Genomic DNA, 126959 nt, shown 5'->3' on the forward strand with positions numbered 1-126959 from the left:
TAATGTTGCTCTAAATCAGTGGCTCATTAGTGGTGGCCAGATTTTAAAACTCCCATAGCCTATACATTTTTTAATCCCATACAATTCAATGCAGTGCATTCATTTATTTGACACTGATGGTACAATAGGAACAGGATTGTAAGCAGAAAAACTTTGAGAAGACACTCTTCACCCTTAGGATAACAGAATCAGAGTGTTCCCACAAAACACTGTTCTTAATTGTAGTTATTATTATGAACATTATAAAGTAGTTTTAAACATTTAGTTTCAAACTACTGTATATATGCTATAACATGAACAAAACGTGTTTACAATTAATAACAAACCTTGGACAGCAAAAGCAAATGTACACTGTTACTGCATAACAATAAACTAACACATCAATGACTCAATTTTGTTTCCTGCAAGTTTCCATTAGCAAACAGGAATCTAGATTACTTTTGCCAGCAGGCATTTCAATGCTATCATTAATTTATGTTATACCAGCACATCAGGGCACCAATCAGCTTTTTTTTTTTCTGGCTTGGAAAGAATGTTCAGCCAAGTGGAACTGAAAGGGTATCAGTGCAGCAGTTTTGATTGTGAAATTATGGTTTAAAAAAGTACAGAAAATACTTTTTAAATCTAAAAGCTCTAGGCAGAAATGGTGGCTGTTGACAGAACATTGATTTTCTTCTTCTCTGTTATATTCTTTCTACACATAACTGATTCATGGCTGTGATTCTTAGTGACTTTAACCCAGTTCCCCTCCACTATGATTAGAAATCATCTAATTCTGAGGATTTCATGGCGTTGACCCAAGAACATGCACTATGTGAGAAAGAATGTCTTCCTCATTTATGATTTTGTGCTACTGAAAACACAACACTTGGTTCATAGGCCTGGTGCAAATGTTGTACTGTAAATCACTTAGCCATGCTTAATAAAACAAGAACAGTTGTGTGGGCTTATACATTCTTTTCCTCTTTCCCTCGTCTGTATTAATTCGCCCTCACACTTCACATTAAAAGGGTTCCTTCACCATGCTGAAACTATGCTTAAGTAAACGCACATGAAAAAAATGCATTTTTTTCTCATTTAATCTGCTACTACTCCATTCAGCTTCCTCTGCTGTCTCCCTTGTTAAGACAGTAAGCTTACCAGACAAGGTGAACTTTCTTCTCTTCTACTGTAAAATGCCACGTGCACTGATGTTGCTATAATAATTAATGATTAATAATGCAAAAGCTTGTAAGCATTAACCATGGTGTAGTGTTACTTGTGCTGGCACTTAAACCTGGTTAACCAGGGTTAGTAAAACAGCACTAATGATGAGGGGAGCCATGGTTAGTGCCAGTACAGATATAAGACTACACATTGTTAACACTGACAAAGGAAGAGCGAGGGGGTGGGGTGGGGCAGAGTATCAGAAATAGGAGAAAGGGAGTTGGCGAGTATAAAGTCAGGACCAGTTCCCAGTCTCTGAATCTCAGCAAAGCGATCAACATCAGTTCTGCACTAAGCCTTAATGGTGTTGAGCTGGTGTAAACTAACATTTTCTGCTTATTTTTCTTGGGACAAGAACCTCAAACTATGTGTAAGCCTATCTTCCTTGAATATGACCAATATAAAAGCCCTTCCAGGTGTTAATTTATGGCATAATAGATGCACAGTTGTTGCTAATTTGTTGAGTTGGATCCAAAATCTTCTCTTAGGATATTGCTTCTGTTCTAGGAAAAGCTCATCTTCCAAACTCAAGCTGTAGCACTGGGACACTGGGAAAAATACTACCCTTTCTTAAGCACTGCTCTTGAAATTGCACAAATGACCTAAGCACATACTGGGCAGCACATGTGACATCACAGATGATGAGACATAGCTCTATTTACCTATGCCTGCAAAGATGATCTTTTAATTTCTTTTCCAACATTAATTCTATTTTAATTTTCTGGAGTGGACATTACTGCTGGCAGAACTAATTGAACACCCATTTTAAAATTTAAAAAGCAGCAATGCCCCTCCCCCATGTTATCACTACTTTTTAAAAAACTAAAATACGTTTCTAGGTATGTGCTCTCCTACTTATAAAAGCTAGTACTGTGTGTATACTGTATACTGTGTATACATACTGTCTTGACTGGGAGTAGAGGGGATTAGTGTGCACAGAAGACCAAATGTTATCTAGCTCTTAGATGTGTCCCCCCTCCCTTGATGGGCTCATGGGCCAAATCTTTCACATTCACATTTTTATACAGCCCTTCCTCCAAAGAGCTCAGTGCAGTGTACAGAGCTGCTCCCCTTCTTTTAAATATACCATTTGCCTTTTCTTCAGTGAGGTCCTTGCTGTTTAATGGGTTGTAATTACTGAGAATGTGGTCCTTTTTATTAAGCACACCTGGTTGTGAATGGGTTGGGAAGTCACCCCCCCAAAACAATTTCAACTATTAGGCAACAGAGATAACAATAGTGTTTCCAGAGCTCACCTCAACTACTTAATTATGTTTTCTGTTTAACTTGTCACAGTTCAACTTTGCAAACTCACTCCTCAAATTTACATTTGTTATTATACACAAAACTTTCTCTTTGGCCAGAGGATTCTCTGAAGATGTGGGATTTCAAGGATGTAGGTTGCTAATCCATGATTTGCCAGGAAGCTCAATTGTCAAAACAAAACTTATTGTGCTCTATACCTTTCCTTTAGCTGAAATCTACCCACAGAAGACTTGAGTACACACTACTAATGATGCCAATTTAGGTGTCAGTACAGCTGCACTGAAGCAGCACTCCAGGCATTTGGCTGTGTAAAATTCTTTCAACATCTTATCATGAAAACGTTGCAAATGTACGTGGATTCTCTTGAATCCAATATAACTACCTCAGGTTTATGGCATGTCTATTAATCAGTCAACACTGAATGTCTGGAAGCTCCCATTTCATCACAACAGCTCTATCAGGCTATTTCTTGGTGTCTGTTTGACTAGGGGTGAATCAGGCTATGATGTTCTTCTACTGCAAATTTACCAGAAGCCAGTATCAAAGAATTAGCTAGTTAGTTGAAATCATATGTAAAATTCAATACACATCCCTCTGCCTATTTGACCTCAGAATCCTCAGGCCATAGAGTTGTTGTGATGGTAGTAACAAATGCTGGCAGAATTATCCTGTCTTCTCTTAGGCAATCAACTGGGCAACCCTATGATCCCTTGACTCCCTAGCCCACAATCTGAAAGCCTTTTGCTTAGACTCACTTACCCCTTCTTAGGCTCAAATTACTGGTTACACATGGGTGCTGCTGAGCCACATCTACCTGCAAAAAAAGAGGGAAGAGATAATGACACAATTACCTTACTGTCTCAGAAAGGGAGATTGGGACAACATCTAGCTACCCTTACCAGCACTAGCCTCACTGACACTGACCCTTCTATTGAAAGGAAGTGCTGATGGAGCACATGTTCTGCTGAAGCTGGTTGCCACAAAAGGTCCATAAAGTGCTTGGCAGCAGTGAAGGGGGCTGGTGCATCAATGGGAAGGCTGAAGCCTTCCTGCTTGTGCTAGTGGATCGAAGGTGGCCCACCAGACATGGGGCAGAACAGGGCAGGGGAGAGAGAGGAGGAGGTTGAACAGGGCAGGGGGAGGCAGAATGGGGAGGTGTGGGGTGGGCTGATTTGACCTGGGAGAGGGGCAGGTTCAGAGATGGCAGTGCATGCTGAATTCTGAACCCCTTCCTGGGCCCGATCCACCAGCATGGATCAGCTTGGACATGTGCCAGCAATACTGCTGGTGCAGGTCCGAGTTTACCCAAAGTGGTTGCTGGGGCTTACCCTGGGGCAAGGGAACAAATGTTCCCTTATCCCAAGGCAGTGGCATAGCTAGTGCATTTTATACCTGTGGTGGGTGTCACCCTCTTCCTCTACACCAAACATTTTGGCAGGAGGGCCATATCATCTCTATGACACTATATTGGGGGCTGGGGAAAAAAGCTAATTAATTTACATTTAAAATTTGAATAAATTTACATAAATGAATTTATTAGAGATGGAACTTATATGAATGACTGAAGGTCTTGCAATAGCTCATGGCCTATAAAAGGCCTTGCACAAAGCAAGGCTAGCCTTTCCTTCACTGCCGCTGCTGCATAACAGATGTGAAACAGCAAGTAGTGGAGGGAGCCATCATCCCACAGCTCAGGTGAGAGGTCGAACAGTCATCCTCATGCTGAGAGCAGTTGCACTGGGCCAGCATGGGCTCCAGCAAGTCTCCGGAGGGCCTGAGGCTCATTGGGGACTGGGAGTTCCCCGAGGGCCAGATTGGACGCCCCTGAGGGCCACAAGTGGCCCCCGGGCTGAGGTTTGGGCACCCTTGCTCTACACAACAGCACTTGTAACACCCCTGCATCTATACCAGGGGTGCTCACACTTTTTTGGCTTGAGAGCTACTTTGAAACCCAGCAAGGCCTGGAGATCTACCAGAGTTTTTTTTACAATGTTCGCGCCATCATAACATATAACATTTATGTGTACAATGTATGTTGGTGTACCTTGAGCCCCACTGAGTATAACAGGACTTACTCCTGAGTAGACATGCCTAGGATTAGGCTGTGAGGCTGCAATCCTAGCCACACTTACCTGGGAGTAAGCCCCATTGAGTACAATGGGCCTTATTCCCGGCGTTTCCTCCCAGAGGCACCTGAAGGGGGGGTCGGCACTCCACGAGCTACTCATTTTGCCTCGCGATCTACCGGTAGATCGCGATCCACCTATTGAGCACCCCTGATCTATACAATACCTTTTCTCCAGATGGAGGAAACATAATCAGGCTTCTATTGTATCTGCATATTTTACTGGGAGATGGGCTGCCCACGTCATTTGCCTGTTGGTCCTTCCTTCAATGAAGGAGGGGCCAATAGGCAAGCAATAATTTGTATTTTGTATTTGTATTTTATTTTGTAAAAAATTGTATTTTACTGTGTATTAATAGAATGGATTCTATCGGCCAGCAAAAGGGAGAGGGGCCGCCTCTGTTAGCAACCCCTTTTGGCTAGCCCCCAGGGTAGATGTTCCCCATTGCTATGCTACTGCCCCAAAAAGACCTCCAGCAGCTGAAAATCCTCTGCAGGATGCAGGGTAGCCTGTGTTGGTATCGCTGCGTCACCATGCAGGAATTTAGTTAGGATTAGTGTTTGCAGGGTCCAGGAGAGGGAGATGAAAAGGCTGTAGCTACCCGCCACTAGTAATTCACAATATTACAAATCTATTACAGGACTCATCAACTATCTCATGAGGGTTTTATTTAAATAAACTCTTATTGATTCATTTTCAAGCCATAAGTAATGGCTACTTATCATGCGAAAGAAAGAAGAATGAATGAATGAATGAATGAATGAATGAATGAATGAATGAGAACACAATCTTAACCAACTTTCCAGCACTGGCATAGCTGTGCCAGTGGGGCACGTGCTGCATCCTGCAGTTGGGAGCAGTCACGGAGGCCTCCTCAAGGTAAGGCAATGTTTATTCCCTTACCTTGGAGTTGCATTGCCCTTTTGTCAGTGCTGGAAAGTGGGTTAGGATTGTGCCCTGAATGAATGAATTGTAGGTTACCTAGTAGACTGGATAAATATACCAGTTCACTGAAAATGTCAAAGGAACACTATAGCAGCCAAGAAAAGAAAGAAGATAATTTGTACTACATTGATTTCCTTTCGTAAGAAAATCCACTTGAATCTAATTGGCCCAAAAATCCATGAAGCTGATTCAGACAAGGAAAAAAATTAAGATGCACAACCAAGTGTCATTATGTTGAGCCTAGTATATAATTTAGGAAGTCTAGTCAATGGCAAAGTTCAAGTGAGAGACAAGGGCATCCATAGCCCATGGCAGGGCAACTTGCTCAACACCCAGCCACAAAATGGGCAACATATAATGAGCTAGAAGAGCACCACAATGCGCATATATTACATGTAATCAACAAATTGCATCTCATTGACATTTTTTCTAAACCACAGTGGGAGAATGTGGACTTTACACTCTGACTAAAGGCCTGCACTCAATGTTTTGGCTAACAACACCCAACCATAATCAACAGACCTTTGGGAGAACTTCCGACCCTCATACTGTCCGTGTTGCCCTTCTCTCTCTAACTTCTACTCCCAGCCCTCATATATCAGCCTGCGATCTTGCTGTTTCTCTCCTTTCAATTACTCTCTGTACAACTGCCAATGAACTTAGTCTCTCTTGCCTATCATGTATTTTCCAGATCATTGATGAATGTCCCATGGCTGCACCATTCTCCATCTTTGCATGGAGAGTGTGCTATGGGCTCAATCACTGAATGCTTGAACAGTGTAATCCTAAGCATGTCTACTTAGTTCAGTCCCACTGCATCCAATAAGTCTTACCCCCTGGTAAGTGTGGTGCAATCCTAACCCACTTTCCAGCACCGGCATATGGGCAATGCAGCTCTGAGGTAAGGGAACAAACATTCCCTAACTTTGAGGAGGACTCCGTGAGTGACACCTAACTGCAGGATGAAGCACATGTCCCATTGGCACAGCAACGCCAGTACTGGAAAGTGGGTTAGGATTTGGGCCTCTGTATAAGATGATATAAACTGGGGATTTAATTTGCAAGGGGGAATTGGAGTAGGTTAAGGTTTAAACACACTCTTTGGCTCACCCATTTCCCTACAAATCTCTCACACACATTTCCTCCCCCCCCCCCCACACACACTAACATTATGAAGCAACTACAGGACTCTGTTTCCTTTGTATTGTGTGGTTCTGCCCTTAAAAGTAATACAAGCACTTTGTTTGTCATATGTGTAATGTAACTTTTACACAGCGTATGAGAGCTGCAGTGAAAGCAGCCCCCACGTACAGTTCCTAGGCGGTAGTGTCCAAGAGTAACTGATAACAGGAAATGTGCTCCTGCAAACAGCTTTGAAATCCACACATTGTGACTAGGCGCTGAAGCATGCAGAACATGTAAAGCTCCCAAGTATTTTCCATGAAGAAACATGGACGCCTGAGGGCCTCTGCTGGGTAAAACGATTACAGAATTTGTAAGCAGGCATTTTGGTGTGGATAGTTTTGGCACTTCTTTGCCACAGAAAACAATGCAGAGAGGTTAGGATTAAGGGCGGGGAGTTGTGGCTGTTGTCAGTTCTGTCACAGAAGGTGAAACTGTGCCTTTTTGTCTTTGGCCAGAGCATAAGCTCCTTTTCCTTGGACTGGTAAATGGATCTGTCTGCCGATTTTTAGCAAGCTCCAGGAAGGAAAATCAGGACACATTCCTTTCTTCCTTTATAACCAGCCAGTTGGTTGCTTGGAGCACATTCCACATCTGCTAGGATACCTTAATTGTCTTCACCTGGATGAGCTTGCCAAAATTCCTGTGCTCGATTACAACCGGAGTGGCATGGAGCACCCACTCCTTATTTTCTCACATCTCCCACTGCCAAGCCCCAGTGGGCGTTATGCGCCCTTCATACATTTATGTACCATTTTTTGAGTTCTCCTATCTACTAATGAGGTACAAGATATCTGAATGAACATGCTTCCCTGAGTAAATAGGCAGAGTGGTAGTTTCAGTCTAATAATCCACAAGGGTAGATTTGAACAGATAACAGGTTAAAAAAAAAAGGTAAATATTCAAGTTGAAGCAATATACTACAAGGTGGGTGTGGTTTGTTTTTTTTAAAGCTACATGTTTTTGAATTAATTATAGCCATTCCATGCAGGTCTGTCCCGGGCAAAATCAAACAACATTTTATTTCAATGCATTAGTGTGGCCTCAGTCCTCAAGACTTAATGCAGACAGATTAATATGGACCTGTTCAAGGCACTGCAACCTTGGGACATGGGTTGGGCAACTGACTTGGAATGCTGTGCCATTCAAGTCACTTTTCCCAAACACAAATCGCATTGGAATGAATGATGCAATTTTCCCAACACCGAGCTTTGTTGTGTAATGCAGATAACATGTAGGTTTAACAAGAGATGCCAAACACTGTTAGAGACAAAACCTTAGGTCCTGTTGAAGGGTTTGTATAAGCACTAGGAAGCTACTGCCACCTTCCAAAGACAGGAGTATCTGTTCCCAAATGTAGTATCCATAAAAACCATCAGTTCATTTTTTAAGGGCTTAAAATACAGTCATGAAAAACTGAAGCAATCAATAGCTAAAGGATCCTAACACATAAACATGGCAGATCTGTCAAAATGGGAAATGGCTATATATTCTGAAGCTGATTTATTCGCTTTCAGACAGTCAAGAGAAAAGAAAATCACAATGTTCATAAAATTCTGAGCATACTTACCTAGGAGTAAGTTCCATTGACTATAATGGGAGTCATGTCTGAGTAGACATCCATAGGATTGGCATCTTACATCTTAAGCAGCTTAAATAACTGAATCATAGAATGCTGGAAGGGGGTCTTGTGGAATGGTACAGCTTCACCAGCACCATGCCCAGAAGGGTTTTTTCAGGGTGCAGCAGTCAGTGGTTTAGAGATTACTGATCTAGTCCAACCCTGTACTCAGAGCAACCTTTGCCTTTTCATTATGGTATGTTGACTTGGTTGCCATTAAAATAAAATGTGAAAGGGAAAAAAACAAAACACCAAGAGCCCAATCCTAAACCAGTCACTGCAGATAGGATGAGTGTGCACACTGCCACAAATGTGTCATAAGGCATTTTGTAGCGGTGTGAAGGATTGTAGCGCTGGCAGAAAGGCCTGTGCCAGCCTGTCGATGCCAGTTGATGGCTTATAGCCATCACAGCATATCGGCTCTCCCTGGGCCAGCAGAGGGGTGGGGGAAGGTGGAAGAGAGGCAAGGAGGGGTGTGATGGATGGGGGAGGGTGGGGAGGAGACAGATCCAGCAGTTTCCTGTCCCCCCTCCCAGGTCTTTCCTGACATGGGGCTGCTCTGACCTGTGTCAGTGATTTTGCTGGTGCAAGCCTCATAGTGGCTGCTGGGACATACCCAGGGAAAAAGGGACGAATGTCTTTTTCCACACTGGATATAGTGGAGGCCATTTTGGTGCTGCTGCATTGTGACACGGAAAGTTAGCTCGCATTGGCCTGCAAGGTAGTGTTCAAGTACAAAATCCATGTAATTCAAAATGTGAGCTAAATGAGTAGCTACAAAAGAAGCTACTATGTTAGCAATCTTCCTGCATCAACAATTAGATAAGGAGGGCACGGAGGAAAGGTGGTGTTGGGTTGGCCAGGTTGGACATGGGCCAAAGATTCACAATCATCTGAGGTTCTTCCTTGCCAGGCTGATCACTTGAACGCTTATTATCAGTAGTAGTGATACTGCCCATTGTGCCATCAGGGGGCAGTGATGGGTGTCATGGGAGGGCCAGAGCAGGACTTTGCCCAGTACTTCCACAGCCTGGCCGCTGGTGAGGCCATCAACCAGCCTCTGTTATTGCAAACTTTAAATTTATTGAAATAAACAAAAGGTGTATGGAAGTTCTGATTGCTGATCTAAGGCCAGTGATTTGTCATACCTCCAGACTCAGAGTTCCCAAGCATTGTCACATAAAATATATATCAGATTACTAGAAATATCTGATGATTAGTACAATTGTTTTAAGGTATCCTAAGGCCCTTCTTGCTAGGTCACTTTCTTAAAATATTCTTATTTTTAAAAATTATATAACTATTTCTGACCTTATTGTAGGGTGTTATTAAATGTTTTAAGTAGGCAGCTTTGTAAGCACACATATTATTGATAATGTATAGGTTCGTGCCACACAATGAGACAACATGGATTAATGAAATGCCAGTTGAATTAGCAGCCAGAAATTTAGGTCAAAAATGCTATGTCAACTAGGGTAAGTGAAGACTGTATGACTTCAAGAAAACTGAGAACAGCAGCACATATCTGTGTTGTGAACTACTAAAACAATTGGAGACCCACAGTTGCTGGCATGATAGAAGAAAGGGCTGTGAATGAGCCTGAAGTGCTTGAGACTTCAGCATGTAGGGTGACATTTTCTTAATTTATCTTTATCAGCCTTCAAATCAAGGGAAGGGAAACAAAGGAGCCTGCATGATTGAAGGCTTCCCATAAGCAACATGGCACTACTAAACATTGCACCATATCACTTTTTAAAAATCAAAGTAACTCTCCAGACATCATGAAAGCAGTAAAATGCAAACACAAAAAATGTTCTGAAAGAATTGGGAAAAAACCCTTGAATTCACACATAAGATAAAATAAACTGCAAATCTATACAGCTTTTACACCGGCTCTTATACCTTTTAGCCCAGTGGTTCTTGAACTTTTTTGGCCTGCAACTCTTGTGGCCTTTGGCCACGGCTCCCCATTACATCACCTCACCTCAATTACCCCCAAAATGGGGATGAAGGTGTTATAATTATACACTAGAAACAAAAAAGACAGCTGCCAGTACTCTGAGGCTGCAATTCTAACCACACTTACCTAAGAGTAAGCCCCATTGAACAAAATAGGACTTACGTCTGAGTAGACCTGGTTAGGATTGTGCCCTGAGTTTGTTAGCAGCACACCTGGAGGGTTTGGGAAAGGGAGGGGGGAAGAAGTGATGAATTTGCTGGGGGAAGGGAAGACTTTGTTTTGTGTGTATCTGCTAATTGCAAACTGATGCAAACTGAGACGCAGAGACTGTTTGGCTGCAATCCTAACCTCACTTTCCTGGGAGTAAGTTCCATTGAACACAATAGGACTTACTGCTGAGTAGACCTAGCTAGGATTGTGCCCTTTGTCTTATAATAGCAGCCAACATGGGAAGTATCCCCCCACCAAGGAGGCAGGAGGAAAAGGGAGGATAGCTGAAAAGGAATGGGTATTTTTATTTTTTAATCAATTTTTGGAGACAAAGCCATCAAGAGTGGGTTTTTTTTCTTTTTTGAAGGGGGAGGAAAAAGCGAAAGGTGAGGATCCTTTGTTAGGCTGACACAGACCCCAAGGCTATGTAGGTCTACTCAGAAGTAAGTCCCATTTGAATCAATGGGGCTTACTCCCAGGAAAGTGTGGAAAGGATTGCAGCAAGATTACAACTCACCCCAAAGTAGATGGGGGCTGCTCACACACATACACTCCAACATGCAGATGCCACCCCTGTTCCCCCCAGGCAAGAGGGAGGGATGCAAGCTGGGGCATTTGGACACCCCCTCCAAGAGCAGGCTGGGCTCCCTCCTTCCCAAGCGGAGCAGGAAAGCGCTGCGCTGCCCTCTCTAGGTCAGGCTCCCCTCCCAGTTTGAAGCCTGCCAGGAGCGCACCCTGTGCTGATGAGATGCAGCACCTCCACAGCTGCCCAGCCAGCCTTCTCTAGGTTTGGCGGGGAGGCTCCACCACCTCTCCCCACCTCACACTGCCCCACCCTGCTCCTTCACAGCCACAGAAAAGCAGCAAGTAGGGAGGCAGCAAGTGCAGCTGAGCTGAACAACTATGGCCACCTCTCTCCTGAAGATGCCTCAGGATGCCCCTGCAGGCTAGCCATGCCTCCCTAGGGAAGCCTAGGGAGGCACAGATTGAATACCTCAGCTTTAGCCCATGGAAAAACCCCATGGAAAAACCTTTGTAATTGCCACATTCTGCTCTGGGCCCTCTGCACCTGAAAGGGCACTGGGTGCTGCTACTGGTACTGGAGATATAGGGGCTGGCCTGGTTGAGCTGACCCTTGTTGTCAAATCTGGCCCATTGTGTGCAACCACTGTCACCAGAGGCTCCCGGGGTTCAAAGGTTAAGGGCACAATCCTAACCAAATTTCCAGTACTGTCATAGCTGTGCCAATGTGGCATGCACTGCATCTTGCAGTGGGAAGGCAGTCAAGGGGGCTTCCTCAAGATAAGGGCATGTTTGTTACCTTGGGTTGCATTGCAGCTAGGTCAGTGCTGGAAAGTTGTTTAGGATTGTCCCCTAACTTGGCAGGGTTCAGAGGTTGGTCTGACAGAGAAGGCCTTCTGATGGGCTGTAGACCTTCACCTGGTGCCTGATCTGGCCAGTTTACACACACACACACACACACCCCTGCCATTTTACATCAGACTTCTTAAGGCCTGTCCCAAGCTGAACCAACACTTGAAACAGTGCCACCCTCTTTTATTCCTGTTGCACCCTGCACCCAGCATTATCATCGACATCTTCACCTGCAGTGCCCACTATTTCTTCAAACCAGGATGGGTGGGAGGAGCATGGAGGCAAAGAGGTAGTGAATGGACCCATGCAGGATGTTCTCACTACACTGCTCCTGCTTTAGTGGCTTTCCTGTAAGGAAATCAATTAAAACATCCTCCTCCAGTCCCACTGTTATAACTACTGTATTCACTTTTTGTATCTACAGTGGCACTAGAGGAGGAGGATGTGGTAGGTCATCATAATTGCAATCCTCTTCTCACTCCTTCTTCTTCCTTGTGGCAAGGAGAGTGAGCAAAAAAGTAATTGGGACAGTGGCAGGGTGAAGCAACTTGACTAGCAACAGGCTGGTGACTGTGGCAGATAGGTACAGGGTAAGAAGTATCTTCTGCCAGTTCACTGCCCCGCAGACTGCACCTGAAACCACTTCACTCAGGGCGCAAGCCTAACCCCTTATGTCAGTGCTTTCCAGCACTGACATAAGGGCAATGCAGCTCTGGAGCAAGGGAACAAACATTCCCTTCCTTTGAGGAGGCCTCCGTGAGTGACATCCAACTACAGGATGCAGCACACGTCCCATTGGCGTGGAAAGCACTGACATAAGGGGTTAGGATTGCGCCCTCAGTGTCATGGGTGAGCCAGCCATGGGCTTGTCACAGCCTTGGGTTTGTCACAGCTTTACAATCCAACACTGGTAGAAGCCAAAAACCCTAGACCAGAATGAGAAGAGTTGCAATCTCCTCCCAAAGCCTTTTTTTTTTTTTTTTTTTGGCTGTTTGAAGCTTCAGGGGATAAAAGACAGAAGCTTTGTGGTTGCTCTTGCATCTATGACCCAGGAGAGAAGCTGTCCTGTCCCTTGTACCTGTATCTGCTCCCAAGCTTTTCCTAGTGGCTAGTATTATTTAAATTGGGCCTACTGCAGCTTTAAGAATGAGCAGCAGCCTGGCAGATCCTTTTCTTTTTTTAAATTGTATGTGAATTGTTCGAAAATATCTTGGCCTGGAAGTTGGTATAGACATACTAGATTACAATACAACAACTCCTAAGAAGATTTCAGATTTCACAACTAAAGACTGCCCTTAGAATTCCAAGTGTGGTAGTCAAAGCTTAGATTGCTAGGAGGAGAAGGATGTGGACACTGATTTTAAATGCCTGAAAGGGCAGTGATTCAAGTGATCCTATAAAATAGCTACTGGTGGCTACTAACAGGGACAGAAAAATTAAACTAAGTGTACCTTGTCAGTTCCATAAACAGTATACAAGATGACCAAAGTTGAAACACATTTCTAGGGTGTGGAGAATGACACTGGGAAATTAAGGTTATTTGCAATTCCATTTGAACACAGCTTGATAACCTTTCAGCCTTCAAACTCCAGTCTAAATGGGTTACGCCCTCTAATCCTGAAAGAGATGGTTATAGAGATTAGCAGTGCCTTAATGGAGCTTCCTGATGGCTTCTGGGGGGGGGGGGGGAGGATAAAAGGCAAATATACATACCATTGCCTTAGGAAGGAACTACAATAGAATGGAACCACAAAATAAGGTTACTAAACCTTGACACAGGAAAACATGAATTCTAGGAACAGCTAGAAAAATGTTAATCACTGTAAGTTTAGTAAAAATGGTCAACCTGGATTCCGAATAATATGTCTTTCCAACTCATGTAATTAACATGACTTTTGAATTTCAAATAGAGTCACAACCAAATCAATACAACCAAGCACAACCAAATCAATACAAAACTTTACTAGGTTTGGCTAATAGAACTTCAAAAGGAAATGGTTTTGTGGCTAGCTAACAACAGTATTCTCATAAACACCACAGGGAGAGACAGGAAGGAAACACACTGAATAGATATAATGACAGTACTTTGCTGAAATGTTGGCTTGCTCTTAGAGTAGCAAAAAAGGTAAAAGAGATGTACAGTGCAATCCTAAGCATTTGTACTCAGAAGTCAGCACCACTGAATTCAATGGAAAACTACTCCTAAGTAAGTGTGTATTAAAGTGTCCAGCTTTAAGTTAGACAAATTATTGGCATAGTTTAGTGATGAATAAAGGACCAAACTGCACATGATGGAGGTATGTGGGTTACTGTCTTAGAGATGTGGGCACATGTCTTAGAGGCACATGTCTTAGAATGTGGGTTACTGTTGTGTGGTTTTCAAACAGAGAACCGGCAGGTAGTGTGGCCATGCTGAACCTTTCTCCTACTCACTGCTCCTCCCCCACAATCCTCTCTCAAATTGACTAAGAGAAAAAGGACTGATGGAGGAGGTTATGATGAAGGAGGAGCAAGAGCAGATCAGGATGACGACCCTCACTTGGTCGCCCAACTGTTGATTCTCTGTTTCAAATCCCCACCACTGCATGCTACTTGCAGCTACTTGGGATGACCCACACTCACCCACTACTTGGGATGACCCATACCCACATTGACATGACTGCAAATTTCATGTGTAGTTCAGTCCAAAGTCCAAAAAAATGATCTTAATCCAATTCTGTGGAAACTATCTGAAAGTTCATGTCCTGACACTCCAAGTTGTAACCAGTGATAAGATTTGGATTGAAAATCAAGAGGGGCAGAGGAAACAAAGGAGATTGATTTACTGATAATGATATATCAGTGTCTGTGGCACTGCCTCTTTATCTAATCACATTTAAAGACGAAAAAGGAGCATCACAAGCAGACTTCTGAGGCAAGAAATGACAGCCAACCAATGCGTTCCTGTACACAGCAGGTTGGACTTTGACAGGGAAGGGGTCAAAGTCAGAATGTGATGTAATGGTGGACTGGAGAGAGCTGAATTCAAACTCGTTTATCTCTGAAGTTTAATCAAGGTATCATTTCTCAGTATGGTTCCGCCCCCTGCCTCTTATGAAAATAAAATGAGAGCACCAGGCTGCAATCCTATACAGCAGAAGTTTGGAAAACACTGCTTCTAGGGGGGGAAAAATAGCCGGAAATGTTTGTAAGTCTTGACATCTAGTGCCATCTTGTGGCTTGAAGTGGGACCGAATGTCTTTGAAACAGCCTCTGCAATTATTCTTTAACAAGGATTTTCTTCCACCTCCAGACAACTGCTGTGCTGCCCAGTTCCTCAGGCCTGTAGCCTGATTCTAGAGGGGACGACGACTATTTTTTCAAGGGGGAGCAATTATGTCAGGTATCTATACTGGTGGGCGAAATGAAAGGATAAGTCTGGAGAAACATCAAATACCCGTAACTTCCCCAAATTTCATGAAGAGAAAATAATTTGGGTTGTTTTTTTTTTAAGTTGCATTCATTATCTGTAAAGCAATGTAACAATAATTTGCATAGAATAAAAGGATCTCTGTGTGCAATGTAAAATGTATTGCCTACATAGAAATAACATGCAACATATCCTTTCATTTACACACCAGTGCAATGTACAACCTTGCAACCCTGCAAAAGTAAAACATAGCACTGTGATGCAGGTTGTATTTACTTGTATTGAAAGCGCCTATTTAACACCTATATAGCGCCTATCTAGCACCTATCTAACACTTAAATAGCACCTATATAATGTCTATATAATGCCTATCTGGTGTCTATTTAATACCTATTTAACAACTATATAGCGCCTTTCTAGCACCTATGTAGCGCTCATCTAACACCTACATAAACCCTAAGCCTTTATAGCGCCTATTTAACACCTGTTTAGTGCCTATCTAGCACTTATCTGACACCTAAACAGCACCTATATGCCTATTTAACACCTATATAGCACCTATTTAACACCTATCTAGCACCTATCTGTCTAATGCCTATCTAGTGCCTATCTAACACCTACCTAACACCTATATAGCGCCTGTCCAGTACCTATCTAATGGCTAACCCCTATCTAGCACCTACATAGCGCCTATCTAGCCCCTTAACTAGTGCCTACATAATGCCTATATAGCACCTAACACCTATATAGCACCCATCTAACACCTATCTAGCACCTATATACCTATTTAACACCTATATAGCACCTTCCAGCACCTAATGCCTATTTAACACCTATCTAGCACCTACAACACCTATTTAATGCCTATATAGCGCCTATCTAGCACCTATATAACATTTGTCAATGACACATTGCTGATGCATTGATACATTTTAAATTAAAATTTATTTACTTTACATAAAATCAAGAGGAAAGATATGCTAGTCAAATACAGTAACGCCATTGGAACACAAGTTTTTTTACAATATTTATTACTTTAAAAAAGCAAAGTACAGAAGATTTGAATTTATTGAATCTACCTAGTTGAGCTGAATTCTCCCAGCTTTCTGAGTTGAATCTCCTTAGAACCAGGGGTGGATCCAGTGTCTGTATTTGGGAGGGGGCCATGAGCACTACCTTCAGAGCCCAAGTCAACCAGGCAGGTAGTCCTGGGCTCTCAACTTGGAGCCCAGGTCTACCAGCTGGGTAGACCTGGGCTCCTGCTCAAGCTTATCGCTTCTGTGGACATTTGCTGGGCAGGCAGACCTGGATCTGGGCTCCCACCTGGACTTGGAGGCCAGGTCTACCTGCTTGGGTAGACCTGGGATCCTGATTGAGCTTATAGCCTACATAAGAACATGAGAAGAGCCCTGCTGAATCAGGCCAAAAGCCCATCTAGTCCAGCTTTTTGTATCTCACAGTGGCCCACCAAATGCTTCAAGGAGTACAAAAGAAAGCAAGACACAACCTGCAACCTGGTGTCCTCTCCTGCATCTGGCACTGAGGTAGCCGACTTCCAAAATCAGGAGCTTGCAACCTAGCATGACTTGTAACCTGTGATGAACTTTCCTCCAGAAATTTGTCCAATCCCCTCTTAAAGGAATCTAAGCAAGTTGCCATCACCACTTCCTGTGGCAAGGAATTCCACAGGCTAATTACACGCTGGGTAAAGAAATATTTTCTTTTGTCCATCCTAACTCTTCCAACACTCAATTTTAGTGGATGTCCCCTGGTTCTGATGTTAAGTTACCCTCCCTTCCCCCAGCCAGTACAAGTAGAAATCTCTCCCAAACTTCTTGTAGCTGCTCTTGACCAGCCCTGCTCTCCATGTGCTCTGGATGAGAGCAGGGTGACCAGAGGTCATAACTTCCAAGGAGCCCCCCAGGACCCTGTTCTACTCACTCTACACACATGCACTCTCGCTCTCCTCCCCAATCCCTGCCAGAAGCACCAAGTTCTCTTCCTTCCTGTGTACAAAAAATGTGCAAAAAGGGCTTCAAATCATCCCCAACTGAAGCCAGATTAGATAAAGAGAACAGGTTTGGAAAAAATGCTGGGGTGGGGGGGGGGCAAACTGCTGGCTCAGGAGAAAAAATTTTTTGGACCTGTTTTTTCAATGACACTGAGGTAATTGTTTTTCAGGCCTGACCCCAATTTTTCTTAGATCGCCCTCATCTATTCCCATGTACCTCTGTGGATGCTCTACAGTCTCCATGGGTGACCTGCACATTTCCTGCAGGTTCCACTGGGGCCTCAAGAGAAAAAAATTTTATGGAGTTTATTTTTTCAATGCCCTGGTGTCATCGTATTTCAGCCCTGAACCCCATTTTTTCTTGATCGCCCTCATCTTTTTCCATGTACCTCTGTGGATGCTCTACAATCTCCTTGGGTGACCCGCATTTCTCCTGCAGGTCCCTCAGTTGCCTCAGGAGAAAAAAATTTTTGGACCTATTTTTTCAATGACCCCTGGGTCATCATTTTTCAGGCCAGACACCCATTGTTCCTCAATCACCCTCATCTTCTTCCACGTACCTCTGTGGATATTCTACAGTCTCCTTGGGTGACCCGCAATTCTCCTGCAGGTTCCAGAGGTGCCTCGGACGAAAAATTTTTTTGAACCTATTTTTTTGATGGCCTGAACCTGTCGTATTTCAGGCCTGAACCCCATTTTTCCTCGATCGCCCTCATCATTTTCCAAGTCTCCTTGCGTGACCCCCACTACTCCTGCAGGTCCCAAAGATGCCTAGGGGGGGGAAAATTTAGAACCTATTTTTTCGATGACCTCGGGGTCATCGTTTTGCAGGCCAAACCCCCATTTTTCCTCGATCGCCCTCAACTTTTTCCACGTAACTTTGTGGATGCTCTACAGTCTCCTTGTTTGACCTGTACTTCTCCTGCAGGTACCACAGATGCCTCAGGTGAAAAGTTTTTATTGATCTATTTTTTCAATGACCCTGGGGTCATCATTTTTCAGGTCTGACCTGCATTTTTCCTTGATTGCCCTCACCTTTATCCATGTACCTCAGTGAATGCTGTACATTTTCCTTGGTTGACCCCCACTACTCCTGCAGGTCACACAGGTGCCTCGGGAGAAAAAAATTTTTGACCTATTTTTTCATTGACCCCGGGGTCAACATTTTTCTGGACCGACCCCCATTTCCCCCTATAATGCCCTCATCCTTTTCCACATACCTGTATGGATGCTCTACAGTCTCTTTGGGTGACCTGCACTTCTCCTGCAGATCCCAAAGGTGTCAAAAAAATTTTTTTGACCTATTTTTCAATGAACCTGGGTCATCGTTTTACTGGCCTGACCCGCATTTTACCTCAATTGCCCTCACCTTTATCCACATACCTTTGTTGATGCTCTACAGTCTCCTTAGGTGACCTGCACTTCTGCTGCAGGTCCCACAGGTGCCTCGGGAGACAAAAAATTTTTGGACCTATATTTTCGATGACATCGGGGTCATTATTTTTCAGGCCTGACCCCCATTTTTCCTTGATCGCCCTGCTAGCTAGTAGATCTGGTGCTAAATGTTCTCATTACGAAGTTGACACACAGCTCCATCTTTTCTTTCCATCTGGGTTTAGGGAAGTTCTGGAAATCCTGAATCAGTGTTTGAAGTAAGTGATGGTTTGGGTGCAGATCAAGGAACTGAGTTAAATTCAAGACAGACAGAAGTCTAGAAAGAGCCTGAACAGGGTTTCAACTGTTGTTGGATGGGGTTGCACTCCCTTTAAAGACAGGCTTGCAGGTCAAGTATGCTCTACAACTTGCTACTGCATCTGGATGCCCAGGTTTTGGTATCAAGGAGTGACTTTGCCCAGGCTTGGCTGGTGCCTAGCTCCATGTAACCCATTCCTTGAGAATGGTGAATATAGACCCAGAGGCATCTATTGGGTTTTCGTCACCCAGTGCTAGAGCTCATTGTGTCTCCCCCATGATGGACCTCCTCCTGTACCTGACCAAACATAATAAATTACAATATCATACGCACAGCCAAAATGCAGTGGCATCACTAGGATTGGTGTAGCCTCTATGAACTTTATTTTAATATATAACAGTTCAGGTCACCCAACAAATCAGTAACTGACAAAAAACCAGTGGGCAATTTGATGGCACTCTGCATTAAATTACCTTTCCAGTGATATATAACATGATGGTATTATTCATACATACCAAGATTTTCACAATTTTGGTCACTAGTGTCAAGCTCAGCTTGTTGCCCCCCTAAAGCTTGATGCCCGGTGCAACTGCTACCCCCTGCACCTCCTTAGCTACGCCACTGCATATAAGAGGTATAAGACCTGTTCACATGTTAGGTTGTAAGTGTTTACAATCTGGATACCATATGCATGTGATTGTTGATCTGTACATATTTACAGTGATTCACATGCACTGAGCATGTGGACTGGTCCTCATGTAGATAGTGTATTGCAATATACTTCATACCCCTTTGATTTGTTCTCTCATTAGCCATCTGTCTGGAAAAAGGTGTTTCCATAATTTGTATACAAAGTTTGTGAACTTGCAATATGCTGAAGGCAGGATTGCAGTGGGGCAAGGGGTCCCTGGGGCATTTGGTGGGCCGCTGTGAGATACAGGAAGCTGGACTAGATGGGCCTATGGCCTGATCCAGTGGGGCTGTTCTTATGTTAAGGGGTGATGCTCAGCATGAATATCATCTTTGGGTGTCCTCTTCTGTTGGCAACTGAAAAGTGGTTCTTTTCAGCTGTAGTGCCCCATATTTTATACTATTGGTGTCACTGTATTTGTTTTGTTTTTAGAAACTGCCCTGGGAACAGTGTTGAAAGGTGGTACTAGATAGAGAATTAAATAAAAATAAAAATAAATGGAATCAGCACATCTGCTTGCAAGTCAATGAGTGGGAGCTCTGGACTGATAGGAGATCTAAGGGGAAAATGTAAGCAGGCTGATCTTTGCTGCCACCTCCTGGTACCCATTCCAGATCTTTTTTCAAACCTGACTTATTTTTTCAGGCTTCCTGCTAGGAATTGTCTTTGTCCCACCTCTCTGATCTGGCAGATGATGTCAAGGATATTAGCATCCCTGCTGGTTCTGTTGGGCCTCTCAATGCCTTTTGATACCATTACCACATGGTATCCTTTTTTGAACTGCTTCTCTGGGATGGGACTTGGGGGCAACATATTATGTTGGCTCTGGTCCTTCCTGTACTGAGAAGATGGTTGGAGGGGGCAGGATTTCCATCCAACGCATGGCCATTGGCATACAGTGTTCCATAAAGTTCAGTCTTGTCCACCATGCTATTTAATGTCTGCATGAAATCACTGGGAAAGATCTACTATTAGCTCTGATACATGGAAATAAGGGAATCTTACTGGTTTCCTGCTGGGTCATAACAGCACCTCATTGGCTCTTGGAACAATCAGGGCACAATCCTAACCAGGTCTACTCAGAAGCAGGTCCTATTTTGTTTAATGGGGCTTACTCTCAGTAAAGTGTGGTTAGGATTGTAGCCTCAGTCTCATTGGTCAGTTTTGACTTAAGCCATTTCTGCTTAACATTGCATATATGCAACAGAGACCAAATGTGTATACCTGTGGGCCAGGTAAAAATGGGTTTTGAACAGCCACTTTTTTCTTTTTTTTTTTTGCATAAGGCAGTTGTGTTTTCCTTTTCTGATTATTTGGTCATAATTTTTTATATAATACAGATATTTCAATGTGGTTTGTTTAATTGCATTTGGCATTATATACACACGCGCAGGCAGGCAGAGAGAGAGAGAGAGAGAGAGAGAGAGAGAGAGACTCATTATTCACGAGGGTTCCGTTCCCAGAACTCACATAGATGACAGAAAATGAACTAAAGCAAATCAATTTAAAAAACAAAGTCCCTTCACTCTGGTGATTTAGAAACAGCCTTGCTGACTTTTTGAAATTCGCACAGAGGCAATCAGTGTCTCTCCAGGCACTCAGACTTCACTAGGAGGCAGCAATCCCTCCCTTCACCAGGAGCCTCAGTGAGGGGGAAAGAATGGAGGTGATAATCACTGCCATTTAGCCTTCTTTCGCATGCTCATGGGGAAGGGAGGAGTGAAGCCTGCAGAGAGAATGTTTGATGGATTGTCAGGTAGCTGCCCTCTCTCACATTAAGGAGGCTATTGTTAAATGGAGCCTATTGTTTTCCTTTAATTTAAAGGGTACTTCTCATCAGCTTTGAGACAGAAAAATCTGTGGATTCCCTTCCCCCTGTGCAAAATCCATGGATAATTAGGTTATACCTGTAATCACTTGCATGGCTGTCTCTCTACAACAGTAAAAAGCAGTTTTTTAAACTGTGAATTTAAAGGAATGGATTTTTCCCCCTTACTCCAGGAATCAGCACATTCCTTCTCATTTCAGGGGCCATTTGTGTTGATTCAAATCCATGTATAAAAATGTGTGTATAATAAGGTTGGATCTATCTATCTATGGTGAAATCTTGGTGTTTTTAAATAATACTGTCATGTTATTAAATGTTTTTAAATAATACCATTGTCACCCCCCCCCCCGAGTGTATCACCCGCTGTCACCTGCACCCCTTACACCCCCTAGCGACATCACTGTGTAGACTTGGCCATGGTAACACATTTACAGCACAGTCCTATCTTGCGCTGGAACAGGCAGGCCCAGAGGCCTGCGCTGTATCCAGTGCAAGACCGGGGCCCAAAGTGGTTCAGCCAGAGGCAAGGGGAAACCCAGGAGAACAAAGCAGCTTCAAGCTGCTCTGCGCTGCTAGGGGAATGGGGTTGGAATCCAGCATAACAGTGAGGTCCCAGCCCCACCTCCTGCTCCCTGCCTGCCTGCCTGCCCACCCACCCCCGGGACTGCCGTCTGCCCACCCTCCCCCTGCCCTGGAAAGCCTCCCTCCTGACTCTTCCCCACCATCCCCAGGCCCGTGTCAGCCAAACTTGGCTGATGCAACCCTCCCTCCCCAAGTCAGCATGGAGGCTGGATGCAGCCTTTGTGGACCAGCACACATTGCTGCACTGTCCCAGCTGACTCTCGAGGAGGTGCAAACGTGCTTTAAGGCATGTTTGCAACCCTCCTGGATGGGCGCAAGGGAGTTGCTCCGGCCTAAACAAAAGTTAGGATTGCACCCTTAGAACCAAATCCTATTCACCCTCCCCCACCTATGTAGTGGTACTGAAATGGCCACTACCACTGCATGCTATTGGGGCAGTTCCATTTGGTCCCCTTTATATACTGTTTTCACCACTGCCTGAGGACTCTTTGTTAAAAATGGCATATAATCTTTCTTCATGTATCTGGATTTTTCAAAAGCACTGGTTGTTTTTTTACCACCTCTGTTTTACTGTTGTGATTATGCTATTTTAGTGGCAATTGCTGCATATTTACATATTGTTGTAAGCCAGTTTGTTCATCCAGAAAAACGGGTACAAATATTTTAAATAAATGAATTACAAAATTAAAGTCTGGAGACAAGGTGGTAATTTTTCAGAGTTGAAGACAGTTTGAAAAAGGAATTACTGCTTCTGAGTGTACACATCCCAGTTCTGCCTTTACTAAACAGGTTTGGTAGCTTGCATATTGTTTCAGAAACCTGCAATACCTGCTTAACTACAGGCAACAGTGGGACGAAGGAAATACAGGTATGCATACACACACCATGGGAAGTGACCCCTCTCCCAAAACATTTTCAAATGAGACATGTTTTTAAGTTGTATATTCAGTGCTGTTCCATTGATCCACCTGGGCATTCAAACTGTCCCAGCATGGTAAAATTGTCAACTTTTTAAAGAATTTGGATCAGAGGTAGAGAGGCTTTGCTTATGAGAACCTGAGATGCAGGAGAAAACCTATAAATGACATTTATGTTTCATAAATTCTTGAATTGCACAAGTTCAGAAGACTTCAGTGTATTTCCTATTGAACGTTGAATAATAAAGGAAAATCCCATGGTGACAGTTTGATCCCTAGAATGCAAACCTTGTGTTAAAAGCAAGACACAAGTTACATCTTAGATGCCTTTATGTAAATGAAGAAATTCAGTTATGTTCAACCGCTTCTGCGTTAACTTTTAAGCACAAGATGAGAATGTACTTTTGTGATCTAGAAGGGCATGTGCCTTTTGCAGTGATTATGGTGTGGGAAAAAGCTTCAAGGCCTCCCACGCTGGTTGAAGATGTCACAATACTGCATGCTTTAAAGTTGAATACAAGTTTGATACCTCTGATAAGTGAGTAGTTTTTCTTATGGAAGACTGTGATGCAAATAGATGCAAGAATGTCATGTGTATGTCCTGTGATTCAAGTAATACAATTTATGTATCCTTTGCTTTAAAAAAAAATTGAAGGGGTGCAGTATCAAGAAGCTAGCAAACACTTTAATTTGCCTGTGCAACCTCATTTAAGCCTCATGGTGCATCAAGAAGTTTAAATATATTCCCGTATAAATCATGTTGGCCTCACTTTTATCCCTTTGCTGGATACCCATCTTATTTCATTCTCCTCCATGCTGCATGGAACAGAAATGGCCCAATGTGATCTACTGCCTGCTGTGATGTCACCACCACTGCCATTACTGTGTCTGAAAACTGCATGGATGATGGTAATCCAGATCCTTGTCTCTTCACATTGGTTTTGGGCAGTGCTTTTTTTGTAAAAAAAAAAAAAAAAAAAAAAAAAAGGTGCAGGAACTCACAACTTGTTAAACTTTTATTTATTTTTAAACCATTTTTAATTGGAGAAATAGGTAATAAGATACAACTAGACAACACGTGATTAACACGTACAGAGAGGATAACAAAAAGGCATAACAAAAAGGCATTCAACACTATCGAATATAGATATATTAAGAATAAAATATTGAAATGAATGGGGACCTACCTGAAATTGGCTCATGACCCACCTAGTGGGTCCCGACCCTTAGTTGGCAACCTTCAGTCTCGCAAGACTATGGTATCGCGCTCTGAATGGTGGTTCTGGCACAGCGTCTAGTGGGTCCCGACCCACAGTTTGAGAAACACTGTTCTAATGTAAAATGCACTAAAATACACTGTGCCTACAGTTATCAAGTTAACCACTCTTTGCCATTGACAAAAAATAGTTCAGGACGATCTTTAATCTATATCAAAGACTTGCAAAACTGAGGGTCAGAAAAACATTTTATCAAAATTTATGGCGGTTTTTTTATGAATTTGGGTTGCTGATTCCAAAAATGGCCATAGCATAGGCTTCCTCATGAGGAAGCTCCTTGAACCATTCACTAACGAGACTACGCCATATTTCCAAAACTAGAAATGATAGTGGAAAACCGATGCCATTTTTGGAATCAGCACCCCAGTCTAGGATTCACATCACCCAGTGCGGGAGGCCTGTGCGTCACCCCATGCAGTGGGCAGGGCAATGCCCCAGGTGGTGGGCATGGTGATGTACCATCACCCTGCCCCCACTGGTTTATTGGCTGTACCTTTTGTTAGAACACAGATATTTCAATGTGGTTTGTGTCATTGCATTCTGCATGAAATTACACATAGATTGATATAAAACATGATAGTATTGTTCCTCCAAATTCTGATTTTAGTGATTTTGAAAACTTGTAGAGTCACACACACCCCTGTGTCAATTTACTAACAACTTATGGCAGCAGTTCTCAAACTTTTAGCACCTTGTTTTGCCAGAGTCCAAGGCCAAGCTCTGCCTGGAGAATTATGCCCACTTTAAGCAAATTAGCTCCCCTTCTTTCCTCCAACAAATGACCCTGGTTCTGCCCTGCAGTCCTGCTGGACCCCACCTCCAGGGTAGCTCACCTGTCAAACCTGCAGAGGTCCTCTCCTGCCAGCAGCCTCCCACCACTACAGCAGACCATTGGTCCTCAGCAGGTCTTAGGCACAGCAGCCACACACCAAACTCCAGTGTCTCCAGCAGTCTGTTCCAGTAGTCTCCAAAGTCCATTCACCAATCAGTCCACCAGCAATCCATTAGCCATCAATTCCTTAGTCCATTAATCCACTCTCCCCTGCCTCAAGCTTTCCTCCTTCTGCTGCCCACAAACCCTTCCTGCCTCAGGTGCTCCTTATATTCCTGAGGGCCCTATTGCCTTCAGCTGTGCAGCACACTCCCTGGAAGCCCAGGCCTTACCCTTAAAGGGGCCACTGCTGACACCACAGCCTACCTCCTTTCCAGATCTACCAAGATTCCAATACACACCGGGACCCACTTTTTAGAATGACAATCTGTCCAGGACCCACTGGAAGTGATGTCATGGCCAGAACTGACATCATCAAGCAAATTAAAATAAATAATTATAAATAATTAAATTAAAAGAAATAATTAAATAAGGGGGAGCCAGTCCTGTTCCACCAAGTGAATCTACTCTGAAGTCCTATTGTGGTCAATGGGGCTTACTCTCAGGAAAGTGTGGGTAGGATTGCAGCCTGTGAGCCCAATCCTATGCATGTCTACTCTGAAGTAAGTCCCATAGTGGTCAATGGAGCTTACTCTGTAGCCTGCCTGCAATAATCCCCCCCCCCCAAAAGAATCAGTGAGATTTCCAGTCCTCCCCAGTGCCCAGTTTAAAGTTCTTCTATTTCAGGCATATCAAGAAAAAGACCTTCCTGGCTTCCTAAGTGCAAAATAGAAAACTTTCCCCTTACCACCTGAAGCCTCTTTTTTGTCCTTTTTTGGGGGGGGGGGAGGCTGCCTTCTGGAGTATCTCCAGCTCCATGGGATTGGGACCAGTCTGGTGTCCTCACATTCCCCTTTGCCTGGCCTGACCAACAGCCAAGGCAGGTCTACCTACTCATGAGTAAACGTGACGTGAGGCTGCTTGCTTTCCATAGGGCTCAATAGACTGCAGCTGGGCAGGAGGCAGGGACCTCCTTCTCCCTTTTGTGTTTTTGGGGGCTGCATTAATTGGATCAGGACCATTCTGACATCCTTGGAGTCCTCTCAGCTGCCCTTTCCGACGGACTATGGCAAGTACGCCTACTCACAAGTAAACGCACGCTACGGCTCACTTTCCCTTTCCATAGGGCTCCATTCATTTTTTCCTGCAGGGGACTTCATAAAAAAGATGCAGGAACGCCATTCCAGTCCGTTCTATTACAAAAAAGCCCTGGTTTTGGGAGCTCCTGCACTTCCAGATTTGTTGAAAAGGCCTGTGCAAGAAAGGAGCATAAAGACATGGAAAGCTGAATTGCAGCCCTCTGCGTGGTTTTTCAGGGTGGCGGTGGTAGCAGTGGTGATCTGTTACCTTCCCCCTTACCTCACTCCTTCCTCATGTAGTCCTTTTTAAGTTTTAAGTCCCTTTTAAGTTTAAAGAAATGAGGAAGAGCACTTTGAAATTGGTTTGAAAGGACTGTGCAAGTCAGGGGATAGAGAAGCAGATCAAATCTGTCCACGAGAGCTGGAGGGAGACAGCAACAGACTTGGGGTGAAGGGCACTGGAGTCTGCTCCCTGCAATCTACTCCTACTGGTGTAAGCTGCATTATCTGCTTCTGGATGGACCAACCATGGGGTGGAATACAGAGAAGCCACTTTAGATTGGGGGGGGGGCAGAGAATGGAGCAAGGAGCAAGATTCTCAGCCATGTTTTAAATTGAATTTCCTCTGATAGGAATATATATTCACTTCAAACAACTCCCTCTTGTTTTTCCTTGTTGTTGCTGTTAATAATAATACTGTATTTCTATACCACCTTTCTCACTGATTCTAACACTGACCCAAGGTGGTTCACATAGGCAGGATGTCGCCAAACCCCATTTTACAAATGGAGTTTTTACAATTGATGTTCTATGAGAAACTCCTGGATCTCTTCACTTCCAGATGTTTTCCTTCCTTTATGGTTGTCATTTGTTTTGCTGACACATGCTGTCTGAGCTTCCAACAGGAGCAGCCACAAATCAGCTAGGTGTTTATTCGTTCTGAACTCTTGGCAACTTATTGCAGCTGACTCCTTGTTCTCTTACACCCCAGGGATCCACAGCAATTCCTCATGGCTCTGTTCTCTCACAACAGCTTATCAGCTATGAAGCTCTTTCATCCAAATCACAGCCAGGGTTACTCCCACATAGCTTCTTTGGGAAAGGCACTGCCTTAACTTCTAGACCACACCTCCTGCCTGTGTATGTGCCTTCTCCACTGGCAGGCTTGAGCACAAAATATACATGATCAAATTGATCACTGGCAATTGTCTGTGAGTCAACTTTAGGTGTGTACACATTATGTGTCAGCTTATTTGCTTGCTTGTTTTGTCTTTGCTTGATACTTGTGCAAAACAGTTTGAGCAGAACCTCAGCCTCAATAATGAAAGTCCAAGAAAGCAACAGAGAAGTTCATTTAATGGCAGGTCCTAGGTAACCTTAATTACAGGTGCAGCTATTGGTGAAAACACCAATTATTAGTATATATTTTTTGAAACTTTGCAAATAGGAAATTGTAATTTCTGCCAATGAAACAAAATGACTGCTGATCTGACATTGAGAAAGTTCTCTTTGTTGCAAAAAACCGAGGGAGTAGTACCATCTTGACTTTTTCTTTGGTAACTCAAACTATTTATATAAATGAGAATTTCAGCATTCAGATCAGCATTTCAGCATTTGAATCTCTGTCCCTGTGAAGCCTGCAATGACATAAAAAAAACCTCAAATTGTATACTGTGAGAACTTGTTGTTTTCATAATGATGTCTTCTATTGATTAACACCCATAAGGGAAGATGGAGAGCAGAAAGAATGCAGTGCCTGGTGGTAAATGCTGGGCATCAGCATCAGGATAAATGCTCCTGCTTCGTTCTTTAAATGGTGTTTGGGCTCTCCCAGTAGGGCATCCCCCGTGAGTGGGTTAAGTTTGGCAGCAGTGGTACATGCCGTATCCAAACCCTTTGCCAAACCCTTTGCTCCAAACCTCCATGGAGCAAGATGGACTGGCTTCGGCAATGGGTGATATCACTGGTGCAGGTCTAAGTTGCCCCATAGCAGCTGCTGGGCTTACCCCTGGGATAGGGGCTCAAATGTTCCCTTACCCTGAGGAGGCCTCCAGCAGCTGAAAACCCCAGCGGGATGCAGTGGAAGCCACACCACTGCATCACCGTGCAGGGATTTAGGTTGGATCGGGCTGCCAGTGAGCCACGTTCTCAAAGCTAGGCCTTTCTTTACCGATCACTTGGGTAAGTGCTTACAGTTGCCCATATACAACACCACAACATGGCAAACTCAGCTACTGTCTTTGAATCTCAGCAGCCCCTCTTCATGATAGAAAGTCTAAAAGGCAGAAAATAGGGGTAAATGGTGAGTTGTTACCATAGTTAAGTGGATCTCACACTCTCTGGGAGAGTGTGAGAGCCACTAAGTCTTTGCGGTGAGCATTCGCGCTCCACCTCCACAAAACCAGAAGTGGATTGTGATTGCTCCACTTTCACTTTTGGAAGCCTGGGGAGCCCTGCTGATGCTTGCGCAGGACTTCCTGCACCCCAGGAAGGCTGCTGCAGGGACTGGCGAGTACATCCCAGTTCCTGAAGCCCCCTGAGCGATGTGATCCTGGGGATCGGATCGCTGCTTTCCCCCTGCCCCCACCCCTTTGGGGGAAAGAGGCCAGGGCCCTCAGGCTGGGGCGTCACGACGCCCCAGTTTGAAAAGCCCTGCCATAGTTCATAATGCACTCCACCAGAAGTCTGGCTTGTTCTTGATGCTTCCCTCTTTCCCTGGGATTTCACGCCTAAAAGTATTCTCCTCTCAGCTCGATCGTATCTTATACAGCACCCCTCAAGACTCTGCTTAGCCACCATTCTAGTACATATTTCATCTTGATGACTGATGTTTGATACAAATGCTACAGCTCCTGGCTGTTTCACCATTTTGCTCAGCCTTCCATTTTCAAGCTGTAATCATCAGAGCTGGGGTAGCAGTTTGTGTTCGACCTGAAAGAAATGAGTTCAAATCCCTGCTCAGCTGTGAAGTTTACTCAGTGGCTTTGGGCCAGTCACTATCTATCAGCCTAACTTACCTCACAGGGTTGTTATGAGAATTAGTGTAGAGGAGAACATGTCCCTGAGCACCTTGGACAAAGGTGCGTATTGAAAACAATATTTCATTGCTTTTCCTCTCTCATCAGCATGGTAAGATAGTCCTCCCTACATGTCTTCTGCTGCTAAAAAGGTTATCTACTGTCACTGTCTTTGATCTGCTATAATCTCCTCTTGTCTTTCTTTCCCAGTCTCTTTCCTGTTACTGTTTCCAACTTCCAGTGTGCAGCTGTTTCTGCTTCATCATCATGCCATGCTCCTCTTGAAAAACATCCATAAACTTCCTACTCCATATCAAGTTTAAGATTAAAAAAAAAATACAGTATGACTTTCCCCTTGTTCCATAGCACCCAAGGACTATTTCACCTACAAGGCACTGCACAACTCCATCTCTGTCTGTGTTTTCATGTTGTGCTTAGCTAATGATTCTTTGTTTAACTTGGTCAGCACTGCTATATCCCAGCATGTATAGGAGACTGTGAGACTTATGAAACGGGCAATTAAGCTCATCTGAAGCAGAGTCCTGAAGTTATGCTATTCATGTGAATAGGCCTCCAGCAATGTTTCCCACTGAAAGCATATCACACCTATGTTCTGAGGTCTGCATTAGCTTTTGATTCATTCCTGCATCCAGCTGAAGATGTCAGTTGAGATATCTGAAACTCTGCAAGAATTATATCTCAGTTACTCTATCTCTTGATCTTTGGGTAATACCCACAATGGGAACTAAAACCAGGCATTCGAATTCAAAATAAGTTTTAAAGCAGGAAAAGACTGCTAATAGGCTACATGGGGGTAGAGGGAGTGGTAAATGTCCTTCACTAACTTCAGTAATTTGGTTATGTCTGTCATGCAACTTGGTGGTGCCCACCTGCTGGTGGTACCCTATGCTTGGAAGCTTCAGTGATCATGCAGGAAGCATGTTGCTTGAGTCTCCTAAAGCAGTGGTTCTCAAACTTTTTAGCCCAGGACCCACTTTTTAGAATGACCATCTGTCAGGACCTACCGGAAGTGATGCCATGGCAGGAAATGACATCATCAAGCAGGAAAATTTTTAACAATCCTGGACTGTAATCCTACCTACATTTACTCAGAAGTAAGCCCAGTTGACTATCATTGTTAAAAACATATACGTAGTAGCCTGTTAAAAGTACCGACCTGTAACATTTCCCCAAGTGCAGTCACATACCATGCTGGCCTCATGTCTAATATACAAAAATAAGTTATTGAATGAATGAGGACCCACCTGAAATTGGCTTGAGACCCACACTTTAAGAAACAGTGTTGTAAAGGCTCTGATTCAAGATTCCTGCTGCCATATGAACTTGATCTTTTCAAACTCCCTTAATAACAGGATCCGTAACAGAAAAACCAAATTGCATCTGATCCATATTGGATCTCCTGACCTTAAAAAAAATTAAAGTAGTTATTAAGAGCTCCAGTTTTAACTAGTGGAGTGGTGCTGGGGAAAGTGGTGGTAAACCTCTCCCCTACACCATTTTCCTGATCTAAATTGCTTCCCCTATACTGCTGTTACCTCCTTGGGAAAAATATAGGCATAGGCAGCTACATTTTTTTTCTGCCTTGGGGCTAATAGCAGGTCATCCCTCTTCCCCAGCAATTGTTTTAAAGTTGTTGTTTTTTAAAGTCAGAGATCTGATCACAGATCTAAGACAACGTGTCTGATTTGGTCCCTTGTTACATCACTTGCCCTTGGCAGAGATTAGCCAGGAACTATTGCCTCTGGTTGATTATGGCAGACAACCTGACTAAATTTGGGTACATCCTGGGATAGGTTCTGGGATTTGTTTATTCTATAGGCAGCACCTGTTTTAAAACAGATATTTAAATTTCATTGGAAACAGCTGGTTCATACAATGCAATTTGATGGCAAGCCCAGAGGGAAGCTCCCACCCATCTGTGGAAGTTTCACAATATTTTAATTTACATGGCTTAATATCCATCAACCTACAAATATCTGGCACAAGCTTAATTGAGTCAGTGGAAAATGCTTTGATTAAGAATGTTTAAACTGGTTGCCAAGTTTCATCGGCTAGTATTGTGGATTTGTCTTTCTTTGTGAAGAATCTAAAAATAGTATTGTATTAATGTTAGTACTTGCGGAGCTCAGTGGCAGTGTGGTGTAGCAGACAGAGAGTTGACTTGGATCAGGGAGACCTGCTTTAACTCTTTAGTCAACCTTGAACACATTGTGAGCCACATTTTTCTAAGCACCTGGAAGATGGTTCCATTTGGGCATGGATGGGGAGCAATCAAGAACAAGGTTGAGTACTATGTAAGACACTCCAGCAGAGGGTGAGAGGCAGGGCAAGGCGTGGTACAGTACTGCAGGACAAGACAAGACAGAAAGATGGAGTTTCTGTCATTGCTCCAATTATTTTCTCACACTACCTAGCTAGCTTGAGATCAGGTTTCATAGTGCCCGGAGGTCCATGGATCACAACCAGACTGGGGTTGGCTGACAGTGATCATCCTGGCACTGTAAATGGCTCCATTTAGGATGACTTGGCTGGCTGGCTGGCGGGCTATGGCACAGATGGTGCAAGGAGCATGAGAGATTGGCTACTGGGAGACCTGGTTTAAGATACATACACTTGGTAGCTTGCAGTGGGTTACCTTAAGCCAACCATAAGGATGCTTCAGCCTCAACATGGATATTGTGAGGAATATACAGTGGTGGGAGAAACTATTCATGTTGCCCTGAGTTACTTGGAGAAAGGGCAAGATGAAAATGTAATAATAATGCATTAAATTGCTACTGAGATATATCCTACACATTATGCAGAATGAGTTGATCAGACGAAGATAGTAGAATTACGGCCTATAACATTGTGGAAGTGCAGGTGGAGAGCGCCATATTCTGAATGCCACGTAAAAATCTCCATGCATTAAAAGCACTTGAAAACTCAGAGTATCTGTGGATAATATCCCTGCTTGATTTTGAAGAGTGGAGATTTTCAAGTTGCCATTGAAGAGTGGAGGACAGCAGCTGAATTGTATGTCATGTAGAAAAATGCACTACTCGATTGTAATCTTATAACACAACACAAAATCACTCTTCAAATTAGATACTTAGATAAATACTTTATTGTCATTGTACAAGGTACAATGAAATTTCAATGCGCTCCAAGACACAGACATAAAAACGTTTATACAATCATACAACACATTTAAATCCATCTCACATTTGATAGTACATATACATCTATTTATATAAATATCTCAAAATAAAAATAAAAAATACTCCTATTTCACTCAGAGATGTAATAAATAGATAATAAAACCCAGTAAACATCTGAAGATGCTGTGTTATCACATTCCTAGTAATTTTTAAGTTCATTGTTCAATATGGTTATAGCTCTAGGATAAAAACTGTTCATAAATTGTGTGGTGCATGTCTTAACAGATCTATATCATTTGCCAGAAGGCAACAATTAAAAAAAAAATTATAAGCTGGATGAGAATGATCTTTAAGAATACCATATGACTTCTGCAAACAGTGGGATATGAAGATGTCATCCAGGGCTAGTAAATGGGTCTTAGTGACGGTCTGTGCAATCTTGATAATTCTTTGCAATGCTCTTTTATTCATCGCAAAGCTACTCCCATACCAAATAAGAATGCCATATGTCAGGACACTAAATAGAGCTGTGATAATAAGACACAAGCAAATGCTATGGCAGGTTTAACTTCCCTAATATCATTAGAAAGTACAGCCGCTTGTGTACCTTTTTTACTAACATATTGGTGTTAACAGTCCACAAAAGATCTTCTGCAATATAAGTACCCAAGAATTTAAAACTTGCAACCCTCTCTCCCTCCTCGCCATTTATATGTAATGGTGTATGCACTTCCTTCTTTTTCCTGAAGTCAGTTATAAGCTCCTTAGTTCAATCAACCAGCATGAAGTTCAGCCTCCTTATTTTAGATATGCAGTTGTGGAGATGCCAGGATTCATCTCTGTTCAGATTCTCTGACAAAATAGGTCTTCGCTAAAAACGTTCTGCTGCACTACTTTTGTTAATCTCTAAGGGTCAAACTAAATGTGACCCGAAATATGTAAATTTATCCTGTGGGTTCATCTTTAAAGAAATTAACATGGAGAGGACATGATGGGCTGCAACTGTGACAGGGGGGTAAGGGGGCTTTAATATTTTGTCCTATCATGGTTCTGATCCGTATCATAGCTCCTCCCTGTGAGCTAATTTTAATGTAAAGAAACTATTGGCTTTAAACTGAATCTTTTTTCCCCATTAAAAATGTGTGTGCCCCCACACAATCAGGATTAAATTTGTAGTGGGACAAAAGGCGCAGACCCCCTATCCTTCTGCACCAGTGTGAAGCTGCCTCGGCTCTTGTTTTCCTTTTGTACTGGTTGGGCTTAGGATGTGACAGACGTTTGTCAGTGTTAACAATGACATCAACAGAACTTCAACATAGGATTGAACTCCTAGTAACATGATATTCTTTCTCTTTCCCATTGACCAGAATAAGTAAGATCCCTGGATCTTCAGAATTCTGTTTGAGATGAAGTAATTGGGACAGGTAGCTGCAGCACAGATGGTGTAACAGGAAACTCATCATGAAGGTGACCAAATATGGCATGCACCTTATTTGAAAACTACTCTGTGGTGCTCCACAACGTTGCACAACCACTGCTGGAAGAGGAACTTTTCCATTTGTGCAATACATTCTCCTAGCTCAAGAATTAGTCTGCAACAAAGATAACATTTCACCATCACAACAAGCTAGTACAATCCACTTGCTTGAGTGCAAGGACAATTTGGTGAGCAGAAGACACATCGAGATGCCTCCCTAAATCACCTGGTGGAAGGTGCAATCCAGAGAAGGTCTTCAGACACTCCCTTTCGCTGGCCCAGGAATGCGGCGAATGTGCCGTAATGCACATTCACACCTCCTTTAAAGCAGGTTGGGCTGGTGCAAGGATGTGCACTAGTCTCTCCCTGCTGGATCTGGACCAGGAAGGGATGGGTTCATACTGGCCAATGGAGTCCAGCATGGGGGGTTGGAAAAAAGGGTGGAATGGAGGTGGGGAGGGGGCGTCTTTGGACAGGGATGGGTGGAACAGGACTGAGGAGGGCTGGATCAGCCGCAGCACTTTAGGCCACATCCAAACTCCCACTCCTGGCCTCAGTGGTTTTACATGAACCCCTCAGATTTGCAAATCTGTCTGAATAATTCCATAGAGATGGCTAATGCAAGACACGGGGTAAATGGTAAAATATTCCCTTACCCCAAGTTGCCTAACTGGCGCTAGATACCACGCAGGTCACTTGGCCTGCCTGCACAAGTTAGGATTGGGCTGCCCGCTAGTCAAAATAGTTTCTCAAATCAAAGCTTAAAAGAAGTCTCCTTCTATAAAAAGACAGACTTGTGAATGTATCGCATTAAAAAATATTCAAAAATTAACTGCTTGATGTAGAAGGGGTATAGGATTGAAGGAGATCCAGAATGCTACAAATAGTCACTAGCAAATGCAAGGATTAATTTTGGCTTGCCTGATGCTCCTTTTTCAGGGATGTTGGCATCTCTTCTACAATGGGTGTGTGTGTGTGTGTGTGTGTGTGTGTGTGTGTGTGTGTGTGTGTGTAATTGCTACACTGAAGGAGTCCATCTGCAGAAAGCAGCAGAGATACAATGAAATAACTTTTACTTTATAGGAAATAGAGCTACTAAATGCTAGTGTTGGCAACGGAGAGAAAGGAGTACACATCTTCAAGTCCTCTTTTTGTATCTCCCCTACGTTGGTCTGAACTGGCTCACCACAATGTCTTGTGACTTGTGCTTCTATACGTAGGCAGTCAGGCTATCTCCTACAGTTGTTTGGCAATGGGTCACTCTGCCAGCTGGTTGGGATCCCCTCTATCCCATTTCCTAAGGCAGCAGGCACAAAACCCTGGCCCATGGGCTGGATCTGCACTTGCCTGGAAAAAGCCTTTCTGGTGCCTGGAAAAAGCCTTCCCCATGCTGCATGGCACTTACTGTTCTGTTCTGCAGCCAATATGCCAATACCTTTAGAGCCAATATGCTCAGTAGCTCGTGCTGGGCAGCCAGAAATGGAAATTGGGGTGCAGTGCATGTTGGTGCAAAGCTGCCCAGTGCAAGTTCCTGAGCAGACAGGCTTGAAGGATAAAAGGCTGAATGGTGTTACGTAACATGGGGAACACTTTTTCCAGATGCAGCAGTCTGCATTGGAGACTGCTGTCCTAGGTCATCCTGCTGCCTTCTGCCACCAAGCCACATTTAAGGTCCATGCTCTTCCCTTCCCCAGTTCCATCTCCTGTAGTTACTTTGTCATATCAGATGTGACCCTTACAATCAACATATTGGTTCACTCACCCATTGAGGGGAAGGTGTCTGGCAAAGGTATTCATTTTAGCATAAAAGACAGACACGAAATGCAAATTGAGACACGGGCCATGTAGTGAGCATAAAATATTATGCCTGGTTCCCAAACTGTATGCTGCAGGAAGGCACTGCAGCAATCTCACAGGGGTGTGGTAGGATGTCCATGGCAGCCTCTTCTTGGCTCTTCCAGGCACTGCCTTCTTGGATCATGCGAGATCTCATAAGTATTATGCGAGATCTTGTGTGATCCGAGATGGTGGTGCCCAGGAGAGCCAGAAAGAAGAGAGAACCGTGAAAGAAGAGTGCTGTGGCCACTCTTAAGTTTGGGAACTGCTGTATTATGTGCATATGGCTGGAAGTATTCAGCAAATCACTGAATCTAAGATCCCTCTGTGAAAAACATTCAGAAAAGCAAGGCAATTTCTGGTCCTATGAATACTCTCTAAGGCTAGTCACATTCTTCAATGTGACTTCAAATTCTTCAAATGTAGGCAACCTTCAGTCTTGAAAGACTACGGTATCGTGCTCTGAATGGTGGTTCTGGAACAGCGTCTAGTGTGGCTGAAAAGGCCAATTTGGGAGTGACAATCCCTTCCACACTGGGAGCAAGTGCAGTCTGTCCCTGGTCTGTCTCCCTGGCTAAGGGCCTTCCTTCTTTGCCTCTTTGCCTCAGACTGTTGGCCAAGTGTCTTTTCAAACTGGGAAAGGCCATGCTGCACAGCCTGCCTCCAAGCGGGCCGCTAAGAGGCCAGGGTTTCCCACTTGTTGAGGTCCACTCCTAAGGCCTTCAGATCCCTCTTGCAGATGTCCTTGTATCGCAGCTGTGGTCTACCTGTAGGGCGCTTTCCTTGCATGAGTTCTTCATAGAGGAGATCCTTTGGGATCCGGCCATCATCCATTCTCACAACATGACCGAGCCAACACAGGCGTCTCTGTTTCAGCAGTGCATACATGCTAGGGATTCCAGCTCGTTCCAGGACTGTGTTGTTTGGAACTTTGTCCTGCCAAGGTGATGCCGAGAATGCGTCGGAGGCAGCGCATGTGGAAAGATTTCAGTTTTCTCTCCTGTTGTGAGCAAAGAGTCCATGACTCGCTGCAGTACAGAAGTGTACTCAGGACGCAAGCTCTGTAGACCTGGATCTTGGTATGTTCCGTCAGCTTCTTGTTGGACCAGACTCTCTTTGTGAGTCTGGAAAACGTGGTAGCTGCTTTACCGATGCATTTGTTTAGCTTGGTATCTAGAGAAAGAGTGTCAGAGATCATTGAGCCAAAGTACACTAAGTCATGGACACCCTCCAGTTCATGCGCAGAGATTGTAATGCAGGGAGGTGAGTCCACATCCTGAACCATGACCTGTGTTTTCTTCAGGCTGATTGTCAGTCCAAAATCTTGGCAGGCTTTGCTAAAACAATCCATGAGCTGCTGGAGATCTTTGGCAGAGTGGGTAGTGACAGCTGCATCGTCGGCAAAGAGGAAGTCACGCAACATTTCAGCTGGACTTTGGACTTCGCTCTCAGTCTGGAGAGGTTGAAGAGCTTTCCGTCTGATCTGGTCCGGAGATAGATGCCTTCTGTTGCAGTTCCAAAGGCATGCTTCAGCAGGACAGCGAAGAAATACTTCTTTCTTCAAATTCAAATTCTTCAAATACTCTGTTTCTATTCATAATTCCTTGGGTTTTGAAACAGGTTCCTTGGGTTTTGACAGTACTTTCTGTTGCCGGTGATCTAGTGAGGCAAGATCAGGTGAGGCAATGTACCAAAGTTCTTGAGTGTTTTGTTTCATCTTGATCTCATGATTAAGGTGCAACCAGATGTAGGGCTCAGATCAACCAGATCAACCAGAATTGATGAGCATGATCGATTCATACCTATATTAATGCTGTTATGAAAGTTAATTTGAAACCATGTTGTTTTCACTCAGCTATTGAGATATCTCTTAATGAAAAAGCTGTTAAGCTGCAACCAGCATAACAAAGTTGAGCAACAACTAAAGGAAGAACAATTTCTACTCTCATATGCTGCAATGTGTGCTTTTTGAATGCTGGTGTTAAATGGAAGGTATGGAAAAGCTGATTGGCATCATGAGAGATTTTTTTTTTTACTGTTCTGCTTCCCAGTGTTGTAGACTCCCCCTCTATTCTCACTGGGGCATTAGGTATGTGATGGTTGGTCCAGGGTTAATGCCAGAAGAGCATGAAGCCTAGGCATAGCTAAAAATACAATTTTTCTTTTTCTTTCTCCCCATGAAAATTACATGGAGGGTGGAATGTTTCCAAAGGTTACTGCAGCTTATGCTGATTCTTTCTTTGAATCCAACGGGCATAGCGTGACCATTCTGCCAGCAAATTTAAATGAGTCTGCTCAGGCAAACAGAGGATCCTGGTTGGAGGTGTCAAATTTCATACCTAGTATTGCCACATACTTGTTATTGTTTCCAAGACTTCAGGCACAATCCTAATCTGGGGTAAGGCTGGTGTAAGTCCCTTGCACCAGCCCAGAAGGGTATCTGGCACAAGGACGCACGCCAGCCTTCAGAGTCTGTATCCAGCCTCCACGCTGACTTGGGGAGGGAGGGTTGCGTTGGCTGAGCTCTTCTGACGCAGGGGTCTGGGAAGAGTGCAGAGGAGGCAGGGAGAAGGCAGGCATTCTGGAGTGGGGGGGAGGGCAGGTGGAGGGTGGTGCAGGGGGTGGGCAGGGCCCAGAGTGGGAGATGGGGCTGTTATGCTAGATCCCAACCCTGTACGGAGCGGCGTGAAGCTGCTCCATTCTCCTCGGAATTATGCCACCTCCTGAGGTGGTACAAGTCCAAGGAGACCCATTCGGGCCATGGTGGCTTACTTGGGTGTAAGGGGAAGAGTTTCGCCTTGCCTCCAGCTGAGCCACTTCTGGCCCCCTCCTGGCCTGCCTGTTCCAGCGCAAGATAGGATTGCACTGTTCATCAATTAACACCCTTATCATGTCCTAGCCTAGATATTTTATGCTGAATATGGTAAAATCACTGGCTAGGCTCATTCCATTTTGTAGGCCAGAAACCACTGTGAAGCTGCTATGACAAAGTTCAGTTGTTATGAGTCAGTATGCAGTATCTTATCAGTCCTCACTGCAACAGCTGAGCTCAGAGGCCTGGTAAGCAACCTTGCACTGCTAAAAAGATCTCCAATTAGTCTGACAAGATGCAGCTGTGATTCTCCAGTTGGGAGGGAGTGAGCATGATTGCCCAGCTTTGGATGGTAAGGTCATCTTCCAGAAGTTTTGGCTGCCCTGAATCTCTGGTTGGTCAGAAGTTACCTTCAAGGTATAAAAGCCTATTGCTAGGGCAGGAAGTTAGTTGTTGCTGTTGCCATTGCTCTTTTCCATTTCATCATGGACATCTGTTCCTATCACTCTGGTATGACAGGTGGAAGAGCTATCCTTTGTTTATGTTCAGGAATGTCCAGGTGAAAATAAGTAAGTCTAGGAGCTTAGCTTTATTGTTTTAGCATTGTATGTGTATGTATTTATTCTCTTAAATAACTGAATGCCTTTCAAGATTGTGTAATTGTATGTCTATTTTTAAAATAAATCATTATATATTTATAGGCTAGTGCCCGTGTGAGTTCATAGGAGCTGATCCATCTAAGTCTGGCCTGGGCCACACAGTCATGCTACCTAAGCAAACTTGAGGCTTTAGTCCCTGGAATTTAGGGGACTCAGAGCTAACAAGGGCTGGGAAGTTAGCCTATAGGCCTTCAGCATCACCTTAGCTGGAGAATTAGCTGTTAAAAAGGGTAGTGGCATCTACTGTATGGGGGTTTCCCTGAGAAAATGCACCTCTGACTCACCTGGGTTTCTGTTAAGTCAGTGAGATGGGGGTATGCAGGAACATGTAAACTGTGACACATTGGTTCTCCCAGCTACATTTCTTTGTTCCCTCTTACCCTAGAATTAGCAAACAGGTAAAGTCAATCTGGAGCTTGGAAGGTTCTCAAAACAGGTAGTACATGAGATGAAAATTCTACACTTTGAAAAGGTGGGCAAACCCTCCTGAGCCAATTAACTCACACACTCCCTAGATATTTTCAAAAAGACTACATTTCCCTGGTTTTGGAGATCCATTTTGAATTCTTACTGCATCTTGGGCTCAACCAATTTACCTTGTGCTTGTGTGAGTGAGATGCCCATTGTGCCACACCGAAGCACCTCCAGCACCCCTTCAAAACTCTGTAGGTTTCCTTAAACTTGAACCAAGCTGCTGCTTTCCAGGGAAGCAGAGATACTCAGGGCCCTGATACATCTTTCACCTACCCTGCAACAGTATATACAGCAACTGTATTTGACGTAGCTCCATCAGATTAAGGCCCAAATCCTAACCAACTTTCCAGCACTGGCATAGCTGTGCCAATGGGATGTGCGCTGCATCCTGCAGTTGGGTGGCACTCATGGAGGCCTCCTGAAGGTAAGAGAATGTTTGTTCCCTTACCTTGGAGCTGCATTGTCCTTACGTTGGTACTGGACAGTGTGTTAGGATTGCATCCTTAGTCACTGTGAGATATCAGTCCTTAAGGTTTTGAGTCTCCCAGCTCATTCAATAACCACTTGCTTAGTATCCAATAACAGCAAGCACCAATCAGTGGCCACAAGGAAATTCTGCTTGGCCCATCTCTTTCTCCAAATTTCTGACCAAGGAATAGGGTGCTCCAGCCCTAGGCTTAGTCCAGTAAACACACTCCATTGTCTGATGAGCTTGATCACAAAAACCTCAGATAATTTGATGCTGAAAGAGGAATACATACATTACGGATCAATCAAGAGTACTAAACTAAGAAACCATCGCATCCAATGGGAGAAGTGGCTTTCACAAGCCATGAGTGACAGATGTCATGCCTTCTGGGAAAGATTCTTGCATAAGTTCATTGCAGTCATGTCCCCACAGCTAAACTCATGCTTCCTTCTGAGTCCACCCATGATATGACTGCAACCTTTGGCTTCATTAAGGAGCCCAGAAACAAGACATTCCCTTCCCTTCTGGATAAACTGTCTCATTGCCCTACACCAGTGGTTTTCAAACTCTCCTGGAGAGTTTGAGCCACTGTAAGTGCTTGCGGGGATGGGGGCAGCAGCACAATCCTGGGGATCGCGCCGCTGCCTCCTCCCTGCCTCCAGGCTGCCCCTGCCCCTTAAGGGGCAGAGGACAGGGCTCACAGGCTGGGACATCGAAATGCCCCAGTCTGAAAAGCTCTGTCCTACACCCTAGCGTTTCCTCCCTCAGTGAATGGTGCCTCCCTCTCTTGTCATGAAAGGGACAACCTGTCTCTTTTGCCCGTGCTCTTCCCTGTTCTCTCCCTTGCAATTGCATAGCACTAGAAAGTTGCAGTGTATCACCTGTTTTCTGAAGCAAGCTCCACTAAATACAATGGGATTTACATCTGAGTAGATATGTATAGGAGTGCACTGTTAAGCATTCAGATTAAAACATTTGGGGGAATTCAGCATAACACATTACAGGGTGTACTGTATTATCTGAAGGGTTCCATTTCAGGACCCTTTGCAAATGATGACACCCAGGGATAATGAAATCCATGGGTCTCAGGATCCTCTAATCCTCCAGAGTTGAAAGGAGCTGTTCCTAAGGACTTCAGGAAGCCTTTCAAGGTCACTTCTGATTGTGGGGGGGGGGGGGAGGCCTTATAAGGTCTCAAAAGGGCCTAAAAAGTCACTTCCGGTTTCCCTCCAGGTGGCCTTAGAAGGTGTTCTTAGGGCTGAGGAGGCTGCGCATGGCTTCCATAGGCCTCAGAATACACTCCAGAGGGTCAACTACTGAGGGTCCACGTAGGGCCAACCCCTCAGGTTTGGGACCTGTGGTTGATAAAATCTGTAAGTCCCAAAACTGTGGGTAACGTGGGACCACTGCATTTCAAAATTTACTGTGACAAGTTGTATAACTCTTGATGGAGATGGTATGTAACAGATACTATATGCTAATCTTAATTTGAGAAAGACAATCTTAAACCTTAATGGAAGGTTCTTGGCATTTCTATAACTTCCTTCAAGTTTTATGACATCTTAAACATTTCTTTTCAGACCTCCCCATTAGGTTATTTTTTTTTTTTTTTAAGTGCAGTACTATTGGGCATCTAAGTTTTTGCTTTGCAAAGTTATTAACTAAAGTCTGTGCAGCTGATTTCAGCAGATTCAAATGATGCAAAGAACACAGTAGTAGCTAACAGCAAAATCAGCAAAAACAGCAAAAACAGGTTTAAACTTTGTTTGAAGACAAAGTTTAAGCAATAACTACCCCCTCCAAAATGTTTTAGAGACTTGGCACAACAGACATAAATTTCCTGCTGAACAGGAAAGACTGCCTAGCCTAGTTATTCAACTTGTAGGTCTATAAACCTGTAGAGCAGTGGTTCTCAAACTCTCTGGGAGAGTTTGAGAGCCTTGAAGTCTTTGCGGGGGAGAGAGGGAGGCAGCGGGGGGAGGGAGGAAGGTAGTGACACGATCCCCGGGATTGTGCCACTCAGGGGGGCTGGGATGAACTTACCAGTCCCTACAGCAGCCTTCCCGGGGTGCAGGGAGCCCTGCACAAGTGCCTGCAGGGCTCCCCAGCCACTTGGAAGTGAAAGTAGAGCGATCGCGCTCCACTTCAGGTTTTGCGGAAGTGGAGCATGATCGCTCTGCTTTCACTTCCAAGCAGCTGGGGAGCCCTGCAGGCGCTCGCACAGGGCTCCCCACACCCCGGGAAGGCTGCTGCAGGGACTGGTGAGTTCATCCCAGTCCCTGCAGCCCCGTTAGCGACGCGATCCTGGGATCACGTCACTGCCTTCCCCCCTGCCGAGTCTGAATACCACTGCTGTAGAGGAATAATTGGCACAGCAAATTATATGTCTTATCTAAACCTCACTGAACATCTCATGCCGTGTAATTCATAAAACATGTGTGGAACATAAAACATGTGTGGAAATACAGTGTACTCAGTGAGTGTGAAAACTATCCTGGAAATAAATGTTGTAATTTGGCTCTCCCTTCCTCAGCTAGACCAGGGGTGTCCAAAGTTTTTGGCTGGAGGGCCACATTATCTCTCTGACACAGTGTCGGGGGCTGAAGAAAAAAACCCAATTAATTTGCATTTCAAATTTGAATAAATTTACATAAATGAATACATTACAGATGGAACTTATATGAACAAATGAATTTTACTGAACTTTATAATACAAATACACATGAGAACTATAATACAGGCAAAACACATGAGAACTATGAACTTTGAGCACTATGAACAACATTGAACATTATGAACTTTGAGCACTATGAACTTTCAATGAGAGCGGTGGAGCTGTTGCCTTGATCTCAATAGTTCACTGTAATCTGGTACTAGTTTGGAAGAGCCAATGATCAGTAATGACTTCAAATGCTCATCAGTTAATGTGGACCTGTATTTTGATTTTACATATTTCATTTTTGAAAATGTCTGCTCGCAGAGGTATGTTGTCCCAAAAATAGAGAGAGATCCATGAGCAAATTCTTTCAAATTTGGGAATTTCTCAGGCTGCAGAGATTTATAGAATTGTGCCAGGTCTCCTTCCTTGTGCCTTGCTCTCAGCAGATCATTTGATTGCAATTCAATTATTTCCATTTGGAACCGACCTGGCAGTCTGTCCACGTCACAGTCAAAGGGATTCTGAAACATTTTTATTTCCTCTGCATGAGCATCCAGGTCAGAGAAGCGTTCTGTGAATTGTTTGTGCAGCTCCCTGACTTTTTCTGCAGCAAATGATGATGGAAATGCTGCTCCAGTCTCAGCTCGCAATTTTGCACAGGTGGGTAAGTGCTCCAAGTTCTGGTGTTGTACATTCCTTCCAAGGAGCAGCAGTTTGGACCTGAATGTCTTCACAAGTGAGAAAACATCACTGATTAGATTGTTTTCTCTTTGCATACAGATATTGAGTTGGTTCACATGTGATATCAAATCTACAAAAAAAGCCAGTTTCATGAGCCAGTCAGTGTCATACAGGCCTGGTACATGGTGATTCTTCTGTAGCAGAAATAATTTTATTTCCTCTCTGAGCTGGAAAAAGTGCGAGAGGACCTTCCCGCAACTGAGCCATCTGACTGCTGTATAGAAGGGCAAGTCTATGATCTCTGAATCAGTCTCCTTCAGGAACTCACGAAATTGGCGATGAATCAGCCCATGAGATCTTATGTAATTTATTGTCTCTACCACAGGTTTCAAAACACAAGTCATGTCCACATATTTTACACACAGTGCTTGCTGATGGATGATACAATGCAGAAACATAGGCTTTGATAGTCCACTACTCTCCACTCTTCTTGTTAGTTGTCCAACCAACCCTTTCTTCACCCCAGACATGTTCTTTCCTTCATCAATTGTCACACATTTCAGCTTACTCCAGTCCAGTTTGCATTCTAATAAAGCCTTCTCTAATTCTTTGAAGATGTCTTTCCCAGTTGTTGTGTCATGCATGCTGTGCACTGATGCCAATTCTTGAGTCACATTAAATTCGCTGTCGACACCACGGAAGAACACCAGGAGCTGTGAGGTGTCACACACATCTGTAGACTCGTCGAGAGCCAGAAAGTATACCTGAAACTGGTCTGCCTTGTCTACAATTTGATGGACAATGTTGTTTCCAATATCTTCTAATCTTCGCGTTACAGTACTTCGTGACAGACTCACCATGTTGTAAGCACTTTCAAAACCTGGGTTTATCTCTTCCACCATATCCACTACACAGCTTTTGATTAGTTCTGCATCTGTGAATGGCTTCCCCTTTCTAGCCAATCTGTAGGTCACCTTGTAACTGGCCTTGGTCAGAGCTTCATTCTCTGTTCTCCTATGCTTGAACACAGCACGCTGTGACTCCAAATTTCGTTTGAGTTGCTCCAGTTTCTCAGAACGCTGTGCTCCTGTGTATTGCGAGTATGTCCTCTCATGCTTGGTCTCATAGTGGCGACGCAGATTGTATTCCTTGAGAACAGCAACGTTCTCATTGCAGATAAGGCACAGAGCTTTCTCATTGCAGTGTGTGAAAAAGTACTTGGTGCTCCATTCTGGGTTGAAAATACGGCCCTCGTTGTCCACTTTTCTCCTCTTTCTATCCATACCTGAGGGAAGTAATGAGACAGCAGTATTAGTAATGTCACTGATGTGTGTGAGCTCTCTCTTTCTCACTCACACATACACACAAACGCAAGAACCTACCTCTTGGCCAGGAAAAAGCATACAGACAAAGCCAGAAATACATGGAGACATAAGCTGACTCTGAGGCAGGATGCCCCCACAGATATAACTTGTTCAGAAACAGGCAGGATGTGCCCTGAAGCACACACCTTTTGGCAAGGAAGAAAAAAGAAAAAAGTCAAGGAACACATGGAAACATCAGTGACAGAATAGTGGAGTTACGTACACATTTTGCTGCACAAAACCCCACCCCTAAAAAAAGAGAATTTTAAAAAAATTATAAAAGCAGATATATCTGAGGGAGGAAATGGGAAACACCAGAGGGGGTGCTGCCCACCGCACATGGCCACAGCAACTGAGCAAGCATTTTAGAAACCAGAGGCAGACAATGCAGGGCTGGTGTGCATATTTTATCCAGAAAACAGAGCAAGCATTTTAGAAACCAGAGGCAGACAATGCAGGGCTGGTGTGCATCATTTTATCCAAGAAAAGGGGGGGGGGACAAAGGAGGGAAACCATTGGTAAAATTCCACAACAGAGCAAGCATTTTAGAAACCAGAGGCAGACAATGCAGGGCTGGTGTGCATCATTTTATCCAGAAAACAGAGCAAGTATTTTAGAAACCAGAGGCAGACAATGCAGGGCTGGTGTGCATCATTTTATCCAAGAAAAGGGGGGGGGACAAAGGAGGGAAACCATTGGTAAAATTCCACAACAGAGCAAGCATTTTAGAAACCAGAGGCAGACAATGCAGGGCTGGTGTGCATATTTTATCCAGGAAAAGGGGGGGGGTGGAAGGAGGAGAGAAACCAGAGGTTAAAGTCCACAACAGAGCAAGCATTTTAGAAACCAGAGGCAGACAATGCAGGGCGGGTGTGAATATTTTATCCAGGAAAAGGGGGGGGTGGAAGGAGGAGAGAAACCATTGGGAAAGTTCCACAACAGAGCAAGCACATATTTTGGGCAGGAAGGTTGCAGGCAGCAGTAAATAAAGAATAAAGTATTTCTAAATGGGGACTCACTCTTTGTTTCGAAACAAAGGAGGGAGCTTTGTAGGTGAGAGTGGTGGCTGCTGCTGCTGCTTCTGTTGTGGTGCTCGCCAGCTCTCCCTGGCACGTGCTGCTGCTGCTGCTGCTGCTGCTGTGTACAGGCAGTGGAGCAGTCTCTCTCCTGGTGCCTGGTCTCTTCACAGGTGCCTGCTGCTGCGTACAGTTGGCGGTGGCGGCAACTTTGCTGCTGAAGCGCCTGCCTGCCTGCCTGGCTGCTCGCTCGCACGCAAGCTCTCCCGCCCGCCCGCCCAACCTCCCTCGTGGAGGTGGCGATGCAGGCGCTCTGTCTCTCCCTGCTGCTTCAGGCTCCATGTGTTTACCAGGAGCCAGGCAGGGAGAGACTCAGCTTGCGCATGGGCACAAGTGCTTTCAGTGTTAAGGTAACGCGAGACCTGCAAGTCTCGCGTTACTTTAATGCTATAAAAGGCCCTGCACAGTTCGCAAGGCTAGTCTTTTCCTAGTTGCCGGCAGCGAGGGAAAGACATATCGTGAGCTCGCTGGGGCAGCGTGGGCCATGGTGATTCTTCCGCGGGCCGTGTTCCCATTGGAGGTGCACGAACCACCTGGGGGCCGCATGGGGACGCACTGCAGGCCGCAAGTGGCCCGTGGGCCGGGGTTTGGGCACCCCTGAGCTAGACCATCAGGTATGCTATATATAGGAACACCTGAGAATAGCAGAAAAGAAAATTACTCTGCAAGAAGCCCTGCTTTAGATAAGAGCCTGATGTTATAACTACACATTAACTTCAACATTAACAGACAAGCTTAAAACCCAATCCTATGCATGTCTATTTAGAAGTAAATCCCATTATAGTTAGTGGGGTCCAGATAAGTGTGGATAGGACTTTAGCCACAAAGTAGGAAGTGAACTCTATGTGTCCCTTTATTGTCAAAACGCAGATGCAGGGGGTCCCTATCTGGCTGGACCATGATGCACTGGGTGGTACAGCATTTCCCCCATCTCATGTTCCTGTTGAAAATTGCTCCCTGTGAGACTGGAGAAATGCCAAATTCATGGAAGGAAGGAACAATTACTTTGATACATAAACCAGACACGGATGAAAAAGAAATTAAAAATTATAGACCCATCTCGTTGTTAAACACGGATTATAAAATTTTTGTTTCAATTTTAGCTGCAAGATTAAAGAAAGTATTGAATCAGATAATCAAAGAAGATCAAACTGGTTTTTTACCAAAAAGACAATTAAAAAACAACGTGAGAATGATAATAAATATATTGGAATTTTTTGAAGCCCATCCAGATAAGAAATTAGCTCTAGTGTTTCTAGATGTGGAGAAGGCTTTTGACAATCTACATTGGGATTTTATGATTAATTGTCTGCAAGAATTAGATTTTGGTCCAAAATTTATCAAGATGAAACAAGGAATATATTCGGACCAGAAAGCAAGAATAAGAGCAAATGGAGATTTGACGAGAGAGATTAATATTCAACAAGGAGTAAGACAAGGTTGTCCACTTTCACCATTGTTGTTTATCTTGACATTAGAAATATTGAATAATGTAATAAGAGAAGATGATAGGGTGAAACCGCTCAAAATTAAAAGTGAAGAATATAAATTACAAGCGTTTGCGGATGATCTGGTATTTATTTTGGAAGATCCACTCAACTCCATGGAATTTTTGATAGAAGACTTAAAACAATATGGAGAAGTAGCAGGTTTAAAAATAAATTACCAGAAGACCAAAATGATACTTAAAAACATAAAAAATAATGATATAGAACGATTAAAGGCATTTGGACTACAGATAACAAACAGAGTAAAATATCTAGGAATTACAATTACAAAAAAGACAAGTACATTAATGGAAGATAATTATATCAAATTAATGAAAGAAATAAAAAAAGATTTGGAGAAATATAATAAACTGCAACTATCTTTAATGGGAAGAATAGCTTTGTTGAAAATGAAAATATTACCAAAATTAATGTTTTTATTTCAGACTATTCCAATTATTTTGAAGAGAGCTTTTTTTGAAGAAATGAACAAAATTATGACAAAATTTGTTTGGCAAGGTAAAAAACCGAGAATAAGACTGAAATTATTGCAAGAAGATAAAAAAAGAGCAGGATTTGAATTACCAGACTGGGAACTATATTATCAAGCAGCAGCCTTAAACTGGATAAAAGATTGGGGACTTGTATTGAACGAAAAAATCTTAACATTAGAAGCACATGATTTACAAATAGGCTGGCATGCGTTCCTCTTCTATGATAAAGTTAAACAGCATGGATATTTTAAACAACATATTTTAAGAAGATCTCTAATTTGGATATGGGACCAGATAAAATATAAGATATATTTTAAATTACCTAGATGGATAAAACCTCTCGAATTAGCAACCAATCCGAACTGGATTAAAAAAGATCAAAATAAACTATACAGTGACTTGCTGAATAATAAAGGAGAGATTTTAAGTAAGTCTGAGTTAGAAGAGAAAGGAATAAAGCTGGACTGGTGGAATGAAATGCAAATAAGAACAAGATTACGAGAAGACCAAAAAATAGGTCTATATGAAGAAGATATAAGTTTTGATAAAATATTTTTGATTGATGAGGGGAAGTATATAAGAAAAATGTACAGTTTTCTCCTGGAGATGAGAATGGAAGATGAGATCGTTAAAGATGCAATGGTGCGTTGGGCAAAAAAATTTTGATATAATATATCAATGGATGATTGGAATCAAATTTGGAATACGAATATTAAGATAACTAAAGCAGTGACTTTTAAAGAGAACTTATATAAAATGTTTTATAGATGGTATTTAACACCAGAGAAGTTAGCAAAAATGTACTCTGGGTTATCAAATAAGTGTTGGAAATGTAATGAGCTAGAAGGAACTTTTTATCATAAGTGGTGGACATGCAAAAAAGCAAAGAAATATTGGAAGATGATACATAAAGTGTTGCAAGAGATATTGCATTGTGTATTACCATTCAAACCAGAAATATTCCTCCTAAATGTGACATCAGAAATTAAAGATCAACCTAAGAAACACCTTATTGTAAATATTGTTACAGCGGCAAGAATATTGTTTGCGCAAAAATGGAAATCTATAGATGTACCAACTAAGGAAGATTTAATAGATAAAATCTATGAAGTAGCAGAAATGGAAGTTTTAACAGAAAGAATGAAAGAGAGAGATTCAGATAGAGTAAGAAAATATTGGAAGTTTTTTTATGATTGGGTAGATAAATCTAGTTAGATAAAATTGAGTGTTTCGTAAAAATTAATTTTTTTATATTCATAAATATGCGAACCTTTGTATTGATGATTATTGTGTTTTTTTTGAGTTAATTGAATGATGTATGTTGGAATCTGGGGCCAACCCTTATGTGTAACCTGTGTCGTACCCTACCCAAAGTTAAGCCTATTTCCTTTCCTGTATCTGTAATGAATGAATAAAATATATTGGGGGGAAAAAACAAAAAGAAAAAAAATTGCTCCCTGTGAAGTGGCTAGTTTCCGCTGCTTGGCCAAAATTGCCAGCTGTGCATCCAGAAGCAGCACCAGCAACCCTGAGTTTTAAGGAGAGTAACCCCATCCAAAACAGGTCATATGCTTACCCCTAGATCAACTGATTCTCTCACTCCACACCAAAATCACCAATTTATCCAGACTGTGTTGCTATTTATTAAGAAAATAGGATGCTATCTATATCAAGTCAGACCACTCATCTGTCTAGCTCAGGATTTCTGGCACTGTCTCTACAGGATTTTAGACATCTACCTAGACCTCTTACACCTGGAGATGTCAAAGGCTGAACCTGGAACCTTCAGCATGAGTTCTCCCACTGAGCTCCAGCCCCAACCCAAATGGGATCCTGTTCTCCCACATCTAGTGCCTCCATAATATTACACATGGGATCAGGTCACCATTCAGTTCTTTGCAGAAAAGTAAAACACTGCTCTTGGAAATACATCAGTAATCCACTTGACCCTGGCTAACTTATGGCCCACTGATAAATGTGGATAGATCCACAGAATCTATCTGAGGGAGAATCAGCATGGGTTCTGTAAGGGTAAGTCTTGCCTCACAAACCTTTTAGAATTCTTTGAAAAGGTCAACAGGCGTGTGGATGCAGGAGAACCCGTGGACATTATATATCTGGACTTTCAGAAGGCATTCGACATGGTCCCTCACCAAAGGCTACTGAAAAAACTCCACAGTCAGGGAATTAGAGGGCAGGTCCTCTCCTGGACTGAGACCTGGTTGAAGACCAGGAAATAGAGAGTGGGTGTCAATGGGCAATTTTCACAATGGAGAGAGGTGAAAAGCGGTGTACCCCAAGGATCTGTCCTGGGACCGGTGCTTTTCAACCTCTTCATAAACGACCTGGAGACAGGGGTGAGCAGTGAGGTGGCTAAGTTTGCAGACAACACCAAACTTTTCCGAGTGGTGAAGACCAGAAGTAATTGTGAGGAGCTCCAGAAGAATCTCTCCAAATTGGCAGAATGGGCAGCAAAATGGCAGATGCGTTTCAATGTAAGTAAATGTGAAGTCATGCACATTGGGGCAACAAATCAAAACTTCACATATAGGCTAATGGGTTCTGAGCTGTCTGTGACAGATCAGGAGAGAGATCTTGGGGTGGTGGTGGACAGGTCGATGAAAGTGTCAACCCAATGTGCAGCGGCAGTAAAGAAGGCCAATTCTATGCTTAGGATCATTAGAAAAAGTATTGAGAACAAAACGGCTAATGTTATAATGCTGTTGTACAAATCAATGGCAAGGCCACACCTGGAATATGGTGTCCAGTTCTGCTCGCCACAACTCAAAAAGGACATAGTGGAAATGAGTGCAAAAGAGTGACTGGGCTGGGGCACCTTCCTTATGAGGAAAGGCTATGGCGTTTGGGCCTCTTCAGCCTAGAAAAGAGACGCCTGAGGGGGGCCATGCTTGAGACATACAAAATTATGCACGGGAAGGATGAAGTGGATAGAGAGATACTCTCACATAACACCAGAACCAGGGGACATCCACTAAAATTGAGTGTTGGGAGGGTTAGGACAGACAAAAGAAAATATTTCTTTACTCAGCATGTGGTCAATCTGTGGAACTCCTTGCCACAGGATGTGGTGACAGCATCTGGCCTGGATGCCTTTAAAAGGGGATTGGACAAGTTTCTGGAGGAAAAATCCATTATGGGTTACAAGCCATGATGTGTATGCGCAACCTCCTGATTTTAAAAATGGGTTATGTCAGAATGCCAGATGCAAGGGAGGGCACCAGGATGCAGGTCTCTTGTTATCTGGTGTGCTCCCTGGGGCATTTGGTGGGCTGCTGTGAGATACAGGAAACTGGACTAGACGGGCCTATGGCCTGATCCAGTGGGGCTTATGTTTCTTAGAAGGACACCAGTTATCTCCACAAGTAAAATGCATTGACTGATGTTCCCCCACCCTGATTTTTGCAATATTCAAGCTGTATCTCATAATGTTGTGTTAGTCCGCAATAATGCTCAGCCCTTGGTTTCATAATCATATATCAGTAGAATCCACAGTTTGCCTACTCGTAAGTATTGCAATGAAGGAGGATAAGAATCACAATTTCTATGACACACCTTTAAGGGGAATGGCCTAGAAATCAGCACCAACACAATTGCTATGATCATGGTGCTGCAGGGCAGGGAGGGGGTTTTCACTTACCTGGGGGTCACTATGTCTCTCCAGAGAGTCTGGGGAGCCTGTGACTCCCTCTGCAGCCCTCCTAGCAACTTCAGAATCTTGTTCTGAAACAGTAAGTGGCTTTTTGCCTTTTTTCAAGATTTTGAAGTTGGCCAGAGTTGGCACAGAATTGCCAACTCTGGAATTGGCAGAGTTCCACGAATTGGCACAGAATACAAATTGGCATAGAAAATTTGAAACAATGGCCAGTGGTATGAGGGAGAGCTGTGCTTGAGATAATAAACACTGAACTTTAGTAATGCTGAAGGAAGATCAAAGTAATGCTGCAAGGAAGATTAAATGTCCACGCACAGTGGAGAACTAATCCAGGGATGCAACCCATACCACAGGCATGCCACATGATTGACCAATCCACCTCCTGTCCAATATGAAGTTTTAGAGTGTATTGAAAATTAAACATTAACAAGTCACAGCGTCCAGGTGGCATCCACCCAAGAGTTCTTAAAGAACTCAAATGTGAAATTGCTGATCTTCTCACCAAAAATATGTAACCTGTTAGCCTCTGTGCTAGACTGGAAGGTAGCAAATGTAACACCAATATTTGAAAAGAGATCCCAGGAGGATGTGGAAATTACAGTCCATTCAGCTTAATGGCTGTTCCAGGTAAACTGTTTAATGGCTGTTCCAGGTAAACTGCTAGAACACATAATTAAAGACAAAATTATGAAACCTCCAGAAAAATGAGCTTTGCTGAAGGAGAATCAGTATGGTTCTGCAAAGGAAAGTCCTTCCTCAGGCCCAATCCTATCCAATTTTTCCAATGCCGGTACAGTCGTGTTTGTTTGTTTCCTTACCTCGGGGCTGCAATGCAGCTGCACCAGTGCTGGAAAGTTGGATAGGACTGGGCCCTCAGTAACCTTTGAGAATGTCAACAGGCATGTGAATAGAGGCTATCAAGCTGACATAGCGCATTTGTACTTTCAAAAAGCTTCTGACAAACTTTCTCACCAAATGCTCTTCAGTAAATTTAGAAGTTATAACATAAGAGGACATGCTTTTTATGTCTTGGTAACTGCTTAAAGAACAAAATAAGTAGGAATAAAAGGGCAATTTTCATAGTGGAGGGAAGTAAGAAGCAGGGACCTCAAAGAATCTGTACTGGGACCTGTGTTTTTTAACTTGTTCATAAATCAGATGATTTATGTCAGGGGTTAGAATCAAGGTGACCAAGTTTGCAGATGATGCCAAACTAGTCAGAGTGGTTAAAACCAAAGAAGATTATGAAGAGTTCCAAAATATGTCTCCAAACTAAACAACGAAATGGTAGATGCAATTCAATGTCAAAAAGTGTAAGGTGATGGACACTGGAATAAAAATCTCAACATCATATATACTCCTGAAGGGATCTGAGCTGTCAGCAATAAACCAGGAAATAGATATTGAGGTTTTGGTGGACAGCTTAATGCAGATGTTAACTCAGTGTGTAGCAGCAGCACGGAAGGCAAATTCCATGCTAGGGGTCATTGAGAAAAGTACTGAGACCCCTAGTACGGCCCAATCATATCCCTCACATATATCATGGGAACAAGTGTCCTGGTGACATAAACAGCTGTACAACTGTTGCAAACCCAAAAGGGCTGATGAATGTGGAAGGCTGCAGGTGGCTGGGTTTGCAGTATCAGGGACCAGGGCTGCCTGCTGGTGCAGGTAGGATGGTGCAAGTCAGGGGGCAGGCGGGGAGGAGTGAAACGAGGCAGGGTGGGCAGAATGAGGAAGGAGATGGGGTCAGGGAGGAGAATGGCTCAGGAAGGGGGCTGGTTTGGCAGCAGTACCTGCCAAATCCTAACCCCCTTCCTGGGTTTGAGCTGCCTTCATGGGTCATTATGAACTTGCTTGATTCTAAGTAGACATGCTTATCATTACGCTGCACCACACTCCTGATGCAGCAGAATAATCTACCCGGGGGGGGGGGGCTGCTTGTTCAGAGTGACCAGATGTCATAACCACAAAAGAGGACAAAGCACCCCAATATGTAGGACATCCAAGAAAAATGTAGGGCATAACAAAATAAAAGCTAAAAACATTCGTATATTGATTTCATGTGGTTAATTTAAGCACTCTTATTGAAAGGAAAGAAGGGTTCCCTGTCATTACTTATCCTTGGGGTGTCACTGCTTTCACAACACTTTTGTGGCAGACTATAAGTGGGGTGGTTTGCTATTGCTTTCTCAAGAAACACTCTATTACTTATTAATAAATTAGAACTATATTACGTATATAATACATATACAAGAAGGCTATGTGCTGTCTGCTAACAGGGAAAAGAGGACATTTAAGTCCTTTTCCAGGACATGAGGCTAAGAAAGAAGACATGCCCTGGAAAAACAGGACATCTGGTCAGATTGTGTTTGTTGCATCTTGGCATGTGTTCCTGCTCTGTTGTAATCATACATAGGTAAATGAACCTTCATTGGCATGATTATACAAAGGCTACACAAAATCCACATCAACCCACCTCTGTTGTAGCAATAAAAGAACCACAGGAGTATGCCTTAGCTATCAGAAATCTGGGCACCACTGCAGTACAGGGCAAGCCTACCCATGCAAGTAAGCCCTAGGGGAGTGGTTCTCAAACTTTTTAGCACCAGGACCCATTTTTTAGAATGACAATCTTTCAGGACCCACCGAAAGTGATGTCATTAGCCAGAAGTGAAAGCCACTTTCACACAGCCACACAGGAAAATTTTTTAACACCTACCATACCCCAAAATCAAATCTAATAAATTAACAGCCCAATCTTATCCACACTTTCCCGGGAGTAAGCCCCATTAACTTTAGTGGGACTTACTCCTGAGTAGACTCCTGGGCTGCTAGTAAGTAAACTAAAAGTTTACAAGAAGCATTTGAAATTTTTAAAATAAAGAACGCTCCTCACCCAGTTGCTGACCTATTTTAACAAAGATACTAAAAATATAATATATACTTTGAAGTGACATGGACGGGGACCCACCTGAAGTTGGCTGGCGACCCACCTAGTGGGTCCCGACCCACAGTTTGAGAAGCACTGCAGGGAAAGCCACTTGCTCCTAAGCAAAGAGTGGTGCGAGGCTCCCGGCTGCCGCTTCCCCCTCCTTCTGCCCAGGGCGGTCCCGCTCCTTCCCCGCCCGGCGCGAGGAGGAGCCTCGGAGGGCGGCGTGGGGCGCAGGGGAAGAGGCAGGGCTCGGGCTCGGGCTGCTCTCCTCCTCCTGCGCCGAGGGAGGCCGCCGCCTTTTTCCCGGCGTCCCTCGCGGTGCGGCGAGAGCCCGTTCTCCGGCTGTGCCGCTGCCATGGCCGTCTACAGCAAGTTCCTGACCCCGCGCTACTCCACCGCGGCCGGTGTCGGCGCCGGCGCCGGCGCTGCCGCCTGCGCGCTGCTCTGCCTGCTCGGCAAGCGGAGGAGGGCGGCAGCAGCAGCAGCAGCGGCCCTCCGCGGGTGAGGCTGGCGAGGCCGGCGCAGAGCTGGCGGGGAGGCTGGAGGCTGGGCAGAGCTTGGGAGCGTTGACTGGGGAGTCAGCCGTTGGCTGCCACGGGCGACCGGGAGGGCGGCGGAGTCGAGAGCGCCCCCTCCCTCGGGTGGTCAAGGCGGGGGGGCACAAGCGAGCCTGCAGGGAGCCCTCTCTCAGCCACGCTTTCCTGGGAGTAAGCCCCACTGGCCATAGTGGCACTTGCTTCCGAGTAGGCACTTCCCCGGGAGTAAGTCCCATTGACTTTGATGGGCTTACTTCTGAGTAGACAGGCTTGGGCTTGGGCTCTGAGGCTGCAGCCCTGTCCACACTTTCCTGGGAGTGTGACTACAGTTGGACTTGCTTCTGAGTAGGCAGGCATAGGATTGTACTGCTAGGGTTTCCGTAGCCTCGGTATAAAAGTGGCATATATTGAGCAAGAAACAAGTCAGACCTTTGGCCCCTGTGCAACCATGCCTGTTCTTAACCTTTTTGGCGCACTGACCTGACCGAGGTGCTGGCGTAATGGTTAAGGTGCACACCACTAGTTTTTTGACAATTGGCAAGGCACAGACCACTGATAGCATTGGGCTCACATCCTCCCACTCTTCCCCCAAACTCCCATGGCACACCTGCATATTGTTCACACCACACCACAATGTGCTGCAGCACAGTGGTTGAAAATCGCTGAAGGGCTTGGGTACAGGGTGACCAGGCATCCTCTTTTTCCTGAACATGTCCTGGAAAAGAACTTAAATGTCCTTCTTTTCCCTGTGAATGGGACCCTGCAGGCAGTGCATAGCCTTCTTTTAATTAATAAATTATATGCAATTAATTACATGTAATATGTTTTAAAACTTAATAAGTGATATAGTGTTTATATTAACCACATGAAATAAATAGACCAGTGTTTTCAGCTTTTATTTTGTCATGTTCTACATTTTTCTTGGATGTCCTACATTTGGAGTGCCTTGTCCTCTTTTTTGGTTATGACATCTGGTCACCCTGCTTGGGTAGAAAAGCTTTCTGCACTCTGCTTCCCAAGGGTCTTTTTGCTGGAGATACTGGGATTAAACCTGGAACCTTCAACATGTAAAGCATATGCTCTTCTGCTGAGCTGTAGCCCCACTCCTTTTATTTTGCCAGTATGCCTTTAACACCTGCAGAACAGGTGGGAATTCATTGGGTGGACTTTTCTTACATTTATGTGTTTTATGTACTGTATTTATAGTCAGTTTTCCCTTTAGAAAGCTCAGAGCAGCTTACATGGAACTCTTATTAAAGTTCATTCTGGCATTACTTGTGCAATCAGATGTTCCTAGCTTGCCCTCATTGTTTAAACAACCTGTTAAGGCTATTTAAGGCCTTGTTCACAGTGCCAACAACCCTGTAAGTTAAGCCATTTGGGAGGGGCTGGGACTGAGCAATACTTCCATCCCTAAGATAACTTAGTGAACACATGTTAAGCAAGGTGTAGTAGTTGAGAAGGTGTTGTGGGCTGAACTTTCATGCAGCTGTTGCACGTGCAGAAAACTACTTAAATAATAATAATAATAATAATAATTAAAGTGGGTAACCTTACAGTTCTGTTGGGAAGCTCTGTAGCCTTGCTTGTTTTTTGGGGGTAACACCTCCTTTTGCTGGGTGATGTCAAAGCTTGCTCCAAAGACTGCCTTTCGTAAAGCTGATTTTACTAGTTCAGGGAGTTCTGCCATAATGTTAGTACACCAAGGCTGCAATCCTATTTACATTTATCTGGGAGTAAGTTCTATTAAAGTTAATTTGGCTTGCAATGTAAGACTTGTGGCACATTAGTGTGTTAATAAAGAAGTGTATGTTGTCTTAAAGTTATGGACAGTTTGTGATTAGCTTTCATTATATAAAAAGAGAGGCAGTTTCCTTGTCTATCTTCATCTAAGTTGTGTTGAAAAAGTTTTCCAAAGAAAATATCCCTGGCCTTCTGTGAGGCACAGGAAATTTTGTGTATTAAGTGTGCAGTTCTTTTGCCTGTATGCCTTTTAACACCTGAAGAACAGATGACCCTGTTCCGATGTAGTAGTTTGTGGTTCCACAAGTCTTGCAAGTTCAGATAATATCCATGTAGAACTGAAAGGCAGGGTGGGGGAACTTGTTCATCTTGGCTGGACCGGGAGAGTGTTGTAAGAATGGATGATTGGTTTTCATCTTTGAAGGATGGTTGGGCAGAAATGTTTGTCAACTTCACAACCTAGATAAATTTAAATTAATATTTACATACAATTGATAAGTTATACTATAAGAAACTGGGGTGCTTAGAAAGGCTTTACTCTGAGCCAGCAACCCCTCCCTTCACCCAGAGCAAAGTGATTATCTTTCTCTCATGTGCTCAGGGGGAAGGGAGGGATTGCTTACAGCTATTCTAAGAGCCTGGAGAGAGAATGATTGATGGAATGTCTGCTGGCTGCCCTCTCTCTAGCATTAAGGAGACTATTGTTAAATGACTGTTGTTTGTTCCTTGGGTCTGGGTCTGAGTTCACTTCTATTGCAAAGTGTCATGTACACAAATGACTGTTCCCAAACAAATTAGGCACTGTATGTACAAGGAGGATAGAATAAGGAGTGAGTGAACGTGAGATAAAGTACTTTTATGAAATGGCTTTCTCAACATATTTTACGCTAGAGTGCCAGGTCACTGGGCATCTGGCAAGTGGATTTGTGTATGCCTGCTGTTGGGAATATTTTGTTGGCTATGATTACAATATTTTGCCATTTATTTATAGAAGGCAAAACTTAATTTGACAGAGTTTGATGTTGGTATTGCTTCATGAAATAAGTGTTAAAATGGTGAGGCAAGCTTTTGCCCTTTGTCCTCATCAAATGAATGATGGATGGTTATTGAATAAAGGTTGTAATGTTGCTACAATACTTGAGTCATACAGTTGCCACTTAACTCTAAAGGTGTTAGGAAACCAGCTGAGGGCCAACACTCTGAGAAACAATGTTGTGATAGTGTTACATATGAAAGTTGGAGAAGGCATACTTGACATAATGCCTCTTCCAATATCTGTGTATGTTTTCTTAGGAAACCTCAGCTGACACTTGAGTATCATGGCATTAAAAAAGAAAATACATTTGATAGGCCATATCTCTTTCTCCCACAAAAACATAAGAATCTTCCTGGATGAAACCAAAGGTCCATCTAATCCAGTGACATATTCCCAACATAGCTTCTTCTTCTTCATTTGGACCAGCAGCTGGATTTTTAGGCACAATCAGCCATGAAAAGTATGCCTGCTCTTTATCCTTTTTACAGCCTCTACCGAGTATCATGAGACTTGAATAACACAGAGGACTTAGAACATAACTTTGCACAAAGGCCTACTGTTTGTTACTGTAGCTTAATGTTGCATAAATGTGTGATGCTCTAATTGCAAAGGTTGTATTGTGCAGTGAAACAACAAAATACAGAGACTGATATGGTGGTGATAGTGGCAGAGAAAGAGCTAATGAGATAATAGGATTGAATATAATTTGGGTTCCTATCCTTGTTTATCACTGTGCTTCAAGGCAGCTATAAAAAACAACTTAAAACATTTAAAGCAGTTAAAATATGAGAACAGGGGGAAGCAAAGCAACAGAACTTTAAAAAAAACCATGCAACACCTCATCCATAGTAGCACCTCCTTATACATCAAAGGTTAACAGGAACAGGTGAGGCTTTATTTATAAAAGCCAGGAGAGGAGAAGAAGCACACAAATTCTCTGTAGAAGGACACTGTCCTGGTGAGGGCTTCAATGTTTGATTGATTGATCAGTTATTCTGTTTAAAAACATTTGCTTTAATAAAAATGTGCCCTCAAGTTAATATTTCAGATATGTTCATGTTTGTAAAAACTGCATGTGGTGCATGCAAGTTTAGAGTGGCATTTCCCCCATGCAAGAGAAAAGGGGAAATCTCTGTGAAGAGGGTATCTGCTGTAGTATGCGTTTTCATCATCTAAAAACAACGGGTTTAGGTCGGAACTAGTGTTTTTTCTTACATGCAGTAAATTTCAGTATTTTCAATGGGGTGTTCTCCCAAGTTACTGTGCATAGGATTTCAGCCTTGCATCAACTAAAGCTCTTCCAATTAATAGTCAAAATTTGTTTAATTTGGTATTAGTCCATGGGTTGGAGCCACAGATTTCTTTCTACCAGTTGAAGGGGAACATCTGAATCCAATCCTGTGGATGTTAGCACGTCATTTTCTGAGCTCCTTTTAGAAAATGTTAGAGAAGCATCACAAGAGCATCATAGCAGCTGGTAAAATTTGGAGTGCTCAACAAAGGCAGAATGTCTCTGTACATACTTTGTGTGAACAAGTGCATGCAATATATGAATACTGTACTTAAATCTGCACACTCATTTGCCTTCAGACCTAAAACATTCCTCTAAGGTAAAAGGTGACGCATTACTTTATTACATTACCTTTGCACTTTGATTCCTGCAATCAGTATATCATGTGAGTAGAAAAAAAATGTGGGAAAGCAGCCAATTGTGTACATAAGTTTTGGCTACTATAATGAATAAATTATACTCTCACTACTATTAATGAACAATATGTAATTAACAGTGATGAGAACATGAAATAGTTCTTCTTGGATAGTGTGTTTCTATAAATGCAGCAAATTATAAGTACAGCAGTGTTTCCCATGCTGTTAAACACATGTTACTTGAGCATCAGAATTCTCTACATGCTCACCAACTGTTCTGCGACCTGTTACCTGGTTTGCATTCTGTGTACATTTATGAAGGCAGTAAGCTGATTACTCTCTTCTTTGGCACAATATCAATAGAAAAAAGGCTGAAAGGTATTGCACTATTGACAGGGCATTTTAAATATAGTTTAAAGATAAATAAAACTTGCCCTATAAATTTTAAAGGAGTGATAAACCCATAGGAAAATGAAACAGAGTGAAAATCTAACTTTCCACTGATAGTTAAATATTGGATGTTCTGAATAACTCTCATGTATGTGATTTTCTAATCATTTTCCACTGCATTTTACCTTATGCAGAGGTGTAGTGCTGCATTTCAAAGAATTGAACTCAGTGGTGGAATTTTTATTCTGGTTGTAAAGAAACTAAATGCCTGTGCTACATGATCATGATCAAATGGCGGTTTAGGTTCACCTGTAGTAGCATTCCCAGTTGTGGCATACCCAGTGATTCAGGTTCTACTGGAATGATTAACTTCATGTGTAACTTGAAGTGAAGCTCTCTTTCAAATTGGTTGCTCAGCCAAATTTCAGCTTCAATAGAGGAGCCATAATTCCTGCAGGCAAGAGGACTGTAAAGCAAAGTCGCATGAATCAGTTTAATCCTAGAGCTGTGAGAAATTCTGAACCAAGCCTGCAGGTCTTTCAACACAATGCTGTTCATAAGTTAACATGGGACTGTACACTTCCCCACTACCCCCACATGTATTGTCAAAGTTCTTTCTTGATCAGGAAGGTAGTGTAATGCAAACACCAAGTTCAGCTCACAGACTCAAGTTCCTGTTTAATGACAATGTAACTAAGGCCCAAATCCTAACCAACTTTTCAGCACTGGCATAACTGTGCCAATGGGATGTGTGCTGCATCCTGCGGTTGGGTGGCACTCATGGGGGCCTCCTCAAAGTAAGGGAACATTTGTTCCCTTACCTCAGAGCTGCATTGTCCTTATGTTGGTGCTAGAAAGTGGATTAGGATTGGCCCCTAAGTGATAGAGTAAAAACTATGATTAAAGTATTATCCAATAGTCATTTGGGCCACCCAACACTGTACTAATTGCTGATTCTATATATAGTTTTTCTTTGTTTTCAGCTATTGGATCAAGTGTCAGTGATAACTATGACATTAGAAATGTTTAACTTTGGCAGGATTGGCCAAAGGACTGTTGTTCACAGAAGCATGTTGGCATGCTTGGTGAGCTCCAGTTTCTAAACTTGATTTGGCATTAATCAAGATGTCTGACTACTTTACAGTAATGGCCCCCTTAGCTTTTAAAAGATATATGGTTGAGGAGAAGGTATCCATGAAAATGATATGCCAGTTCAGAGGTAACATGGAACCATAACTTATTGACATATGGTTTGTTAAACAATCTAGTCATGGCTTAACACACTATCACCAATTCTGACACTGATGCTGGTTTCTTTTGGTCCTTCTCCCAGTTCTCTGAACTAGCCAATGCAGTCCTGACCTTAGCTTTCCCTGGCTGTTGTGTCATCACCGTCACTGTTCCCATTGTTTCTAGATTAAAGGGGTGGGTAAACCATCATTCACAAACACAATTTAACTGTTTTTTATTCATATTATTAATAAATATGTAGGTACTACTTTTTGTTGAAAGTGTTGTTCACAGAGTGGTTTACATAGAAATAAATTTACTGGTTTACATAGAAATAGATCATTCCTTGTCCCCACAGTGCTCACACTTTAAAAAAAAATACAGAAGCAACACCAGGAAAAGATGCCATGTTCCGGTGAGGAGGGACAGTTGTTCTCCCCTTGCTAAATATAAGAGGACACCAGGTCCTCTTATAGGTTTCTCTTTAAAAGGCACCAAGAGCACCAGGTCCTTTTTAAAAGGTGTCCCTTTGCCCAGTTTAGCAGGGGTATACGTTCTTACCCACTTCTGATCTTGCACTAAAAGAGGTTTAACACATCCCAAGCCCCTTGGAGAAAGGGCAGTATAAAAATGTGAAAAAGAAATAAAATATCTTTCTTTATAAGCTACATTTATATAAGCTACGCTTATTTATTCATGAGATGACTTTGATTTGTCACATTTGTATGGAGAGGTGGCTGAGCAGAGATCCTACCCATTTTAAAGCAAGGGGAAGGTGTATGAGTAAATACTGTTGCTAGGCAGACTAAAGGGACAGAGCTGTTTGAAGATAGTAACAATGAGAGAAGCTGGAAGCCCAGAGCATGCCCTTGTTGACATTTCCATAAATGCCAGTGTCACACTATTGAGCCCCTGAAACAAGTCAGGTTTGAATCGGGATTCTCAGTTCAGAAGCCAGTTGAAACCACAGTTAAAATAAACTCCAGTAAACAAATCATCTTCATACCATGGTTTAATCCTGGTTTGTTCATGTAAACTAAACCACAGTTAGGTGACCACAGCTTTGTGTGTTGTCTAAACCGAGCCAAGCTCTTTTCAAGGCATTGAAAAACATTCTGTTTTTCCTCTCGCCAAAACAAGAGGTTGTATCAACCCCAAATTTTTTCCTGCTATTTTCTATCTTGTGTGTTTCATCTATTAAGCATCTATATCCTCATTAAAAATTTATAGAGCAAGAACATTACAATTCTGAAATATTCTTTCAGCAGTTGTAAAATGTTTTTAAAATTAGACACTACAGACCATTGAACTGTATTGAAAATTAACTGCTTTTCCTCCTTTCAGCTGGAAAAATTGTTATAAGGACTTTATTGTTTCATATAGCAGTATTTCTAACACTGTATGAAGACTAGTATAGTTGGCCTTCCTTATCTGTAAGTTTGGCATCTGTGGATTTGAACCACTGTGGATACCTCCCCATGCCTCAGAATGCTTCCTGGCTGTGACCAGAAGTCATTCCAAACAGGAATTCGCTTTTGATTGCTTCTTGGATGTATTTTAAGGGGCTAGAAAGCCAATGGAGTGGGCTGTGGGGCCAGTGCAACCTCTGGAGGGCCAGGTGCAACCTCAGAATGAGGTATTGCAGCATAGCGACCCTGCCCTCGCTATCTGGGACTCCAGCACCCACAGATTTTGGTATCTGCACGGGGTTCAGAAACAATCCCTTGTGAATACTGAGGAGCCACTGTACAGCAATTTGATTGCAAAACTCAGTAAAGTTGTTCTTTTGTTTTTGCTTTTAAAAGCCAGCCTCCTTTTAGAAGAATTGCTATCAGGACTAACCATAGGATTTGAAATTGTTTATTTTACAAAAGTAGCATGAAATGCTGTAAAACCACTTCAGGATTTTAATGTTTTTGAAATAAGAACAGTGGTCTAAACCAGTGGTTCTCACACATTTATCACTGGGACACACTTTTTAGAATGACAGTCTGTCAGGATTCACTGGAAGTGATGTCATGACTGGAAGTGACATCATCAAGCAGGAAAATTTTTAACAGTCCTAGGCTGCAATCCTGCCCACACTTACCCAGGAGTAAGTCCCATTGACTATCATTGTTAAAAGAATATACATAGTAGCTTGTTAAAAGTACAGGTCTGTAACATTTCCCCAAATGCAGTCACATACCATGGTAGCATCAAGTCTAATATATTCAGAATAAAATATTGAAGTGAATGGGGACCCACCTGAGATTGGCTTGCGGCCCACCTAGTGGGTCCTGACCCACAGTTTGAGAAACACTGATCTAAACAAATGAGATGGTCAGGGTAGAAAAGAACATGAAAAATGTAAGGGCTAGCAAGTCTCTTGGTTATTTTTCTGGGCAGGAAAATAATAATTTGACTTTTTGCTCCTTGCAGAAAGAAATGATTGCTATAAAATTCTCCTGGATTTTGATGAAAGCCAATGTGACCATTCTGTCTGCTCCTTCCTCTGCAGACACATACACACATGCCCCCAAATATTTTGAAAATGAGGCTTTGGTGACTAGCTGGAATAAAATGGCACTTAGTGTAGGGAGTTGTAGCAGGAATGGGCAACTGTTTGTATAAAGGAAATTGGACTTCAAGCCAGTATCGTGCGATTTTGGGTTCAAAAGGCTCATAACTACAGGTAGGTCCCCTTTATCCACAGATTCGTGACCCACGGATTTGACCCACTGCGAGTCCTGAAGCCATAGCTGAGGACCCACTGAGTCTCCCAGACATAACTAGATTCTTATTCCAGTCATATCCAGGAGACTTTCTGAGGCCTGCAGAGTCTGTGTGCAGTCTCTTCTGGGCCTCAGAAAGCCCCCTGGAGCTATTTAAAGGGCACTTACGGTTTTTGGTCAAAACCGGAAGTGCTCATTAAACACCTCTGGGGGCCTTTCTGAGGCCCAGGGAGGCCACACGTATTAGGGAATAGATTGATGCTTGGCTAAAAAGCCAAGAGGATATTTGTAGGGTCTTTTTACCAATCACAGGCAGTGCCTCGGCATCTGTAGGAGTTCTGTTCCTGGAACCCCTACGAATGTCAAAACACAGATAATGAAATCTGTGGGTTAGGGCCTTCATACCTCTGAGCACTGTGTTCTGGAGCAGTTCTGGGTTCTGTTCAGTTCTGGAGCACTCCAGAACTGTGCCTCAGGAAGCCCACCAGAAATGTTCAAAGAGCACTTATGGTTTTTGGATAATTTAATTATGTGCAGGTGTTGGCATCTATGTGAGTTCTTGGAACAGTATCCCCGTGGATGCCACCGCACCATCTGTAATTGATAAAAGACCCTACAAATATCCCCTTGGCTTTTTAGCCAAGCATCAATCTGTTCTTTAATACCTCCCAACTCTAATCACACATCCTCTGCCTCCCAAACACTGCTTCCCCCCTCCTGTTCATATGTCAAACTGACTCCAAAGCAAACTCCCCATGCACAAACCCACAGTTAAGTAAGTTGTGATCCATGATTAATTCTGGTGAATATATACAGGTGTGCACCACTTCAGGATGCAATTAGGTCATTAAGCGAACATTCACTCCAATCTATTGCCTTGGTTGTGTAAACAGACACTCCCTGCCAGACACTAGCTGGCTGGACAGGCTACTGGAGATACATAGATTGCCTCTTCTTTGCATAAAGAGCCTCTCTGTTGTGTAAACAGACACTCTGCTGCAGACAATGGGAGATGTTATTGCCTCATTAATAGCATCTTTATTGTGCTTTGAACACTGTCATATATGGAATCCTTTGTTAAGCGAATGGTTGTTAATCAGCATATGTCTGAACTTCTGTTGTTCAGTAACATTGGGATGGTTTTTAATTTTAATGTGGTGGCTGAAGGGTAATATCCATTTATTCAGTAGCTGGATTCAGATCTGGTTCAAATCCTTGCTCAACCATGAACCTTTCTGGGTGAACTTGGGCCAGTCACTATCCCTTGGCCTCATCTTCCTCACACAATTGTTTTGAAGGAGAGAAGGAACTATGTAGCTCCTTGGAGGAAGGATGGTTAAAAATGTGAATAAATAAATTTGTTGGGTCCAGTTGCATAGGCAGGAAATGTCATCTTACTAAAGTTCATGATTTTGGGTGAGAAACTTTAAATAGTTGATTTTGGCAATTTTGTTATGACTAAATATAAATCAGAAGGAAAACAAACTGTGTACAGTTTGTCACACTGCTTTCACATTCCCAAAGTGCTATATTTTATTATTGCTCTAGCTAGAGAAACAGTTTCAAGGTTTTTACTTTTGTTACCTTTTGGAAGAGCTTTCTGTCAAGATCAAGAAAGTAATCAAGTTATTAGAAATATAAAACTGAAACAAGTCTTCTCCCCTTGCAGAAAGAAAAGTGGAAAAACATTATCCAGCAATGAGGTGAGTCTTATTGCACAGTGTATAGTTAAGTGCACAGTGTATATATGCAGATAAGATAGTTGTTAAAATCAATAATTTGAAACCGTCTTGAAATGTAGTAGCATGTTCAGTACAGTAAACATTGTGTTGGAAGAGGGATGATTCCCCAGATTTATTTGGGGGATGGGGAGCAATACAGTACTTGAAGATGATGTAGCTACTTTTATAGAATAGTAGCTGCTAGATACTTCCTGCTAACACCTTTTCTGTAGCTTTTGAAAATGGAGATAACTCTGCTGGGTTTGAAAAAGTTTGATGAAAAACACTAAAGAAAGAAAGATTCTAGACCAGTTTGTATGGAAAACAGCTTTGAAATTGTGCCAGTGTTTGGCATGAGCATGGTGCTTTTCCATTTCACAGCATTAAAAACACATTAGACAGCATCTGTGCTGCTTGTCTGTCCATGTTTAGTGATAGCATTTTCTTAGTATCATTTAGCAACTTTTGGAGTTTAGAAATAATAGGAAGTACAAGTGTGTTGGGTTTTTTAAAACCCAAGTCTCCTATTACTATTGAAGTGTCTTGAAAATTAGGTAAGTACTGGTTTGGGAAAGGAATTGTTAGTCATTATGTTCAGCTACATTGTCAAGTGTAAGCCACTCTCTGATCAGCATTTATTTGCAAATAGACATCCATGCTTTATATGTTAAGTGACAGGATGGTTTATTGATAAGCAGAGCCACTGCGTGGAAGGGCTATTGCTTCAAATGAAGCCTTTTCTTGCTAGGACTTCCTTGAGCAGTTGTTGACCAGCATCTTGTGGCACTGGCAACCTGGACTTTCCGGCATCTAACCAGAAATATGCCCTGAAAACTGAAGTGAGACTATAAAAATATGGTATATGACAAAATGTTGGATACTGCATGTAACACACATTGGAAAAATTAAACTTTGTATACTGTCTGTCCTACAGTGATTCACAGATCATGTAGAATAATTCATCTCGGTGAATGTAAACTTGTATAAATGGCACTTAGTCTGTTGCCTAAAATAATTCTCTAATACAAAAGGGCAAAATAATATCTTCTGTAATCTTGTCCTGTGCAGAAAGAAGTCAAGAAAGAAAAAGCTGCAGTAGACAGAGTTTTCCTTGCAAGAATATGTCAAATTCTGAGAGTATTGGTCCCTAGAACATTTTGTAAAGAGGTAAGTACTAATGAAGAGCTATCAACCTTTCTAATTATGTTGCTCTTAGCTGTCATTACAGTTTTGAAAATCTAGACCAGGGGTGCCCAAACCCCGGCCCTGGGGCCACTTGTGGCCCTCAAGGACTCCCAATCCGGTCCACGGAAATCCTCAGTGTCCAATGAGCCACTGGCCCTCTGGAGACTTGCTGGAGCCCACGCTGGCCCAACGCAACTGCTCTTTGTGTGAAGGCCAACGGTTTGACCTCATGTATGAGCTGTGGGAAGAGGGCTCTGTCATGAATATGTAACGCATTGGAATGTTTAACACCTCAATAGACAGAGGCGCCTGATCAAGTGGAATGAAATGCAGCTATGGATCTCCAGTTGGGAGGGGTAAAGAACTATGCGGGGCTAGCAACCAGGCCAACTTTAAGAAGGTTCTCTCCTCAAAAGTTTCTGATTGGACAGTCTAAATAAGTATGAAGTCACCTCAGTGCTATTAGCATGAGAAGTATAATAATAAGGCCCAAGGGGTGTGTCCGTTTCCTTCTTGAACAGCGTTTTTGGGTGCAACATCCTGCACGCTTGTGAGCTCCAATTGTCCACCATGGGCACTTGGCCTCACAGGTGGCCTGGAGCTAAAAGATCTACAAGAGAAGCTGACCCAGGTGAGAGATAGGGATTAATAGAGACAGCCAGCTAGCTTTATTATTTGATTGCTGATATGTTTCCTAGATGTTTATGCCTCTAGCATTTGCTGCCTTACTGTAACTTTATGTAACTGTATGTACTTAATAAATTAAAATCTCTTTTACTAAGTTGTTTCATTGCCTGTTGGGGACAAAGGTTCAGAATCCTGCCTAGCCGTTCAGCAAGCTACCAAGTGCTCATTGAGGTCTAGTACATAAGAACATAAGAACAGCCCCACTGGATCAGGCCATAGGCCCATCTAGTCCAGCTTCCTGTATCTCACAGCGGCCCACCAAATAATTAAAATTTAGTAACTTGAGGACTGAAGCTTTAATTGGAGAAAGAGCTCAGTGCCTACAAGGGATAGAGTTAAGCCTAGAGGGTCTCAGTGTCCCTGGACTGAGGCACTGGCACATACAGGGTGGTGGCAGTACTACTGAACAGGGGGGCCTTGAGGGCTTTAGGGTTCGAGAACCCTGAGCACCCCAAACCCCCCTAAGTTTGCAACAGGCTACCTCCACTGCTTGCTGTTTCATGTCTGTGCTGCAGCAGTGGCATCAAAGGAAAGACTGGCCTTGCTTTGTGCAAGGCCTTTTATAGGCATTGAGTTACTGCAAAACCCTCATTCATTCATATAGCCACGAGTTATTTGATTTTTCTCTATAAACCGCTTTGTGAACTTTTTGTTGAAAAGCGGTATATAAATACTGTTAATAATAATAACAATATAAGTTCCATCTCTAATAAATTCATTTGTATAAATTTAAATTTGAAATGTAAATTAACTTTTTTTGCTGGCCCCCAGCACAGCATCAGAGAGATGATGTAGCCCTCCTGCCAAAAAGTTTGGACACCCCTGAAGACATTTGACACTGTTTATATCATAGTGTTCTGTGCCACATTTTCCAATGATACAGTTTAGCATTATCAGTGTTGGGTTAAGAATTCAAAATAGTAGGTTGGATCCTAACATGGACGAGTGGCACAAAGCTCACGCACCCGCCTATAAGTCGATCTCACAGATAAGACGAGGGCAGGTTTTGAGCCCAAAATCATGGAATTTGCTATGACCCTCGGATAAGTCGGGGGTTTAACTTAGGGAGATGTCTGATTATAATTTTGTCTGATTTTACCCGAGGCCAGATCCTGAAAAATAACCTTCCAGTAATTGTTACCTAAGAACTGTACAGTCACTAATTTATTAAAAACACAGTATATATACATAGTATGTATACATCTATACATACATGTATACATACATAGTATGTATACATACATACACTATTTTTAATACTGTTTTTGCTATACTAGGTATACATAGTATAGCAAAAACAGTATTAAAAATAGTCTCTTACTAAAAACTATGATCCATCTCATAGATCATAAGATACATTTTTATTCACTAACTTTTTAAATTGTTCTCTCAACAACCATTTGTAAACACTATCAGAGTAAGGCCACAATCCCATCCACACTTTCCTGGGATTAAGCCTCATTGACATTAATGGGACTTACTTCTGAGTAGACAAGCCTAGGATTGGGCTCTAAGTACACTGAAAACAGCATACCAGTAGAACCATTAATGAAATCCTCCTCTAAAGTGCCTGGTGCCTTAAGCCAAAGGCTCTACGTAGAACACAGAACTGGGAGTGTGCAATTCAGTTCACAGTAGAGAGATAAGCAACAAGGAGTGACTGAGCAAGTGCAGCTGCACATAGTTGCACCTGATTTACTTGGAAGTAGACCCTCTGTGGAGGAAAGGCAGCAGCACTTGTGTGGAGGTCCTGGCAGGGGGATACTGCAGAAGCAAGCATGCTCTCCTAAAAGCTTACTACATAAGCAGCTGTTGCAAGTGCTTCCTAGCTCCTGCCAGCATGCAGCTAAGATCTCTGGCTAAAATACCTGTTGCTGCAGAATAATTCTACTTTAAATTCTACTCTCTGCTTTTCCTGTGTTTTACATCTTTGCAAGGTATCCAGGACTCTTCCAGTGAAAAGGACGCACACACAGGGAGATTGCTTCTCTCTCTCTCTCTCTCTCTCTCTCTCTCAGATGCTCCCCCCCATACACAAACAAAGGAGAGACTGAAGTGTGACTGTATACAGTAAGGGGAGAGGTGGAGAGGAAAGCAAGAGGAGGGAATAGACTGGGAGCCCAATCCTAGGCATGCCTACTCAGAAGCAAGTCCCTTAATAGTCGGTGGGGCTTACTCCCATGAAAGTGAGGCTAGGATTGTAGCTTTAACTGTTTTAAGTGCTCTCTCTCTCTCTCTCTCACATACACAAACTTTTCCTTTTATAAAAGTTAACTCTTCCTCTCCCCGCCCCCAGTACAACTTCATCAGTGGTGAATGATTATGGGGAGAGGGGCCTGCAAGCCTCAGCTTCCCAACAGAGAGTTTAAAGTTTAACAGAGAGTTTAAAGGGCAGGAGGTCTGGTCTAGAGGGTTGAGCCTCCATTTGCCTGATGATAACATCCGAAGATCGCCAGTTCGAAGCCACCGGCACCGTGCGACCTTGAAGCAGCTGACAAGCTGAGCCGAGTTATTCCATCTGCTCTGAGCATGGGAGGATGGAGGCCAGAATGTGTGACCAGATCAAGAAAGAAACATCTGAATGTTGTGGTTTCTTGAAAGATAGAACCTTTCAAATTGTAAAAATTCCTACAGGGATTTAAATTGCCTCTTATGTAAACCGCCTTGAATAAAGTCCGAGGAGAAATTTGAGGACCAAGAAAGGGGGTATAGAAATACCTGTATTATTATTATTATTATTATTATTATTATTATTATTATAAGTTTGGATTCAATAAGGGGGGAGGGGGCAAAAACAAAGGAAAGAGGACTTAACCCTTTCAATGGCTTGAGAAACAAAGGTACAGCCTTCTGCAGGCTGTCTCTCTCTCTCTCTCTCTCTCTCTCTCTCTCTCTCTCAAAAGATCACTCTCCCCCCTTCCCCACCCTGTCCAACTTCATCTGTGGGGAGATGGGAAGGGGGTTAGCAAGTTGGACTTTCCAATGCAATGCTTGAAGTTTAAATACAGTAGGAAGGGGGGAAGGGGGAACAAGAAGGAAAGAGGAGTTGGACTCAGCTGTTTCAAATGACTGTGTCTCCCTCGCTCAGACGCCCCTCCCACACATAGCTCATTGTCTTCTGCTCTGTCTTGGGTGCCACTCCAGAGATGCCTCCGTGGGTGCTGGTGCTGAGCGAGGGGGGCTGCTGATGGCTGTGGTGGCAATTGCCCTGCCCTTGGAGCTTCTGCAGCTGGGCAACAGCCTGAAGGAGCATGTGGAGCACACCCACAGCACACCCACAGGCAGCTGCGAATGTTCAGCAGCCCCCCAGCCTGCACAGCCTCCTCAGCAGAAGATCCCTTGCTCCCTCCCTCCCTCCCACCCACAATAGTGATTGGCTGGCTCACTCGCCTCCCCCTCTCGCTGCTTGCCTGCCCCAAAGATAAGGTGGGGCAATGATTCAGGCTGCGTTTTTGGGAAGAAATTTTTCGCCTTATAGGTGAGTATCTACGGTAAATATCAATTTTTTGAATTCTTTTTTTTTTTAATTTACTTACTTTAAGACATGGGTACAGGAAAAATCACAAACATATATGTACAGGGTAATACACAAGGGAAAAAAACACCAGGAAATCACAGAACTGTAGCCGATACTCTTATGTTTCCCTACCTATCATCCTTGAATAACTTATTGTTTATCTAACCACTCATACAATGGTTTCCACAATTTCTGTATTCTCTCTATTTCGCCATCTCCCAATCTTTCCGTCAATACATCTATTTCGACCATCTCATATAATTTCTCAATCCACATCTCTACAGTGGGAGTATCAGGGTTCTTCCACAATCTAGCATACACCAATCTCGCTGCAATAATTGCATACAACAAAATATGTCTAAGATCATTGTTATAACTTTCAGGAAAAATACTCAAGAGAAACAGTTCTGGTTGGAAATGTATTTCACAATTAAAAATAATTTGAATAGTTCTATATATTTTTTGCCAAAATTTTTTGGCCTTAGGGCAAAGCCACCACATATGATAAAAAAAACCTTTCACCTCTTTGCATTTCCAACACTTATCGCATGTGCCGGGATACATTTTTGCTAATCTATCTGGAGACAGGTACCATCTATAAAACATTTTGTATATGTTTTCTTTCATTGTTACTGCCTTAATTATCTTCATATTTCTCTTCCAAAGCTGGTCCCAATTATTCATTGTTATATTATGTCCAATATTTTTTGCCCATATAATCATTACCTCTTTTACCGATTCATCTACCATTTCCATACTCAACAGATATTGATACATCCTTCTGATATAATTTTGCTCATTTGATAAAAATATTTTATCAAATTCCATCTCCTCTGGGTAGATTCCTTCTTTTTTATCTTTCAACCATCTTGTTTTAATCTGTAACTCCGTCAACCAATCCAGTTCAATCCCTTTCTCCCACAATACCTCTTTTGAGTACATAACTGCTTTCTCATCTAATAGTTCATCATATCTCCTATTCTGTGAACCTCGCAACCACATTGGCCTAGTATCAATTTCTAACGGTTTCACCCATCTTGGAATCTTCTCATAAACTTTATATCTGATTTGTTCCCAGACAAACAACAATGCTCTTCTTATCAGATGTTGTTTAAAGTAACTATGATATTTGGCTTTATCATAAATCAAAAAGGCATGTGGACCAACCTGCAAATCGTGTAGTTCTAATTTTAACTCTCTAGATTTTTCAGCTTCTGCCCAATCCTTTATCCAATTTAATGCCGCTGCATAGTAATAAATTTCCCAATTTGGCATTCTGAAACCAACTCGTTCTTTCACATCTTGTAATAATTTCATCTTTATTCTAGCTTTTTTCCCTTGCCAAATGAAATTAGCCATCATTTTATTCAAATCTTGAAAGAACACCTTTTTTAATAAAATTGGGATTGTCTGAAATAAGAATAATATTCTTGGCAGCACATTTGACTTAACTGTTGCTATTCTACCCAACAATGATAAATTTAATCCATTCCATCTTTTTATGTCTTTCTTAATCTCCATCATTAACTTTAGATAATTATTTTCCATCAACTCACTACATTTATCTGATACAGTAATTCCCAAATATTTAACTTTCTTTGTGATATTAATACCAAATTCCTGTAGTTGCTGTTTCTCTTGTTTTCTCATATTTTTCACTAATATTTTCGTTTTATCATAATTTATCCTGCCATTTTACCGTATTCTGTCAGATTCTCTATCAAATATTTTAAAGACTGGGTTGGATTCTCCAAGATAAAAGTAAGATCGTCTGCATAAGCTTGAATTTTAAATTCTTCATTCACTCCCACAATTCTTTCATCTCTTCTTACTATATTATTTAATATTTCCAGAGTTATAATAAACAGTAATGGAGATAGAGGGCATCCTTGTCTTGTTCCCTGCTGGATTTCTATCATTCTTGTTATGTCACCATTTATCTTTATTCTTGCAGTTTGTTTGGTATATATCTTCTCTATAACCCTTATAAACTTTGGCCCAAAGTTCATCTGGTACATTTGTTGAATCATAAAGTTCCAATTTACTCTATCAAATGCTTTATGCGCATCTACGAAAATTAATCCTAATTTTTTCTCTGAGTGTGCCTCAAAATATTCTATTATATTAATAATAACTCTCACATTATCTTTTAAGTGTCGTTTTGGCAAGAAGCCCGTTTGATCTTGGTGTATTATTTGCAGCAGAACTCTCTTTAATCTTCCAGCCAATATTGATGCAAAAACCTTGTAGTCTGTATTCAAAAGAGAAATTGGCCTATAATTTCTAATTTCTTTCTTTTCTGTTCCTTGTTTATGTATTAACGTAATTAAAGCTTCTGTCCATGAGTCTGGAATATTTCCCGTTTCCCATATATCATTAACCAGATTCTTAAATGGTAATTGTATCGTCTCTTCAAATAATTTATAATATTCTGCTGGAATTGCATCTGGTCCGGGGGATTTCTGATTTTTCTGTCTTTTGATTGCTTCTGATAGTTCTTGCATGGAAATTTTTTGATCTAAAATTAGTTTCTGTTCTGATGTCAATTTTAGCATATTGTTTTTTAATAAATAATCCATTTGCAGGTCCGGATCTACATTATATTTCTTGTATAATTGTTGAAAAAATTTTCAATAATAAGTTTAACTTCTGAGGATTTGTATTTCTCAATTCCATTTTCATCTATCAAACTATTTATAAAGTTCCTCTGTCGTTCTTTTTTCAGTCTGTGTGCCAGCCATCTTCCAGGTTTATTAGCGTTTTCAAAATAATTCTGTTTAATTAATCTTAATTTTCTCTCCATTTCTTCCGTTTGTATGATTCTGATCTCATGTTGAAGTTTCTGTATATTCGCAACTAATTCCTCTCTAGATGGATTCTCTTGGAACTCCTGCTCTTTCTTCTTTAATTTTAAGGTTAGTTCTTTGATAAGCTGAATTTCCTTCCTTTTTTTCCTTACTTAAAATTTCATCATAATTCCTCTAAAGTACGCTTTACTTGTATCCCAAATAATTTGTGGTTTCATTTCTGGATGATTGTTTATTTTAAAGAACCAGCTCATTTCTTCTTTAGCTAAGTTCACAAAGTCTTTATCTTTCATATCAATAACATTCAATCTCCAGAGCCCTTTCCTCCAAGATCTATTAAATTTTAAACTAATTGGATTATGATCCGCGAAGGTATTTGGTAATATTTCTGCTTCAAATGCTTCTGTTGTTGCTGTAATCCAACACATATCTATTCTTGACCATACTTTATGTCGTGTCGAAAAATAAGTATATTGCCTTTTCTCTGGATTTTGGACTCTCCATGCATCAATCAAATTAAATTCTTCTGCCATTTGTAAGAATGATTTGGGTAGATTACCTCCTTTTTTTTCCTTTTAACCGATCTGTCTAGGTTTATGTCAAACGTTGAGTTAAAATCACCTAACAAGATCAAGTCAAATTCATTTAGAGTAGTCAATTTTCTATGTAATTTTTCAAAAAAATTTTCACGAGAGTCATTAGGAGCATATATATTTACCACCAATAATTTCTTTTCAGCATATGTGATTTCTACTATCAATATTCTGGCATCTTCATCTGTATAAATCAATTTTGGACTCAACCAAGGTTTAACATATAAGGCTAAGCCTTTTTTCTTCCTTTTTGTTTCTGCTGTATAGATTAGTTCACCTAACTTCTTATTTTGTAAAAATTTCCAATCTTTTTTCAATATATGTGTTTCTTGAATTGCTATTAGATCTTTATGCTCTTTTTCTAACTGATGAAAAATCCTTTTTCTCTTTCGTGGTGCGTTTAATCCATTAATATTTATGGATAAAATCTCAAGTTGGGTATCTGCAGCTATCATTCTATACTTTTCCTTTTTATTTTCACTTCTCTTCTTGGTTGACATCTTTGTTGTTTAATTTTAATGGTTTCTTTCTTTTCAGATTCATCATCCTGCTCCTCTTCCTCTTCATCTTCTTCTTCCCCTTCTGCTTCTTCATCTTCTATGCTGTGGTCCAATCCTACTTCTGATTCTTTCTCTAAGGATGTTGTATCCTCTAGAGACGCTTTAATTTTTCCTCGATCATAGTTATCCTTTCTTACGTCTTTTGGTAGTTCTTGTTCCTCTTGATCTCTTTGCACAGTCTCCAAGAAGTTTCTCATTTTCATTCTTGATGTTATACTATATCTTTTCAGTTGATATGTAAAGACTAATCCTTCTGGGAGTAACCATCTATATCTAACATTCTCTCTTCTCAAAAATGATGTAAGAGTCCTATATTGTAATCTCTTTTGTCTTATGCTCCATGGTATTTCCCTTAAAATTCTCACAGGATTTCCTCCAACCATTAATGTTTTCTCCATCAATGCTTGTTGAACCATATCTCTCACCCTTTTCTGTGTAAACTTCAACATTATTTCTCTTGGTAGATTGTGAGCTTTTGCATATACAGATCTAAGTCTATACACTGCATGCAATCCACCTTCTAAAAGTTCTGTTTCAAACTCCGTTTGTTCTCCCAACCAATGAATCATTGTTGCTCTGATATCTTCTTGTTTTTCTTCTGGATAGTTCTGAACGCGGAGCATGTAGCCTGCCTGTTGAAGCTCCAGTAACATAATGCTTCTTTCAAGGACTAAGTTGCGCTGATCAGCAACCTCCACGCATTGAGTGAGCTGTTCAATCTTTACCTGGTCTTTTTTTGCTTGTTCTTTCATCTTATTGATCTCTTTCTGATTTCTATTGACCTTTTTACGTGTTTCCTTCACCATCTCATCCATCTCCTTCAGTTTAAATGATAACTGGTCTAGTTTCTCAGTCAAATTTTTATCTAGATTAGAGATCTGGGTTTTCATCTGTCTGGACTCTTCGCGGATCTCTCTGAGAACATCCATAATTCCTGCTTGGTCCTCTTTCTTTCTTTCTGTACTCTTCTCAAGGGTTAACATTATCTGAATGGAAGTACTGGTATTTGGTGAGGCTTTCTGAGCTTTTAAAGATTGTTTCCTAGAATATTCCATTGTACATTGAGATAAATAAAAAATAGACAGGGCATCCAAAACAATATATCCCTACAAAATAATTTCAATTGCTCTTATACTAATAACTACCGTATCAATTCCATAAATCAAAGTCTCATTAAGGCTTACAATATTGATTTCTCAGCATTAACACTCATTAATCTCCAACACAGACAGACAGTCTTTTTAGCATTCCTTCATCCAGAGTCTTCTTAAAGGAGACACAAAAAAAACCAAAAACCAGTTATATTTTTTCTCCACTAGATGTCTCTCTACTTCATGGTATCCTTATCCAGTGTTTGAAATGTCCCTTACAGTCTGTAGATTATTTTTCCTTACTTGTTGATTACAGCTTAAAAAGGCAGCAAGGCCATCTCAGCAGGTCGCTCTGAATTTCCCAAAGTTATTGTTTCCTTAATTAGTCTTATCTTTAGTCTTTCAAATTGTAAATCACAGCGTCTTTGATGCGGGTTTCTGAGGGAACGCCATCTCTTCAGCTCCTCCTCTCTCCACCAAGAACAAATTCCCTCAGTCTATTAAGCAACTGTATCTTCTAAATAACCCGGTCTTCAAAGACATCAAACTGGGAGATTACTCACTCCTTGACTGAAGAGTTGAGAAACGGCCCCAAACGTTTTTTCTCTTCCTTCGGAGCTGCAGTCCCAGCGATAGGGGAAAAAGGAGGGGAGAAACCAGGCTGCCTCTGCCAGAAATGAGTTCCTTTGATTTGTTGCTATGAAGACAGGCTTTGCCCCGCTCCTGGGGTTGCTTTCCCCAAGAGTTAACTAGCCTCCAGTCTCAAGCACTTTCCTGGCCTCTCCTAGCCAGAAAAAGCCCCCCCCCCCCCCAAATCCTTGGAGGAGTTTACAAATCAGAGGGACCGATGGAGCTCTAAAAGCTGTGTCTTGTTGCCTGGGCTGTAGCTCCTCCCCCCCCAATTTTTTGAATTCTGACTATATCATAAGATTGTTAGATATCCTGGAATTTATCCAGAAGACCAGGATAATCAATAATTACATGAGCTTTTGGCAATGGGTCTCATATGATGAGGGAATGTATAGTAGATAAATCAGTAAGGTGATTTCTAGAATTTTCTTGTAATCTGTTTGACAGATTAAAGGTGTATTCTTCTTAAAAGTGCAATTTTATGAGTTTCAAACTTCCTTTTGTGTGGCAGTAGTCTCCTCTCATGTTGATTTCAGCAGTGGAGAACACTTCTATGTATAGCTCCTTTGATGTGGGTTTATTATTTTTTAAACCATTTGTATTCTTCCTTTTTGCCACTTAGACATAAAGAACTACCAGATTATAATTTTTCTGAAATTTATATTGGTATAATTCAAAAAATCCGTGGAAAAATTAAAAATTAGCAGCATCAGGGAATACTCAGTTTGCTATGGGTAGCATCCAAACCTTTCCCAGAGCAGCACTCCACTATTGGAAGCCGCCTCGATGGCTTCATCCAGTTGTTGAGCATCGTTTCATAAAAAGGAATAGATGTTATGCAATACTTCCAAAGTTCTTCTGGACCAGCAGGGTCTCCGTGATATGCTGAAAACAGAGGGGAGTTAAAGTCAAATGTTCTTCCTGTGGAAGAGAATTCTAGAACCTGGAGTCAGTAATCAGAAAGGCCCAATTTTGCATGTTTTTGCCTCACCTTAGAGTATTGGAGGTGTGCGCAGGTAAATACCAGGGAGGACAGGTAGATTTATATTGGAGACAACTAGATATAGCCTAAATAGGCTAAGCCATTTTGAGCTTTAAAGGTCAACATCCAGCACTTTGAATTGGGTCAGGAGCAAATTGGAAGCAAGTGAAGGTGATGCAAAATGGGAAATATATGTTAAATATGTTATAAATTGAATTTGAAACTCATGCAGTTTCATTGTGGTTTTCTGACATTAATGCAGCCTGTGTATGCATTAATCCTTATTTGGTTATTACCAAGAAATGCCTGGTGTCCAGGGCATTTGTCCCCCTTGCTCCCCCCCCAGGTACATCACTGGGTACAGCACAAATGAACGCTCTGGGCCTGGCAAAGACTAGGTGCTGCATTTATTGAAAGTGAATGGTAATTTGTGCTTCTTTTCAATTTTAAGAAGGTCATTAAACACTCTGTAAGAAATGTAATCACTAATCACTGTTTTCTCACTTTACTTCTGCTAGACAGGTTACTTGATACTTATTGCCATTATGCTGATACTTCGAACATATTGTGATATTTGGATGATTCAGAATGGAACAGTTATTGAGAGGTAAGTGCCACTTATATGATTCGTTTATCATTTTCTTATGTAGCACAGTACAGTATATCAAAAGATACAATTGTGATAGCTAGTGACAAAGATGGCTTACAAGTAACTATTTGGATTAGGTATGAAAAGACAGCGGGTTGTACCCTTATTTTTGTGAAAGGGCATTGGACTGGATCCAAACCAATACTTCTGCAAACAGAAGAAGTTCATGGAAGTATTTCTTCCATATCCAGGACACAATGAACAGGTTGTGTCTTGATTTTTGCATGAGCAGAAGATGCTTCCGTTTGTGCCAGTGGAGAGCTTTTCACCAATTTCCCTTTCCCTCAGCAACTACCTATCCTGCATGCGGACTTGCTCTGTAGGGTTCCCTGAACCTCAGGAATAGATTTTTAGGTAGCTGCTATGGAAAGATGGCAGGGAAATTTATTACAGGAACTCCTTATCAGGCAGAGTGCAGTGTAGCCTCCATTGTCATGATGTAAAGCTGTATTTAAATTAAAAAAACAACTTCCTATCAGGCAGAGTACAGTGTAGCTGCCATCATCATGAGCTAAAACTGTATTTAAGTTAAAATCTTATCAACTGCAAGAGTTGTTTTTTTTAACTTGCGATTATATTACTGTGAGTAGATCCCAATTAGTGCTTCCGCAAACAGAAGAAGCTTGCACAAATGGAATGGTTCTTTCATTGACAGAAGGAACTTCCAATAGTAGAAGCTCTAGGTTGGGATTCTACCCACTTTGTCTTATAGAATACAATCCAGAATAAACTTTTTTCTATCTGTGTTGTGTATTCTGCATAAACGTGCAATGCTATCATGTGTGCGGTAATTATATCCAGATAATTCATTGTGTTTTTTAAAAAGAAATACTGCTGAAATATAAGTTTTTAAAACACAATTTTTTTTCTATACACTAACTCTGTGTATAGAAGGAAGTTCATACAGAGTTGCTTCTCCTTTCTCCCGTAGCAGCCTCTATGTGGGAGGCTTCCTCCTAAGGGTCCTGGGATATTCTGGAGCAAGATGGGATATAATATTGGTTGAGGTGATGCCTGCTGATGGGGTGGGGGAATTGGTGAAAATGTCACCTGCCCATGCAAAGCTAGGCTAGGATACAACTCTTAAAAATGCGAGTTTTTGAAAGTTCCTAAGTTCTGTATTTTGTATCTATTTTACATGCATAAAGCATTTTTGTAGTTACATATAAAAACATAGTATACTTAATTGAGAGATAAATTTGTAAAATAAGCATGCAAAACGTCTGTGAATGTTGGAGTGTTTTCTTACCTTTCTGTTCTCTGCTGAAAAATTTATCTTCTGAAGAAATAATTTCTACACTTGTGTGTTGTGAATTTATATAGTGATTACCTCTACCAAGCTAGCACAGTTGTTAAATTTTGTACAATTTTTTTTTCTTGCAGTGCGATCATAGGCAGGAATCTGTCGCTTTTCAAGACTTTCTTTTTTAAATTTGTAGTTTCCATTCCACTGGTAAACAGATATTGTAGATGCATGCCTATATTTACGCTTATAACTGATGCATAACTGAAGCAATTTGCTTTTTATCACCAATGGTTTATTCCTTCAAAGATTTAGTTTGAACAGTTCAACTAAATTGTACAGTCTATAGCACTCCTATGGCTTTTTCTTTTTCATCTGAATTGCTTCAGAATGTATTTTTACAAGTTGTACGGAATGGTGTTGGTGATCTTTATGCTTGCCTTTTACCCCCTTCCCCCCCCCCAAAAAGGAAATCCTTTAGCTAGGTTTCTATACAAATGTTTTCTAACTTGGTTAAAAACTTATGAAGTAAACCATGTCCATCTGTTCTCCTTCTAGATCAGTGATCGCTTTAAGGGTTAGCAGATGATAAAACCTCATTTTTTAAGTTGTTTCCGTCTGATTTTCCCCCACTATGTTTAACACGTATCTATTTAGTTTCCTTTTCTTTCTCTTCACAATTATGTGTTCCTCAAGTTCTAACTCTTCTTATAAAAACATCTGTGGTAATTGGGCCAATGGTATCCATTCATTACAGAGCACATGGAGCTGCTTCTGGAAAGAGCAGCCTCGTGTACAGTCCCACCTTTCCCTTCTATAACCTCTAGTTCAGTCTATATTTGTCCTGTCATTATGTGGTGTATTTCCTTGCCCCTACCAAAAGAAGCTGATGAAGTGGACTAGGAACACATTACAGTGACATTGTAGTAAACTAGACATGAGGAATCATGATGCAGTCATAGCAGTCCTGTGCTGTTTGTAACATGTAGTGTTCCTTGGAAAAAACTGTCTGAAAGTCTGAAAACCTTCCAAATGTTCAGACTCTGTAGTTAGCTATATTAGGGCTACAGCAACAAGCAAGATAAATGAAAGGATTTCAATAAATCAACTGCTGCTTTGCCAACAGATATGCAAGGCCTATATGGAGAAAATAGGATCTTGTTGCTTTATTTGTTGAACTTTTTTCTTGTGTTCACAAATGGCTTTCTACCTGCTTTCTTTTGGGGAAACATTGCTGGGTGGGGCTTGCTTCCCTTTGCCACTAACGTTTTGCATGTGGTGGTTTGCAGTGGTATCATTGGCCGCAGCAGGAAAGATTTCAAGAGGTACTTGTTCAACTTCATCGCTGCCATGCCTGCTGTAAGTGGGGTATTTTGTTATTTTCATCCCTTTGGCAAAAGTGATTTGAAAATACAAATTCCAGCTTTTCAGGTGACCTCTAAAGTGAGTCTAAAAAAAAGAAAAACATGTTGTTTAAAACAGCACATTAAAAAAAATCTCCCTATGCATTCTGGGTTATAGTTGTATAAGAAAAATAAAACTTCCTGTGTCACTTCATGTATTTTCCTACACAAAAAGAGTCTATTGCTAGTGGTAGAAATGATTCCAGTGGGATGAATACTCTGAATACTGTTGGTGCATCCACCAATTACCATAAGTAGATATTAATTATTCATTTCATTCATACCACCAGGATGTTTTAAGTTGAAGGAAAAATGCATGAATAATTTTGGGGATCTGTGAGAAGTTACTGGACCCAAGATACTATCCCTTAATAACTGTTCCTTCGTACTGTAGCAAAGCCCTTAATACAGAAATACATCTGTTCATGTATGTGTTTTTACTATGATTTCATCAGGCAATTTGACTATCCCCCCTCCCCCCAATATAAGATGAATGCAGTGTGGGGCTTTTTTTTACATGCGTTGGAGGCTTTTAAACAAAGGATATTCCTGTTATAAAGTGCTGTGACTGTGCCATAGCAGAAGCCGGTGCAAACATGAAAACATGTGCTAGCTGGGTACATTTTGGATAATTAGATGAATAACATGAACTTCGGTAGATTAATTCATCTATGGCGAAGTCCTACGCATGTTTATTCAGAAGTGTGTTCAAAGAGACTTCTTCCTTATTTGGTGTGTTTAGGTTTGCAATCTTAGAAATATTGTCATGGGCTTAAAAAATAACCCTTGATTAATTGGTCAGTAAATTTGCAGTGTAATTCTTAATGCAGGTACTGCATGCTGCAAATGCAAAAAGTGGTATATAGATATTTGTAATAAATGTAATACCAACTTAAGAGCCATTCTTCTTTGTGGAAGAGTGTTGAATTCCCTAAAATAATTTTCCTGAGAATTATTGCTTTTTTCTTTAAAACATAGTATTTTACAAATTTATGCAGATTTGATTCATCAATTAAGATTTCTTTAATCAGATGACTGTCCTATTTTGGACTTTAATGTGTGATTTGAGCTAACATAAGGTGGTGGTTTTTATGCACCTTAGATTTTGCTTTTATTGATGCAAATAAGTTTCTCTGTGTTCTTGGTGGGTTGATTGTATCTTGCTGTGTTGCTCTTTGTAGATATCCCTGGTGAATAACTTTTTGAAGTATGGGCTAAATGAACTTAAGCTGTGTTTCCGTGTGCGGCTCACAAAGTACCTTTATGATCAATATCTTCAGTAAGTAATGTTTTTCAGTGTTTCATTGTTTAGTAATACACTAAAATGTTAAAATAACTAGTCATATACACTTGTTCTAATTTTTTTTAAAAACGAGACCATAATAATGTTTTACACTGACAATTTAGTAAAAATGCCATACTATCTAAATTGCTGACTTCATGGTATTTTCAGGACTTACACATACTACAAAATGGGGAATCTGGACAACAGAATAGCGAATCCTGATCAGCTGCTCACACAAGATGTAGAAAAGTTTTGTAACAGTGTAGTAGATCTATATTCTAACCTTAGCAAGGTAAGTACTTTCTCTTTCTCTTGCTTAGAGAACTTCATTCTTTTGATATTTTCAAGTTCTATGTCATTTAGCATTAATTATAAGATATGAGTATATTAATAGTATTGAATATTTATTAAAGCCATTTCTACCCCATTTTTCTCCAAATTTCTCTCAATATTTAGTACACATGTTTAGCACAACTGTGTGCGGTTTTTATTTCCAGTGTTTAAATTTAGGCCACCAAGTAATGAGTCAAATAAGTTCAGCCCACATGTTGTGGTGCAGTGAAGTGAACGTCAGTGTTTTTCACCTGGGCCGTATCCTGCATACAACAGAAGAAATACACTAGTCTACATTTTAGGAATCCAGTCAATAACTTGCACCTTGTACTTATAATGTTTCTTGTATGTTGAGTTCCAGGACCACTTTTGCTGTCACTTTTCAGCCCCACTGTTGTTACCAAAAGGGCTGTTTTGTTTAGGGGAATTATTACACTGCCCTTATTGGAACCTTAGGATCATAGGCTGGGTAACAAGACGGTGTAATGCAGAGAAATTCCCTTTTGCTTAAGGAGGAGACTGAGAGAAAGATAACTTTTAATAAAAGATTATAGTTTTATTACAAAAGCACAAAGGTAAACATAATGCACATGTAGAAATGATAAGTGTATGTTTCTTGGTCCTCATACTTGAATCCAATGTACCTAGCTTTCATGGTGGTTGTGTGTGAAGAGTATTTGGTACATCCGAGGAAATCAGAAAATGGTAAGGTTGTAGGGAAGGATTTTAGGGGTCCCTGATCTGCCAACCCCAGCTGCTAATTAAAGATGGGGAGAGAAGGGGGGAGAAGGAAAAGAGTTCTAGGCACAAGATAGTTACCTGTCCTGTAGAGCAGTTGGGGGGGAGAAGGGTCCTGTGAAGAGGACCCTCTGACACAGTACTGTTTGTTTGTTTTTTTAGCAGGGGGAGAGTAACTGGCCCACCTCACCCCAGCACTGTCTGTTCTAGTGGCTCTCTGCTGGTATTCATTTGCATCTTTTTAGATTGTGAGCCCTTTTGGGACAGGAGCCATTTATTTATTTGATTTTTCTCTGTAAACCGCTTTGTGAACTTTTTAGTTGAAAAGCGGTATATAAATACTGTTAATAATAATAATAATTAATAACACAGATGTGTTGGTCCTTGGGGAGAGAGCGAGAGAGCATGTGAGAGGAAGCCCTCACTTAAAAGGGGTTGGGAGACTGGATGGCACTCACTTAAAAGATTGGTGCTGAGCTGGATGGCAGCTTGATTACTACTACACAGCAGGGTGCTTGGAGTATGTAAAACATTGAAAGAGGATCAGAATGTCAGTTATCAGCAAAATTCAGTGGAGTCTATGGCTGGGTTCCTAGATGGGGGAACTTAAAACAATACAATGAATACAGTAATGTAGGAGACACTTAAACAGTGATTTAAGACACAAGAAGGCAGTTCAAGTTTGCATACAGTTCTTAAACAGTGATTGGGTTAAAACAATACAATGAATACAGTAATGTAGGAGACACTTAGTGATTTAAGACACCAGACTTCCTCCCATAATGTGTGACCATGGGGAGTGGTGGTTGTGTAACCATGAGCTTGTGGCTTGACCAAAGTTCTGGAAATGTGACCTGTGTGCTGGGAGAAGTTTAGCCTGCATGATATTTTAGTCCATAGTAACATAACCAGATATAGACAGAAAATCACAACTAAAAGGCAAAAGGGGATTTTCACGTAACACTGTGAGTCTGGAGGTTGTCTTCAATTACAGGGCAAATAGGCACAACAAATTTATTACATTCATTTGTATACTGCTTTTCAGGCTAAAACCTCCCAAAATGGTTACAGACAATTAAAAACCAGTTAATTTTTGGCTGTGGCTACTATTGGTTCTTATAACTGCATCAGTCCAACGTAATGCATCAGCACAGGAAAATAGCCACAAGTAAGAACCTGGCAGCAGATTGTTGCACGGAGCAGGGCTTCTGCTGTATTGGGTTGCAGGTGTAAAGGTGGCCTCTGGATGTTGTCCCTTCTTCTCTGCTGCAGCTCCAAGTAGCAGCAGGGGCTTGGTGGAACAAGATGACAACTGTACTCATCCCTGGTAGCTGTGGTGGCTGCTGGTTTCTGAGGCAGGCCCAGTATAAGTAATTCCCAGAAAAATAGTCATCAGGAAGAATGTGGCAGCAGACAGGCACATTAACATTTTTTTGACTGTAAATTAGGTTTGTAAATAAGCTTAGAATGGTGTTCCCCCTGCAAACTCTTATCTTTTTTCCTCTTCATGATGTTTAATATTTATCTTCTCTTACAGCCATTTTTGGATATTGTTCTGTATATCTTCAAGCTAACAAGTGCAATTGGTGCTCAGGTAAAGTCACTCTTTTAATTTACACACTAGAATGTTTTTGATTGATCTACATTGAAGAATGAAGTTTTCATATAAAGGAGATGAGGGCTTATATTATTATTAGTTACTAACATTTAGCTCATATGAGGGGTATAATTTATGGAAATAGGCTGCCAAGGGGTATGCAAGTACTAAAAGGTTCGGAACCACTGCAGAAGAATCATTAATCAAATCCTTTTCACTGTTTTGCACTAGAAGTGTCCTGAGAAATTCTTGATGATTGATCACTTTCCATATTGTGTTTCAGTTTTTTACTTTGCTGGTTTTCAATCACTGATTCATACATGAATTGATTACCAAAGCCTAGCTATTGGTGGGGCCTTTACAGCCATCTCTCTTCCTACCTTGCTGACACTGCAAGGCATTCTGGAGCACTGCCTGCCTCTTTCTGCCATTCAATTCTTTTTCAAGTACCCCTAAAGGAGTGCCCCCGGGTCACATGTAGCCCTGGTTGGAAGCCACTGATCTACTGGTATGTTGTTTACAGTCCACTTACTCTGATAGTGTTTACAGAAAGGTTGTGGAGACCAGTAGTTAGAGCAGTGGTACTCACACATTTAGCACTAGGACCCACTTTTTAGAATGAGAATATGTCAGGACTCACCGGAAGTGATGTCATGACGGGAAATGACATCGTCGGACAGAAAAAATTTTTAAGCAACCCTATGCTGGAATCCTACCCACACTTACCCAGGTGTAAGTTCCATTGACTATCATTTTTAAATGAATATACATAGTAGCTTGTTAAAAGTACAGGTCTGTAACATTTCCCCAAATGCAGTCACATACCATGGTAGCATCAAGTCTAATATATTAAAAATAAAATATTGAAATGATTGGGGACCCACCTGAAATTGGCTCGTGACCCACCAAGTGGGCCCCAACCCACAGTTTGGGAAACACTGAGTTAAAGAATGAAAATGTATCTTATGATCTTTAACTATATTTTTAAAAAATTAGAGACTGTACAGTTTTAAGGTAACAATTACTGGTAGGTTATATTTCTGGATCTGGCCTCATGTAAAATCAGACAAAACTATAGTCAGATACCCCTGCCCCGAGTCCCTCCTTGACTTATCCGAGGGTCATAGAAAATTCCATGATTTTGGCTCAAACCCTGCCCTCAACTTATCTGTGAGATCAGCTTATTGGTGAGTATCTGTGGTGGTTTCCAAAGCAACTAGCAGTGCTTGAAATCTAATATAATTAGGATTGTTAGTGACATAGGAATTGTATGATGAAACAAATTATATAAGAAATAACAGTAGATTGTATCATAAACTTCATTGAAATTGGTGAGTCCTAGCATAATAGAAAGGTTTCTGGCTGCTTCTTTTCCTCTATCTGATGGCTTCAGTAAGGGCAGTTTGTAGTTAAAACATTTTATAAACTAGTTCCACAAAAATGTTGACTCCCAAATCACCAGTGCACATGAGTATTTATTATCTTCTCTCAGAAGGTTACTTTTGTCATTCAACACTGCTGAATTTTCAGTTGGGGGGACTCTAAGATGCAGACCTAATGGGTGCAAAATAATTTCTTTCCTTCAGTGTTGGAAGCTTCAGTGTTATAGAAGTACTTGTCCGGAAATTCCTCTTCCTTCCATTTGAGATGGTTCAAGTACAAGCAGGAGAAACTACTGTATGCCTGTGTCCTTTCCCACATGTGACTTGATGTTCTGTGTGCTGGAGTGCGTTACAGTGGATAATTTGTAGTATATATTAGACTCTTATGAGAGCATCTTAGAATTCAACTGATACTTTGCTCAGCCAAATGCAGCTTGAAGACACTAACTTTCTTTCTGGATTGAGAACCTGGACAACAAACTTCATATAATTTATTGAGTCAATGTAATGATGTCACTCTGTCTCCCTAGTACCGACTTCTAATCCCATGAATTGCTCCCTCACTGCTCTGGAAATTGCTCCCCACTGCTCTCTTGTCCAGGAGGTTTATTTTTCCCATGAACAAATATGTTAATCAAAGCTGTTTAGATGGAGGCCCAAGTATTAACTACTATAGTAAAAGAATAAGCATTCCTAGGCAAAGTTTCCTTCAGTGGAATAGTATATGTAAGTGTGTTTTAAAACTTGCAAGGATTTTTCTGAAATGGAAGAGAACTCAAGCACATTAAATAAGAATACTTATTAAAGCTTTGGATAAGAATTAAGAAACCTTGGCTGCAATTCTGCAAGTTGTTATATCTAACTGTTGACTTCAAAAAGAAGGTGCAAGCTATACACATTTCTTAGCAAGCCTTATTGGGAAATTGAGTAAATCTTGGTCATGTTTCAAGATGACCTATAATAAACCTATTTCAGTTATTATGATGATGATTCTAAAGACAAATATGGGAAGTCAATATCTTTTGGGCTTGCATGTATTATCTAGGTATTTAAAACATCTTATTTAATAGAACATCATATGAGGTGTGAATGCTTAATTTGATATAGGGATTTATGTTACTATATAGGAAACTATACAAAAATGTCACTTTATAAAAACTTTAAAATGTCTTATTGCCCAATTTCATCTTTCAAGTCAAATTTGTGCTTGCTTTTTTTAAAATGATGTGATACAGTGTTATTACCTTAGCAAAATACATTTGTCCCCATCCAGTATCTCTGGTGTGCATGGAGGAATACATGCAGAGAATTTCCCAGTACTACCGAGAATGGTGTAATGATAAGAACTGGTGTAATGCAGTGACAAAGACTGAGCTGCAGATTCACTTGAATCTGGGCCCTGCCATGAATTCTCAGTAGGAGGCTTGCGTGAGCCACTCTCTGCCTCAGCTACAATATTGGCATAATAATACTTTTCACCTTACAGGGTTGTTGTAAGATTCTGTCAGGATAGTATTCATGAAGTGCTTTGCACATTCAGAAAGTGTTACGCAAATACTTATATTATTAAGTCTGTTTGTGTGGTGCTTCATATGTGCAGGTATTTGAACTGTAGGCAATACAGTTCAATATTGGTATAATTAAGAATTACTACAGAAATAATGAAATTCATAAAAATGGTCCTTAAATATGTACATTCTCAGGGTTTGCTCTTTTGGCAGTGCATTACCATCCTGTTGTAAATTGTTGCCCATATGAAAAGTTCAAGCACCCCACTTTCTTTAATATAAACACACTTCCACAAATTAACATATGTTCATACTTTAAACTTTTAGTATCCATGTTGCTAAGAGGTTTGTCCTGATGTTCTCTTTTGTATCATTTCCTAACTTTTTACAGGGTCCTGCTTCTATGATGGCTTACTTGATTTTTTCGGGCTTTTTCCTTACACGTATAAGACGACCCATTGGCAAGATGACCATGACAGAGCAAAAATATGAAGGAGAGTACAGATTTGTTAACTCAAGGCTCATTACAAATAGGTATGGGTTTTTTTGAAGGTAAACCATTGTTCATAATTGGTCACAACACAAAACACACAAACACAAAATACTGGTCACAACACAAAATATTGCTGTCACAGGAAAAATAGGAAACATTTCAGTGTGTTTTCATTTTTTTTTTTTTAAGTTAATCTGCCATGGACTTGAGCTCTATGACTGCATAAAAATTCAGTCACTGTCCTGAGGTTGAATGCGCAGGATTTGCATGTGCGTCCATTTTCTCTGTAGTATGCTTAGAAAACAGTTCCAAACATGATTTACTCATGCAAGCAGAAAATCCACTTTTGAATAATCCATTGAGAAATTAATATGATTATTTGGATACCTTGTGTGAGCTATCACCAGAAAATACTGTGGAAATAAGGCCAGCTGCAAGTACAATAGACCTTAAGATGGCAGGATTGTCATTTCATTGCATAAGTTAAGGTGATAAAGCACAAACACCTTGCTAATTAATGGTAGTTTAGCCATTACAAGGAAAAGAATGTTGTGCTTGCCAATGGTTTTGATATTATTGGATGTTTCTCTTTGGTTATTAAAGAGATTATATTTCATATTATAGTATAAAACAAAACTATAGTAAGATTTAAGGCCCACTTTACATTTGAGGTGGTAGAATGCTGAGGTGGTGGAGCAGGCTGTACCAGTTCATGTGGGAGATCATGGATTTGAATTCTGTATTCCCCTATGGAAAATAAATGAGCAATTCATGTGAGTACTGATGGGTATAGTCCAATGTTTCTCAATGTTAGTCCCCTGCTGTACCACTTCACGTGGTTCACCTATTTGAAGTATCACTGGAAGTAACTAGCGATGACGTCATTGTCAGTTATTTCTGGGTTGGAAGGCCAGATGCGACACAACAAACACCAATGGACGAGGGCTTTTTTGAGCATGGAGAAACATGCTTTGGAGTCTCCTACCACTGTTTGTTGTGTTACATTCCTGGTGTTGCTGCTGGGCAGTAGGTATCCGGGCATACCTTGAGTACCATCAGACACCACTGCAAGTACCACTGTGGTACCTGTACCACTGCTTGAGAAACACTGGTGTAGGCCATTCAGGCATCTCTGGAGTCTGCCACCACATTCTCTTTCTGATTCTCAACTTTCTCTAGTCTGATTTCTGGTTACTATTGTCAAAGATCAATCTATGCACTAAAAATGTCTCTCTTTATAGTGAAGAAATTGCTTTTTACAATGGAAATCAAAGGGAAAAACTGACAATTCACAAAGCCTTTCACAAATTGGTAAGCTAACATAAATTGCTTCTATAATGCAACTACTAAATTCCTCTCTTTGATTTTGGCCCAAATCCTGACCAACTTTCCTGCACAGTGCCAATGGGGCATGTGCTGCATCCTGCAGTTGGGTGGCAGTCACGGAGGCCTTCTCAAGATAAGAGAATGTTTGTTCCCTTACCTTGGAGTTGCATTGCCCTTACCTTGGTGCTAGAAAGTTGGTTAGCATTGCACCCTTAGTGACTTACTTAAGATAGTTGAGGTGAGTAGATGTTATGAAGTAACAGTTACCTGATGCATCGCATGCTAAGAATTTAGCAAAATTTAAGAAAAGATTAAGTTTTCCAAAAAGAATAAAAATAGCAACAGGTTTTTAATAACTAGCATAGTATGTCCTTTGTGAGAAACTTTTGTGAGAAAAACAGAAAAGACGTAGAAATTTGTGGACTATTTTAGAATAGTGGGCACAATGAATGGATGAAAAACTGTGAGAATTGTTTTAAGTGGAATCAATGGGTTCAATTCTAGGAACTTCTGCAACCATAGTTCTTGCTGTTTCTCCCCTGTTCTCTTTGAAAATTGGGGGGGGGGGGCCCTCAGGGAAGTACAGAGGGAAGATGAGCAAATCACCCCTTGTGCAAACAGAACTTCTAATGCTAGCCAAATATAGCATTTGTGTGATGTTTTCATATTGTGTGTGAATATGGGAGAGTGCCCTGCTGTTTTTTAAATTCTGGTTGAGATTTTCAGGGTTATAGGAGCAGCAAGCAGGCCTCAGAGCCAAAAGTGGCCAATGGTGTACACACTCCATATTTTCTTTGTGTGCACTGCATTGTGCCACATTTTATTTTCTGTTTCTACAGATGTATGTGTACCATCAGGCTTGTGCTTTGGAGATACTGATCAATTTATTGAAATATATAGAGTGTGTGGCACATAATTACCTACTTTTTCATTTCAATAGGTGGAGCACTTACACAACTTCATTTTGTTCCGGTTTACTATGGGTTTTATAGATACCATCATTGCCAAATGTGAGCATTCGCAATTATTCTTCTCTCACAGTTGTGTCTGATTATCTGATAAAAGGAAAAATAGGCTGCTTTGCTGTGTAAAGTGCCATTGCTCCCCACTGTTTAACCTGTGAGCACTAACTACTGAAATGAGATTATTATATGGGAATACATTAAAGAATGGAGAATAACGATGCATGGCTTTCTTTGTTGGGTGGGTGTAGGTTAATGCACTTTTACCGTCATACTAATTTTCCATTCAGAACTAGCTGTCAAATGACTTTTTTTCTTTTTAATTGTAGACCTTGCAACTGTAGTTGGTTATCTGGTTGTTAGCCGCCCGTTTCTGAACCTGTCTCATCCTCGCCATCAGAATAGTACCCATGCAGAACTTCTAGAGGTGAGTAGCAACTTCTAGGTGACCAGTGCAGATTAGTCGAGTGGTGTGTATTTTCAGTTCACTCTTGAGCAACGCTGCATTTTGTTGTTTTAAGGATTACTACCAAAGTGGAAGAATGTTGCTGAGAATGTCTCAAGCTCTTGGCAGGATAGTTCTGGCAGGTCGTGAAATGACCCGATTGGCTGGGTAAGGTCAACCATTAACATGTACAACTGGCTATCTTTTTATAAATGACCCCTAACATATCTTCATTGTCATCATCCAAAACTTGCAGTTATTTTCAGAATTGGCAATTTCAGTAGTTCTGTGGAATGGCAATATTTTGATTATTGTAATAACTTTAGCATGTTCTTTATTTAATAAAGTAAGGGTTTATAAAAAATAAATATTTATGACCTAATATTGTTTACAAATATTTAAATAAAATTATTTTGTAATATTTGAACTTCATCAAAGCTTTGAGATGCACTTATTGAAAACGCAAAGCCCTCTCTTCATTCTTTCATTAATGTTCCATGTGCTTTCAGTTTTCAGTAGTTGTAGTCACTTGTTCAAGACACTTGAGCAATTAAATTATTCTTCTCCGGTGGGTTCTCCATAGTGGGGTCAGTCCTCCATAGGTGGGTAGCTCCTCCCTCACAGGAAAGGCAAGTCAGGAAAAAAGTTCTTCCTGTGGGGAGAGCTCCCTCTACTTCCCCGAACTGACCTTGCCTTTGGAAGAGCAGGTTGGGTTGTTTTCAGCTCTGCTGGCAGCTGGACTGACCAGCGTTCCTTTTGCCTTATTTTGTTTCTTGTTTTTGTCTGGGGCTACTCATCCCCATCACTGCAGGAGTCCCTTCACAGCCAGCAAGGGAGAGCTTTCTCCGTTTGTGCATTGCTGCCTCCTGCTCTCTGGGGCTCCATTCCCATGGAAGCAGTCATGGCGGCCATTTTGGCTGCCTGAGGAGTGCACACATGTGCCCTAGTCCATCCAGCTGTTGCCTGCGGTGGGGTCAGATGCTCATATTCTGTAAATATGACTCCTTTGGAGTATTGTGTCAAATTTTTGTTTGGTGTTTAGTTTGTTTTTTTCTGTAGTACCAGCTGACAGTAGAACAATTCTGAATGTCATTTCAGTGTAACTGTTTTTTTCATTTTAGCTTCACAGCTCGAATTACAGAATTAATGCAAGTTCTGACGGAGTTAAACAAAGGCAAATACCAACGCACCATGCTGTCTCAAGAAAAGGGTAACTGATATGCTTTATGCATATGTTTAATTGGTGTCACACACTTGTCCACTCTTTAATGTTTGTGTCTGTGTGTGCTTTAAGATTCAGAAATGGAGCAAGCTGTCCCCCTGATTCCTGGTGCTGGACAAATTGTCATAGCAGATAATATTATCAAGTATGTAAAGTCTCTCTCTTTTCTTATTAACTTTCTTTAAGTCCACCATATCTACACTTTTTAAACTTTGTTTTTAATTTCACCCTCACCATTTAACCACGGATTTCAGAATTCATTGCCAGGAATACCCTCATTCTGTGGGGGGGAAAATAAATGCTAAAATATAAAATGAATGCAAAAGGAAAAACATGCAAATTGTACAGTTTTACAAATGTGCATGTAATTTGTATCACCTGAGACCTTGGGAAACTGCTGCCAGTCCAAGTAGGCAATACTGGGTAAAGTAGACCAATATCTGACTTTGCATAAAGCAGCTTTGTGTGTTCAGTTGCACTACTTAGTTGTTTACAGATGTTGTAATGCAAAAGCATGCAGATTAATAGCAGAAGTAGAGAACAGAATGGAATAAGTCTGTGCTTGTCCAGATTATTCCATTGGTCACCTGCAGTACCTTGGGGACCAAGGAGTATCTGAGCTGATGTTTGTGTTAAAGTATTCAGTATGCCTAGAGGTTCTCGGGCTGCATGACCTTTAAAATGAAACATGGAGGGGAAAAAAGTAACATAGTGTTTAATTAAGTGTATTTTCATCTCCAGTTCTGTCTTTGTGGTGGTCTTGAACAATCACCTATAAATATAATAAAGAGCAAAGACTAGGGCTGTAATCTTATGCATACTTACTTGGTAGTAAGTTTCTTTAAAGTTTCTTTAAACTTACTGGGCTTGCTTCTGAATAGACATGCATTAGGCTTGTGCTGTAGGGGTTGGAAACCATGGACATATGATGCCTGCCTCCTGCTACAATGCTACACATTCTCTGTTTTGGAGATTTTAATGTATTATTCTTTCTTCGTTTCCACTCACTATAACAGAACCTCATATTTAGATGTTTAGCTGTTTAAGTGTTTTAGTTGTTCAGCATATTTAGCTGTTTACTATGGTTTGTTTTGCTTTCTGCTAGGGCTATATTGCAGGCATTTTGGAATTGTTTTTCTGCTGTGTAATATGATAAGTATGATCACTCTGTATTAATGGCAATATGTTCATTTTTTTTTTTTTGCAGGTTTGATCATGTTCCATTAGCAACACCAAATGGCGATATGTTGATTAAAGACCTCAACTTTGAGGTATGTTATGACATGGTATTTCAGCCTGAAATATGATGTTGAGTAAAAATTATAAAGTATAGATTTGTACCAGAAACGTCTGTAGTAGAATAAAATTTATCAGCAGCCCATATAATTCTAATATTCTGCAGTCTTAGTTTTTGATTTATAATCTGATACAAAGGCTTCTTAATAGAACTTCTGCACATTTAAATTTCCTGTTGAAGTGCTGGGGGCAGTTCCAGGCATGTAAATTTCAACATCACCAGTAAAGTCACATTGGAAGAATGTCTAACATGGTGTAACCACTAGATGTCACTGTGTGGCTAATGTAAAGTACAACGTATCACTTGGAACCTGTGCTTTTCTTTAATCATGTAGAACAGTCCTGAATATCATCTGATGTATTAATTATGAGATAAGAAGGAAAACATCTATTTGAGTATTTCACATTATATCGCCTTTCCTCCAAGGAAGCCATTTACATGGTTCTTTCCCCTCCTTAGTCCTCACAACCGCCTTATGAGGAAGCTAAAGCTGAGAGATAGCGACTGGTCCAAAGTCACCCAGGATTTATGCCTGAGCAGAGATTTGAACTTGTATCTTCCATGACTAAGTCCAACACCAGAACCACTATAAAATATCATGTTATATTAATATATGGCCTAAATCAGTGTTCTTCAACCTTGGGTTGGGACCCCAATGGTTTTGCAAAGCCTACCTTGTGGGGTTGCCGCAACTTATGGAAATGAAAAAGGTTGACCAACACTGGAGACCAGTTAAAGGGGGAGGCATCTAGTATACCCCTACAAGTACCAAGAGATTGCATCCCAGTCCTATTCTGGTTCTTTGTTTTAGCACAACTGAGCACAATTGCTTTCACCAGTGCCATGTTTTATGGTAATTTTTCCTGCTCCCTCTAATAAGCATATTTGGTTACAGTGAACAGTGGTGGAAGGGCATAATGAGGGCAGGCAGTAGGCGGCAGTGGGGGCAGGGATTTGGGGGATGTGATCAATGATGGGGTCTCAACTCTCGTTCTGTGTTTATTTATTGGGTTTGTCACACAAAAAAGATTGAAGATCACTGGACATATTATATAGATTGAGTCTTGGTATCCACAAGGATTTTGTTCCCAGCACCCATGTAGATACCCAAAATCGCATTAAAGGAAATCCATTTAAAAACAATGTCACTTTGCTCAGCAATTTAAAAACAACCTTGCTGACCTTTGTAATGCAGAAAATCACCACTCATTCTCTCTCCAAACCTTAAAGACTTCACTCGGGGGCAGCAACCCCTCCCTTCACCGAAACTTGGGGAAAGAATGCAGAGGAGGTGATAATCACTTGCATTCTTTTTTTAAAATTTTTAATTATTTTTAATTGACACACAGACATACAAACATATAACGTACATTTAGGAGTGCTAATACCATATACCATTACTAATTAATCATACTATATCTCCTAATCTACTTATTCATCTACTTCTACCGCTTATTAATTTATCCATTTATTTATATAATATATGATAAGTTCTCCCTTATGCCCTATACTATATTTTCTAAATATTCACTTTCTATCAAGTGCAAACTAACCAATTGCTCATTAATATTAAAACAGAAATAATCTAGTTACCAAAATATGACAACCTATTAAACAATTCTTCCATCTGCTTCTAACTCTTCTACTCATTTATGTATTTCTTATATCATATATAATAAATTTTTCCTAATTCCCTATAATATATTTTCTAAATATTCACTTTCTTTCACCTCAACTAGTTCAATTACTTATTTGTATTAAATAAAAATAATCTAATTTCCAAACGATGAGACCAACAATCTCTTATAATGTATTCTTTACCATTCTCCAATCTAATGACACTTTTTTGACATAATAGCCACATATAAAACAATTCTTACACACGTTTACATTTCCAGCTATTTTTTAATACATTCTAATGTATTTAATACATTCTAATGTAATTAATTACATTCAATTAATTAATTAATCAATTTCATATGTATTTTTTTTCAAATAAATTTGGACCATTGTCATTAACTAAGTAAATCCTTCAATTTTCTTTAACCCTCAGGTTAACCCTCAGGGTTCTTTTTCTTTCTTACTTTCCATTTTTTCTCCTGTAATATCTTTAATAGTTTATCTCTATAACAAATCTAATAGATCCACACTTTCTTGTATAGGGTTGTAAGTACATCTGGGATGTATTTTCCCCTTCTTGTTGCAGCAGATTTTGTATTTTGTGTACCCATGTTACTCTGCATCTTATCTATCTTGATCTCCATCAGCACCCCCTCTTCATCCTGTTGATTTTTCCCCGTGTCTACTTTCTCACTCCCTTGTTTATCTTCTGCTTGTTTCTTCATATCTTCCAATTTCTCCTTACACACATCTATCTGTTGGGAGTCTTCCAAACTGTCTTGAATCTGCAAAGACCAACTCAGCTGTTGTCATTTCATTGCAAGCAATCTCTCCGTGTTTATCAAGATTATCTGTACCCACATTTCTGGAATGGGTTCCATCTTGCAACTTCTCTCTAGTCCACTAGATGTCCTCAGCTTATTATTCTCCTTATTTCCACCACTCATTACTGCTCTGCCCGCCGCATTCCTTATATACCTCTTGCAGATAACAGTCCAGTGTGGTTAATGGAGAGAGAAACAAGACGAAGGAAAACAGTCTCACTGTCTCTGGTGCAGAGAAAACAAAGCTCTTTCAAATGTAATAAGAATTAGATTTATGTCCAATTATGTCCAAAAATAATTCTGGATTTTAGTTCACACCCAAGTTATAGTTGTAATTATAATCCACCACTGATTTATTCCACTACAAAGAAAAAGAGCACTTTCAATCTCCTTAAAAGGTATCTCATTAACGCCTCCAATATATCCAGGGCTTTTAGCCAAATCAGTCAATCAGAGCCGGGAACAATATTAACACTTATCTTAAATTTCCAGCTTAAACTTTACGCTTCACGCTTTTTTCTTCCATATGGCATCTCAGCACAGACCCAGCAGCTTGATTGCAGATTACTGCACCTCCCCCAATACTGTCACAAACAGTTAGGTTTCTCTGAGAAGAAAGCCCCCCCCACCCTGGTTGGGTTTTCAGTCTCCCAGGCACCTTGCACTGATGAAAATTTTGTCTCTCCTGACAAAGATCTTCAGGTCATCTTCAGACCTGCAGTATTTGGGAGAAAACAGTCTTCTAGGAGCTCCTAGAGACATGTCTGTTCATCCACTGTTGGCTCCTCTTCCCAGCGACCCCTCCCTTCACCGGAACTTAGGGAGAGAATGCAGAGGAGGCGATAATCACTTGCATTCTTTCATGTGCTCAGGGGGAAGGGAGGGATTGCTTGCATTGAACTGAAGCTGTTCTAAGCACCTAAAAAGACAAGGATTGTCTGTCAGCTGCCCTCTCCCACACTAACGAGGCTATTGTTAAATGACTTTTTTCCTTTAATTGAAAGGGCCCTTCTTATCGCGTTGAGATAAAACCTCAGGTGAAAAATTCGCAGATAATTAGGTTATACCTATACAGTCATCTCTTTACAGTCAAAGCCTAAATACTTTAACTCAGAAGTTAGTCTTCAGTGGGATTTTAGTTACTAATAATTATGTTTAGGACTGAAGCTTTAGCTTGCTTGCTTGCTATAATTTCTTACATTTCCAGTTCTGTAGTTCAGCTTTTGGGTTTAACTGGTTACTAGAATAATAGATTTAGAAATAAGTGAACAAGTGTTGAACTTGGGCAATGTTTGCATTTAAGAATTTGTCACTTAAAAGAACTTTATGGTTAAAATAAAGTTCTGCAGAACTGAACATTCACATTTGACGTATTTCAGATTTTTTAATCTAAAAAAAGTGATTCAGTCAAATTCACAGATTAATGAGACTTCTGGCTAAAGGAGCAGCTACAGGTATAATCAGTCTTCACCAAATACAAGATGAAGTCAACACACTTTGAAGTCTCAATTCATATTTACTTATATTTATCCTTCCTTGATTTGTGTTCTAGGTACGATCTGGTGCAAATGTTCTGATTTGTGGACCAAATGGATGTGGAAAAAGTTCACTCTTCCGAGTCCTTGGTGAAGTAAGTCTACAGAGGATTATAATAATAAATATTACATTTTAATATAGGATAATGTATCACAATAATAACAGCAAAATCATAACTACTGAATATTATGATTTTTCTTTTCTGTTGCAGTTGTGGCCTTTGTTTGGTGGCTGCCTAACAAAACCGGAGAGAGGAAAGCTGTTTTATGTTCCTCAGGTAACATAGCATTTGGGATTTCTTGTTTTTAAAGTGTTTCAAAATTTCAGATATTCCTGATCCTCTACAATTTAATTTCAGAGACCATATATGACCCTTGGAACTCTCAGAGACCAAGTAATTTATCCAGATACTCTAGAAGACCAGAAAAGGAAAGGAATCTCTGACCAGGTGATCAATCTTTTTGTTTTGTTTTTTAGCCAACTTTGATATTTTTATAAATAGCCTTTTTTGCTTTTTCATAAAAGGTGAAATTTAGTGTAAATAGTGTAAATGTACATAAGAACATAAAAGCATAAGAAGAGCCACGCTCAATCAGGCCAAGGCCCATCTAGTCCGGCTTCCTGTATCTCACAGTGGCCCACCAGATGCCTCAGGGAGCAGACAAGACAACAAGAGAACTGCATCCTGGTACCTTCCCCTACTTCTGGCATTCTGAGGTAGCCTACTTCTAAAATCAGGAGGTTGCACATACACATCATGGCTTGTAACCCTGTGATGGATTTTTTTATCCAGAAATTTGTCCAATCCCTTTTTAAAAGCATCTAGGTCAGATACCATCACCACATCCTGTGGCAATGAGTTTCACAGACTGATTACACGCTGGGTAAAGAAATATTTTTTTTTATGTCTGTTCTAACTCTCCCAACACTTAATTTTAGTGGGTGTCCCCTGGTTCTGGTATTGTATGAGAGGGAGAAGAACTTCTCTCCATCCTCTGTATCCATCCCCTGCTTAATTTTGTACGTCTCAATCGGGTTCCCCCTCAGACGCCTTTTTTCTAGACTGAAAACTAGGTAGTCATCAGAAAAGCCAATAACATGAGTTTTTGTACAAGCCTTGCTTTGGTATAAGAATTTTTTGTTACTCAAGTGAACTTTATTTTATTAAAGCAAGGCCAGTTCATCCAGCCAATTTTGATAATAGTTACAGTTTGGTAAATCTCCATGAGATGACATTGAATTGTGGCTGACACTGAAGAGAGAGGCATCAAATACAGTGTATTAATTATCTGACTGAAAGATGGAAAGGAAAGCCTCTTACACATTCTGAGCCCCATCCTTCTTTTAACGGAGGCAATCTTTAAAAAGAAATATATACATCTACGGAAATATTGTACGACATGTCACAAGTGTTACCAAAATGAACGCAGACCACCGTTCTCCGAGCTGACTTCCAGACTTGGCTGCCATTCTTACATCTGTGCCTCAGATATATTCAGCTGTACAGCCTAACAACTTCATTATGGCCTTAGTCCTACAAGCTGCTAAGGGCACCAGTTTGCACATCTGGATTTTTATAGTAATACAGAAGTTTGCTTGTAAAAACCGATCCTGTACAAATCAATTGTGGATGCCTTTCTTTCTTGTAACTATCCACTTGTCTAGGACAGTAGCAATTATTCTTGTTAAACTTCACCCAAGTGAGCTCTCTGCAGAACAGAAAACCCAGCACGCATGCATAAACTGACTCAATGGATCATGAATAGTGGTCTATCATGCAGTATTTTCACAGATGTATATATTTCCTTTTTAAAGACTGCATCCTTTTGAGAAGACTGGGGCTTAGGATGCATAAGAGGTTTGGCTTTCAATCTTTCAGTTGCACAAGAAATACCTCTTTGTATTGGATGCCTCTCTCTTCAACATCATTCACAATTTCAAGTTAACTCCATGTTAAATGCAACATGCATAAGGGGAGAGACAGAAAGAAAGATATAATAAACTTCTACCATGCCAGTCTCTATGCATAGCTATCTCTCTTCTGTGGTGTTAGTTCTTCTAGGCAGAATGATAGCTCAGCATGCAGCCTGACTTAGGGACCAATCCTATGCAGCACCTGCTGGCTCACAGCTAGCGTGCACTGTCACAGACGTGCTGTAAGGCATGTTTGCGGTGCTCAGTGCTGTTGGAGCACCAGTGCTAGCTTGGTGCTGGGCTAGTGCTGGTGGAGCACCGGTGCTCTGCTGCTCGGCGGTTGCCCAAACTGCTGGGCAGTGGAGAGGTAGGTGCGGGGAGGTGGGCAGAGGCATTCCAAGGTGGAGGAAGGACAGGGAGGAAGGACAGGGAGAGGGCAGAGATTAGTCATGCTGGGGGAGGGAGCAGGGCAGGAGGGAGGCAGGACCAGTGGAGCTTCACTGCACTGGATCCTGAGTGTCCATGTTGGGCTGCCCGCCTGGGACATGGAGGCTCTTAATTCTACTCTGACCTTTGGGAGCTGTAGAAGTGAGTAGTCATAAGAATAGCCCCACTGGATCAGGCCATAGGACCATCTAGTCCAGCCTCTAGTATCCCACAGTGGCCCACCAAATGCTCCAGGGAACACACCAGACAACAAGAGACCTGCATCCTAGTGCCTTCCCTTGCATTGGCATTCTGACATAGCCCATTTCTAAAATCAGGAGGCTGCACATACACATCATGGCTTGTAACCCATAATGGATTTTTCCTCCAGAAACTTGTCCAATCCCCTTTTAAAGGCATCCAGGCCACATGCCGTCACCACTTCCTGCGGCAAAGAGTTCCACAGATTGACCACACACTGAGTAAAGAAATATTTTCTTTTGTCTGTCCTAACCCTCCCAACACTCAATTTTAGTGGATGTCCCCTGGTTCTGGTGTTATATGAGAGTGTAAAGAGCATCTTTCTATCCACTTTATCCTTCCCATGCATAATTTTGTATGTCACAATCATGTCCCCCCTCAGGCATCTCTTTTCTAGGCTGAAGTGGCCCAAACGCCATAGCCTTTCCTCATAAGGAAGGTGCCCCAGCCCAGAAATCATCTTAGTCACTCTCTTTTGCACCTTTTCCATTTCCACTATGTCCTTTTTGAGATGTGGCAACCAGAACTGGACACAATACTCCAGGTGTGGCCTTACCATCGATTTGTACAATGGCATTATAATATTAGCCGTTTTGTTCTCAATACCTTTTCTAATGATTCCAAGCATAGAATTGGCCTTCTTTACTGCTGCCGCACATTGGGTCGACACTTTCATCGACCTGTCCACCACCACCCTTAAGATCTCTCTCCTGATCTGTCACAGACAGCCTAGAACCCATCAGCCTATATGTGAAGTCTTGATTTTTTTGCCCCAATGTGCATGACTTTACACTTACTGACATTGAAGCGCATCTGCCATTTTGCTGCCCATTCTGCCAGTTTGGAGAGATCCTTCTAGAGCTCCTCACAATCACGTCTGGTCTTCATCACTTGGAAAAGTTTGGTGTCGTCTGCAAACTTAGCCACCTCACTGCTCAGCCCTGTCTCCAGATCATTTATGAAGAGGTTGAAAAGCACGGGTCCCAGGAAAGATCCTTGGGGCACACTGCTTTTCACCTCTCTCCATTGTGAAAATTACCCATTGACACGCACTCTCTGTTTCCTGGTCTTCAACCAGGTCTCAATCCAGGAGAGGACCTGCCCTCTAATTCCCTGACAGTGGAGTTTTTTCAGTAGCCTTTGGTGAGGGACCTTTGGACGAAAGTCCCCTTCTCCTGAGGAGCTTCCAGCACTACCTTCTGAGTGCGCAGGATGAAGCAGCAGCCATTTTTGGTCCCGCAAACCAGGCAGCTCAGGATTGGGCTGTTAATTGCACTAGTTTCCCTTAAGAACCTAAATCCTTATTGTTTACTTTTCACTGGATGAGGAAGACAGGACCCATAAGTCTGATTCCCTACTATTGCTTCCCTATGAAGTGGCAGTCCAGGTGCGTGAAAAGTTGCTGTGGTGGCTGCATGCTGTAGCTATGGCTACCTTGTGTCATAAATCAAGGCCAGTAGTGAGGGGGTAAACTTTGATAGCTCCCACTTTAGGCGCTGTGCAATGAAAGCACAGTACTTAGCGGACTACTTTTCATAAACAGAAGGAGGATTGGCATCACAGTTGTTAGAATAATGGTGTGTTTTTTTCATAAAGCAGTGGTTCCCAAACTTTTTAGCACTGGGACCCACTTTTAAACAACACTCTATTGGAACCCACCTAGGTTTACCAGATTTAAAATAAAAAGATCTAGGAAGAAATAAAATATTATTTATTTATAAGTAATAACCAGTAAAAAGACCCTCAAACATTTATCTCCCTATAGTTACACATGCTTGCACACTTAGGCTCAGCTCCTTGCAGGGCAATAGCAGCCATCTTGCAAACAACCTGAGCTGAGCTCTTTGCAGGGAAATTAGCAGCTACAGGATCTGAGTTTTGAATAGCCTCAATGCTTGAGGTAATTAGTGATGTGATCTTTGGCAACCCACCAAAAATCAGGTCCTGACCCATCAGAGGGTCCCAGCTCACAGTTCCCAAACTGTCACTGGCTTAGAGTAATACAGTTTGCATTAGACTTGAGCACTTGAAGATTGATACCACTTTCTTGTCACGATTTTCTTGTGGTATTTGACATGGTTAATATAGTTATATGAGACAACATTTTGCAATAATGTGCTGAGAACACTTTATGCATGTTTTAGAGACTGAAGTCATTGAGCAAGTACAATTGCAAGGCTGTTTATCTGTACTTATTTTCTTGTTTGTTTACAGGTGCTGAAGGAATACTTAGACAATGTCCAATTGGGTCAAATTCTGGAGCGTGAAGGAGGCTGGGATAGTGTTCAGGACTGGATGGATGTTCTCAGTGGAGGAGAAAAACAGAGGATGGCAGTATGTTCTTCACAGTATAACTTACAAAAAAGTGTTTCTGTGACCACTTTAACTGAACATGGGCATAGTTTAAATAGAACTATTGTCATTAAAGATGAGCAGAATTTTGTTATTTAGAACAATAAAAAAAGAAAAATTATCTGACTATTTTGGGCATACCTGACTGATTTAAGTAGATTGAGAGCTGTTGAATACAAAATAAGAATCAGTCGTGTTAAATGGTGAGTTTAGTCCAGTGCTTACTGGAGTGCCATATATAAAGAACATATGTACACTAATTAAAATGTGGGTATAATTGAATTAATTAAGGCGCAGTCCTAACCCCTTATGTCAGTGCTTTCCAGCACTGGCATAGCGGTGCCAATGGGACATGTGCTGCATCCTGCAGTTGGATGTCACTCACGGAGGCCTCTTCAAAGTCAGGGAATGTTTGTTCCCTTACCTCAGAGCTGCATTGCCCTTATGTCAGTGCTGGAAAGCACTGACATAAGGGGTTAGGATTGCACCCTTAGATGAATACTACATAGCAATCCCATAGCTTGAATCTCTTCAACATAATATGAGAAGGTATGAGAAAATAAAAAGCATTCAGGCTAGGAAAATACATGTTGGTGCAAATAATTAAATTTTTCCCTTGTATGCTGATGTTGGTTATTGCAGTCTTGTAAAAATACATACAGTATCATAGTGTACTATTCCTTTAGCGTTTACTGTTGCTTTTCAGATGGCCAGACTGTTCTACCATAAGCCACAGTTTGCAATTCTGGATGAATGTACTAGTGCTGTTAGCGTTGATGTTGAAGGCTACATCTACAGCCATTGCCGGAAAGTAAGTTTATGTTTGCTTACTTTTTCAAAATGCATTGTATGTTTGCTTTGGTGAGTAGTCAGAGAAACTTAATTGTACGAGGGTCGCCCAAAAAGTAATGCACCACATTTTTTTTTCTTCAACAATTATTGAACACAATGAAACTTACACACAAGAAAGAATGATGTTTCTTCTACACTCCCTATTTTTCCACGTACTCTCCGTCCAGTTCTATGGCCTTCCTCCAGTGAGACACAAGGGCATGTATGCCCTGTCGGTACCACTCCTTGTTCTGGTCACGAAGCCATTTCTGCACTGTGCGAATCACCTCTTCGTCATCCTCAAAATGTCTTCCGCGAATGGCATCCTTTAATGGCCCAAACAAGTGGAAGTCTGAGGGAGCTAGGTCAGGGCTGTAGGGTGGATGGGGTAACACAGTCCAACCCTGTTTAGTGATGTGTTCCGAAGTCCTCAAACTTGTGTGAGGCCGAGCGTTATCATGTTGAATCAAACATTCACCTGGGTTGTTACGGCGCCACAGTCGCTGGAAGCGCTTCTTGAGTTTGGTTAATGTCTTCACATAAGCTTCAGAATTAATGGTGCTGCCTCTTGGCATCACATCAATGAGTATGACGCCCTCACAGTCCCAAAACACAGTGATCATGACCTTACCGGCGGAAGCAGTTGCTTTGAATTTTTTCTTCTGTGGAGATTGAGGATGACGCCATTCCATCGACTATCGTTTTGTTTTGGGCTCAAAATGGTGAACCCAGGTTTCATCACCTGTCACAATCCTGGACAAGCACGCTTCCCCCTCATCTTCAAAACATTTCAGCAACTCAGAAGAAATGTATTTTCTGAGAGATTTGTGGTCCACCATAAGACAGCGCGGAACCCATTGTGCACACACTTTTGAGTAATCAAGAGCACGGATGATTGCATTCACACTTCCTTTGCTGATTGACAGCTTCAGCGCCAACTGTCTAGTCGTTATGTGTCAGTCCTCGCGAATGAGCACATCAGCAAGCTGCGTCTTGTCAGGTGTGACAGCCGTGGATGGCCGCCCCGAACGCTGCAGATCTTGGAGCTCTGCCGAACCGCCTTCTAATGGCCTTACCCTCTGTGCCCAGCGACTAACTGTACTTCTGTCGACTGCAGATTCTCCATAAACTGTACACAAATGTTTGTGAATGTTCCCAACAGTTTCTTTCTCCACAGTGAGAAATTCAATGACGACACGCTGCTTGTAACGTACATCACTTACGGACGCCATTTCGAAACACTGCTGCAGCTATGCTATCTGTCTGAAGAAACCAAAAATTTGTGTGCGCACTCCTGAAAATTCAAATAATGTATATCTAAAGTTTCGCATTTGTACCATTACTGTAGGCTGAGAAAAAAAATGTGGTGCATTACTTTCTGGGCAACCCTCATAACTACATACCATTGCAATCACTGTGACAAGCTAGCCATGACTAACTAGAGAGATAAAAATATCAGTTAAAAAGTCTTGAGGAATAGCATGGAAATTGTACAACTAATAGAAAAGGGGAGGGAAAGAATCTTCAGCGTAACTGAAGTAACTCTTCAGAGTAACTCTGAAGAAGTACCGTTCATTAGTGAAACTAAAACATTTTAAGTGCCAAAAGATCAGCAAGGTAGCTAAATAGGTCCAAGGGGCAGGGGCAGGTCCAAGGGTAGTCTGAGTACCACAAAGGAGAGGACCCTGCCATGTTAACATGACACCTTTTGTCACATTAAGAAGTATCAGTTAAATTAAATTACAGTGAATGTTACTTCGCAACGTTCTGATCAGTGACAGACAGCATATATGACTGTCTGTTACTGATCCCATGCTTCCTCAACTCAAAGCCTCTGGAGCATGGGGGTCCGTGACTTCTCCGGAGCTCAGAATGGCCGTTTTCGCCAATAAAAACACAACTTCTGGTTTCTGGAGGGAAATCGGAAGTGATGTTTTTATGTCTTATAAGGTATTCTTAGGCTTGGAGAAGCCCTCCGGGGCTCTGCTTTGACTGTGTTCTACTTTGACTTTCAAGCGGGAATGTTTGAATTCTAAGCTATGCAGAATAACAGCATGAGTGTACTATAAAATGGGACATTTGGCTGATCGCAGCTTAGGTTTGAAGCGTAAATTGATCACTTCCATGACTGGTTGTCATTCTGCAAAGTGTTTCCTGGTGCTAAAAAGTTTGAGAACTACTACCTTAGAATATGCAATTTAAAAGCAGTCTAAAACTCTGTGCTTTCAATGAGAAAGATAAGTACCTCTTCATGCTTTTCACACTGTAATCTGTAGGATTTAAAAATGGACTTCATCTATGAAATGTCTGAGATTATAGCTCTTTTCTTTGGACAAAGGAGCACTAGCATTGAGAAGCTTACTTTATCTTCAATTTCAACTATTTATTCTGTCGCTTTAGGTTGGTATCACTCTCTTCACTGTTTCTCACAGAAAGTCGCTTTGGAAACATCATGAGGTAAGATTTCCTTATGGATTTTATACATTATAAAATACTAATTATCTCTAAAATGCCTTATTTCTGCAGTAAAATGTTTAAAATTAATAGCTTTATGGCAATTTTAGTAAAACTGTCAGAATAATTGTAAAAATGAAACCCATGAGACTACTGAACATTTTTTTTTCCAAATAACCATTTTCATAAGGCATGTGTGTATAGTGAACCATTGACTTAACAGACTAATATTCGTTAATGCCAAAAATTCATTAAATCTGAATGCATTTATGTCAGTGGCAATGCTCATGTGCAAAAACACATATGACTAGTTTTTAAATGAAGCAGAAAACACTGTCTGGGTTAATGCTGTTTGTGAATAGTTTGTATGCAGAATCTGGAATCACATCAAACTGTTTAAATAGGTATATTTAATAATAGCTGATGTTATCTAGTGGGTATGACCTAGAAAACCTTGGCCAAATGTCAGTTCATCCACAAATTTATTGAATTACCTTAAGCAAGCCAATGTGTATAAGCTTCCTTATCTGCCATAAGAAAGGTTAATATTACTAGCATATCCTAAAAGTGTGAATATACAGGTGCAGCCTATTTATCCATGCATTTTTTATCTGCGGATTTGTCTCAACAAGAATGGGGTGGGGTACTGAATGTCACACACACCTTTGCCTCCTTTGCCCTGCGCTGGCGTCTTGCTCTGTTTCTAGACAGCCCAAAACACTTTGGAAAAGGCTCCGCCTCACCCAGGCAGGGAATAGCACTGGAGCCCTGAAAGAGGTTCCCCTTGCAAAGGAACAGTAACATTCCTGGAGCCCCTGAGCCAGGGGCTGAATCAGCCGAGGCTGAAGAGGGGAAGGGGGGTAAGAACCTCTGTAGCCAGAACACGTGCAGCGAGGTGGAGGTCTCTCTCTCTCTCACGCACATGCACACAGGGGCAGATGCCGTAGCAACAGAGGGGATTGCTTTAAAAGAGAAGAGGGGATTGCTTTAAAGAACCCAGGGAGTGTTTGCCAAATTCCCCCCCCCCCACTCCCAAGATGGTGCAGGCTATCACAAAGCCTTCCCACCAAGCAAAGCATGCTATTTACAGCCCACTCTACACTTTCCTGGGAGTAGGCCCCATTGACTGGAATGTGGCTTACTTCTGGGTATAAACGCATAGGGCTGGACTCTTAAAAGCTCAGCATCCCACTTGTGAAAGAAGCGGGACAGCTGGCAACGGGGAGGGCTCAGGAGGGGAAGGAGAGGGAATTGCTTTAAAAAGGGGAGTGTTTGCTGAATTCCCCCCCCATGACTTCTTGGGAAGTCTTGGAGAGACAGGTGACAGTGAGCAGAGAGCCAGACTACAAGTCCCAGAATGCTCCGGGGCAGAGGAGTTTCCATTATGGTGGTTGGGAGGGTTGCAGGAGCAGCAGCAGTGAGGAGGAGGAGGAGGAGAACCTGCAGCACTGTTGGAAGGCCGCCTGGGACACAGAGGCTTCCCAGGCAAGCTCACCATTCCAACTGTGAAAGAAGCAGGACAGCTGGCAACAGGAGGGCTGAGTACGGAGGGGAGGGAATTGAGAACAGCTGCCTTAGTTTCCTTCCAATCGGAAGTGTCAGGCTGCAGCCTATTTGCTCTATGGACTCTATGGACTCAGCACAACGGGTTTTCTGTTAATTGCGCCGAGTCACGGAACGGAACTCACGCGGATAAATAGGCTCTACCTGTACTGAAATACCATGTAAATACTTTTTGTCAATAGTGTAGTTATAATGGACTAACTGGCTTGTAACACAAGTTCCTCTTTCACAAATGAAAGATGCTTCCATTTTCATAGGATGAGGGTGGGTGGAGATTTTTTACTAATTTCCCCTTAACTCTGCAGCCCTCTGGGCCGCATGCAATCCTATACCAGGACTGTCCCCAGCCCCTGGGTGGATGGGAAGGCAGTGAAGGCTATTGTGTTGTGGAAGAGATGGGGAAGTTCACTTCCACAAACTTCTTTCTGTGTGCAGTCCTTAGGACACAACCCACCCTGTGTTTTATGGAAGCCATCCAATAATGATTATAGAACTTGCCAGCAGATCTCTTACAGAGGGAGAGGCTGTGACCTGACCAGATAACTGCACACAAGCATGCATACTGAAGTAGCTAGCACAAGTATTGCTGTCTAAGAAAAATAATTTAATGCTAGAAAGTTGGATAGGATTGGGCTCTTAGTTTAGAACACCACCACCACAATGCCTGGTTTGCTCTTGAGAAATCCACCAGGTTGCATGAACCAGCTTGAAGTTAGTGGAAGAGTCAGCATTCTTTTATTCATTAGTCTGCTTACTTCAACAATTAAAACATTGAATACCAGGATGAAGCAAGGTCACCTATAGTCCTATAAAATAAGTACTACAACAGTTTGCCATTGCCACTAGATGGAGGTATAACATGCACAATATATTTTATGTTCTTGCCAAGAAGAAATGTGATAATATATTAGTTCCTATATACAATCCTCCTCAAAACAAAGGATAAAACCAAGTTACTTAATATATTTTTCTTCTCAGTTTTACCTTCACATGGATGGAAGAGGAAACTACGAGTTCAAGAAGATCACTGAAGATACAATTGAATTTGGTTCCTAAAAAAGACAAATCTAGGAACCTACACCCTATTGCAATGACTGATAACAGCACAGGGCATAGAAGGATGAAGTACACTGTAATGTAACGAAGCTATTCAGTTTATGTTTATTCCTTAAACAAATTTACTAGGAATAGAATAACCCAGAACAAACTCCTGAGGCATTTACTGTTTATGTAGGATATTACTAAGAATGTCCCTATTCTTGTGGTTTGTTTTTTTTTTTAAAAACCTGCCTAAATTAAATTGGGCTTAAATCACTGTAACCTTGATTCATCTTGGGATGTAAACCTTCTGAAGTCAACTAATTTGACTTCTATTTGACATCTGCTTCCTCTAGGGAAGAACCCTGTTAAAGTTAGGGTTGCTACCTCCTCTACTCCTCGTACAATAGACGTGAATTTTCATGTCATATTTCTGGTGTATCAGTTCATTGTACTGAATATCATGCCCATCAGAGCAGTACTAGGCTTATTCTCTTACACAGGGCAGTGACCTTTTCCTCTGGCTGAGGCTTCTTTGTTCAAACTCTGCTTGCACCAGGGGAGAGATGAGCCCTGAACCTGCGTTTCTGACTGCTAAAGAGCTTGTTCCCATGTCACATTCTATCTCTGCAGCTTCCTACTGCTCTTTCAATTCTAATCTTTGTCCAGCTTAACAAAAAAAAATGTTGTACAGTTTGGATCTTATGTCTCTTTCCCAAGAAGGGAAATAGGGACAAGTGAAGAGGTTTGTTTATCTCACTTTTTTCAAAGAATCCAAATCTGCTTCAAACAAAAGTAAATCAAGTAATAATTATTTTTAAAAAAACACCAATTAATGTATCAGTTCAACAAATCCAAAAGAAGCTATTTAAAAAATAAGGAAGATGGAAAAACTAAAGAACAAAGAGAAAATAGTGGTAAAAATATAGGAACAAACATTTGAGCTTCAGAAATTGAGATCATAGACATGCTCATTTAGTAGTGGTATGATCCTTTTGGTAGCTCTGGGAAGCTGTGCACAAGTTCTCCATTTCAAAATAAAATGCCATGACTAACTGCCACATGAAATTGGATTTTTCAGAGGGTAATATTTGCCTGCTGTTCATCATTTTTCTTAAGAGTTAATGCTGGAGACATAGCAGTTAAGAGTCTTTCAGTACTAAGTTTTGTTACATGAGAATAATTTTATTTTTTGCTTTGAATGATTAACGTTCATAAAATTCACTCTGTTTAATGGTAGTTGAGCAGTTCTCCAAGTGGTGTAAAGTAACTGCAGATCTGGTACGTACTGGGCAGATCATATAGAAAAGAGACTTTTCAAAGCATTACTTTTCATGTAACAGTTTTGTCATATGATATGGAATCATTGCTGAGAGGTATCCTTTAAACAGGACTAGAAAGACAGTGACTGGCAAGCTTTGCTGTATGGTGAAAAGCTACCATTCACCCTGAAAATCCCTGCAGTGCAACAAAGGTCCAATGAGTGCATGTTTTTATCCATAAAATCGAACACAGAAATGCACTACATGAAGACATACACAAATATGCGATTGCTGTCTCCATCCCACTCTGTTATGTTTTTAGTGATTGTTAGTCTTGAATATCCCACTTTGATTCTAAAACTAATACCTGTCAAATTTCTTAATTCTGAAATAACTAATTGAGTGTGTCCTCCTACTACTTTAGTCCAGCATTATAAATGCCATTGACTTCATGCATTTTGTACAAATAATCAGTGAAGAGCAACAACAGGATAAATGAAGTTTAAAACAATGTACCATTCAATTAACTTCATTGGCTTATCAGTTCACTTTTTTGTACTTTAAGATTACAAAGAGTTGCCCATTTATACTGAATCATTTTACAGCTTTATTCTGAAATCAGCTGTACCAGTCTGTACATGTTTACAGTAAGATGATATACCAGGACTGCATCACAAAACCTGATGCAAAAGTAAAATTGTTGGCAGATTGGATGTTGATCTGTTTTAAAGGTTAGTGTAACTCTGATATGAAGCATTTTGCTATGTTGCTAGTGAAAGCTTCCTCCTTCCACATAACTGCTGCTTTTCAGATAAAATGTTATGTCGTGGCTAGACTTACTTTCTCAAATGCAACTGTTTTTTAAGGAACTGATTTTTTAGAATGGAAAAATGCTGCTTTTTAAATATTTGTATTCTTTTTCAGAGAGGTCGGCACTAAAACTGAGTAAAGTAGTAGGTGACTGAGGTTTTTTAAAAAGAATGTTGTATTTTTGTCGCTAACTAGCAGAAAGCACCCATTATTTATATAACCTCCTTCTCAGAAAGCCCAGAAGTGTTGTTCTTCAAGATGAGTTAATAACACTAAGATCAAGCTGTGTTAATTTTGTGTAGAAGAGCAAACTGACTTCAGTAGCCATTAACCAATGAGATTGGTTCATTTACTTTAGTACTTGATAGTGAGTCAAGAGGAGTTGGGTATATAAAGGCCAGGCAGGCTTTATCCTGTCAAATTGCAATACCCATTTTTTAATCAAGAGCGCATCAAAAATTGACTTCCTGATGAACTAAGCATATGAAGACAAAATGAAGCAGAGCAGTGTTTAAGATTGATTTTCAGTGAAAAACTTCTCAAATGTAGTGCAAAATCATCCAAAAATATGGTTCAGCTATGAATTTGCCCTGTGGTCTTATTTTTGGTTGCTGCTTTTAAGATTGCTTAAACTGGAAATTCGGGATGATGGGAAAATTTGCAAGAGTGAAGCATTCCCATGTCTCATAGAATGTCAACCTGGTGGTATTTTGGTAGGTGCAGTTAACTCCCACTTCAGTGCTGGAGAAATAATTGCTGTACTTTAATGTATTGTAGTTTGTAAAGTACTTTGGGAGGAAAGTCACTATATAAATGTAAAACTTTTCTATATAAGTGCCTCTGAAATAATAAATCTGAGACAAACTATCTTCTACTTTGTTTTTTAATTGGTGTCATCTGCAATGTGTAAAGCAATATAGAAGCCATATCCAACTACTTTGGGATCAGTCAAACTTTCAGTTTTAAGATACTTGGATGCTGTTAAAATGACATGATCTTACATCTCATACACATACACATCTCATAGTAACTATAGCAAAACATATATATTCTGGCACAGAATTAAAATCTCTTTAATTCTTTCTATGTTTGCGTGTTGTGAGAGGGGGAGAAATGAGTGCCTTCGTATATTTGCCCATTGGGCAAAAAGGCGGGGTACAAATTAATAAAATAATAATAATATAATATATTTTACTTTCTAACATGGTCATAGTGAATTGGGAATTTGATCCAAAAAGAGGACAATTATGTCTGTCAAAACATCTACTACAACTAAGCACCTACTCCAAGAGTCAGTGTTTTTTACCACTAATTCAAAACCTCTTCCCTAAGGAAATAAAGGGGAGTGGGAAACATGGGGATTAAGCCATATGTTCTGTACCTATGTTGGGAGGGTGGTAATAATAATAATAATAATACAGGTATTTATATACCGCCTTTCTTGGTCATCAGATTTCTCCTCAAACTTTATTCAAGGTGGTTTACATAGGCAGGCTATTTAAATCCCGTAGGAATTTTTACAATTGAAAGAAGGTTCTATCTTTCAAGAACCACAACATTTCAGATGTTTCTTTCTGATCTGGTTTCACATTCAGGGTATGCATTGCAATCCTGATCTCTTATTCATGGCAAGAATTTACATGATTCTTTTGTTGAAAAACAGGGTGAAGTTGATGGTGAGAACCCATCCTAGATACATCACACTACATTCTTCTGTACTGACTGTACAGATGCAGCTGTTGTACCTTACCTTTACAAGTTTATCAAAATGTGGGATAACTAATATTGCCTTATTATGAATGATTAACTGTGGTCTGTGACTGACCCTTAAAATGATTAGCTATTAAGCAACTGGTGTAGGGTGGGGTTTGATCCCTAGGGATTGGGCTTCCTACATGTGCACTTTCAAATGATACATGTGGTACAGTACCTTTTTAACCCTTGTGGTTTTCTAGTGGGAAGGCTGATATGCAACTTTCCTCTCCATCTTTTATGATCCTCCTCACTCACACACATCTAAATTCCAGAGAGTAGGAAGCCATCCACTGAGCAATGAGATGTTGACTCAGCTCAACTCAAAAGTACCTTTGATGCATTCTTTTGCTGGCATGTTAATACAGTGATACAGAAGCACTTGGTTTATTCTTGAAAAGATTAACTGCATTGCTTTTCAGGGTTGTAAGCGTTTGAGCAGCCTTGCCGAGTTGCATGTTCTTGACATTTGTACTAATACAAAAATGGTGTTGGTGAATTACAGCTCCCCTTCTGTCATTACCATAAAGGGAAATAAAAGGCAGACACATGGAGGACAGGTTCATAGTTGGCATTATAAAATACAGGGTGTGTATACTAGACTGTATATGACTCCTTCAGTTTAGCAGCTGGTAAAGTAAGCAGCAGAAAGAATTAGTCTTGATTCTAGTTAGACAAGTCTCCTGCTGCTTGCTTCTTACCAGTTGCTAAACTGAAGGGGTGGAGTCATATGTGACAACAAAACTCAAATGTTTTAACACAAATAGAAATCTGCTGTTTGCAGGAGTGGAACGCTCCTTTGTTTTCAGAGGGAGCTCTCAAAGGCAGAACCTCTCATATATATAAAAAGGAGAAAAAAAGGGGGAAGAAAAAAATATAATCAGAATAGAAATGTAGATATGTTAACCTCAGAAACCATTATATAAAACAAAAATCAATAATCCAACATCTATAGATAAGTATTTTTTTTAAGGGTTTTCAAATTTCCATAAATTTGTCCATGCAAAATTGTCTTCTGTGGCAACTGATTCAAGTACAGAGAAGTTTTCCAGGCATCACACAGAGACCAGAGGTCTCCCTTAGATCAATGGCTACCACTTTTTCCAGCAGTGGTTCCTGCCATTACTGGATGCCATAGTATGAAATACAATATAATAAGATGCCAAGCTCAGATGGATTTACATTAGAGTTCTATAGGGCATTGGTAGGAACGTGCCCCTCAACCTATTTTAAGATGCTGACTTCCAGTTGGGGTCCTTTCTGATGCAGAGTCCTGGTTGGCCTAGCCAGGAAATTTCCAGCTCCTCTTCTTTGGTGTCACCCCATGATGTCACCCACTAGTGACGCTACTGCAGGAAGGATCAGCTATATTTAAATCACATGAAACTGGAACAACTATGCTGTCAGCAGAAGTCTCAGAAGGGATTACTATCCAAGATTCAATAGTTTATCATATCCAGGTGAGAAGACCATGATTGTATCAAAGGATTAAAATCCATGCTGTTAAAAATCCAATGTTTTGTTGTGTGACTTTTCCAGAGCTTTGTCAGGGAAATGAGACTTGAGAGGATATGTTGCTAGAGAAAGAGCCAGACGCAGCACCCTCCAGATGCTTAATGAGGAGTTAATTGCTTAGCTGTAGAGTTCCATTTTGCTGACTGTATTCTTAAAGCAAACTCAACCTAGTCACAGTATTCCACCCCTTCTGGGAACATCTTTCTTATAGAGCGCATTAGTGTTCTTTTTAGGACTGGAAGCCTAAAGTTGCATATCAGCCTTCCCACTAGAAAACCACAAGGGTTAAAAAGGTATTGTACCACAAAATGTATCATTTGAAAGTGCACATGTAGGAAGCTGATATGTAGAGCCTCTTCTGTTGATATTTTGGGGAAGTCTAAATATTTCTATTGCTTCTCTGTAAAGTCTTGGGAAATAAAATGTTATTAGGAAGAACCTGTGTTGCTTTGAAATTTATTTGGTGACCCATTTCTGTTGCATGCTGTGCTATTGCTGATTGATCCAGATGCAGTATATGGTAGTGCCTCTCAAGTTCTGCAAGTCTGGTTTTTATAGACGTTTTGTGGTGCCTATGTAGACATGATTACTTTCACAGGGTATCCTATACATGCCAGGAATGTCCAGCTGTTGTCTCCTATCCTTGGGATTTCTAAGAAGTTGCTGGACTTTGGTAGTTGGTGTAAAGATGGTTCTAGAGTTTGCTTTATGGAGAATATTACTAACCTTCTCTGTTGTGCCTTTGATATAAGGAAGTATAATCGCCTTTATATGCAGGTGGCACCTTAGCATTTTTATGTCCTCTGTGTTGTCTCGTAACATTGTTGTAATCATTTCTGGTATACCCATTACATTGTAGAATGTGTTGGACATATTGTAATTCTTTCTTCAGATATTGTGGTTCGAAGAGTAGCTGTGTTCTGTTAAAAGTCCTTTTAGAGACTGAACCTTAGGTAGGGCCTCTTAAGAAACCATTGGGAAATTTCTTAAGAATCAGTGATCGGCAGTGTGGAAGTTCATCTGCCATTAAGGGGCTGGGTATTTTATAGACATAGATGCTAAAGAAAACTTTTATAAAGTATTCCATGTGTGCTGCTATAAAGGGTTTAAAATTCAGAGAATGTATGGAGTGGAACAACCTTTAAATTGGAGATATGAAAAAAATGGCTCTGTGTTTAAGCATACTTGATAGTCCTTTGGAAAAATTTTATTTCTAGGATAATAGAAAGAATTAAAACTATAAAGGTGTTAAACTACCTTTAAATTCTCTTGTAATCTTACTGAGTTAAACCCTTAGAAATGGCAGTAGGCAACATGAAGATAAATTACAGAGCAATCCTAACCCCACCCAAACTGGTGCAAGTCCTTTGCGCTGGCTCCCAAGTGTTGTAGAGCACATTAACAGCTACTCAGGAACAGGCTAGGCCAGCGCATGGGTGGGTATTGGCCTAGCAGTGCCAGACCTGGAAAGGGTGGCAGAAGGGTGGAATGGAGGTGAAGAAGGGTTTTTTTGGGTGGAGGGAGATCCTAACCCCCGGCCCTGACCCGCGATATGTAGGGTTGTTTGGATTTGGAATCATGGGCTCATATCTGAGTAGTCCCATAGGGCTGGCTGGTATGTGACAAGGAGTAAGGGGAATGAAATTCCCTTGCCCTGAGTTGCACACCAGCTCACACCTATCTTGCACCTGATTCACCACAGGCCAGTCAGCCTGCCTGTTTTAGTGCAATTTAGGATTGTGCCCTTAATGTGTTAGTTGCTTCATGTAGTTTAATAGCTTCAAAATGGAAGAAATTTGCCATTCAGAAATAGAGCAATTGATGAGGAAAGTCTGGAATAGAGTCCTTGTACACAAGCTTACCTGTTATAAACAGAGCTGAGAAGGAACACATGGATATAATGATGTACTATCCTGTTGTTAGCATTTCGTTAGTTACTGGTATATACAGTAATACAAGTCTATACAAGAATGATGGACAGGAAGTCCAACAAATGTTTTTATGTATTTGCTTTATAGAAACCTCAGTTTACTGTGGTTCAAAATGTGTACTTTGCATATAGTATACACAGATTAGTATACACAGATGGTGCAAGTTCTAAATCTGTGTTTAGACCTTGTATGATAAACTTGTTCAACCCCCCCCCCCTTTAGCGGTCAAACAAAGCAAAACAAAAAGCATTAGAGACTGACAATTTCAAAAAGTACATCCGCTCTTGCTATAGATGAAGCATTATTTAAAATATGCAAAGGGGCTGGAAGAGAAGTGCCAGTATGATGACGCAATTATTTGCTTTTTAGTCTTTAACAAACATATTAAGGAAACAAGAGAACTTGTTTAGAAAGGAACTTTAATAGGGCTCTTTCTTGTCCCAGACAGCAGCTTTAGCTTGCAAATGGAGGAGAGGTGATCTCAGCTAATGACCCAAGGAATGCTAATATGCCTTAGTTGTTAAAAGTTTAGCAGATTATAAAATAAAGCTGACATGCTTAACCTCCACATCCTAGAAGAGGGGGAGACTGCTTTGTGTATACAAACTGTCCTAGAGCAATGACTCAGGCACTCACCATTCTATAATCAAAGACTAATCCTGTTTAACTAGCCAGTGTATACCATGTTTCCCTGAAAATAAGACACTGTCTTATATTTTTTTGGCTCAAAAAAAAACACACTAGGTTTTATTTTCAGGGTAGGTCAGTCCCTTTATAGTTAATGGGGCTTACTCCCTGGAAGGTGTGGAGAGGGTGTCCCCTCAGCGCCCAGGAGAATGCCTGCCTACTCAGAAGTCAGTCCCTTTATAGTTAATTGGACTTACTCCCTGGAAAGTGTGGAGAGCCTCAGAGCCTGTTAGGCAGGGTTGCCTTGCTTGCTGCTTCCTGCCTCAGCTCCTCCTCAGCAGTGGCGTCACTAGGATTCACTTCACCCGGTGCGGGAGGCCTGCGCATCATCCCATGCAGTGGGTGGGGAAACGCCCCAGGTGGTGGGCGTGGTGCTATACCATTGCCCCACCCCCACTGGTTTTTTGGCAGTACCTTTTGATAGAACACATATATTTCAATGTGGTTTGTTTCATTGCATTCTGCATGAAATTACACATTGATTGATATATAACATGATGGGATTATTCCTCCAAATTCTGATTTTAGTGATTTTGAAAACTTGTAGAGTCTCACACACACACACCCCGTGTCAACTTACTAACACCTTATTGCAGCAGTTCTCAAACTTTTAGCACCGGGACCCACTTTTTAGAATGACAATCTGTCCAGGACCCACTGGAAGTGATGTCATGGCCAGAACTGACATCATCAAGCAAATTAAAATAAATTATAAATAATTAAATTAAAAGAAATAATTAAATAAGGGGGAACCAGTCCTGTTCCACCAAGTGAATCTGCTCTGAAGTAAGTCCTATTGTGGTCAATGGGGCTTACTCTCAGGAAAGTGTGGGTAGGATTGCAGCCTGTGAGCCCAATCCTATGCATGTCTACTCTGGAGTAAGTTCCATAGTTTTGCAGGGGGAGAGTAACTGGCCCACCTCACCCCAGCAGTGTCTGTTCTAGTGGCTGTCTGCTGGTGTTCTTTTTGCATCTTTTTAGATTGTGAGCCCTTTTGGAACAGGGAACCATTAGTTATTTGATTTTTCTCTGTAAACCGCTTTGTGAACTTTTAGTTGAAAAGCAGTATATAAATACTGTTATTAATGTTATTAATAGTGGTCAATGGGGCTTACTCTTAGGAAAGTGTGGGTAGAATTGCAGCCTGTGAGCTCAAGCCTATGCATGTCTACTGAGAAGTCCCATAGTGGTCAATGGAGCTTACTCTGTAGTCTGCTGGCAATAACAACCCCCCAAAAAGAATCAGTGAGATTTCCAGCCCTTCCCCAGTGCTCAGTGTAAAGTTCTTCTATTTCAGTCATATCAAAATAAAGACCCACCCGGCTTTGCAAGTGCAAAATAGAAAACATTCCCCTTCCCAGTTCAAGCCTGTTTTTTTGTCCTTTTTAGTGGGGAGGGGGGAGGGAGGCTGCCTTCTGGAGCATTTGTTGCACTCCAGCTCCATCGGATCGGGACCATTCTGGTGTCCTCACATTCCCCTTTGCCTGGCCTGACCACCAGCCAAGGCACGTCTGCATACTCACAAGTAAACACAACCGTGAGGCTGCTTTGCTTTCCATAGGGCTCAATAGACTCACAGCTGGGAGGGAGGAAGGGACCTCCTTCTTGGATGATTTTGGGGGCTGCATTCTTTAGATCAGGACCATTCTGATGTTGTTTGGCGTCCTCTCTGCCTGCCCTTTCCTACGGACTAAGGCAAGTTCACCTACTCGCGAGTAAACGCGCAATACGACTAACTTTCACTTTTCATTGGGATCCATCCATTTTTTCTTTCCGGTTTTTTGGCCAAAGCTTTTGAAGGAAAGGAGCTATTTCAATTCGAGTTTGCATTGCATTCCATTGGGCATTCTGCATCCAACGGTGTATGGCATGATGGGGTAGCTCCTAAAGCCACGATTTTAGTGCATCATCCCCCCAGGGCACGTCACCCAGTGTGGCCCGCACCCCCCACATCCTCCTAGCGACGCCACTGCTCCTCAGTGTTCTCTGCCCATGGTAGCACAGCAGGCACTTTCTAGGTGGTGCGCATGGGAGTGCAGCGTTCCCAGTCACATTGTCCACCCGCCCCTGCCCGAGTACCCCTTCTGCCCCCCCATCCTGGCCCTGATCACAACTAGGTCTTATTTTCGGGGTAGGTCTTATTTTCTGGGAAGCGGGGTAATTACTGGTTCATTTCCAGTAAGGGAACAAGAGTCTGCACTGGATTGAGTATAGAGATCTAATATTTCCAGAAATGTTGAAGCCATAGAAAAAGCAAGGGTTTTTTTCCCATATTTGGGGGAGAAAAATTGAAATGTTGGGAAACATTAAACTATATGCAACATTTATTTTCATATGAAGTGTAAAGTTATTTTCCTGCTTTAAAGGCATAATATGCATCATTTATAACTCTGTATATAAAATCGTACTATTCGGCATATACAGGGAATCTCAAGAAAACATATATTTTATAGTTATAATCCATACATATAATTCATACACATACCGCACATGGTGTACACAGAAGCAGTTGCTTGACCCAGTTAATTAACTGCAGGTAGTTAATGAATTAGACCAAGTGCTTGAAGTGTTCTCCATTAGTGCCTATACCCCACTGATATTGACTAAGGGATCTGCAGACTCAGTTGCTGGGATGATTCCACCATCTCTTCAGTTGCTTCCCTTAAATGTTCAGGTGTTAACAGGTTTTCTACAGTGAAGTATGTATGAATTAGAGCTCATTAAAATGTGTGGACATTTTTTAAAGGCACCCTATTGTAAACTTAGGGGGTTTTGGAGTGCTTAGAGTTCTTGGTTCTCAAACCCTAAAGCCCTCAAGGTCCCCCTGTCCAGTAGTACTGCCACCATCCTGTATGTGCCAGTGCCTCAGTCCAGGGACACTGAGACCCTCTAGGCTTAATTCTATCCCTTGCAGGCACTGAGCGCTTTCTCCAATTAAAGCTTCAGTCCTCAAGTTACTAGACTTCAATGAGCACTTGGTAGCTTGCTGAACGGCTAGGCAGGATTCTGAACCTTTGTCCCCAACAGACAATGTAACAACTTGGTAAAAGAGATTTTAGTTTATTAAGTACATAAGGTTACATAAAGTTACAGTAAGGCAGCAAATGCTAGCAGCATAAACATCTAGGAAACATATCAGCAATAAAATAATAAAGCTAGCTGGCTGTCTCTGTTAATCCCTATCTCTCACCTGGGTCAGCTTCTCTTGTAGATCTTTTAGCTCCAGGCTACCTGTGAAGCCAGATGCCCATAGTGGACAATGGAGCTCACAAGCGTGCAGGATGTTGCACCCAAAAACTCTGCCCAAGAAGAGACGGGCACACCCCTTGGGCACTCATTATTATACTTCTCATGCTAATAGTACTGAGGTGACTTAATACTTATTTAGACTGTCCAATCAGAAACTTCTGAGGACAGAACCTTCTGGAAGCGGGCCTGGTTGCTAGCCCTCTTAGTTCTTATCCCTCCCAACTGGAGATCCACAGCTGCATTTCATCAGCTTGATAAGGCGCTTTTCTGTCTGCAGAGGTGCTACATTCCAGTGGGTTGTAATTCTTGTTGTCTGTCCTTTCTGGCCAGCAAAAGGAGAGACAACAATCTTTTTGTTTGTTTACTCACATTCTTGCAGCTAGGAACTGCTAGCCACTTTTCCGTTACTGACTTAGTTTGGTTCAGGCTTCACATGCTAACCAAGGCCTAACATGTACATATCCATGACACCTCTATATGACATTTAAAAGTATAAAAGTTTTGTACTTGTATATTTGCAAGTGTACCCACAAAGTGTGCAGACTGCCACACTTTATGCTATCTTTGGACTAGTTAGAATTTAGTTCTTCAACAAACTTTCAGTTTGTTCCTCCGGCTACAATACTCTCTTGCATCTCCTGCCCTGCCTCCTTCTGACCTTTTTATTCTTCAGCAAGGCAGGGCAGTAAGATGATTGATTCCTAGCTTGTAGTTAAGTGTCTGTTTCACAGTCATTTGAGAGGAAAAATGAAAAAGGTTGATTGGGGCCAGTTAAAAAGATAATAGGTGGAGGAGAACTGAACTTCCCCAAAGTAGAGTAAAGGTCACCAGAAGAATGCAAGCAGCAATCCACAAGCAACAAATGTCCTGCCTGCTCCTCCTGAAGATGGAAGATACCCATTCAGGTACAAATTGGGTCCATTCCTTCTTGGTTTCACCAGTGCTGTAGTGTTGGGTATTGCCTATGCACCCACCTCCCCAACCTGTGAGACAAGTTACTTGGATTTAATAAAGTGGCCCAATTTATATCCCAATCAGGAACATATTAAAACCTGCAGTGGGCCAAGCCTCACAACTTCTCCTTTCTGCAGTGAGGGCATCTAACCTAGCAGAGACAGTAAGCCACTGTCTATTTCCCACTTCAGGCATTCCCACCTTGACTCAAAACTGTGGTCTGTCATTTGATGGCCTGAGATTCTCTATGCCAACCCAATGTGTCAAGGAAGCAGGAATGCACCACCACTCCCAAGCTGGAAAGCTTCTGAAGTTGACTTTGTGTCCCAAGCCAGAGAGCTCATTAGCCAGCCTCCCTGAGCTGGAGAGCTATACTGGCTCACCCACCTATTTCTGCTTACCTTGGGGTGCATCCCAAAATCCCTACTTCTATTCCCTGGCCTGCACAAAGCCTGCCAAATGTGACTGTCCTGGTTAAAGAAGACCACCAACCCAAATAAAAACAGTATGGGGTAAGTGAAAAAAAACTACCCACCAAGGCCAATCAGGTGGACTGCAAAAAATTCCTACCTGGTTCCAAATGTAAAGTTTATTTAGTACTGAGCAATGGGTGAGGAGGGGTCATAAACTGAAGAAGCAACTGAGAAAACACCAAGCATCAGCCCGCAAAGCAACATCCTTAAGCCTGCTGAGCAGCAGAAAGGTGTTTCTGTCTTCTCTCCCTTGCTTCAGAGGGGGGCATTTAAAGAGCAGCAAGCCAGCGTTCTTGCAGCCATTAATACACTGCTGCCATATGAAAGAACGTGGGGATGAAACCCCTTCACCTTACCAACCCAGGTCTTCCTTTTATATACCATCCAACTCAATACACATCTTTCACAAAGTGCCCTGTTCTTCTTTATAGAAAGGTAAGATAAAATTTAAGGAAACGGGCATTGTTGGTAACACCTTGCAAAGGAAACAATTCATAGTGCAAATACTACAGTTTAAAATCGGTTCCAATGCTGACTCAGTTTTCTGACTTTAGAGAGGTGCAGGAAGCCTTCAAAGGCAAGTGCAAGTCTAGCTACAACCTGAAGTATATGCTCTGTGCACTGATAGTACTAGATAGAAGATGCCTTGAATATCTCCCCTTCTTCTTTTCAAATCTGAGACTGAAGGTAGACAATTGTGGAAGAGTTTTAATACGGCATGACAGAGGCAAGGTTCCCATGACATACATGCATATTTCTTTATCGGATTAAAAACTCTGGCCAAACAAGCTTTGCAGGTTTCTAAGCACTGCAAAATTTATCAGAGATGATGGGAGGCTGAGTGTGAATGTACACCATTAGCAACACTAGCAACAGTGCCTCTATACTATTTTCATCACTTTGGTGAAGACTTTCACCTATCTCTAGTCTAAGGCTCCAGTGATCTCATCCTGGAAATCATATGACACACATTAAGAAGGAACTCAATGTTATACTATTAGGAGCTCCTTGTTGTTTCCTTTATCACTTCTTGTTGATAATGTCTTCCTGTAAATGACTTTCTATAAAGGAAAACATACAAGGGTTCAATTACAGCCTAGTCTTGTTCTCCCCCATCCCACTGATGGGGTATGTCAAAATGGCAACTGCTGCATCTTGCGGGAAGCAGTTGCAGGTCTCCCTTACCCAGGAGTAAGCCTTGGCAGTGCGGATGGGTCTACTTGAACCTGTGCTAGCAAATTTGCTGGCACGGGTCTGCAGGGAACTGTAGTGTGGGATTGGGTCTGCTAAGAGAGCTTGGATTCAGTGGCCACCGTTGCCACTGAAACCGCCCCCTTCCTGCCCCCAATTCACCATCCTTTGTTCCCGTTGCTACCTCATTCTGCCCTCCGTGACCCCATTCAGCCTTCCCCCACAATCCTACCTGCCTCAGCAGTCTGCTGGTGATCTACTATGCACACAGGAAGGCTCCATCCTTCCTTCCGGCACTCCTGCAATGTCCACTCCGCATGGTGCCAGAGCATCTTTTATGATGGCCGCAAGGCAATTGCTGCAAGCGGAACAGGTGTTCCATGTGTAGCTGGGCCCTATAGGATTGGGCAATTAGTGTACTTGTTACTTTTCTTTTATGCACTATGAATCTTTGACTCTGGGCTGTGAAATATACTGTATGTGCATATTTAAAATTGTGCTGAATCTTTTTCTAGGTTACTTTTCCTATGCAAACTAGCAGGGTTGACCAGAAATGCAGGTACTGCTAACAAATGTTAACAGTCAGTAAGAAGTTAAAAATAAAAGCCTGCAAAATTAGAAATCTGGAGATTAGTTTAAGTGAGTCTTTCAAACACACTTTCATTTTTTTTTTTTTAGTTTTGCTATTTTCATTTAAGCCTAGGGACAAGAAACTTGTTTCATTTAGTAAGCGAAACGAAGTTTTCCTGGCAAGGTAGGGGCAGAGATCAGTTCTGAGTTGCATATTGTTTTGTTTGGCAGGCAAAATTGTCTTGAAAAAGTGATTAAAAAGTTAATAGCATTTTTTTTGCTTTTACTTTCCTACCTTAGAAAGGAAAATGGGTTGGTGAGAAGAAATTTATCTGAGCTGCCACCACAGGTAAGCATGTTCTCTGCCTTTCTGTGCTTGTTCCATTTTCTCCTCCTAACCTCCCACCCCATATTGAAGTGCTTGATTGAAGTGCTTGATCCTGGTAGGAAGAAACAATTGTGCAAACAAAGTATGATCGAGATACCTCCATTCTCACCCTGGTCAGAAGAGCAGTGGTTCTCTCTATCTTCAGTAAGCTGGTCTCCATGTTGCTTGGCCGTTCCTGTTGTGTCTTACAGTGTATCCAACACCATGATTAATATTTTGAGAGAAGTCAGATCATGAACAGAGAGACCCAGTTCAAACCCCTGCTCAGCCCTGAAACACACTGGGTGACCTTGGGCTAGTTGCTCACTCCCTCAGTGTAACCCACCTCTCAGTTTGTTGGGAGGGTAACATGGGCAGAGGAGAGCCATGTGTTCTGCTCTTGTCTCCTTAAAGCAATTGTGACAATAAAACATTAATACAGTAAATAGGAGAAGAGAGAGGCAACCACTAAGGGGAGGCAGTGCCTCTGGGGCCTAGTGCAGGGCTTTGCCCCAGGGCCTCCTGCAACCTTGTTCCATCACTGGTAATCAAGCTTAGGGGCTTTTTCAGGATCCAGAGGCAGCGGTGGGAGGAGCTGAGAGGAAATCCCTCCCCCACCACCCACATCTCATTTGCAGGAAGACCCTGCCTGACAGATTTAAAAAATTGGCTAAAGATCTAACAACAGATGTTCCCTAACAACTTGTAACTGCAGTACTTCTAACAACAGGGATTTATTAGAGGGACTTATTGCTGACTAAACTTCCTAGAATTTGCTGTTAGGATTCCATCAAGAGCAAATCAAACAAATTTGTGTCCAGGGATTGTGAGTGACTCATCTTTGGTATCAGGCAAAAAGAATTAGGTTCACATTGTGGCTTCATCATTGCTGTTCTTTGCAGAAATGTTATATCACTAGTAAAGTACTGTAGTCATATCAGGAGGTTTGTGCATTGGGTTACAGGTGAAAGCAGAGGGATATACAATATTGTGTGTCGAACTGAAGGGAAGAGAAACCTCAGGGATCTGTTCAGAAAGTGTACTTGCAAAAGAAGAAGTCTGTTAGCATGTGCTGTGGCAAATATGCTGGCTAGTGACTAGTGCTGTGTGTGTGTGTGTGTGTCTATTCCATGAAAGTGAAGAACATGATGTGCTGTTGCATGCAGAATTCAGCTTTGTCAGATTCTTGGTTTCAGGCTTCCATTTAAGAAAAATGAAATAAGGCTTCTAGCCTTTACTGTATTCACGACATGCTTGAAAGTGTGTGGGGCAACTCCTGCTGGATTCTCAGTAGCAAGAGGGATTGCCAAATACCATTCTCAGTAATCATGAGTGGCTTCACGGCTTCTTCCTCCTTCAACTGCATCTTCAACACCCACCTTTTTCTGCAAAGTCTTTGGCACGGCGGTATAGTAGTCACATTACCCCCCTGCAACTAAGCCTAAGTATGACGTGCTTGCATATGTTTCCCCATTTCCCCTGAGACCATGCCCCTCCCCTTCTTCTGTTGTCTTTCTTGTGCCTAGTTTAGATTGTGAGTTGTGCAGGGCACGGACTTGTCTTCTCCTCTGTCATTAAGCGCCATGCACACTGATGGTACTATATTAACAAAGTAGCCACTACTAGCTAGTACTCATGACTAGTAAATGTTGGAGAAAGAAATCTGAAAACTCTTGTCTGGATGTAGAAAGTTGGTTGTTTATTTGAGCACTCAGGACAGAGTTTCCAGTTGGATGGAAAGTCTGACAAACTAGTACACAGAGTGCCAGACTTTTATAGGGTCGTGGGGTAAGAGAAGCATATAGTAAGGTCTTCTCATACAATCAGATAGAGTGGTTACAAGGAACCTACTACTTAATTAGTGTGACCTGCATGCAAGAGGTAAAGCTCTAAAGGGAAGACATAAATTTGCTGTAAGAAGACAAGAAGGTAATAAAATATTCTGGTAATAGCTATGAGATAGATTTACAGCTGTACAGATATATACAGCTTGGATAAATGGACAATAGTAAAGACAAAAGCCAAAAGATGTGTAGTCAGAAAGGGAGTAGGATATATCTATTAATGAACAAAGACTATTCAGTCTCTGGTTGAGTCCTGACCCCAACAACAGATTCTCTGAGAGGTCAGTTGCTGAAGCTCATCGTTTTCAGGTTTCAACCTGTCAGCCTGAGTTTCTCAATATGTCAGAGAAAAGTAGCCTCCCACAACCCTCCACATTATTGAGGTGAATGTATGCAAAATAGTCACTACAAATACATTATGGAAATGTTAATTAGCATACATTGCTTAACTGCATAATTTATACAAATATAAACTTTATCTGTTCCTGCTGTACAGGATTTTTTCTTAATGCAGAATGTATAAAGCCCTGAAAATGGCTGACTGATTTATAGGCGAACAATGTTGATTTGCACATTTTTCTGAAGTTTCAGAATTAAGCTTTCCATAAAATCATGCAATAAAGTAAGTTCCAGAGATATAATTACTTTACATGGGATGGGCAAAATGAACACCTCTATTCCAGTGGTGAGGAATTTTTAGTTTTGCTGTAGTAGCTTGGTTCAGCAGAGTAACCTGATGCTTGAGTAAACACAGCTCTAAAACTGTTTTTCAAAAACCAAGGGTGATGCTTAAACTTGGAGCATGGAGTTTTATCGTGTTGTACAGAATGTAACAGTTACAACTGAACATGATAGTACTTACTACTGACTAAATATATGCACATCCGGCAGCAATCAAGTCTAGTGGGACTGGACAAGAACACAAGAAGAGCCTGCTGGATCAGGCCAAAGGCCCATCTAGTACCAGCTTCCTGCATCTCACAGTGGCCCAGCAAATGCTTCAGGGAGCACAAAAGACAGCAAGACAAATCTGTGTCCTAGTGCCAAGGAACTTTTAAATAGATTTCAAGCAGGATTTCCCTGCTTCAAGCAGGGCATTGGACTACTAGATAACTTTGCAGAACCCTTCCAGCGCCATGATTCTAAACCAGGGGTGTCCAAAGATTTTGGCAGGAGGGCCACATCGTCTCTCTGATTAATTTACATTTAAATTTGAATAAATTTATGTAAGTTTACATAAATGAATATATTAAAGATGAACTTATATGAATGAATGAAGGTCTTGAAATAGCTCAAGGCCTATAAAAGGCCTTGCACAAAGTAAGGCTGGCCTTTCTTTTGCTGCCGCTACTGCATCACAGACGTGAAAACAACAAGCAGTGGAGGGAGCCCTCATCCTACAGCTCAAGGTCGAACAGTCGCCCTCACCCTGAGAGCAGTTGCGTCGGGCCAGTGTGGGCTCCAACAAATCTCCGGAGGGCCAGAGGCTCATTGGAGACTGGGGGCTCCCTGAGGGCTGCATTGAGAGGCCTCGAGGGCCACAAGTGGCGCCAGGGCCAGGGTTTGGGCACCCCTGTTCTAAACAGAGCAGCCAGTAGAGCAGATGCTGAATTACATTCCGCAACAGGAAATGGAGCAGTTTCTGCCTGGCAGTATGCCACAGCCAGCCTCTAAATTTTCTGAAGAGGTGCATTATTGGTTCATGGGCTCTTTAGTGATTTCTGGATTGCAGAGAAGCAGGGGGACTTGTGGAATCTTAGTAGTGGTCAAACAGAAGGAAATGCAGCTTGGAGGAAGCTTCTGGTCCCTTCTGATCCCTAACAGCCTGCGGATTCTCACAGGTGCCATCAAGATAGTTACCTCTCCCTTCCAACAGAGGAAATTGCAGCAGTAACAAGATCTGACTTCATAAGAGACTGGAAGTGCAGCACCAGGACATGGGTCAGAGTGCAGTGGGAGGCCTGAAAACAGCAGCAATAGAGCTTTTCTCAATAAAACATA

At 41.5% G+C, this 126959-nt stretch overlaps 2 protein-coding genes across 2 annotated transcripts; one reads left to right on the plus strand and one right to left on the minus strand.

The window, feature by feature from the left end:
* Nucleotides 1-43030: 43030 nt before the first annotated feature.
* On the minus strand, nucleotides 43031-44836 carry LOC136648449 (general transcription factor II-I repeat domain-containing protein 2A-like). Its single transcript, XM_066624559.1, has one exon. It carries the CDS (start codon nucleotides 44834-44836, stop codon nucleotides 43031-43033), a length of 1806 nt encoding a protein of 601 aa, XP_066480656.1.
* A 10010-nt stretch (nucleotides 44837-54846) lies between these two features.
* On the plus strand, nucleotides 54847-111292 carry ABCD3 (ATP binding cassette subfamily D member 3). The gene is made up of 23 exons (XM_066625548.1): nucleotides 54847-55083; nucleotides 65548-65581; nucleotides 66668-66766; nucleotides 78170-78258; nucleotides 80833-80902; nucleotides 82128-82225; nucleotides 82400-82523; nucleotides 84840-84896; nucleotides 88181-88323; nucleotides 89524-89593; nucleotides 90549-90618; nucleotides 90900-90997; nucleotides 91092-91183; nucleotides 92137-92225; nucleotides 92310-92382; nucleotides 93445-93508; nucleotides 97531-97608; nucleotides 97726-97791; nucleotides 97873-97962; nucleotides 102330-102449; nucleotides 103174-103278; nucleotides 105699-105755; nucleotides 108294-111292. The coding sequence occupies exons 1-23, from the start codon at nucleotides 54938-54940 to the stop codon at nucleotides 108369-108371; spliced, it is 2010 nt and encodes a 669-aa protein (XP_066481645.1). The 5' UTR covers nucleotides 54847-54937; the 3' UTR covers nucleotides 108372-111292.
* The last annotated feature ends 15667 nt before the right edge of the window (nucleotides 111293-126959 follow it).

The sequence above is a fragment of the Tiliqua scincoides genome, chromosome 4, assembly GCF_035046505.1.
Source record: "Tiliqua scincoides isolate rTilSci1 chromosome 4, rTilSci1.hap2, whole genome shotgun sequence".
NCBI classification, from domain to species: Eukaryota; Metazoa; Chordata; class Lepidosauria; order Squamata; family Scincidae; genus Tiliqua; species Tiliqua scincoides.

What these genes read in the sequence shown, in the direction of transcription:
- ABCD3 (XM_066625548.1), top strand. Translation starts at nt 54,938, where the DNA reads ATGGCCGTCTACAGCAAGTTCCTGACCCCGCGCTACTCCACCGCGGCC. An exon ending in GAAATGACCCGATTGGCTGG is followed by an intron (nt 91,184 to 92,136) that starts GTAAGGTCAACC and finishes TTTTCATTTTAG; the next exon opens with CTTCACAGCTCGAATTACAG. An exon ending in CATGCTGTCTCAAGAAAAGG is followed by an intron (nt 92,226 to 92,309) that starts GTAACTGATATG and finishes GTGTGCTTTAAG; the next exon opens with ATTCAGAAATGGAGCAAGCT.
- LOC136648449 (XM_066624559.1), bottom strand. Translation starts at nt 44,836, where the DNA reads ATGGATAGAAAGAGGAGAAAAGTGGACAACGAGGGCCGTATTTTCAAC.